This window comes from Jaculus jaculus, chromosome 1 (genome assembly GCF_020740685.1).
Source record: "Jaculus jaculus isolate mJacJac1 chromosome 1, mJacJac1.mat.Y.cur, whole genome shotgun sequence".
Taxonomy (NCBI): Eukaryota; Metazoa; Chordata; class Mammalia; order Rodentia; family Dipodidae; genus Jaculus; species Jaculus jaculus.
This window is the reverse complement of record NC_059102.1, coordinates 234,023,239-234,150,381: the sequence shown is the minus strand read 5'-3', so window position 1 is coordinate 234,150,381 and position 127,143 is coordinate 234,023,239. Positions and strand designations below refer to the sequence as shown.

General features: G+C 43.2%; 1 protein-coding gene across 1 annotated transcript; it reads right to left on the bottom strand.

Annotated features, from left to right (window-relative positions):
- Nucleotides 1-5,568: 5,568 nt before the first annotated feature.
- Tent4b (terminal nucleotidyltransferase 4B) lies at nt 5,569-103,165 on the bottom strand. The gene is made up of 12 exons (XM_004664847.2): nt 102,465-103,165; nt 23,759-23,882; nt 22,233-22,279; nt 20,505-20,625; nt 17,173-17,280; nt 15,959-16,087; nt 14,700-14,913; nt 12,809-12,935; nt 12,600-12,703; nt 12,312-12,499; nt 9,341-9,505; nt 5,569-8,254 (listed from the first exon to the last, which is right to left on the bottom strand). Exons 1-12 carry the CDS (start codon nt 103,127-103,129, stop codon nt 8,078-8,080), a joined length of 2,169 nt encoding a protein of 722 aa, XP_004664904.2. The 5' UTR covers nt 103,130-103,165; the 3' UTR covers nt 5,569-8,077.
- Between the last annotated feature and the right edge of the window lie 23,978 nt (nt 103,166-127,143).

Below are 127,143 nucleotides of genomic sequence, written 5' to 3'. Positions count from 1 at the left end.
GATTTTGTAATCAGTTTTGCCCAAAGCAAGGTTTTTAGAAACGTGCCAGCTTGCAAAGACTTCCAGCAAAGGTTCAATTCCTCAGATAGCCATGTAAACTAAGATAAGTGTTCATTTGCACTGACAAGAGACCCTGGCATGCCCCCAGCCCACAAACAAATGAAAATTTTAAAAAATTAAATGACAAAAAAGTAACAGGTGGACTGGGGAGATGGCTCAACAGTTAGAGACACTTGCTCTGCAAATCCAACAACACTTGTTCAATCCCCAGCATCCACATAAAATGGGAACCAAAGCAGCACAAGTATCTGTAATCCCACTTACCCCAGGGCGATGGGGAGAATCCAAAAGCTCTTGGGCCACATATGGTCAGGTTGGCGCCCCCAGCAGCCAAACGAGAGGTTCTGTCTTAAGGTGGAAGATGACCAACACCCTGGGGTTGTCTTCTGATCTACACACACACACACACACACACACACACACACACACACACACACAAAAAAAACTTGGCCCAAGTCTGGTTCCCCAGGACCCACGTAAAGCCAAATGCACAAGGTGGCACATTTTTCTGGAGTTCATTTGTAGTGGCTGTAAATAATAAACAGCAAGCGATATAGGTGGCTCTTTCAGATGACTACTCCACATTATATGCATTTCATTCCCAGGGAAAAAAGATAATTAAAAAAAAAAACTTCCTAAAGCAACTCATAAACATTCACTTGAATGACTGTCACACTAGGCCAAGTATGGTGACCCAGTACCAAAATCCTAGCACTCAGGAGACAAGTGACAGGAGGATAGCAAGATCAAAGCCATTCTGGGGAGGGGGCCAGTGCTCAGTGAACCTGATTCAGAAGTGCTATCAAAGAGAAATGCTTCGCAAACCCCTACTTAAGGTAGTCTGGGCATGTCATAGGAATCCACTCTTATGTGATGGGGTCTATGACAGGCTACTTTGCCAAAGCAACCTGCACCCCGTTAGAGATTTGCAAGTGTGCTGACAGAGGGTAAACCTGGCCTGGTATTATAGGGGGCCAGTTTCCAGCTTTGCAATGGCAGTGTGGGAGCTGACTGGTACTGTGATCCTAGGCAGGGCAGGAGAAACAATGTCATAAAGTGCCACCCACTCACCACTGGCAACACTAAAAAGGAAGACAGCTTTGCAGTCATGCTGGAGCCCACAGAAATGCTGTATGAGCAAGAAAATCCACTCCATCATAGTTTTTCTTTTTTTTTTTGAGGTAGGGTCTTACTGTGGCCCAGGCTGACCTGGAATTCACTATGTAGTCTCAGGGTGGCTTTGAACTCACAGCGATCCTCCTCCCTCTGCCTCCCGAGTGCTGGGATTAAAGGCGTGCGCCATCACGCCCGGCAAGTTTTTGTTTTTTTGAGGTAGGGTCTTACTCTAGTCCAGGTTGACCTGGAGTTCACTATGTAGTCTCAGAATGGCCTTGAACTCATGGCGACACTCCTACCTCTGCCTCCTGAGTGCTGGGATTACAGGCATGCCCAGCTGTGTTTAGTATGTTTAAAAAAGTATTTAGATATTTATTGGAGGGAGGGAGGGAGGGAGGGAGGGAGGGAGGGAGGGAGGGAGGGAGGGAGGGAGGGAGAGAATGGGCACACCAGGGCTTCCAGCCACTGGAAACAAACTCCAGACACATGCACCACCTTGTGGTTTATGTGGGTCCTGGGGAACTGAACCTGGTTTCTTTGGCTTTGTAGTCAAGCAACTTAACTACTTAGTCATCTCTCCAGCCCTGTTTTTTTGTTTTTTAAAGTAGCCCTTAAGGTTTCCTGTCAAGGCTCATACCAGATGTTTTGAAGATGAAAAAACCACAAAGACTTTATTGTATTGCAGATTAGGAATAATAAACCTAGTGGTAAGCATTGAGGGGAACATATGGACAGAAATGCAATTTATAAAAAATTTCCAAGGCAAACAATTGACATCTCTGAAGATACTGTTGGCTTAAAAAAAAAAAACAAAACTCCCAGGTGTGAAATTCATTCATAAGTTTGTGTAACTGGTGCCCAGTCATATGACCTCAGGAAGTGCTGAGATTTCATAAACCATCTGTATCAAATCTCTTTCTGGCAATCTCCTTAGTGCCTCTGCAGCAGTAACTAGACAAGACTGGAGCTGTGGTGAGGATCAGACCTCCAGCACCTCATAGACATCCGCGTTGCTTAGCGCAGCCGGCAATGCTGATCAGAGAAGGAAATAAACAGAAGGGTGGTTACACACCGGGACTGACTTCACCCGATTCTCTGAACCCCATCTATGTATACCTTAGCAAAAAACAAAAAGTTTATCCTACTGGCCCTTCCCACCTTATGTCCAGACACTATACTGGCTGCTACCTCTTCTGTCTCCCCGCCACCCATAACAATGCAGAAGGAAACAGTACTTTCAGTTGTTGGTAAACTGGAGATTGGCATCATGACATAACTTTCAAAGACTTGAAAAAAGTTAAACTTCAGAATGTAGAACGAAAGGTGGGGGGAGATGAATCTTAAATTCTGGAGATTAGAATTCAAGCAGTATCATAATAAATTGCACCTACATACAAGGGTCTTATGGAACAGCTATGAATGGCATGGAACCCAAGGGGAAAAGATTTAACACTACGACCCAAAAATGTGGCTGCAACCCCAGGTGGCAAGTATGTCTCAACAGGTACTGGTTATGGGGTGTTTCAGCTCTGTAAGGTTCCCCCAGACTGTGTCCTGGACCTTTCCTGTCATCAGGCTGAGGAAGAGGTGAAAAAGTGTCAAGGGGGGTGAAAGGGACAAGGATTTCCGTTAAAATGTACTGTAAGGATGATGCCGTACAGATACCCATAAACCCACTCACTGCAACAGAAGCACTGAGACCCCGGTTTCCTGTCCTCACTGGCAGGCTCACGTGGCTTCTTGGGAGATCCAGAGCTAACCTCACAGTGACTGAGGCAGTGCCCTGTCTCCAGCTCTGCTTCCCCTCTAAATCAGCTTTTAGGCTACAAATTAGGGTAAACTCGGTGAGACATGTAGAAAATGTCACGGTCAAATACAGTTAACAACTAACCCTGAACTACAGTAAACTAAACACTAAGTTCATTGAAAGAAAAGACTAGCTGAACGTAGTGGTATGTGCCTTTAATCCCCAGCACTTGGGAGGCAGAGGTAGGAGGATTGCTGTGAGTCTGAGGCCAGCCTGAAGCTACAGAGTGAGTTCCAGGTCAGTCTGGGCTAGAGTTAAGACCCTACCTCAAAAAACAAAACAAGTTTCCTGTGGGTGTTGTGTTCCACTGAATTGACGCAGCTTAATGAGCTTGGACAGTAAAAATGGATGGTTAAGAAGCAACTTTTTTTTTTCCCCCAAGGTAGGGTCTCACTCTAGCCCAGGCTGACCTGGAATACACTTTGGAGTCTCAGGGTGGCCTGGAACTCACAGCGATCCTCCTACCTCTGCCTCCCGAGTGCTGGATTAAAGGCGTGTGCCACCACGCCCAGCTGCAACTTTTTTCCTTTTTTCTTCCCATTTTTGAGGCAGTCTCACTCTAGCCTGGAACTCACTCCATAGTCCCAAACTGGCTTCAAACTCATAGAAATCCTCCTGTCTCTACCTCCCGAGTCAGTGTTGGGATTACAGGTGTGCACCACCATGACCAGCTAAGAATTCTTGTTTTAAATTTTATTTATTCAAGTGTGTATGTGTGCACATATGCATGTAGGACTGTCACACATATGCCACTTTGTATCAGGCTTTATGTGGGTGTTGGTGACTCAAACCTAGGTCAACAGGGTTTGTAAGCAAGTGTCTTTAGCTGCTGAGCCATCACCCCAGCCCATAAAGAATCAATTCTGATCACTAATCTTAACATTTCAAATTTGGGATGTGTAATGGTTTGCCATTTCATTTCTGAAGTTAATTGTGAAGCAGTTTCCTAGAAAGTCTTTGTGACTAAAACCCCAAGAAATGGCATGTTAGAATTAAAGGAATTGGTGGAGGTATGGTAGAGTGCAGGCCTACCTAGCACATACCGGGCCTTCGGTTCAATCCCAAACACTGCAGACACACACACCTTAAACAGACTTACAGGAATTGATCAGTTTCCATAGTCATGAACAACCAACAGGTACAAGCAAAATCAATTGACACCAGCACTGCAACAAAAAATGTTTATCAGTGACACCTGATGCTGGTGACTTCTAGTGACATCTACACAGTGGCCTGTACAGGTATCTGCTGGTGAGTAGGAACTCTACACAATAAACACATGCCAGCACCAGAGTCCTAAGGCTCCTGGTCTGATCCTTCTTCTGACCCTCTTGCCTTTCTGGGGGCCCCAAGCACTAGCCCACAGCTCACTCCCGTAACACAGGGGAGAGGATGGGAAGAAAACAGAGACAAAAAACTCTACAGAAATGAGACTAAGAAAGATGGTCTTCCCACGTAGGTGTGGTAGCACACATCTGTAATCCCAGAGCCTGGGCAGGTAAGGCAGGAGGATCATAAATTTGAGACCAGCCTGGATTATACAGTGAGAACCTGTCTCACACCTCCCATTACACAAACCCAGTTCCATCGCTATACCCCCTCAAAACAATGTTTTTCTCATAACCTATGTTTTTTCCTACGAAGACATCATCCAGAAATATATAGGGCAAATCATATAACCTAAGTATTTGAGAGGTTCAAAATATGGATAAATGTAAAACACAATCAAAATGGGACAAATGAGGCTGGGGAGATGGCTTACTGGTTAAGGTGCTTGCTTGCCAAGCCAAAGGACACCAAGTTCCATTCCCTAGAACCCTCATAAAACCAGATACATGTGGTGACGTATGTGTCTGGAGTTCATTTGAAGTGGCTGGAGGCCTGGTGCACCCATTCTCTCTCTGCTTTTTCAAATAAATAAAACATTTTAAAAATTAGGACAAGCCGGGTGTGGTGGCGCATGCCTTTAATCCCAGCACTCGGGAGGCAGAGGTAGAAGGATTGCCGTGAGTTCAAGGCCACCCTGAGACTCCATAGTGAATTCCAGGTCAGCCTGGGCTAGAGTGAGACCTACCTTGAAAAACAAAAAGAAACAAACAAAAAAAATTAGGACAAATGCATAATACAGTCAACTGCTGAAGACTGAAGGGTTAAGTACACAGAGAAGCTCTAAAGCCTATAGTTGACAGATGTGAAAGCCAAGCACAGCTTCACCAGCACAACTCCAAAGGCCGGGCATATTGCAACTGGAGGGGGAAATGCATTTTTCCTCAGTATCAAAATTCACCCAAACTGCACTCCAGTTTTGTGTGAATGTTCCTCCAAACCATCAGCACATCTACAAAGTGGTATGTAGATGTTTCTTATGGCAGATGCACATTCATGGCCTCAAGAGAAACATGATCCAGGGCCAAAATCATCCTCTTTTACTGTTATGATCTATGTATGTGGAAGGACTGTAATGGTTAAATGACCCACTTCTGAGATAGCCACAAAGTCTTTACACAAAGTATTAAAACTCAAAAAAGATAGGAGTCAAATACAATGATGAAATGTACAAAACAAATGAGCAGGCAAACTAAAAATTCTTGAAAGTATTTTACTTCAGATTGAAAAATGAACAGCTTTCACACTGCTCATTGCAAGATACACAGTATTCACGAATACAATGCTGGTCATTTGAGGAAATGTATACACACCTCAATTTCTCCTTCATGCTTTTTCTTTTAGAAAGATACTGTTTACCAAAAAGAAACGTCAGCAGTACAGGAAAAACTATTTTCCCAATAAATTTACGAAAACCTAAGATTCCCAATGGAATCAAGATCATCTTCCCGCTACCACCACCTTAATATAACCACATGCTTATTGGAACACTAATATTCGCACCCTAAGAGTACATTTACTTTCAACAATGAGGGTGAGTCTTTAAAAAAACTTCAGTGTGGTAAATGTAACACGGATCTCTGCAGGTATGAAGTGTCTGAAGTAGGCAGCTAATACTGGATTTAATATTATTTTATAAATAATTGTTCCCTTAGCAGTAAACATAAGTCTACACATTCACAACAGTCCTAACAAAATAAATACTGTGATTATGCACAACATGTTATGACAAACTAGTTTAAAAAAACAAAAGCTCAACATCTTGATAAAAATTCTAATCAGAATAAAATGTGACTCTAAAATTTAAAACAGTCAAAGTAACATCACATTTAAAATCTTCCACGGTTTACACAAGTACTACTGAGTTTCCAGTTGTGGGACATATTTTCCCATTGTGAAGTAAAATATGAACATATTGAAAATCATTAATTTCACTGATGACACCTGTTTTGGTCTTTCTTTAGCATTATTCTCACTATAAAAAGTTGCACTGAGTGTCCATTAAAGGTCTGATTGGTCTTCCGTATTTCATAAGTATATATAAAAGAAAACTCTAAAAGCCACCAGTCCTTGGTGTGCGCGCATGTGTGTGTGTGTATATGTATGTGTGTGCGTGTGTGCATGTTTATGTGTGTGAGTGTGCGTGCGTGTGTGTGTATAATGGACTCTCATCTCAGAAATGGCTGTACTGAACAGAGCCACACACACTGAGGCTAAACGTAAGGGCTCACCTGGGAAGAAAGCCCTGTCAGAAACGGCACTTACATTCTACTGTGTTATATATTCCCAACTGAGTTTCCAACTCAACAGGTGATGGATAACAGAATTACACATCTCATTTGCACTCAAGGCTGACCACAACCAAAAGTTACAGTATGATTAAAACAAGCCAATGTTTAAAAAAGTTTTAATTAAAGACAACAATTCCATTAAAGGAGAGGGCAAAGAATGGGATGACAAGAAGTATTTGGTCTTAATAAGGCAATACAAAAATCGATCCATTATCAAAGACCATTTAATTGTAAAGATCGACAATACCAAAAGCATAAAGTGGAGTATAAGAAAATAGTTTTTTAAGTATGATTTAATTAAAGCTGTTGACAGTTATCCTCTCCCGAAGTTAAGCGTGACTTGGGCAAGAGTGAGAGATGAGAAACACAAGCACACAGGGCCGCAGAAGCCAGCATGCGAGGGGCGAGGGCGCAGCTGGAGGACTCGGAGCCACAGCCCCGACCAGCGGCCTTTTGTTTCCTCAGAGGAAGAGGGGAAAGGGAGGAAAGAAAGGACTGCAAAGGAAACCGACACAAAGTCACATCACTGCCCATCACCCAAGAAGACAGCACTGTAGAAACAGTGGCAGGTTAATTCTCAGAGATGACTACAGATTTTTCAGTGTATACACAAAAGTACATAGTACATTTTTTTCTTTTTTTTACAAAATAAAATAAGCATCCTTTGCTACCATAAACCTTTTCTTTAGAGAGGAAAGAATTTCGCAGCAGGTCACAAGGTTTCTATGAAGTCACTCCAATGCTGAGAAAACAAATGGAGTAACAGAGCTACTCACGGCCCTGTACACGGTGTTAGGATGGCAATTCAGATTCTTCTTCAAGCTAATCCTGAGAAAAAATCTGTTTACAATTCAAACAGTAATGTTATGTAAAAAGTATTAACAAATCCACTATTACAAATATCAATTTCCTATATGGTCTTCTATATATACACACAGTAAAATGGCAAATATATGCAAAATTATTTTTTTTAAAAAAAAACATGCACAAATCACTTTCCCCCCTTGGAATCTGGACTTCCTATAAGACACTTGTTTGCCTTCCCACCCCATCCTCCAAAATTGTTTTTTTGTTTCTATCACCCTACCCACACTGAATACTATTCCCTATAACTCTGATAAAGCCAATGAGAAATATATTTATTTTACATTCAAGCTTTAAATCTTAAAATGACCCTGTTGTAGCATATGACTTATCAAATAAGCAGCCTTCCCCCCACCCTTTTTTTTTTGCTTGCTTTTTGTTTTTGTAGTTGTCAGTCTTCATGATCCATTCCGTGGCGAGCTGGGAAAAAAAAACGCAGTTGCTAAATCAACGTCTGAACAGTGTGAGGCTCCTGATGTCCCAGGAGTCCCTGTGCAACTGTCCTGAGCACGAGATCATTGCACACAGAAGACAGTCCATCGCACAGCGCCGACTATCTACAAAGGTCTGAGAGGGGCGCGTCCCTCTTGTGTTTCCTCTTTTTGCCATGGTAATACTGATTATTGGATTTGCCTTGATGCTGTTTGCTTGTCATCAAGGAACCATGGCTTGTTTGGGCTGTACCTTGGAAGCCTTTGCTGGAAGAACGGAAGAGCCTTGCTGATCCATGCTGTAGAAAAAAGCAGTCAGAAAGATATCAGTGCTGCTAAGTGGCAAACCTGAATGTAGGGGGTTAGATTTCAAACTAGAAATGGACAGGTGAGCCACCTACCACTAACTTTTCCAGTGACCAGCACACAGGGAGGGCTAATGGAGGGGGGTGGGCTCTTGAAAGCACACACTACAGTATCTCTTCCTAACAACACAGCATGAAAGTTTTCTCAAGGAACCCACCAACCATACACCACCTACTAACTGGCACTACTAGAAAGGCCTGTAGACCGACAGGTTCAGGGAGCATAAGCGGCTGCTCCTATCCTGTTCCTGCTGTCGGCCCATAGCTTCCTCCCAAGTCCTGTCACTTGTACTATGTCTGCATATAATGCCATGGCTACTGCCAAAAGGCTTCTTCCCGGGGTCTCTGAGGAGCACTGAGAGGGTGGTGGAACTTAAAACCGTAGGCTTCCTCTCCTTACCTACTTACTAGCCATAGTTAGTAATAATTTTAGGCAACTTAAAAAAAAAAAAAAGAGTATTCTATTCCTGTGGCCTGTTTAAGTCAGCTAATGTTAATTGACTAATATGCCTTTGAGCTCTCTATTGGCTTAGGATAGGCACCAGTATCAAGTATCAAAAAAAGAACATGTCATTTCTAGGTATCAAGCCATGTAGAAACTTCATGTGGAGTTTATTTCAAGCATCTTTCTTCCTTCTTTCCTCCTTCCTTTCTTTCTGTCTTTCCCCCTCCTCCCCCTCCACCCCCCTCCTTTCTTTCTTCCGGGCATACTCTACATGGAACTACATCCTCATCCCTAGTGCAGTTTTTATGCTCAATCAGTATTACAGGGACTTGGCTGGGACTAAGCTCTTTCAATGACAAGACTGGTGACCAGATTCCTGCAAAGGTTTGTGTTACAACGGTATTGTCTAAGGAATCTCACACATCCTAATGCTAGATGCACTGTCGTGCTTTGTAAGCTCATAGGACAAAGTAGTTTGTTCTTTAATCAAGAGATTTCTTCAAACCCACAGGAGCCATTGTAAGAAAGTCTATGTGGCACTGAATGCTAACAATGAAAAACATAATTCTACTCACCTGCGATTTGTTGGTGCTGCTGGGTGTGTTAGTGGTTTGTGTGCTCTGCATTTTCCCAACTGCCTGTGAGGTTTCCAGGGACACATCTTGTGAGGCTACTCGGTTGCCAGTAGGTGGACGGCAGAGCAACTGTTTTGGGGTTTTGCATGGTGTCGCATCAGAATCCTAACACAAGTCACAGGGGTTATAAAGCAACACATTAGTAATTTCCATACTCAGTACTTGGAAAGAAAATGATTTCAGCTAAGTACTCTCTAGACTAAACTGAGACATTTCAGAGTTAAGGAGGCACGGAGGCCTTTTCAGAATGAAACACAGATGTTGTCCTCCAAACATTTTAAGGTTTTTTTTTTTAACTAGCAGCTTCTGTTCATTGCCAAGGCCACCAGCCACATCTGGATGACTTGTTTATTGTCTATGAAGGGCCCTACACAGGTCTCTGTGTTTTATATTTTTGTTTATAACAAACAAGCCACAGAGCCATGGAAAAACATGGCGGTAACAAGAGAGGAACCTAGGTCCTATGCCTGGCCCAGTGTCTTTAATCAAACACAAGATGACTTTAAGGAGACTCAATCTAATCCTTCAGACCAAAGGCATGACGGGGGTATAGACTTCCAGGGATATTGTCTAAGCCCCACCTGCTACTTGGCTACTCCACCCTAGACTACTATCTGGCATGTTAAAGAGTCACAGCTCAGTCCCTAACACCTCCTCACTGCCCTACCCCCACAACTGTGCCTGGGACCTACAGACATAGGGAGATTCTGCATGTATTTATGATTTCATAATGATATGTCATCATCCATCAACAACATCAAATTATGTCCTTTACATTATTTAGATTAAGTTTTTGAGTCAGGGACTCATGAAGCTTAGGCTAGCCTCAAACTTGCTATGTAATCAAAGATGACTTTGAACTCCTTATTCTCCTGCCTCCATCTCCCCAAGAGCTAGTTGTAGGCAAGTATCATCACTTTATTTATGTATCTATTGAAGTAGAATCTCACTCTGCAACCCAGACTGCCCTGGAACTAATGGTGATCCACCTAACCCAGCATTCATGCCCAGTTTTATGTGGTTCTGATGAACTGAACCCAGGGATTTATGCATGCTACGTAAAGCACTCTACCACCTGAGCTACTTCCTAGCCCTCTCAATTACTTTTTATGTCACAGTCCACGGTCAAGTTTCAGAGAACACGTAAGTCCATTTTAAATCCTTTTTAAAAATTTTTTTAGAGATTGCGGGGAGGCAGGGAGAGAATTGGTGCACCAGGGTCTCAGCCACTGAAATCAAACTCCAGACACTTATGCCACCTAGTGGGCATGTGCAATCTTATGCTTGCCTCACTTTTGTGCATCAGGCTTAGGTGAGATCCAGAGAGTCGAACATAGGTCCTTAGGCTTCACAAACACCTTAACCACTAAGCCATCTCTCCAGCCCTTAAATCTTAAGTAAACTCAAATATTACCTTGATAAATAAAGTAAGATCTAATTGACCACAATACAGACAGAAAGTGGATTAGGGAGCTGGACATGGTGGTACATGGCTTTAATCCCAGAATCCTAGCACTCCAGAGGCAGAGGTAGAAGGATTACCATGAGTTTGAGGCCACCCTGAGACTACATAATGAATTCCAGGTAGGCCTGGGCTATAGCGAGACCCTACCTCAAAAAAAAAAAAAAAGAAAAAAAAAACAGATTAGGGAATGAAGGAAGGAGGAACTACTACCAAGTAGTGAGTTCTTTCTGGGGTAGTAGAATTAGACAGTGGTAACAGCTACGTAACACTGACTACACTAAAGATCACTGAACTATACTTTTCTATGGTCAACTTTATGATGTGAAAATTGTACCTCCATTTGTGCCCTGGCAAAGTGTGGAGGTAAGAGGACAAGGTGGGTTGCTGGACTTTCCCTTCCACTTTGTATGAGGCAGGGTTTCTCACTGATCAGCACTGTGGGGACCAAGCTAACTGGCCCACGAGCTTCTGAGACCCTGGATCTCTGCCTCCCTCCTCACTGCAGGAGGGCTGGGATTATAGTTGCATCTAGCTTCATGGTTTTGAGGATCTAAACCTGTAAGGGTCATGAGACTTATACAGCAAGTGTTTTACCAACTAAGCGATTTCCCCACCAAATATATCTTGATTTTTAAAAATTCAGTAAGAAAAATAAATAAATAAATAAATAAATAAAAATTCAGTAAGGAAGCATAAAACCAAGTTCAAGGGCTGGAGAGATGGCTTAATGGTTAAAGCACTTGCCTGTGAAGCCTAAGGACCCCTGTTTGAAGCTCAATTCCCCAAGACCCACATAAACCAGATGCACAAGGTGAAACAAGCATCTGGAGTTCATTTGCAGTGGCTGGAGGCCCTGGTGCACCCATTCTTTCTCTCTCTCTCTCTCTGCTGCTCTCAAATAAATTAATTAATAAACAAAACAAGTTCAAGTAAAAATAAGGTCAATAAAGTAAAAAGAAAAAAAAAAAAAGACTATACCCAACAGGGATGCCTGAGGGTGGGACTGAGGACTGCCTGTCACAAGGGGGCTCCCTGGGGTGATGAGAACATTCTCTAACTCTAGTTCTGAATAAAACAGAATATATGACTAGTATTCCCTTCATCTCAATTTATATCAAAATACATATGTAAACAGACAATTGGAATCTGGTTAACACGGTGCTACTACAACTGAGGGAAGTGTACCTGTATATGCAATCTACTTTAAAGTGGATCCAAGAAGGAGAACTATTGGGTAGAGGGTTACATATATGATAAGCGAGCAAGATGTAAATAGTAGCACACAGAGGCAAAAATATAGACTTCAATAAAATACTTTCACTTCTGCCTGTTTGAAGTTTATGTTAACAACAACAACAACAAAAAAGGTGCTGACAGCCCTTGCACAGTTAACCCAACAACAAAGCAGGCAAGCATCCAAGGTGGGAGAGAATGCGTCATACTTACGACATCGCTAGAGCTGGACTGCGTGGCAGAGGAGGAGGACACTGGACCTGATGAAGAGTTTGAAGAGTGTTTACTAAGAGATCCCCAGGCTTTACTTCTACATTTTCCAAGGGCTTCCTTTTCTTCAGACAGATTATTATTACATTTATCTAACTGCTGAGTATCTACTATCAAGGTAACACCATTTCCTGAAAGAGTGGCAAAAGATTGGAAAACGTTTCTTCCCATTAAATACACACAACACAGAAAAGCCTCTAAGCCCCGATCCATTGTGAAGAAAGGTCTTACCATTGCATGAAGGCTCAGGCCTATTCTGCAAGCCCCACTGCTTTGATATCCAATCTCTATATGTGGCAACTTCATCCGTTACTCTAATTATTCTACCTAATATACTGCATGGGGTGTAAAAAAAAAAAAAAGAGGAGAGTCCGTTAACTTCAAGGTAACAAGTTACAACCATTTTTGACACAATGGGCTGACTTTGGCTTGCCGTTTACCTCTCGGTTTCGTTGTTGGGATAGTACTTTGCAATTGGTGATACAGCATGACTCAAAACCACGTAGGCATAATCAAAGGCCTGTTTCACTTGCATGGCCCCATAGGAACTCCTTCCAACATCATTACCTTTAAAGAAATGGAATATGGAGAAGGAAGCTGACCACAGGCTGAATGAACGCTGACGAGCTGTCTTCCAGGAGAGCAAAACAACAGGCTGCCCAGCTGGAGGAGCCCCAGAAATGCCTAAGCTTGCAGGTCTCTGAACATGCATTCGGTTCAGTCCTTTATCATGGTGTACTCACTACCGGCCTCCTATTACACATACAGTCACACAAACCAAAACAGCTGCCTGTTTGCTCCTTGGGATTAAAACAAGCTAAATTGGAAATAATGTGTTTTTTTTTTTAATTTTGCTTGGCTCACATTAAATTATGAGCTCTTAAAAAGCAAGATTTTTTTTTTTTTTTTTTTGGTTTTTCAAGGTAGGGTCTTGCTCTATCCCAGGCTGACCTGGAATTCACTATGGAGTTTCAAGGTGGCTTTGAACTCATGGCAATCCTCCTACCTCTGCCTCCCGAGTGCTGGGATTAAAGGCATGTGCCACCACGCCCAGCGCAAGGTCTACCTTATTGAAAAATCTTCATGTTTTTTGTGCAGTGCCTTGAAACAGAATGGCTCTCAATGAACATTTCCCCAATCAAGAAACACAAAGAAGCCAGGCATGGTGGTGCACTTCTATAATCTCAGCACTCAGGAGGCAGAGGTAGGAGGATCACTGTGAGTTTGAGGCCACCCTGAGACTACATAGTGAATACTAGCTCAGCCTGGGCTACAGTGGGACCCTACCTCAAAGAAAAAAAAAAAACAAAAAACACAAGGAACTGTTGTTAATGCTCATAAGGCACTTAGCAAGTGTGGTGGTTTGATTCAGGTGTCCCCCATAAACTTAGGTGTTCTGAATGCTAGGTTCCCAGCTGATGGAGATTTGGACATTAACGCCTCCCAGAGGGAGTGTATTGTTGGGGGCGGGCTTATGGGTGTTATAGCCAGCTTCCCCATGCCACTCTGCTGTTGCTACCACCTTATGTTGGCCAGGGGGTGATGTCATCGTTTTCCCTGCCATTGTGGAGATTCCCCTCAAGCCTGTAAGCCAAAATAAACCTCTTTTTCTCAGAAGCTGCTTACTTGGGTGATTTCTAGCAGCAATGAGAACCAGACTGCAACAGCAAGCCAGGCAAAGCCTACATGACGACTATCTCTTCACTCGTCTGTCCTACCCAGCTTAGACATTATAGTAAATGACTAACTGCACTTCCTCCACGAAAACCCACACATACAGAATCTAAATATAAGGCAACAAATACAACTTCAGGAACGCACAGAAGGATTTGCTTTCCTTCCCTTTCAAGCCACCTCAAACTTGTGAGTGCACAAGGGACTGTGAGAACTAAGTGGCCAAGACACAAAGACAAGCAGTTTCCTGGAGCCACTTTGCTCATGAATTCAGAGACAGGCGCCTGTGCCCACTGCTGGCCGAGGGCTTCAGGACCACCTCCTTATAGTCCTGCTGACAACAGGCTGGAATCGCAGCCACGAGGACCCACAGGAAAGGAAGGAAGACGGCCACAGCACTGGGCACACCCTCAAGCCCATCCCAACACTGAAGTTCAGCATTTGGCTTTGATGGGTAAAGTGGATCCTACCCTCAACTTATCTGTAAATCTGTAAGATGTTTTTTGGGGGCAGGGGCAAGTGTGCTTATTTTAGCTTGTTTGCTAAGAAAGGAACTGAAGGAGAGATGAGTCTGATCATTTTTCATCTAGACTTTGAACTTCAAGAGGACTGATAACACCCTCTCTGAATGCCCGCACATTTACCTAATTTCAATACCTGGTTGTAAAGGATCTTCGATGTAAAGCATCGACGGCCGGTAGCCATCGAGCATATTTTTCTGTACTTCATCCTTGGCCACATATGAGCCACCATCCTTTATCCGGATGCCAGTCTTTAAGTAATTGAAGTGCCGCCCATATAATTCAAAAAATTCTATTAAGAGAACACCATAGTTTGTATTGGGGATGCAAGCATCTTCCCTGGGATGTAACTAAAACAGAAAAAAGAAACAAATTATTTTGGATCCTCTTCAGTATCAGGAAGGGGGAATTTAAATAACATCCTAACTTCCACACACAGCATCACCATGATTTTGGTTTATAATAGCAAAAGATAATAGAGTAATTACAGGCTATGCTACTTTGACAAACACCACCAGTCAGTAATCCCAAGGGCATAGAACTGGCACAGGACAACCTGCAAGGCTGAATGCAAAATACGTCCCAGGCTGACGGCAAGCCCACTGTATCAGGAAAGTAACCTCACTCATATCACACCAAGTCTGGAAACCAGTGCCACACAGACACACAAGCACACAAGACCGAGACTCTAACCAATCTTTTTTTAAAAATTTATTCATTTGAGAGGGGAGGGGGAGAGGGGAAGGGAGAGGGCGCACCAGGGCCTCCAACCAAGGTAAACAAACTCCAGATGCATGAGCCCCCTTGTGCATCTGGCTTACATGGGTCCTGGAAAATTGAACTGGGATCCTTTGGCTTTGCAGGTGAATGCCTTAACTGCTAAGCCATCTTTTCAGCGCTCTAACCAATTTTATCCAAAGGGCAGCTCTCAATTCTAGCCAAAGCTACAAAAGCAGTTAGTTGCTTTAAAGACATTCTTTTTTTTTTTTGGTTTTTTGAGGTAGGGTTTCACTCTAGCCCAGGCTGACCTGGAATTCACTATGGAATCTCAGGGTGGCCTTGAACTCACTGCGATCCTCCTACCTCTGCCTCCCAAGTGCTGGGATTAAAGGCGTGCGCCACCACGCCCGGCTTTGAAGACATTCTTATTTTTGTTATTTAGACTAACATTCACACAGAAACTAAGCCGGACTTTGTATGTTAACATCAATAGTGAAAAGTCCTACTCTCTCTGATAAGAATTCTCAAGTACTTATTTGCTATATTTTAACAAGATACCCAGTAAAAAGAAAAGCATTCCAATCAAGTGTGATTTAAACTACTCTCCCAAAATATCTCCACCACTGGTTTATCGATTCCTCTTAGTGCACTAGCATAGCATACCCATCAACCGACCTGAAGGAAACTGACGGCCATTAAAAAGAGACTGTAAGAACCAATTCCTCCCGTAAATACTTCATTCAGGTCCCTCTGTAGTAAGAACTGCTTCAATACTAAAACCAAGTATGGCAACACAGGATATTTCTGAAAAATAAAGTAATATTTTCCATGAATTTCTCTATCTTTGATAATAGTCCAGACATTAACAGGGGCATAAGCTGGCCTTTACATTACAATATGTGATAGAGACATAGAGAAGTATACTTAATTTTCTATTTTAAGGGTAAGCTGTATTTTAAAAAGTAAGCTCTAAGCAATTCAGGTTTTCCTTTCATAGTAATGTAAGTAATAGTGGACACATGTTCATTATGGGACAGAAACACTAACCATATACATGTGATGATGCTCATGTGTAATGATGACCATTCAACAGTTACTTGTAAACAGATAACACAAACAGTACAAGTACAAAGTCTCTCAACATTTTAAAGCACTAAGAGGGTTTTAAGAACCATTTCTGGGAGGAGGAGAGGTGTGATGGCGCACAGCTGTAATCCCATTACTCTAAGAGGCTGAGGTAGGAGAAAAGGAGAAATGGAAGTTTGAGGCCACCCAGGGCTATACAGTGAGGTCCAGCCAGAGGTGGGGGGGGGCGCGCAGGGAAGAGGGAGAGTATGAATGGAAATGAAAGAAACTGGAGTGCTACTAGAGAAAAGAATTGTGGAAGGAAGGACAGTCAGAAGTTGGTAACTATCTAGAGATATAAAATGCTCTGAGGTTGATGACATCAAGTCCTTCCTTATTTTTGGGGAAAAAAATACAGAACAAATGGACGCTAGTATTACTTAAAGACAAATTAGGAAAAGGAGATGTGGATATTAAAACTGAAAAAAATAAATAAATAAAACCTCCCTAAGGAGGGTCTTAATCGAAAGAGGTTAAGAACAGAAAAATCATGAAATAGCCCCATCTCAGTGCTCATGTCACTCGGCCTAAAGATCCAGAGGAAGAAAGGTCTTCAAAGGTACTCCCAGTCCGTGACTCTTACCTGAGGTCACACTAACTGCTGACTACCACAAGTCCATTCAAGGGAAGCACAGCAAGTGCACAGACAGAAAGCACCATCTGTCAGCAACACGCATACAAAACAGCTAAGCGAAGGACAGCAGACACACCACAGCCGACTCTCAGGACAAACATGCATTTCCTAACAGCTGCAGGTCTCTGACCTTGGTAAAATCTTTGATGAGATCTGCTGCTCTCACACCATTCTGGACATTAAAGCTGATATCAACTTTCACTTCAGTAAAAGAATCTGTTAATTTAATAATAGGTACCTAGAAAAAGAAGAAAGAAGGTTCAAATACTCTCCCCCAATTAAAGGACAAAATCAGGAGATAAAAAGTTTCTAGTACACACTTAGCACTTAACCCATGTAATACATTTAAAAAATACATATTTTATTTTAATTTATTTACTTGAGGTGGGGGGACAGAAATTGGGCATACCAGGGTCTCCAGCCACTGCCAACAACTCCAGAAGCATATGCCACCTTGTGCATCTGGCTTACATGGGTTCTGGAGAATTGAACCTTAGGCTTCACAGGCAAGCCTTATCCACTAAGCCATCTCTCTAGCCCCATGCAATACATTTTGTAACTGCTATCAACTGAGTCCAACTTTTAAAAATTTCAATTTACTATTCATTATTATTTATATTCAAGGCATGCAACATGATTTTTTTTTTTTTTTTTTGAGGTAGGGTCTCACTCTAGCCCAGGCTGACCTGGAATTTGCTCTGTAGTCTTAGGGTAACCTCAAACTCACAGCAATCCTCCTACTTCTGCCTCCCAAGTGCTGGGAATGATTTTGATGTTTAAAATGAATAAATTATTACACCCATCATTTCACAGGTACATTAATTGACATATGGCTGCATTAATTCAGAATTCTGAAATTGCCTAACAAAATATTTTCTCAATGTATTTTTTAGAGACTACTTTCCAAATTGGTATAAGATAAAGAATAATCAATGTTGGGCTAATACATGCTGTTTCAGATCACCAAATTGTGTCTCTAATGAGAAACTACTAAGCTGTAAAACACACACACACACACACACACACACACAAACACACTTGCATTACTGGATCTTTATAAATGCCCATGAAACAACCAAGTAAAGATAACATTCAAGACTTATTCTTAAATAAAAACTGAAAGATAGCCAGGTGTGGTGGCGCACGCCTTTAATCCCAGCACTCGGGAGGCAGAGGTAGGAGGATCACCATGAGTTTGAGGCCATCCTGAGACTACATAGTGAATTCCAGGTCAGCCTGGACTAAAGTGAAACCCTACCTCAAAAAACACTGAATAATGACTTACAGATGCTAAGACTTCTTACATAAAGTATTTGTAAAAGCATTAGAAAATAAGGACTAGTAAACTGCGGATTGGGTCTCCAAATTACCAGCTTTTCAAAAGCAAATACACATATTTTCTTCTAAGAAAACCTCATATGCAAAACTTCAAGATTCTTAAAAACACATTTTACTCCTAGACTTAGCTTCCATGGAAGTGTTTTTTGTTGTTGTCGTTTGTTTTGTTTTGTTTTCCAAGGTAGGGTCTCACTCTAGCTCAGGCTGACCTGTTCACTATGTAGTCTCGGGGTGGCCTCGAACTCATGGTGATGCTCCTAGTTCTGCCTCCCGCATGCTGGGATTAAAAGCGTGCGCCACCACGACTGACCAAGTTCTTAAAAGGCCAGCCCAGCTATACCTAACATATGACTTATTGGCAAAAATCTTGGTGTATTTTCAAAAACACAAAATAAGAGCTGGAGAGATAGCTCAGTGGTTAAAAGCACTTGCAGGGCTGGAGTGATGGTTCAGTGGTTAAAGGCACTTGCTTGAAAAGCCTGACGGCCTGGTATGATGGACAAAGTGGTACGTGCACCTAGAGTTCATTTGCAGTAGCAGGAGGTCCTGGCTCTTTCTTTCTCTCTCTCTGTCAAATAAATAAATAAAAATATTAAAATTTTAGAAAAGTCACTTGCTATGTAAGCCTGACCATAGAAGTCTGGATTCTCAGAACCCATGTACAGCTGGATGCAAATAACGCACAAGACATCTTTACTCCCAGCAGCAATGCAAGTAATGCATATAGCATCTTTACCCCCAACAGGCCTATGGCAAATGGAAGGCAGTCAGGAGAATCCCAACCAAAGCTTGCAGGCCATCTATTCTAGCATTCCTAGCAGCAAAAGCAGTAAAAGAGACTCTGTCTCAAACATGGTGGAAGGTAAAGGTTGGTACTTGAGGTTCTTCTCCGATCTCCATATGCATCATAAAGCATGCACACACACAAAGTGGGGGGCGGAAGACATAGCTCAGCAATTAAAGGTGCTTGCTTGTAAAGCCTACCAGCACAAGTTCAATTCCACAGTACCAATGTAAAGCCAGTATGGGAAGACCCATACTCATTCTTTCTTTAAATACATTTTCAAAAAACTTTTGCAAGCAGAGAGAGTGAGAAAGAGACAGAGAATGGGTGGGTCAGGGCCTCTTGCCACTACCAACTATATATGTATGCATCACGTGCACATCTGGCTTCAAGTGGGTACTAGAGAATTGAACCCAGGCAGACTTTTGAAGCAAGTGGCTTTAACTGCTGAGTTACCTTCCAGCACTTTCTCTCTATCAAATAAATAAAAATATCTTTAAAAACACCTCACAAGGGCTGGGGAGATGTCTTCGTGGCTAAGGCATTGCCTACAAAGCCAAGGGACTCAGGTTTGATTCCCCAGTACCCATGTAGGGCCAAATGCAAAACTCTGGAATCGGGTGTCCTGGTGTACCCATTCTCTCTCTATCTGCCTCTTTCTCTCTCATAAACACATAAAAAAAAATTTAAAGACACCCCACAAAATAAGATACCACAGCAATATCTCCTAAGCCACTTGACAGAAACCTCTACTAAGCACATTACATTTTCACTATATTTTACAGTATATTAAGAAACAGCATAATAGCTGGGCGTGGTGGCACATGACTTTAATCCCAGCACTCAGGAGGCAGAGGTAGGAGGATTGCCATGAGTTCAAGGCCACCCTGAGATGACAGAGTTAATTCCAGGTCAGCCTGGACCAGAGTGAGACCCTACCTCAAAAAAAAAAAAAAAAAAAAAAAAAACCAGCATAAAATAATCAAGCATCAGTCTTTTTTGTTGTTGCATTTCAAGGTAGGGTCTTGCTCTAGCCCAGGCTGACCTGGAATTCACTATGTAGTCTCAGGGTGGCTTCAAATTAACAGTGACCCTTCTACCTTTGCCTCCCAAGTACTGGAATTAAAGGCGTGTGCCACCACACCTGGCCTAAGTATTAGTTTTTAAAGAAATACATAGCCAGGACAAAGTAACTTGACTGACGAGCATAACCTTTTATGCATAACTACTGTAACATTTAAAATGAAAGTATCACTAACTCACAACCCAACTGTGCTCACTGAAATTAAACTTTTGTATATTAATAACCAGACACATGAAGATGCAAGCTCAGAACTTACCGTTGCTTTGTCTAGAACTTTCACGGAATCCTCGTCAGCGACTTTGTGTTTCCGAAGGGCTTCCTCCAGGGTCCAGAGGGGCAGGTTTTCCCACTTCCCAAAAACCACAAGATCGATGTCACTGCACACAGAGAACATGTGTGAGAAGGTTTGACGAAGCATGAAACAGTCTCCATTTTAGCTGACAATCACACTTACCAACCCTGACTTAGTAGAAGAACATGGCCTCCCTGCCCTGCAAGATGAATATGCTGATGGCCACAGTTTCAAAGGGGAAGTGATGGGAGATAAAAAGTGGAGGGTGTTAATTTTAGCATCCTCCACCTCTCAGCTATTTCATAGAATTCAGGCCCCAGAAAATGGGTAATTTTGACAGAAACAAAACCTAAAAACTACCAGTGAATGAAATTTCCTTTCCATGAAGGTTTCTGGTTCTAAACTAGAGGTTGTATTATCTTGATGAACTCATGACTCAGAAACATTAAACCATAAAAACCAAGTTGTACAGCACAGTGTCTAGCCTGTTTCCAAGTGCAGAAAGATGCTCATTTTCTTCTCTGTAGAGAGTGTGTGAGAAACTAGTATCAGGAGCTGATCCACACAGGAGAACCAGAGACAAGTGGGAATGAGACTTTCACTCATTGCTGTGTGTTTTTCCAAATCAGGACTGTAACAACTATATTACCTATCTTTTTTGTTAAATGAAAAATTTTTTTCCAGATCTTGATGAAGCTCAGAAAGTAAGGACAAATATTAATGGACATTTTATGGGTTTTAGAGGCCCAGAATGATCCAGGGAAGAATGGAGATGGCAAGGGGCATCCACCTTAACACATTTTTAAGTTGGGGGGAGGTAGAATACACAATAGGATATGTCACCATCCCTCCAAAGGGGTCTTCCTAGGTGCATCAATCAAGACCATGGTAGAGGGGACTGAGATTAAAAAGGTAAGTTCTGGGCTGGAGAGATGGCTTAGTGGTTAAGGCACTACCTGCAAATCCTAAGGACCCAGGTTTGATTCTCCATGTCCCATGTGAACCAGATGCACAAGGTGGTACATGGGTCTGCAGTTTGCAGTGGCTGGAGGCCCTGGTGCATCCATTTGCTCTGTATCTGCCTCCTCTTCTCTCTCTTACTCCCTCCTCTCTCTCTCTAATAAATAGTAAATAAATAAGATTTTAAAAAATGATAAGAGCTGGGTGTAGTGGCGCACACCTTTAATCCCAGCACTCAGGAGGCAGAGAGGTAGGTGGATCACCGTGAGTTCGAGGCCACCTTGAGACTGTATAGTGAATTCCAGGTCAGCCTCAGCTAGTGTGAGACCCTACCTCAAAAAACCAAAATAAATAAATAAATAACTTCTGTGGCCTGAATTTCTGGGTGAGGATGCTGAGACCATAGCAGATTGCCCAAATCCTTCATAAAGAGACCTCCCACCGAAGAGCATGTCAGGCGCACGACAATCAGATGACTGGCGTGACGCTGCTACCTGCGTCCACAGCTCTGACAGAGGCTGTCCATTTCTGAACTCATCAGCTTCCTGACTTCACAGCTATATGTCCCCTTTCACATTCCTCTGTATATCTCAGTCTGAACAAATGACCAGAAGTCAGAGTCTACTTTAAGACAATTCTGATCAAATAAAGATTAATGGATTTGTTTCATTAATATTTTGTACCTACTCCTGAAACATTCAAGTCCCTTCAGTACTTCATAAATATACTGACCTAGTAGGTAAATACAGGCCAGTTTTAAAACTTCCAAATATCTGGACCTGAAAGAGAGAAAAGTGATTGTAAGTCACCAATTTATACAGAAATGCAGCTTCATGCTACCATCTACTGGTAGGTTTTTGAACTTATAGGGGTATTTTTTTTTCTCACAATCTGAACATAATTTATCAGGTTCAAATATGAAGCATATAATCTAAAACAGAGTCTGTTCAAAAGTAATGTTCAGAAAATTAATGTTTCCTTATAATCTAAGTGTGACCACAAATCCTTAATCTTTGCTAAGCAGAAGTCTCTTCATAGATTCAGACTACCTCAGCCACAGCACAAGCACTGGCCTACAGGCCAAGCCAAGACAAACTCCATCCAGTCCGCATTAACACAGTGGAATCCAGGTAAGTTTACATGTCTGTAAGACCAACACAGGGCAAGCCCTAGGAAAAGCGAAGCATTTCTGGTGTAATGGACCTGGTAACCTAATCAAAGTCTCATGTTCTTCGCTGCTTAAAACCCTAAATAAAATGGATTAAGCTGCCCATCTCAATTAAGATTAGGGGTTTCCACCTCACTACTACTGCTCTGATGTGTCGGGGGAGGGCTTGTGTTGTTCACTGAGCAGTCATTTTGTCTCTCTACCCACTAGATGCCAGCAATGTCCCCAAAATCAGGACAGTCACAACCATCCAGACAGTGTCACATGCCCCAGGAGAGGAGGGGAACAACACAATGCAGCATGGAGTGACTACTCAGTGAGATACCCATGTCCCTCTTCCTTTATGCACAGCTCGACATCTGAGCTTCTTCCACCAGATCAGCACAAACCTCCCACGCTTTCTCACAGCACCACCAGGGGGCAGAGTTACAGAAAAGCTATGGAATACAAAGTAACAGGTTACTACTCTGCACAAGCTGCAGGACAGACCTTCCAGAGTACTGACTCAGCACCACCAACAAAAGCCACGAATGAGCAAAGAAGAGACACGGGCAAACATCTGGGTATGTACTGGAAGACAAGGAGTTGTCCAAAGGTTAAAAAAAAATAGCGGTTTCAAGAGAGTGGCACAGACTTATGCCTGAGACAATGAACTCCAACCAGCAAAAGAAATTCCTGCAAGGCATTTTCACTGAAGTATGAATAATTGTGATGTTTATACTGATAGGTTAGGTTGAAAAAGCACCCAGGTTTTCAGACATGACATCCAATAACAGATTGCTACAATGAGGTTTGCTCCGTCTTTTCCTCACTCTAAGGATTCCTAAGTTTAGTTCACCTTCACTAGCTGTTACCCACTACTGGGTGTGTGGGGAGACCTTTTAAGTAAGGCATTTGAATCAATAAAAATAATCACCAAACTCCAAGTTCTAAAGGCTGCAAAAATTGCTTGCTTTTAAAATGTAATTAGACCGTAACTCTACGAAAGCACTTACACTGCAGGTGAGCGCTCTACAGACACCAGCAGGCAAGCCTCCATCCCACAGGTAGGGCCTTGCCCAAAGCCCCAGCTCCCCGGACAGGTACTCACATCAGCGCTGGGCCAGAGCTCCTTAATGACGCTCTCAATCCTGTTCACCACCTCCATCCGCATCTTCTCTTCCTCAGGTCTGGGAGACATGTATTCATAAAAATCACTGATTTCTTCATGCAAACTAAAGAAAAAAAGCAGAAGAGCTATTATGAGCAGATTAAATAACTCTTTCCTAAATCCTATAATTCAGTTGTAAATTTGCAGATTTTTATCTTAATTTTCATGGTATACCTTTAATGTACATGCTACGCTGAAATAGGAATGTATAGAATTTAATTTTTTAAAAGCCAACAAAATAATTAAGGAATCCCCTGTGCAGAATACTTGTGGGCTGCTGAGGGTTTAAAAAAACAAAACAAAACACATAGCTCCTAGTCTCAGACTCCAGCAGACACAAAGCAGGAAGGCCCTGAGCCCAGGGACACAGGCAAGCAGAGTCTTGAGAAGAACGGTTGGCAGACAAGGGCTCCGGGAAGGAGCTGTAGGCCTCAGAGACACCAAGTGTGAGGCACTGAGCCAACTGCACAGGCGCAGTGGGAGGAGGGAGGAACATGTGGAGGGAAGGTAGGGGCTGCAGACACAGCTCTGGACAGTGAACAGCACGTGCAGGCTGGGGTGGGTTGTGGCTCAGTGGCGGAGTGTTTCTCTAGCATGTGTAAAGCTCTCGGTTCATCCCTTGCACCATGGGGACAGGAAGGGCGGGAGGGAGGACAAACAAGAGGGAAGAGGGGAAAGAGGAAAGGAAAGTTGTTTGGGTTTTCCCCTGTGGCAACATTCAGGCCTAGGGAGAGACTGACTACATTTAAGCAAATGGAATTGGCCACTACCTCGGTGCGCAGGCAGAGGGAAAGTCCTGGACTGGGGAGGGTGGCAGCAGGAGTAGGACTCCTAGAGCCACTGCACATTCACAGACAGGACCAGAGCAAGGGAAGTTCTGGCAGGACAAAGAACAAAGTGGACTAGTGAGCAAAACAGATTCCATGCAGTGAGACAGAGGGCAAGCACAGAAAGTACTTCTTGCTTTCCATCTGAAGACTCTGGGAAGCTACCTGGAGAAAAGATGCCAAGAGAAGTTTCTCACCCACCTTTCCTGGGGTGCACACCACACCTGAGGTGGCTGCTGGTAGAAAGAAGCTAGGGGAGAGCAGCAGAGCCCTACGAGAGTGCCTACAAGTACAGGGTCCATGCAGGCTCTACAGCAGGAAGCTTGACATGAAGGAAGATTAAAACTGGTTATGAGGAAGGAAAAATCGTGTCCCAACCTTCACTGGCTGTAACTTTTGCTTCATGGAACACTGATGACTTTTAAAATGTGACCAATTGAGCAATCTACAGCTGTTCCTGGCTCTTTTAAACAAGTCCGGGGTGGTATGGCTACAGATTCTTTCCTCTTTTGATGTTTTCTTCTCTTCTTTCTCTTCGCTCCCACCCCCATCCTCCCTCCCTTCCTCCAACTAAGTCAGAAATCTTGAGTTATAGGCTCAGGTTCTGCCAGAGAGCATCTGTGTCCCCTAGACAAGTGGCTGTGGCCCTGGGCCCTCGCCAGTACAGGCTGACAAGAGGGAGCCTTTAAGATTGTAAGGAATGACTAACACGGCAGCATCCTGCCTGTGTGCCATGTCATGCTGTATAACAACTGGACTTTAAAACCCAAGCTCGGCAGGTGACTCCAGAAAGATATCCAGATGAGCTTGGTATCCTTCAGGGTGCCTTAGGATATCCAGCTTCTAGAATCTGCTGCTTTTTAAATTCCCAGGTTCCACTGCACTCTCTAAAAGCTTCTGCCTATACACAATAGCCAGAAAAGAAGAGCTCAAAGAGAGCTTGTACCTCTCATTATAGAGGCTTGCCACCAAGGATGAGGCCACAGATAAACAGCAGCCCGGTATGACTGCACAGCCTGCTACAAGTTATCAGTTTATCTGTGGTTCTAACCCATATCTGCGTTGTTTTTTTTTAAAATTTTTCCTTTTGAGGCAGGGTCTCACTGACCTGGAACTTGCTCTGTAGCTCAGACTGGCCACAAACTCACAGCAATCCTCCTACCTCAGCTTCCCAAGTGCTGAGATTAAAGATGTGAGCCCCACACCCAGCCTTGTAGTTCTAACTTCTAGAGCAAAAGAATGTCTGCATCCTAGTTAATGGGGGAAAACCATACAAATTTGGACGACATCTACTCTATGGCCATATCTAAAGCCCTCCTTACACATTTTCTAAAGCTTTGTGAGGGGATGCAAGGTGTCTGTTTCACCACAACAGGTTTCAGATGGAGTACAAGGAGCTGTCTAGGAATTACAAATGCCTTTCAGGGCAGTAAGGGCCCTGTCACTATACATGAATATAAACTAGATTGAAGGGCTGGTGAGGGAACTCTGCCGTTAAAGGTGCTTACTTGCAAAAGCCTGATGGCGTGGGTTTGATTCCCTAATATACAAATAAAGCCAGATATTCAAAGTGGCACATGTGTCCGGAATTTGTTTGCAGTAGTAGGAGGCCCTAACTCTCTATAATTAAAAAAACATTTAATTAAAAAAAAAAGTTAGAAGGTTCCATAAAAGGGACTTCTGAACTCAGGGTAAAGATAGAAACAATCCTAAAATTTGCTTTAGGTGCTGGGATTCTGGGCTTTTTGTGAGCACACTAATCTGGAGGAAGCTGAGCTCATTATGGTGGAGGGCTTGTCTAGCATATGCAAGTCCCTGGGTTTGAACTCCAGAACCAGAAAAGAATGAACTACCCAAAATACTTAATATTCCACAAAACTATGGTCTTCCTTTTGGTCCATCTGGTTACTGTATTTCTTTTTTTCTTCTTAAGTTTAAGTTTTACTTATTATTTTCTTATTATGAGGGATAAAACCCAGGTCCCTTGCTCATGCTAAGCAAGTGTTTTACCACTGAGCCACACTCTCTGCCACTGGCTTTTTGAGGCAGGGTCTTGTATGCAGCCTAGACAAGTCTCAGATTTGCGCTCTGCCTGCCTCAGCCTCCCAGGGGTTGGGATTAATTAATGGTGTACTACCACGGCAATCTGTATTTCTTTTGCTGATATGTATCTGGTATACTGGAAGCGAAGGAGGAAAGCATCTTGAGCAGTAAGGACAAGAGATCTGCCTCAGGCCTGCTGGAGCCTCTTAATGATACTAAATACAAGCCTTAACATCTCTTCTATATATACAACTAGCTGCACAAACCATGTTGAAAGAAGCAAGCAGATAACTTTGTATTCAGGTATTAACCCTATTTAAGGACAGATTTTTCAAATCTTGCAAGGGGCTCCAAAGCTTGTGCAACTTTAGTGGCACAATGCCAGGCATATCTAGGTGCTTATCTACTAGGCACTATAAGGACTAAATTCCACCTGTGGAGTGCCCACTCTTAGCTGGGTATAAGTCTGGTGCCATAATGAATGAATAAAGGATGGTAACTATGGATGTTTTGCAAGCTTGCTTTCAGATGCTAATATAACTTTATGCCTCTGAAATCTCCTATGCAGAAAGAACTTCAGTTTCTCCCATGTTTGGATCAAACACAGTAAGATTAATTAGTAAGTTCTGCTGAACACCATATAGCCAAAGTTAGAGTTTCTCACATAAAGTTACAACTCCTCCAATTATATGAACTCATGCGACCAAAATATTGTGCCATGACTACAAACTTCTTTGGTTTTTGTTCCTGTGTCCTGTTATGCAGAGCTTAAAAATCCTTGTAATCTTCAAAGTAGTAAGTGCTTTCTAGTACACTAATGACTGGCTGATGGAGAACAGCCCTGAGGGTAGCTTCACAATAGGACTGGTCACTGAAAAGACCCAGGAAAGATCAGAGGGCTGGGACTTTAAGCTCCACTGTGCAACAGGGACTGAAGGTTGAGTTGATCAATGGCCAGTGACTTAGTCAAATCATGCCTACATGATGAAGCTTCAGGAAAAGAAAGGAAAGAGGAAAAAGGAAAAGGAAAGGAAAAAACAAAAGGGAGAGGAAGAGATGGGAGGGAAGGAAGGGGAGGAAAACTGGGTCATTCAGGAAGTGAAAAGGAACACACCCACATGCTGGCAGGGTGCACATCCCAACCCTACTAGCACAAATGCCACAGAGCTGGGGACCCCCTGGACCTTGCCCTGTATATCTCTGTACATGGCAGGGTATTAGTATCCTTTAAAGTATCGTCTACAGCATAAATTGATGAATGTGTTTCTCTGAGTTCTACAAGCAGCTCTACAAGTTAGCTGAACCTAGGAAGGCAGGCACGGGACAGCTAATTCATAGCTAACAACCTGTGGCTTGCAACTGGGATGGGACCTGGGCTCTGCTACTGTCGCTAGGAAAGTAGTGTCAGAATGAACCGGATCCGAGGACACCCAGCTGCTGTCTGATGCAGAACTGGTGGCTTGCTTGGTACAGTTGCAAACCGCCACACATTTGCTCACAAAGGCAGCTTATGTTGTAAGCCGACAAGAAAAACTGAATTCACTGTTTTGCTCAAATGTCCTCAATTTGGGGCTGGAGAGATGGCTTAGCGGTTAAGCGCTTGCCTGTGAAGCCTAAGGACCCCGGTTCGAGGCTCGGTTCCCCAGGTCCCACATTAGCCAGATGCACGCGTCTGGAGTTCATTTGCAGTGGCTGGAGGCCCTGGCGTGCCCATTCTCTCTCTCTCTCCCTCTATCTGTCTTTCTCTCTGTGTCTGTCGCTCTCAAATAAATAAATAAAAATAAATAATAATTTTTAAAAAATGTCCTCAATTTGGGTATCAATAATTTCTTCTGAAAGTTAAAATGGACAAAGAAACATGCTGCTCACTGCTTATGAAAATATGGAATACAAAACACTGTGACAAAGCATGGCTTGGTGCACTGGAATGGAAGCCAAAGAAAGGCAAAATTCTCAAAATTACTGACACAAAATATTTAATGTGACAAAGAAGAAATGTCCAAAAAATAGTTTCCATGTTTTAAAAAAAGTGCAACCCATAGATAATTTAGGTCAAAATAGTGATGGAGGAAAAACCAAAACTGTTCTGAGGAAAGCTCTCCTATGAAGGGAGGACTGCTCTTCCCAGTGTACAGAAGTACAGAAATGGCCCTGAAAGGCTCCATGTGGTCCTGGGGATGCCACAGGCAGAGGTAAGGGGGTTCTGCTTACAGGGAAACTCCAGCCCAGTCTACAAGATGACTGAGGCCACCTCACATTCAGGCTTCCCAAATGAAGAACCTCATGCTGCATGAAGGCACTGGCCAACTCTGCCTGGTCACGGTCAGTAATAAATCTCTGGACTGCCAGGTAAGATGGAGGCACGGTAGCTATACAAAGCAGCCTGGGGAGGGAACAAGCAGAATGACAGCAAAACACTCACTTCTACCAAAACACATGAAGGTGTGTAAGTTACTGCCAACCACAGCAGAGGTGAGAGAGACTCTAATCTTCTAGAAAGGAGGAAACCGGCTAGAACCCCACCGAGGCGCCAGCAGACTTAGTCTGTGTGTGCCCATCCACCCACCCAGCACACAGCTACAGGAGCAGAAGCCATGTGAAGGGATTTTCCACTCACATCAGCCTCCTCGCAAAGTCAAGAAACCTGAAGGGAAGACAGCAGGGAGCAGTTGAGCAGCTGCTGAAGGAGAACACAAACAGAACCAGCTGAGCAGCTGCAGTACAACTCCAGACATCCTGTGCAGCCTCCCAACCCCCAGCTGACAGTGCCGTGAGCCACAAGAGCATCCAGCACTGACGATCAGAACACAGATCCAGCGACCCAAGCAGCCTAACAGAGTCCACAGCACAAGTAAGCGGGATCAAGGTGGGCACTCAACATTGGTGAGACTAGAAGCCATCCCAAAGATAACAAGACCTACTTACACAAAGCCAGATACATAGGCAAGCACTGGAAGTGCTAATAATCTCTCTCCATGTCAGGGAAGGTTATGTGCAGTGATTGAATGACACATTCTTGGTTGGCTTTACCATTCTCAAATAAGCTATATTTTGGTGTTCACTATCATTGCCTTTGACATTTTTTCATTTATAGGGCTTTTGTCTTTTTCTTCTGTCATTATTGGGGGCAGGGTCTGACTTGAACCCAGGCTAGCCTGGAACCCATTTCATACCAGAAATCTCAACCTCCCAGTTGACAGGATAAAGGCTATGGGACAACACACAACCTTGGGGACTTTGGTGTTAACTGATTATCTGTTTGTTTTAATCGCCACTCTTGCGTAAATACCCTGTGCTGGTTTTGAGGGAATATGTATATTGCTCAGTTAAATTTTAGAATCTGCCAGTAACATGGTCAACCTCGTCTACTAGAATACTTGAACAGCAGGCAAACTCAACACCAAGGGTCACTTCTGCTGTTTCCCTTGGATATAAGAGCTACACCTGGCACCTTAAACTCCTACACTGAAATATATAAGGTCAGATTTACATGGCTAAGAACACTGCATGTAATTAGAAAACCAAAGCATCAAATTAACTCAAGAGTTAAAAATCTCTACATTAGCCGGGCGTGGTGGCGCACGCCTTTAATCCCAGCACTCGGGAGGCAGAGGTAGGAAGATCACCATGAGTTCAAGGCCACCCTGAGATGACAGAGTTGATTCCAGGTCAGCCTGGACCAGAGTGAGACCCTACCTCGAAAAACCAAAAAAAAAAAAAAAAAAAAAAAATCTCTACATTATAATAAAAGAAACACAAAAAAATCAAGACAATACAATGCAACCAAAAATTGCAAGTCCATCAGAAATTACCTCCAGTGGCACTGCTTTAGATGAAATGCCTGACAAAGATTTTAAAAAAATGATTACATTATATATATGTTCAAAGAAATCACAGAAGAAAACAAACTCCTGAAAGAGAACACAAGAAACCACCTTAATGAAATGAGGTCAATGCAGACATGAGTAAAGAAACAGAAATAATAAAAAATACCAATCAGAAACACTAGAAATGAAAAATGAAGTAAATCAAATATAAAACTCTGTACCCAGCACATGCCTTTAATTCCAGCACTAAAGGGTACAAGGAGAGCTGTGTTTTCTAGGCCACCCCGAGACTCCATAGTGAGCATGGGCTAGAGCAAGACCCTACCTTGAAAACAAACAAACAAAATAAGTAAATAAATGAAATGAAACAAAACTCTGTAGGAAGTCTCACCAGTAGAATGGATCAAGGAGAGGAAAGAATATCTAGACTAGAAGACCAGATGGCAGATCTAATACAGTCCAACGAAGAGAAAGACAAACTGACAGGAAGGCATGAATGGGGATTTCGAGACATTCGGGACATCATGAAGAGATGAAATGTAAGAATTCAGGAGGACATAGTAGAAGGAGTAGAATTTCACTCCAAAGGTATTGCAGGTATTTTCAACAAAAATCACAGAAGAAAACATTCCCCAAACAGGAAAAGTGATGCCAATTCAGATACAGTTCCTGTATCTTTACAACCTTTACAACACCGAACAGACAAAATCAGTTAAGAACCTCTCACCAGGGCTGGAGAGATGGCTTAGCAGTTAAGGCACTTACAGCAGAGCCAAAGGACCTTGGTCCGATTCCCCAGGGCCCATGTAAGCAAGATACACAAGGTGGTACATGCGGCTAGAGTTTGTTTGCAGTGGCTGGAGGCCTTGGCATGCCCATTCTCTCCATGTGTCTGCTTCTTCCCCTCTCTCTCTCTCTCTCTCTCAAACAAACAACTAAATTATTTTGTAAATAACCTCTCTTTAAAAAAAAAAAAAAGAACCTCTGACCACCATATTATAATTAAACCACAAAAGACACAAAGCAAAGAATATATATTGAAAGCAGAGAGAAAAATCAAGTCACATACAAAGGCAAACCCATCAGGATTAACAGCAGATTACTCAACACAAACTTTAAAAGCCAGAAGGGTTTGGAATGACGTATTCCGAGTTCTGACAGATAACTGTCAACCAAGGTTACTTTATCCTGCAAATCTATCCATTCAAATAGACAGAGAAATAAGGACATTCCACAACAAAAGCAGGCTAAGGGAATGTAAGAACACTAAAGCAGCTCTACAGAAAATACTTGAAAGGATCATGCTGAAGAGAATGAAAAACATACACATAAGGAAATAGGGGGAAAAACCATACTCAAGTAATAGTTAATACATACCATGCAATAATAACTCTTAATATTAATGGCCTCAAGGCCCCAAACCAAAAAAACAGGTTTTCAGGCTGGGTTAAAAAGCAGGATCCCTCTATTTGTTGCTTCCAAGAAATTCACCTTTCCACAAAAGACAGGTACTACCTTAGGGTAAAAGGTTAGAAAAGAGTGTTTCAAGCAAATGGGCCTAGGAAAAAAAAAGGTGAAGCTATCCTAATATCTGACAGGATAGATTTCAAACCTAACTAATGTTAAGGGGAAAATAAGCAGAAAAACAATAAAATACACTTTTCTACTGAAAAGTAAAGGTGTATAAGAAATTATCAGCTGGACACTGTGGCACTTGGAAATCCCAGCACTTGGGAAGCAGATGTAGGAGGATCACTGAGAGTTCGAGGCCACCGAGACTACAGAGTGAATTCCAGGTCAGTCTGGGCTACAGTGAAATCCCACCTTAAAAAAATTATTTATGGGGCTGGAGAGATGGCTTAGCAGTTAAGCGCTTGCCTGTGAAGCCTAAGGACCCCGGTTCGAGGCTCGGTTCCCCAGGTCCCACGTTAGCCAGATGCACAAGGGGGTGCACGCATCTGGAGTTTGTTTGCAGAGGCTGGAAGCCCTGGCGTGCCCATTCTCTCTTTCCCTCTATCTGTCTTTCTCTCTGTGTCTGTCACTCTCAAATAAATAAATAAATAAAATTATAAAAAAAATTATTTATGAACCACAGTAGAGAAGCAGGAGAGATCAAGATTTTTTTTTTTTTTGAGGTAGAGTCTCACTCCAGCTCAGGCTGACCTGGAATTCCCTATGTATTCTCAGGGTGGCCTTGAACTTATGGTGATCCTCCTATCTCTGCCTCCCAGGTGCTGGGATTAAAGGCATGTGCCACCATGCCCGGTTGAGATCAAGATTTTTTAGAGACCACAGAAGCAGGCAGAAGCGGTTCCACAGTGGTGTGGGTCTGCACAGCCACCAGACTCTGACTGAGCCACAGGAGAAACCAGGTGGAGGGATTTTTCACTCACACCAGCCTCCTCACAAACTCAAGAAACATGAAGGGGAATAGCGCAGGGACCAGTCACACACTTCTGGTGCAACTTCAGGCACCCTCCATAGCCTCCTCGCCCCCAACCACCAGTGTCCCCAACCAGCAGAAACCTGGGGAAGGGAACTCAGTTACACAGCATCCAGTACCAGTGATCACAGCAGTGACCCATGAACCCAGCCAGCCTACCTAAGCTCACAGCACAGGAAAGAGGGACCCAAGCTGGCACACAGCATAGCTGAGACCAAAGCCAATCCAAAAGGTAACAGGGTGTACACCAGGTCAGTACCTGACAAAAACGCCTGGAATATAGGCCTGCATTGGAAGTGCTACTTTTACCTTCCATGTCAAGGAAAACTATGTATTAAATCTGATGGCTGGTCAGATTTATCATTCTTTTTTAAAAAATATTTTATTTATTTACTAATTTGACAGAGAAAGAGGAGGAAAGACAGAATGGGCACACCAGGGCCTGCAGCCTCTGCAAACAAACTCCAGACATGTGCACCCCCTTGTGCATCTGGCTGATGTGGGTCCTGGGGAATCGAACCTGGGTCCTTTGGCTTTGCAGGCAAACGCCTTAACCACTAAGCCATCCCTCTAGCCCCCAGATTTATCATCTTAAATAACCTAGATTTTAGGGTTGTCATTTATTGCTTCCTGATTTATAGTGCCTTTGTCTCTTCCTGTGTCACTCATGGGGACAGGGCCTTACTCTGCCACAGGTTGGCCAGGAACCCTTCGAAGACCAGAAATCTCAGCCTCCCAGTTGACAGGATTAAGGATGTGGGCAACACACAGCCTTAGGGACTTTGACTTTGTTAGATGATCTGTTTGTTTTAATACCCACTCTTACATAAATACTGTGCTGGTTTTGATTAAAATGTGTGTATTGTTCAGTTGAATTTTAGAATTTGCCTGTATTTTGCTCTACCCAGCCTACTAGAATACTCACATAGCAGGCAAACTCAACACCTAGGGTCACTTTTGCTATTACCCTGGAAGCTATAAAAGAGCCACACCTGGCACCTTAAGCCCCTACCCTGAAGATATATGATGTCAGATTTACACATTTAAGAGTACTGCAGATTATTAGAAAACACAAGCATTAAATTAACCCAAGATACAAAAATCTCTATATTATAATTCAAAAAAACACACAAAAAAATCAACAGAACAATATAGTTCCATCAAAAATCATAAATTCATCAGAAATAACCTCCAGTGAGACTGATTTAGATGAAATGCCTGAGAAAGATTCCAAAAGAATGATTATAACTATGTTCAAAGAAATCAAAGAAGATGCAGGAAACCAATTTAATGAAATAAGGAGGTCAATACAAGACATGAGTAAAGAAATAGAAATACTGAAGAAAAACCAGTTTGAAATATTAGCAATGAAAAACATATTAAGTCAACTTAAAAAACTCTGCAGAAAGTCTCACCAGTAGAATGGATGAAGGAGAGAACAGAATTTCTAAACTAGAAAATCAGGTGGCAGATCAAATAGTCCAACAAAGAGAAAGACAGGCTAATAGGAAGGTTATGAATGGGAATTTCAACATATTTGGGACCCTATGAAAAGCTCAAACCTAAGAATTCAAGGTATAGTAGAAGGAGAATTTCACTCCTCCAAAGGCATAGTAGGCATTTTCAACAAAATCATAGAAGAAAATTTTCCACAAGTTGGGAAACAGATGCCAATGCACACACAGGAAGCTTTTAGAACAACAGATTGACAAAACTTGTAAGAAAAAAAAAAAAATCTCTCCTTGCCACATTATAATTAAAATACCAAACACACAAAACAAAGAAAATATATTAAAAGCAGTCAGAGAGAAAAAGCAAGTCACTTATAAAGGTAAGCTTGTCAGGATCACAGCAGATTACTGTCAACCAAGATTACTTTATCCAGCAAAACTATCCATCCAAATTAATGAAGAAATAAGGGCATTCCACAACAAAAACAAAACTAAATGAATATATAACCACTAAACCAGCTCTACAGAAAATACCTCAAGAGATCCTTCATGCTGAAGAGAAAGCAAAGCATTACACATGGGGAAACGGGAAAAAATAAACCATACTCAAATAATAGTTAATACAAGAAAGTAACAGGAAAACAGGAAGCACTACAAAATAAGAATGGTGCAAATAAATACATACCTTTCAATAATAACTTTTTTTTTTCTTTTTTTGGTTTTCTGAGGTAGGGTCTCACTCTGGCTCAGGCTGACCTGGAATTCACTAGGTAGTCTCAGGGTGGCCTCCAACTCTCGGTGATCCTCCTACCTCTGCCTCCCGAGTGCTGGGATTAAAGGCATGCGTCACCACACCCAGCTCCCAAAAATAATTCTTAATATCAATAGCCTCAATGCCCCAACCAAAAGACACAGGCATACAGATTGGATTAAAAGGCAAGAGCCTTCTGTTTGTTGCCCCCAAGAAACTCACCTCTCCATAAAAGACGGACACTATAGCCGGGCATGGTGGCACAGGCCTTTAATCCCAGCACTCGGGAGGCAGAGGTAGGAGGATCACCGAGAGTTGGAGGCCACCCTGAGACTCCATAGTGAATTCCAGGTCAGCCTGAGCCAGAGTGAGACCCTACCTTGAAAAACCAAACCAAAAGAAAAAAAAAAGACACTATATTAAGGAGAAGTGTTAGAAAACAGTATTTCAAGCAAATGTGCCTAGGAAACACGCAGGTGTTGCTATTCTAATATCTGACAGGATAGACAGCAAACTAACATTAGTGAGGAAAGATAAAGAAGGTCACTTTATATTGATTAAAGGAACAATTCAATAGGAAGAGTGGGTGACTTTAATATCCCACTCTCATCAATCAACAAGTCATCCTGGCAAAAAATAAACAGAGACACATCTGAATTAAATGAAAATGATATCATGGAACAAGTGAACCTAAAAGATATCTACAGAATATTCCATCAAAATGCTGCAGCATAAAACACAGAAAATTCTCTAAAACACACCATATTTAGGACATAAAACAAATCTTAACAAATACAGGGAAGTTGAAATAATGCCTTGTACTCTATCTAATCACAATGGAATTAAACTACAAATTAGTAACAAGAGAAAGTACAGAGCATATACAAAATCATGGAGACGATATAGTACACTACTAAATGATGAATGAGTAACTGAAGAAATAAAAAAGGGAGGGCTGGCCAGGCATGGTGGCACATAAGGATTGCTGTGAGTTCAAGGCCAGCCTGAGACTACATAGTGAATTCCAGGTCAGCCTGGGCTAGAGCAAAACCCTACCTAAAAAAAGGAGGGCTGGAGACATGGCTTAGCAGTTAAGGTGATTTGTCTGCAAAGACAAAGGACCCAGGCTCCATTCCCCAGGACCCATATAAGCCAGATAGATGCACAGGGTGGCACATGCATCAGGAATTCATGTGCAACAGCTAGAGGCCCTGGCATGCTCATATTCTCTCTCTCTCTCTTTCCCTGTTTCTCCCTTAAATAAATAAATAAAATATAAGACACTATCTCTTTAAAAACTGAAAAAGGAAATTAAAAAATTCATAAATCAAATGATAATGAGAACACAACATACCCAAACCTTTGGGACACAATGAAGGCAGTCCTAGGAGGAACATTTATATCTTCAAGTAGCTATATTAAGGAATTAGAAAGGTCGCAAGTAAGCAACTTAAAACACAAAAAGTATCAAATATCCAGAACAATTCTGAGCAACTAAAATAAGGCTGGTAGGGGGCTAGAGAGATGGCTTAGTGGTTGAGGCACTTGCCTGCAAAGCCAAAGGACCTCGGTTCAATTCCCGAGGACCCATGTAAGCCAAATGCACAAGGTGGTGCATGCATATGGAGTCCATTTGCAGTGGCCGGAAGCCCTGGCAGGCCCATTCTCTCTTTCTCCCCCGCCCCTCTCTCTCATAAACATATTAAAAATATTCTTTAAAATGATGGTTCTATCACCATAACCAATTTTAAGCTATATTACAAAGCCATAGTAACAAAAACAGCATAGAACTGGTACAAAGACAGACACACAGATCAGTGGAACAGAATAGAGGACCCAGATGTAAATCCAGGCAGCTACAGCCATTTGAGTTGTGACAAAAATATGAGTTGGAGAAAACACAGCCTCTTTAACAAATGGTGCTGGGAAGATGGGATTTCTCTATGGATAAGGATGAATATAGATCATTATCTCCACTCCATGCCCAAGAATCAAGTCCAAATGAAAACACATTAATAGTAGATCTGAAATGCTGAAACTCCTGGAAGAAAAAGTAGGCAAAACCCTTCAACATATTGGCACAGGCAATGACTTTTTGAATATAACCCCAGTTGCTCAGGAAATAAAACCATTAATCAACGAGTGGGACCTCATGAAACTAAAAAGCTTTTATACACAAAAGGACATTGTTAATAGAGGAAAAAGGCAACCTACGCACAATGAGAGAAAATCTTTGCCAGCTATATATCTGACAGAGGATTAATATCCAGGATAAGAAATTAAACAACTCAACTAAAAAATGGGCTATGAGGATCAAGGGATGGCTTAGTAGTTAAGGCGTTGGCCTGCAAAGCCAAATGACCCAGGTTTGATTCCCTAGGACCCATTAGCCAGATGCACACTAGGGGGGGCATGTGCACCTGGAGTTCATTTGCAGTGGCTGGAGGTCCTGGGCACCCATTCTCTCCCCCACCTCCCCTCTTTCTCTCTCTCCCTTCCTCCCTCCCTCTTTCTCTGTCAAATATATAATTTTTAAATTTTATTATTTATTTATTTATTTATTTATTTATTTATTTGACAAAGCGAGAAGGGGGTGGGAGAGAGAGAATGGGTGCGCCAGGGCCTCCAGCCACTGCAAATGAACTCCAGGTGCGCATGCCCCCTAGTGTGGCTAACTTGGGTCCTGGGGAACTGAATCTGGGTCCTTTGGCTTTGCAGGCAAACGCCTTAACTGCTAAGCCATCCCTCCAGCCCTCAAATAAATAATTTTTTAAAAATGGGCTATGAATCTAAATAGAATTCTCAAAAGAAGAAATATAGATGGTATTACAGTCAGATTCACAGTGCTGGCAGAAAACACCCAACCAAGAACAGTTTGTGGGGGGGAAAGGGGGTTTATTTTGGCTTACAGACTCTAAAGAAAGCTCCACGATGGCAGGAGAAAACGATGACACAGCAGAGAGTGAACATCACCTCCTGGCCAACATCAGATGGACAACAGGAGAGTGGGCCAAACACTAGCAACAGGAAGCTGGCTCTAACACCCATAAGCCCGTCCCCAATAATACACTGCCTCCAGGAGGCTTTAAATCCCAAACTGCCATCAGCTGAAGACCTAGCATTCAGACACCTAAGTTTACTGGGGATAGCACCACTCTGTCCCAGGCTCACATAAACTGAACAATCCATGATGTAAAATACAATGCATTAAACCCAACTTTAAAAATCCCCATAGTTTTGCCAGGCATGATGGCACATACCTTTAATTCCAGCACTTGGGAGCCAGAGGTAGGAGATAGCCATGAGTTCAAGGCCACCCTAATACTACATAGTGAACTCCAAGTCAGCCTGGGCAGGAATGAGACCCCACCTCAGGGGGAAAAAAAAAAAGTCCCCATAGTTTTTAATTTTTTTTTTGTTATTTTTGTTTATTTATTTGAGAGAGACAGAGACAGAAAGACGCAGATAGAGAGAGAGAGAATGGGCACGCCAGGGCCTCCAGCCACTGCAAACGAACTCCAGACACATGTGCCCCCTTGTGCATCTGGCTAACGTGGGTCCTGGGGAGTCAAGCCTCCAACCGGGGTCCTTAGGCTTCACAGGCAAGCGCTTAACCGCTAAGCCATCTCTCCAGCCCCAAGTCCCCATAGTTTTTATCAAACAGCCCCATAATCTAAAGTCTGAGCCATAATACCAAAATATCCCCCCAAAATCCATAATGGTACAGAATAAACATTCATACTGCAACAAATGGCAATGGGCATAGCAAAGAAATATTCAACCAATATAAGATTTAAACAGGGCAAACATCAAACTCTCCAAATCCAACAACTGTGGTCAGCAACAAGTCTCCAAGTCTGATAATTCTAACCAGTGACAACTCTCTGGAGTTCCAATTCAGTTCCTTCAGCTAGGCTATTCACAGCCCCAGAAAACTTCATCTGGTGCCAGCAATTCTCCTTGGCAGCCATCCCATAGTCCTGGCATCTCCACTGGGTCTCTGCTATAACCCGTGGTTCATCCTCATGGCTCTGTAGGGTCTCCAAGCAGGTAATCCAACAAGCCTGCTTCACACCGCCCATGGCCACTTCCAAAATACAAAACTGTATTGTAAATTCAATGACCCTCTCTTTCCCACATTTGTTATACTCCATAATCCAGGTGGGCTTCCAATTTGTTAATCCAGGGGGGATAAAGCAGACTCTGAAGAACAGAACACTCCTTGAACACCTGGGCCCCTTCAGAAGAGTCTGCATTCTTCCTGTTGTCCCAATGCAGGTCAGCTGGTCCAAAGATTTCATTTTTTCTGTGTTATATCACTTTGTAAACACCAGTCTATTTCTACTCAATGGAACCCTGCACAAGTTCTCAGGACACGGGCATAACAGCAAGCCTCTCACACAAACTGCTTCTAGCCCATTACAGGCTAAGCTCTTTCTCACCCTCACAGTCCATAGTTCTTACTGCATTCAGATCTTTCAACTATGACCAGAATGATCTACCAAGCTGTACTTGCAGCACTGCAAGGTGTCTCTTATGCCAAGGTTTCAAATCCTTCCACATTCCTTTTGAGTATCAGCTCCAAAAAGGCCAAAAGCCATGCAGTCAGGTTTCTAGAAGCAATAATCCCACTTCTCAGTACTAACTTTACTGTTGCAGTCAGGTTCACGCTACTACCAGAAAACACCCAACCAAGAGCAGCTTGCAGGAAAAAAAAAAAAAAAGGTTTATTTTGGCTTACAGAGTTGTGGGGAAGCTCCATGATGGCAGAGGGAAACAATGACATGAGCAAAGAGCGGACATCACCTCCTGGCCAACATCAGATGGACAGCAGCAACAGGGGAGTGTGCCAAACACTGGCAAGAAGAAGCTGGCTATAATACCCATATGCAAGCCCCCCAAAATACACTGCCTCCAAGAGGCTTTAATTCCCAAATTACCATCAGCTGGGATGTAGCATTCAGAACACCTAAGTTTATGGGGGACACCTGAATCAAACCACCACAGATAGCATATAAACATCTAAAAAATGTTCTAAATCCTCAGTCATCGGGGAAATGCAAATTAAAATGAGTTTGAGATTCCATCATGACAAATGATGGTGAGGATGTGGCAAAAGAGGAACCCTTCTACATTGTTGGTGGGAATGTAAACTGGTAGAGCCATTGTGGGAATCAGTGTGGGAGTTCCTGAAACAGCTAAAAAGATTTACCATACGATCCAGCTATGTCACTCCTAGGCATATATCTTAAGGACTGGTACAGCCATGTTTCTTACTGCTCTATTCACAACAGCTAGGAAATGGAGCCAGCCTAGATGTCCCTCAACTGATGAGAGAATAATGAAGATGTGGTACATTTTTACAATGAAATTCTAGTCAGTGGTAAAGGAAAATGGCATTATGAAATTTACAGGGAAATGGATACACCTAGAAAGGATTATACTTAGTGAGGTCACACAAGCCCAGAAAGCCAAGTGCTGCATGTTCTCTGTCATATGTGGATCCTAGCTCCAAATGTTTGGACTTGTGAGATGGAATGAAACTCAGCAGCAGAGGCCAGTAAACTAGAAAGGGGCTATAAGGGAGGGAGGAGAGGGGAGGACTTAAGAGGGTCATATGGTATATATGCATGTAGCTGAACAGATTACTGGGGGTGGAAAGGCCTAAGTTAAGCCAGGAGAAGAGATAGAGTAAAGGAAGGGTGGGTGGGGGCTTAATCAAAATCTAAGAAGGTATGAATAAGTCATACAGAAACCTACTTTTTTTAAAAATTTTTTTGTTATTTTTATTTATTTATTTGAGAGTGACAGACAGAGAAAGAGGCAGGGGGGGGGGGGGAGAGAGAGAGAGAATGGGTGCGCCAGGGCTTCCAGCCACTGCAAACGAACTCCCGACGCGTGCGCCTCCTTGTGCATCTGGCTAACGTGGGTCCTGGGGAGTCCAGCCTCGAACCGGGGTCCTTAGGCTTCACAGGCAAGAGCTTAACCGCTAAGCCATCTCTCCAGCCCCAGAAACCTACTTTTTGAACAATGGCACACCCAGAAGCCATAGATTGTTAGTAGAAATTTTTCAGTGCCAGAGATGCCGTCAACTGAGTTGTCAGCCAAGGAAATCCCTTATGCCACCCCCATATATTATAGGCCATTGCCAAGGATCTTGATTTTCCACCAGGAATAGGTGGTAAGATCCTATTGCTCCACGTTCTTAGGCTGCAAGATTACTGAGAAATCTTGCCAGAGCTGAGCTAAAAACCTCCTTTGCGTAGACCAGATGACAGAAAGCTGGAAAAAAGTTATGCTGCATTCAGCTCCATGGGGAACAGAGAAGTCATCAGTGAAGATAAATAACAGCAGACACTGCAAGCCTTAAGCTTGGCCAGCCGGGCCAAATGAGCCAATGGGTGCAATAGTGGCATGTCTGTTATGGGGGAAACCAACCGCTCTCTAATTGGACTGGAGGCCCACTCCATGGGAGGGAATACATACCTGATAATAAAAACCTACAACAGGGCTAGCCATGAGCCCTAGGGGTGTAACGTCAGTTGGTGTCTTGCTAAATGTATATACTATGCTCACCAAACTACCAAATAAGCACTTCTCTCAATGTTCACAACCATATATTAATGCTACTCTCATTTTTGGTTAGAGAAGCTTCTCTTTCAGATAGTGGTGACCACTGGGATGACCCAAAATGCAACATAGTGTGGAGAAGTGACAGAGCAATGTCCAGAACTGAAACATCTCTATCACATCCTCCAAAGCCCAGTGTCCATTGCAGAAGAGGTGGCAGAATGAAAAAGCCAAAGGAATGGTACAACTCCTTACAATGCAACTCTCCAGACAGATATTGGCCTCAATACCCATGACCTCACAGTGCCTAACAATACCTTCACAAGACTCTCATAAGAGCAGAAAAAGACAATGGCATCAAAATAAAAGAAAGGAAGAGAGGGAGGGGATATGATGGAGAATGGAGTTGTGAAGGGGAAAATAGGGAGGAGTGGGAATTATCATGGTTTATTGTAAGTACAGAAGTTGTCAATAAAAAAATTAAATTTAAAAAAACAGAAAAGAAAATATCTTGGTGAATGTGGAACGTATGTAAAATCCCAGAATTGGTGGCGCACACCTTTGATGCCAACATTTAGGAGGCAGAGGTAGAAGGATCAGCAGGAGTTTGAGGCCACCCTGAAACTACCTAGTGAATTCCAAGGTCAGCTTGAGCTCAAGCAAGACTATACCTTGGAAAAAAAAAAAATCTCTCTCTTATAAATAAATAAATAAAACATTTTTAAAAAGCCAAAACATTAAAAAAAATGAACGTGAGCTAAGCATAAATATTCACTGCTCTTTGCTTCCTCACTGAAAACTGAATGTGACCAGCTGCCTCAAGCTGCTGTCATGCCTTCCCCACCATGATGACTGGAACCTCAATCAGTAAGCCAAATATACCCTTCCTTAAATTGCTTCTGGTCATGTATTTGTTCACAGCAATGACAAAGTGACAAATACACTTCTGTCTCTTCCTCCATTATCCCTTTATGAAGAGATGATAAACTTTTTTGCCTTTGTGCAGTGATGAGGATGAACCTAGGGACACTTTATATGTTAGGGCACTCTGTCATTGAGCTATAAATGCCCTCAGCCTACCCAGACCCACCCCCATCACCCAACCCTGCCATTTTCTTCAATCAAATCCAATATAAAGTAAGGAAGAGGGCTGGAGAGATGGCTTAGTGGTTAAGTGCTTGCCTGTGAAGCCTAAGGACCCCGGTTCGAGGCTCGGTTCCCCAGGTCCCACGTTAGCCAGATGCACAAGGGGGCGCACACGTCTGAAGTTCATTTGCAGAGGCTGGAAGCCCTGGCGCGCCCATTCTCTCTCTCCCCCTCTATCTGTCTTTCTCTCTGTGTCTGTCGCTCTCAAATAAATAAAAAATAAATAATTAAAAAAAAATAAAGTAAGGAAGAAAAGGAAAAGAAATCATTTCCTAACTATTGCTTTTAGCTTATTTCTAGTCAGTAATTTCTTGCCCTTACACAAAAAAGGTGAACCTCCTCACCACTCTGACTAGATCTGAATCAAGACTAAAGAATGGTTGATAGTAATTCCCAAATAAGGGCAAGTATCCTTAGAAATGTAGAGGTACAGTTAATAAATTTATCTATTAAATGGAAGGTTCTCAAATATTTGCTGAGTGGAAAAAAAAAAAACCCACGAATATAAGTGAGGTTGATCTCTTTGGCTAAGATTCAAATACCAGAGAGAAAGTAGTTCATTCTGGAGAAAACTTTTCTGGGGGGAGGGGAGGAAGAGCACACACACCTGTGTGTGTGTGTGTGTGTGTGAGAGAGAGAGAGAGAGAGAGGGAGAGAGGGAGGGAAGGAGAGAAAGAGACAGACAGAGGGGGGGGAGGGAAAGAGAGAGAGAGAGAGAGCGACAGACAGAGAGATAGACAGACAGAGAGACAGAGAAAGAAGCATATGTGGAGACCAGAGGTGGATGCTGGGTGTCTTTCTCAACTGTTCTCCAAAGAAAAAAAAGTATCACTCACTCCTAACAACAGCAAGACACACAGAAGTGACTCTGGGTCAAACACCTTAATACAAGCTGCTTTATCCACAGCAGTTTACAGTAGAGTGGGAAGGAAAACAAAAGCCTTAAGCCGGGCATGGTGATGCACACCTTTAATCCTGGGAATCAGAGGTAGGAGGATCACTGAGCACTCCAGGCCAGCCTGGGAGCACAGAGAGTGTTCCAGGTCAGCCTGGGCTAGAGTGAGACCCTACCTTGAAGAAAAAAACAAAACAAAACAAAAAAAATAAGGGCCTTATCACAGCCACTCATGTCATCTGATATGATAAATTACATATTATTCTAGATAAATACAAAGACATCACATTTTACCTCATCAATTCCTTACTGTTGAGTATTTAGATTCCTGCTAGTTTTCACTCCTATGTACATATATCTGTAATCAAGTCTAATTTTTTTTCAAAGAATGTATTCTTAAGTGGAAGCCTTGACTGACTGGGTAGGAATAGCTAACAGCTTTGAGGAATTCCCTCCAGATGTCCTGTACCAGGAAGGATGTTGATAGATTTTTCCTATAGAAATGCTTAAGGCTCCTTCCCAAACCAACAAGGTGCCAATGGGGAGGGTTTTGTTTTTATTTGACTCAGTTTACTGGACACTGGTATGCTCTGTTTCAATGCACTTCTTTTCTTATTTGTTTTTGGGTGTTTTGTTTTAGTTGGTTTTTTGGAGGGCTAGGGATAGAACCACGGCCTTCTGCAAATTAAGCAAGTGCTCTTCCACTGAGTAATATCCCAGCTCTTATTTTCTTGAGACAGAGTCTATTAGCCCAAAATGGCTTCACACATTAGATCCTCCTGCTTCAGGCTCCAAGTACTGGATTCTAGGTGTGGGCTACCATCTCAATATGGTCAACGATTTCCTACAATCAATGAACTGAGCTGAAATAATGCCCCTGCATCATTCACTACCTACCTGGTACATTGGGACAGGTGCTTTCCAGACCACACCAATAACGCCTCTTGTTGGGATTAAAGAAGAGTATAGAAAGGCTTAGCACAAAGCTTACTGTTTGCTGAGCCCACATCAAGCCCTTAGGAAACACCAGCTACCACTATTAACAAATATTTGATTTCAAAAGACAAATAAAAAGCAGTGCTGGCTTGGGAGACAGAAGTAGGAGGATCACCGTGAGTTTGAGGCCACCCTGAGACCACATAGTGAATTCCAGGTCATCCTGGACTAGAGTGAAACTACCTCAAACTGCCCCCCACCCGCCAAAAAAAAAAAAAAAAAAAGTGCTGGAAAAGCTTAGTCTATTTACAAGTTTGTTCTCAATCACCAGGCCACCAGTCTGTAATCTAATTTTAGGGTATTTTTCTTATATGTCTGAAAAATTTTCTTTGTTTTGTTTTGTTTTGTTCTCTACCACGAGAAAGAAAAACATCTGGCTGCTAAGAGAATGAGAAGACAAGCTACAGACAGGGAAGAAATATCTGCAAAAGGCTACTATCCAAAATACAAAGAACCTTTAAAACTCAACAATAAGAAAACAGCTGGACTGCTCAGGAGTGTAAGACAGAAAGATTACAACTTCAATGCTTAACTGGGCAACTTCATGAATCCTATGTCAGAACATTTTTTTTTTTTTTTTTTTTTTTAAGGAGGACTAAGGACTGGAGATGGCTTAGCAGCTAGGCACTTGCCTGCGAAGCCGAAGGACCCAAGTTTGATTCCCTGATAACGACATAGGCCAGATTCACAAGGTGGCACATAGGTCTCAAGTTTATTTACAGTGACTGGAGGTCCTGATGCACCCCATTCTCCCTCTCTCCCTAATATATTTTTTTAAGTCCAAGATCATCCTTCAGTGTATAGTAAATAATTTCATTTTCTGCTACTGGGAATTCAAAATGGTACAACCAGTTTGAAAGACAGTTTGGCAGTTTTTTACAAGGTTAATTAAACATCTGGGCTGAAGTGTAGCTCAGTAGTATAGTGCTTGATTGGCACGTACAGGCTCTGGATTCAATCCACTAGTACCACCAAAGAAAAGGACTAGGGATCTAGATCAGTGACAGAGCACTTGTCTATCATGTACAGGCCTCTAAGTTCAACCCCAGAACCCTATCAACAAACAAAAAACATATAATCCAACAATCACACTCCTTGATATTTAATCCAAGGAGTTAAAACATGTGCTCACAAAAACTGTATGTGGTTATTTATAGCAACTTTATGCACAAAATCTGGAAGTAACCAAGATGCACATCAGGAGGTGAGGGGATAAACAGACTGGTGCATCCATACAGAGAAGTGTTACTCAGCACAAAAGGAAATGAACTGCCAAGACAGTAAAGGACGGGGGAGGAGGGGGTGTTAAATACAGGCGGCTGAGTGAAAAAAGCCTACCTGAAAGACTTTAGACTATATGATTCCAACTATGGGACATTTCGTAAAAAGCCAAGCTGTGGAGACAGGGGAAGAAGGGCTCATTGGTTGCTGTGAGTTAGGAGACAGCAGGGAGAATTTTTAGAGTGTGAGAACTATTTTATATGATACTACAGCAATGCCATTACACAGAATGTGAACCCTAATGTACATCACAGCCCATAATCAATGCAGATTCATTAACTGTTACAAATGTACCATTCTGGTGCAGAATGTCCATGTGTTATTACAAGATACCTCTGTACCTTCCATTCAATTTTCCTATGAACCTAAAATATTAATTCTATAAAAAGCAGAAATATTTAAAGTCTGAATGTTATTTTTTCACTTGGGAGTCAGTGATAGATAGGGATATACAATGACGTACCTCATCCATGGGGATTAAATCTAAGACCTCAGTAGATGTGTGAAACTATAGACAAGAATGAAAACCTCATATGCCATGTTTTATCCTGTATACACACACCTATGATAAAGTATAAGTTTGGCATAATGAGATTAAGCAATAAGAATAATTATAATAAACTGTAATATAGGTCATGTGGACAAAGTACTTCTCACTCTCTCAAAATACCATGAATTGGCGTGATGCCACGTATCTATTATCTGAGCACTCAGGAAAAGGCAAGAAGATCTCAAGTTTGTAACTAGTCTGGACTATATAAAGAGACAATTTCAATACAGAAAAAAGGGGGGGGGAATCTATCTTGCTACCTTTTATCTTGCCATTTTATGGCCTCTCCTTAGTTCCTCTTATGGCTAAGTTTACTAAGTAAAGTAAAGGTCACTGGAACACAAGCGCTGACACTTTGCAACCCAGACAATCAAGCTGATGGCTAATGGCTGGGTGGGTGAATACAGCATGGCTATGAGACACAAAGGGATGATTCAAGTCCTGCCACGACCGTACGCGATTTCATCACACTATTCAGAACAATGTACATCTTAAAACTTATGAATTTTTTAGTTCTAAAATTTTCCATCTCATGTTTTCAGATCTCAGTTGACTGAAGAAAATTAAAAAGCAATAAAGAGGGAAAGTACTATCACCTTTTTATCCCAAAATAGTTGTGTCTAGCACCCTTTATAGAATATTCCAGCCTTTTTTTTTTTTTTTGAAGTAGGGTCTCACTCTAGCCCAGGCTGACCTGGAATTTACTATGTAGTCTCATGCTGGCCTCAAAGTCACAGCAATCCTCCTACCTCCACCTCTTGAGTGCTGGAATTAAAGGTGTGCATCACCACGCCCTGCTATTCCATCCTTTCTTCACTGACTAATATATACTTGCTGCCTCAATCTACAATGGTCTGTCCCCTGCTCCCTTCTGATTCTCTACCAAACTCTTTCCTGGGGCAACAGTTGTGGTTCTAGGGTGGCCTCGAACTCACAGCAATCCTCCTCCTCTGCCTCCCGAGTGCTGGGATTAAAGGAGTGTGCCACCATGCTCGGCTCTTAATTACTTTTAAAATATTTTTTTTAACTGGGCGTGGTGGCACACACCTTTAATCCCATACTCGGGAGGTAGAGGAGGAGGAGTTCAAGGCCACCCTGAGACTACAGAGTTAATTCCAGGTCAGCCTGGACCAGAGTGAGACCGTACCTCAAAAAACAAAACAAAATTTAAAAAGTTTTTTTAACATATATTTTATTCATTTATTTGAGTGAGAGAAAGAGGCAGAGAGAGAGAGAATGGGCACGCTAGGGCCTCCAGCCACTTCAAACGAACTCCAGATGCATGTGCCCCCTTATGCATCTGGCTTACGTGGGTCCTGGAGAGTCAAACTGGGATCCTTTGGCTTTGCAGGCAAATGCCTTAACCGTTAAGCCATTTTTCCAGCCCTACTTTTAAAATATTTATTTATGTACTTGAGAGAGAGACAAAGAGGCAGAGACACAAAGAATAAGGGAGATTCAGAATGGGCGTGCCAGAGCTGCCAGTCACTGCAAATGAATTCCAGATGCATGCGCCCCCGGTGCATCTGGCTTATGTAGGTCCTGGAGAGTCAAATCAGGATCCTTTGGCTTTGCAGGCAAATGCCTTAACCACTAAGCTATCTCTCCAGCCCTTACTTATTATTTATTTATTTGAAAGAGAAAGAATGGGCATACCAGGGTCTCTAGCCACTACAAACAAACTACAGACATATATGCCACCTTGTGCATCTGCCTTACGTGGGTACTAGGGAATCGAACCTGAGTCCTTAGGGTTCACAGGCAAGTGCCTTAACCATCTCTCAAGCCTCCTTCTATTTTTTAAAAATATCTTTATTTATTTATTTACAAGCAGAGAGACATAGGAGAGAGACAGAAAAAGAAAATGGGTGTTCCAGGGCCTCTGGCCACTCCAAACCAACTCCAGATGCATGTACCACTTTGTGCATCTGGCTTTACATGGGAACTGAGGAATTGAACTTGGGTCATTAGGCTTTGTGCAAGCAACTTAACCATTAAACACTCTCCCCAGCCCCCTTCTTTCCTATTTTATAATAGTTTGAGCAGCACTGGTGTTAGGTCTTTGCTGCAGTCAGGTTCGCATTGCTGGAAGAAAACAACTGACCAAGAGCAATTTATGGGGGGGGGGGGTTTATTTTGGCTTACAGACTTGAGGGGAAGCTCCATGATGTCAGGGGAAATGATGGCATGAGGAGAGGGTGGCCATCACCTCCTGGCCAACAACAGACAACAGCAACAAAAGAGTGTGCCAAACACTGGCAAGAGGAAGCCAGCTAGTATGACCATAAGCCCACCCCCAACAAAACACTGCCTCCAGGAGGATTCAATTTCCAAACTGTCATCAGCTGGGGGCCTAAACATTCAGAACACTTAATATGGGAGACATACAAATCAAACCACCACCACATTCCACCCCTGGCCTATATAAACTGATAACCATACATGATGTAAAATGCAATGCATTCAGTCCAACTTTAAAAGTCCTCATTGTTTTTATCAATTCCAATGATGTTCAAACATCCTACAGTCCAAGATCTTTTAAATTTTATTTATTTATTTATTTGAGAGAGAAAGAGAGAGAATAGGCACGCCAGGGCCTCCAGCCACTGCAAACAAACTCCAGACACGTGTGCCCCCTTGTGCATCTGGCTAACATGGGTCCTGGGGAATCGAGCCTCAAACTGGGGTCCTTAGGCTTCACAGGCAAGCGCTTAACTGCTAAGCCATCTCTCTAGCCCTTTTCTTTTAATTTTTTTATTTCCAAGATCTTTTAACTGAGCTATAATACCAAAAATAAACAACAACAACAACAAAATAATGGCATAAAATAAACATTCACACACTGCAAAAGATGGCATTGGGTATAGCAAAGAAATATTCAACCAATACAAGATTTAAACAGGGCAAACATCAAACATTGTGGTTCCAAGTCCAACAACTATAGTCAGTGACAAGTCTCCAAGTCTGATAATTCTAACTAGTGACATGTCTCTGGAGTTCCAATTCTGCCCCTCCAGGTAAGCTACTCATATGCCCAGAAAACTTCATCTGGGGCCGGCAGGTCTCCTTGGCAGCCATCACATACTCCTGGCATCTCCATTGGATCTCCAACTGAAACCCACAGCTCATCCTAATGGCTTCATAGGGTCTCCATGCAGGGAATCCAACAAGCCTGCTTCACACTGCCCATGGCCACTTCCAAAATACAAAACCATGTTGCAAATTCAATGACCCTCTCTTTCCTGCATTTGTTACACTCCATCATACAAGGTGGGCTACCAACTTGTTAATCCAGGGGGGAATAAAGGAGATTTTGAAGAACAGGACACTCCTTCAGCATTCAGGCCTCTTGAAAAGAGTCTGCATTCTTCCTGTTGTACAAATGCAGATCAGATGGCCCAATCTCAATTGTTGGAATCTCTCATACAACTGCAGCTGAACAGTCTGCAGTTTCAGCCCAAAGATTTTATTCTTTTCTGTGCCATATCCCTTTACTCACATCAGTCTGCTTCTATGCAATACAACCCTGCACAAGTTTTCAGGACACGGGCATAGCAGCAAGCCTCTCACACAAACTGCTTCTACCATGTCAATGCAAAGCTCTTTCTCATCTTCATAAGCCAAACATCACAGTTCAGGTCTTTCAAGTCTGACCTGAATAGTCCATTAAGCTGTACTTATAGCAGTGCAAGACATCTCTTAGGCCAAAGTTTCAAATCCTTCCACATTCCTCCCAAAAATCAGCTCCAAAAGGCCAAAAGCCTCCCAGTCAGGTTTCTAGCAGCAACAATCCAACTCCTCTGGTACCAACTTTTATTGTTGCAGTCAGGTTGGCACTGCTGGCAGAAAATACCCAAGAGAAACTTGTGGGGAAAAAAGGGTTTATTTTGGCTTACAGACTTGAGTTGAAATTCCATGATGGCAGGGGGAAATGATGGCATGAACACAGGGTGGACATCCCATCCTGGACAACATCAGATGGACAATAGCAACAGGAGACAGTGTCAAACATGGGCAAGGGGAAACTGGCTATAACCACCATAAGCTAGGCCCCCAACAATACACTACCTCCAAAAGGATTCAATTCCCAAATTGCTATCAGCTGGGACCTAAGCATTCAGAACACCTAAGTTTATGATGAACACCTGAATCAAACTAACAGTCTTCTTTGCAGACCTAGTAGAATTTAGCTGTGAATCCATTTGAGCCTGAGCTTTTCTATTTGGAAGATCTCCCATTACTGCTTCAATCTCAAAGCTTGCCACAGAGTTGTTTAAATTGTAATTTGAGAAGGTCATTTGCATCTATAAATTGACCTTTTTTTTCATATTTTCCAACCTAGTAGAGTACATGTTCTGAAGGCATGCCCTATTAGTTTTCTAAAATGAATTGCTATCTGATGTAATCACCCCCTTTCATTCCTGATTTTTATTGATTTGGGTCTTTTCTCTCCCTTTGGTTAATTTGCCTAAGAGTTTATGGAGCTTAATTCTTTCAAAGAACCAACTCTTGGGCCAGAGAGATGGCTTAGTGGTTAAGGCACGTGCCTAGAAAGATAATGACCCAGGTTCAGTTCACCAGGACCCATGTGGTGGTTTGGTTAAGGTGTCCCCCATAAACTATGGTGTTCTGGATGTTAGGTTCCCCAGGTGATGGCACCTGGAACTTAAAGCCTCCTGGAGGCAGTATATTGGGGCGGGCTTATGGGTGTTATAGCCGGTTTCCCCATGCCAGTGTTAGGCACACTCCTGTTGCTATTATCCAACTTATGTTGGCCAGGGGGTGATGTCCACCCTCTGCTCAAGCCATCGTTTTCCCCTGCCATCATGGAGCTTCCCCTCGAGCCTGTAAGGCAAAAATAAACCTTTTTCCCAGAAGCTGTTCTTGGATGGGTGATTTCTACCAGCAATGTGAACCTGACTGCAACAACCCACATAAGCCAGATGCACAAGGTGGCACATGCATCTGGATTGCATTTGCAATGGCTGGAGACCCTGGCATGCCCCAGTTCGAGGCTCGATTCCCCAGGACCCACATTAGCCAAATGCACAAGGGAGTTCATTTGCAGTAGCTGGAGGCCCTGACACACCCTCTCTCTCTCTCTCTCTCTCTCTCTCTCTATGTGCTCCTTTCTCTCTGTGTCGCTCTCAAATAAATAAAAATACCAAAAAAAATTTTACTTTCATTTATTTATTTGAAAGAAAGAGGCACATACATACATAGAATGAATGGGTGCCCCAGGGCCTCTAGCCACTGCAAATAAACAGACACATGTGCCATCTTGTGCATCTGGCTTACGTGGGTCCTGGGAAATTGAACCTAGGTCCTTTGACTTTGCAGGCAACGCCTTAACCACTAAAGCCATCTCTCCAGTCCTTAGCTGATTCTTTGTGTAACCTTTTTCCTTTCCATTTTGTTAATTTCTGCCCTGGCCTTCATTCTTTCTACTTACCAATACTGGGTGGGGTTTGTTCTTATTACTCTAAGCCACTATAATATTTTCATATCTATGGCTATTTCTATATATTCCAGAGTTGAAAACTTGTAATAGCACTGGTTATCAAATTTGGAACTTGGTATTATGTGGGCCCTTTTTATGTCCATTTTTGAGTACACCCTTATATACATGATAGGAATTGTATGCACTGATTAAGAAAAAAAGCATACATGGACCAGAGTGCAAGCATATTAGTTATAAAAATAGCAGGGGGTTGGAGAGAAGGGTCAGTGATTAAAGTGCTTGTCTGTGAAGCCTAAGGAACCGGGTCTGATTCCCCAGTACCCATGTAAGGTGACACATGTCTAGAGTTTATTTGCCATGGTTAGAAGCCCTGGTGTGCCCATTCTCTCCCTCTCTCTCATAAATAAATAAATTATTCAGCCGTGTGTGGTGGTGCATGCATTTAATCCCAGCACTAGGGAGGCAGAGGTTGGAGGATCACCATGAGTTCGAGGCCAGCCTGAGACTACATAGTGAATTTCAGATCAGCCCTACCTCAAAAAACCAAAAATAAATAAATAAATAAAATAATTCTTTAAAACAAGTATCATCAGTGTTGGGGAGATGGCTAAGTAGTTAAAGGCACTTGCTTTAAAGGCCTGCCAGCCCGAGGTTCAATACCCCAGTACCCATGTAAAGTCAGATGCGCATGTGGTTTACATGTCTGAAGTTTGTTTGAAGTGGCAAGAAGCTCTGGTGTGCCCAATCTCATTCTCTCAGACTGACCTGGAATTCACTATGTAGTCTCAGGGTGGCCTCGAATTCACAGCAATCCTCCTACCTCTGCTTCCCGAGCTAGGATTAAAAGCATGCACTATCACGTCTCTTTCTCTGTCAAATAAATAAATAAAAATATAATATTTAAATATATAGAGAGAGATAGATATTTATTATTATTATTATTTTAAAAAACGCCTCCTAAAAAAAGTGGAAGGTAGCACCAGGCATGGTGGTGCACACTTTTAATATCAGCACTTGGGAGGCCAAGGTAGGAGGATCACTATGGGTTCAAGGCCAGCCTGAGACTACACAGTGCATAGGCTAGAGTGAGACCCTATCACGAAAAGAAGAAAAAGAAAAAGTAGAAGGATGGGTGGATAGAAAAGCAAAAGGGAATGCACAAATACAATGGAGTACTATTCAGACTAAAAAGAAGAAAATTCTGACATTGGCTATAAGATAATGAACCTTCAGGACCTTGTTATGCAAAGTAAAATGAGCCAGACATATTTATATGAAATTCCTATAGTCAATTTCTATCATAGAGACAATGTATTATGTGGCTGTTAAAGGAAGAGTGGAAGGAGAAATAGAAAAATATAGTGTTGGGCTGAAGAGATGGTTTAGCATTTAATATACTTGCTTGTGAAGCCTAAGGACCCAGGTTTGATTCCCCAGCACCCACATAAACCAGAAGCATGCATTAAAAAAACTTAAAAAAAAAAAGAAAGCTACAGTGTTGAATAGAAGTTCATTTGAGGAAGATAAACTTTTCTGTAGATGGGGTACTAGATAGATAGATGGCTTAGCGGCTAAAGGTGCCTGCTGGCAAAGCATGATGGCCTGGGTTCAATTCCCCAATACCCACATAAAGCCAGATGCACTAAGTGATGCATGTGCCTGACGTTCATTTGCAGTGGCAAGAAGCCCTGGCACCCCTATACTCATTCTGCCTGCCTCTTTGTCTCTCTCTCAAATAAATAAATAAAGTATTTTTAAAAAATGTCTCCTTAAGACATAAAGGGTGGAGAAAGGAAGGGAGGAGGATACTTAATAGGTTGATATTGTATATATGTAATTACAATGATTGTAATGGGGAGGTAATATGATTGAGAATGGAATTTCAAACGGGAAAGTGTGGGGGTGGGGAGGGAGGGAATTACCATGGGATATATTTTATAATCATGGAAAATGTTAATAAAAATTAAAAAAAAAATGTATCCTTAGATTGATCTACCATATGACCCAGCTATAGCACTCCTAGGCATATATCCAAAGGACTTATTTCATTTCCTTAGAAGTACATGCTCAACCATGTTTATTGCTGCTCAATTTATAATAGCTGGGAAATGGAACCAGCCTAGATGTCCCTCAACAGATGAGTGGATAATGAAGATGTGGTACATTTATACAATGGAGTTCTACTCAGCGGTAAAGAAAAATGAAGTTATGAAATTTGCAGAAAAATGGATGGACCTGGAAAGTATTATACTAAGTGAGGTAACCCAGGCCCAGAAAGCCAAGCGCCACATGTTCTCTCTCATATGTGGATCCTAGCTACAGATGACTGGGCTTCTGTGTGAGAATGAAAATACTTAGTAGCAGAGGCCAGTAAGTTGAAAAGGAGACATAAAGGGTGGAGAAAGGAAGGGAGGAGGATACTTAATAGGTTGATATTGTATATATGTAATTACAATGATTGTAATGGGGAGGTAATATGATGGAGAATGGAATTTCAAATGGGAAAGTGTGGGGGTGGGGAGGGAGGGAATTACCATGGGATATATTTTATAATCATGGAAAATGTTAATAAAAATTTAAAAAAAATAAAAATAAAATAAAAATAAAAAAAAATGTCTCCTTAGAGATACTTCCTCAACCATGTTTATTGCTGCTCTATTCACAATAGCTGGGAAATGGAACCAGCCTAGATATCCCTCAACTGATGAATGGATACTGAAGATATGGCACATTTATACAATGGAGTTCTATTCAGCAGTAAAGAAAAATGAAGTTATGAAATTTGCAGAAAAATGGATGGATCTGGAAATGATTGTACTAAGTGAGGTAACCCAGGCCAAGAAAGCCAAGTGTCACATGTTCTCTCTCATATGTGGATCCTAGCTACAGATGATGGGACTTCTTTGTGAGTAGGAAGAAAACTCAGTAGCAAAGGCCAGTAAGCTAGAAAAGAAATACAAAGAAAAGAGAAAGGAAGGGGGGGAGTACTTAATAGGATGGTATTGTATATATGTAAGTAGAAGAATAGATTAATGGGGGTGAAAAGGCCCAAAGTGAGGTCAGAGAAGAGATTGAGTAAAGGAAAGGTGGAGAGAGGGCTACTCAAAATCTAAGAGGATATAAATAAATCATATGAAAACCTACTTTTTTTGGACAATGGAACACCCAGGAGCCATAAATTGTCACTAGAAAATTTTCAGTGCCAGGGATGGGATACCTTCTAGTGAGTTGTTGGCCATAGAGGTCCCTGATGCCCCCAAAACATTATAGGCCATTGCCGAGGCCCTTGGTTTCCCACCAGGAATAGATGGTAAGACCCTATTGCTGAAGACTCCACATACCTGGGCTGCAAGGCCACTGAGAAATCCTGCTGGAACTGAACTGATAACTTCCTCCATGTAGACCAGCTGACATAAAGCTGGAAGAAGCCATTCTGCATGTAGTTCAATGGGAGAAAGAGAATGAGCCAATGGGTGCAATAGTGGCACGCCTGTCATGGTGGAAACCAACTGCCCTCTGGTTTGACTGGAGGCCCACTCCATGGGAGGGAATATATCCCTAATACCGAAAACTTAAAACAGGAGTAGTCATGAGCCCTAGGGGTGTAACGTCTGCTGCTGTCTCAGTACTGCAATATCTCTATCACACCTTCAAAGGCTCAGGATCTATTGTGGAAGAGGTATTGGAAAAAAATGTAAGAGCCAAAGGAAGGGTAGGACTTCTTACAAAATGCTCCCCCCAAACACAAAATGGCCTGGATATCCATGACCTCACAGTACCTGACACTACCTACACAAACCATCATAATAGAAGGAAAAGATGATGACATCAAAATAAAAGAGAGCCTGATTGTCAGGGGGAGAAGACATGATGGACAGTGGAGGTTCAAAGGGGAAAAGTGGGGGGAGGGAGATATTACCATGGGATATATTTTATAATCATGGAAGTTGTTAATAAAAATAAATTTGAAACTCATCATGGCTCAGGGGAATTTTGCGGAAGAGGGGGCGGAAAGAATGTCAGAGCCAAATGTTGGGTCAGGATCTGCAGAGACATTTATCGTACCAATAACTGTGGGCTAACTCCACAAGGCATGACCCATATGCCTCAACAAGGAGGGGCCAATGGGGAGGGGGTAGGTCATGGATGAGCCTAATAATGGTACCAAACTGCCTGTATTTGCTGAATAGAAAACTAATTAAAAAAATAAATTAAAAATAAATAAATTTGAAGGAATTTTTTTTTTTTTTCTGTAGATGAGGCTGGGCATGGTGGTACACACCTTTAATCCAGCTCTCAGGAGGCAGAGGCAGAAGGATGGCCATGAGTTCAATGCCACCCTGAGACTACATAGTGAATTCCAGGTCAGACTGGGCTAGAGTGAGACCCTACCTTAAAAAACCAAACCACCACCAGCAAAAAAAAAAAAAATCTGTAGATGGAGCCAGGTGTGGTAACGCACATCTTTAATCCCAGCACTTGGGAGCAGAGGTAGGAGGATCACTGTGAGTTCAAGGCTACCCTGAGATTACATAGTGAATTCCAGGTCAGCCTAGGCTAGAGTGAGACCCTACCTCGAAAAACCAAAAAGGAAAAACAAAAACAAATTTCTGTAGATGGGAAAATGGCAGATTAGAAGGATAACCAATGAAACAGGAAAGAAAGCAGGCAAGATAATCCACAGTAACTTTAAGAGACAAGCTCTGTAAATGAACTTATTAAGCCAGTAGAAATTTCAACAAGGAAGCAGGTGGGAGACAATCTGTGTGCCTAGCCAAGCATTGCTGGCCGCCAGGAAATATGTTGCCTCCCACATGCACACTTGAAAGTGGGAAGAAGATATGGTGGTCTGAATGTAAAATGTCCCCTAGAGCCGCATGTGTTTGGATGCTTAGCCGCCAGCTGTTGGTGTTGTTCAGAAAGGCTATGGAGCCTTTAGGACACGGAGCCTTGCTGAAGGAAGTGTGTCACTGGGGGTGGGCCTTCGAGTGTCACAGCCTAGCCCTATTTGGCACATTCAGCTCACTCACTCTTCTTCCTCCATGCCGATAAGAAAATGTGATTCCTGGATGGCTGCTCCTGTCATGCTTGCCCCATTATTATGAAACTTCACTTCAAAGCTGCAAGCTGGGGCTGGAGAGATGGTTTATGGGCTGGAGAGATGGCTTAGCGGTTAAGCGCTTGCCTGTGAAGCCTAAGGACCCTGGTTCAAGGCTTGATTCCCCAGGACCCACATTAGCCAGATGCACAAGGGGGCACACGTGTCTGGAGTTCGTTTGCAGTGGCTGGAGGCCCTGGCGTGCCCATTCTCTCTCCCTCTCTCTATCTGCTTCTTTCTCTCTCTGTCTGTCGCCATCAAATAAATAAATAAATAAATAATTTTTAAAAGCTGCAAGCTGGAAATAAACCTTTCCTCCCATAAGCAGCTTCTGGTCAGGTTGTCTGTCCCAGCAATGAGAATGTAACTGCTACAAGGAACTAGCTGGGAAGAAGAAATGGCTCAGTAGGAGGGGAAAGGGGACAAGAGAAGGTAATGGGTGCTAAATATGATCAAAATATATACATAAATGAAATTGTCAAAAGGTAAATAAAAGAACAAATAAGCAAACCAAAAAAAAAAAAGAAAGAAAAGTAACTATCTCTGAGCTAGGTGTGGTGGCTCATGCCTGAAATCCCAGCACTTGGGAAGCTAAGGTAAGAGGATCACTGTGAGTTTAAGGCCAGACTAAGTTACAGAGTGAGTTCCAGACCAGCCTAGGTTACAGTAAGACCCTTCTTCACTCCCTCCCCACTTATTTATGTTTATTTAAAAACAAATAACCAGAATGTAAGTGAAAATTTGCAAAGCATACACAAAACTGAACTCATATCCAGAATCTGTAAGAAATCCTTAGCTGGGCATGGTAGTGCATGCCTTTAATCCCAGCTCTCAGGAAGCAGAGGTAGGAGAATCACCATTGAGTTTGAGGTCACCCTGAGACTACATAGTGAATTCCAGGTCAGCCTGGACTAGAGTTAAACCCTACCTCAAAAAACCAAAAGAAAAAATAAATCCTTATATAGATCAATAATATAAATATATATAACTTTTAGATACTGGCTGAGTAGACAAGTCACAAAAGAGAATATTCAGGAAGACACTAAAATAGAAAACGTTTCAAACATAGTTATTATCAGAAAATACAATCAAAGCTTCAACTAAATGTCTTCACATGCCTACAAAAATGCCTTGAAGTTTTAAAGGTAAGAGTATGAGGTGATGGAGCAACTAGCATTGTCAACAAAGCTATCTCACAGCATCTATTAAAGCTACAAACACAGCCAGCCTTCCATCTCCACATCTTCAAATTCAACCAACTATGCAACATGAATTCAAATAAAAGGAACTGAGTATGTAAGAAAATCTGGCGATGGTGACAAAATGCACTTACCACCACCAAACTGCACACTACAAATGGTTAAAATACTCAGTTTAGCAGTGTGTGGTGGCTCATGGATATTCCTCATACTCTACTCAGAAGGCTGAGGTAGGTGGATTGCCATGAGTTCAAGGCCAGCCCTGGGCTAGAGTGAGATCCTAACTTAAAAAGGCGGGGAGGGATAGAGATGGCTTAGAGGTTAAGGCACTTGACTGCAAAGCCAAAGGACCTAGGTTCAATTCCCCAGGACCCATGTAAGCCAGATGCACAAGGTGGTGCATGCATCTGGAATTCTTTTGCAGTGGCTGAAGGCCCTGGTACACCAATTCTCTCCCCCACCCTCTGTATATGTAACTCTTTCTCCCTCCCCCCCTCAAATAAAAATAAATTTAAAAAATTTTTGAAAGAACTAGAGAGATGGCTCAGTGGCTAAGTGCACTTTCTGTGGAAGCAAGTGGGCCTAAAGAACCAAAGGACCTTAGACCATCAAGTTCAAATCGTCATACCCCAGACAAACAGCTAGGTGTGGCCACAAGTGCCTATAACTCCAGTCCCATAGGAGAGCAGAAACTTAAGAACTCCCACAAACTCCAGAATCAGTGGAGAGACTCTGGCCACCATAAGGGAGCAGCCCCTGCCTCAGGTGAGCATATGGGGCAGCGCAGCACACCACACCGCACCACCACATCATATTACACATGTACGAGCAAAAAATAACAGCAAAAGGATATAAAATTCTATATAATGTATGTAAGTTTTTTCATATATTTTATTTTTATTTATTTATTTGGGGAAGGCAGAGAGAGGGAGAGGTCAGAATAGGCATGCCAGGACCTCCATCCACTGAAAATGAACTCCAGACACATGTGCCACCCTGTGCAGCTGGCTTACATGGATCCTGGGGAACTGACCTTTGGCTTTGAAGGCAAGCACCTTAATGGCTAAGCCATCTCTCCAGCCCAATAAAATGTTTTGAAGCTAGACAGTGGCAATGGCTACACAATCCTTTGTAGCTTATGTCACTGAACTACCCACTTTAAAATGGTCACGCTGGAGCTGGGTAGCTGGCTCAGTGGATAAAGTGTTTGCTGTGCAAGCACTGAGAAGTGGAATTTGGATCTCCAGCATCCATGCAGACACCGGGAAGGCTTGGCAACTCTCTGTAATCTCAGGGCACAGGAGGCAGAGACAGGCAGCCCCAGAGAAAACTGGCTGGCCTAACTAGCTAAGGTAGAAATCTTAGGCTCAACTGAGAAACCCTGCAGAAAAATGGAAAGGAGAACAAGTGAAGAAGACGTTCAATGTTCCTCTGGCATCCAGAATCATACCCACTCACAAATACAGGCACATGCCAAAAGCAAAATGGTCACAGTGGTAAATGCTATGTTTTACATATTCTGTAACTTTTAAAAATTATTTATTATTTACTTGCAATCAAAGAGAGGGGAGAAGAGAGATAAAGAAAGAGAGAATGAGCACCAGGGCTACTTGACACTGCAAACAAGCTCCAGATGCATGCACCACTTTGTGCATCTAGCTTTATGTGGGTACTGGGGAATCAAACTCAGGCCAGCATGCTTTGCAAAGAAGTACCTTTAAATGCTAGGCCATCTCCCCAGACCCATATTTTATAATTTTAGAAAACATTTAAAAAATGAATGAGGGGCTGGACATTGTGCTACAAGCCTTTAATCCCAGTGCTTGGGAGGCAGAGGTAGGAGGATCACTGTGAGTTTGAGGCCACTCTGAGACTACATAGTGAGTTCCAGGTCAGTCTGGGCTAGAGTGAGACCTTATCTTGAAAAACAAAACACCACCACCACGCACACACAAACACACACACACACACAAAGAATGAGGGCTGGAGAGATGGCTTAGCAGTTAAGGCACCTGTCTACAAAGCCCCAGGACCCACATAAGCCAGATACACAAGAAGGCACATGCATCTGGAGTTTGTTTGCAGTGGCTGCAGGCCCTGGTGCCTCCACTTTGTTCCATTTCCCTCCCTCCCTCCCTCTCTGTCTTTCTCATTAAATAAATATTGTATTAATAAAAAAAATTTAAAAATAAATGTAACACTTGTTTCAGAGTAGAGATGAGGGATCTCCTCATAGTAAAAGTGGCCAAGGCTTTGGTTCCTGTTCAAGCCATTTGCCCCTAGACCTGTTTCATGAGTTGGCAGGTTCTCTTCTTCAAACAACATCAGGAGGAAGCCATCTCTGAGTAGAAACAAGAGGCAAAAAGCATTTATGACCAAGGAATGTGAGGTCCTTTCTCAGCAGCCTCATCACTGCCTAGCTCACTTGCAGTAGTAAAAAATCAAATTGGCAAGCTGGCTATGGTGGCACACGCCTTTAATCCCAGCACTCGGGAGGCAGAGGTAGGAAGATTGCTGTGAGTTCGAGGCCACCCTAGAATACAGTCAATTCCAGGTCAGCCAGCACTAGAGTGAAACCCTACCTTGAAAAACAAAACAAAACAAAAAAATCAAATTGGCACAGTCTCCACACTTTAAAAAGGGACAACTAAGTTGAGAATTTAACTGTGGAGAACTCCAGGGTCATGTAAACCACATAAACTAAAACTGATATAGTAGAAATTCAACTTGACAGAGTTTTGGCAGTAAAATGATTGTTAAACAGAAACATCCTGTATAAGCTTTGAATCTAGCTATATTCAATGAATAAAAGCAATAATCACTAGCATAACACTAATCAAGAAATGGGGTGAAGTTACCATGGAATTAAGGGTAGACAGGCCACCAGCATCAAGAAGGGAATCCTACCTACCATCCCCTAAGGGGGCAGACAGCGACAGGGTACTCCGTAAATGGTTCCTATGGAGAAAGCAAAAGAAGCTTTTTTGCCAAACAAGCTATCAGCACCTCCCCCTTAACTGCTTCAGCTCAGAGAAAATGTATAAGCAGCATAGGAGATTAAAAAGCTTACCATAGGTCTCTCTGTGAGAACTCTCAATTCCTGTTCTCATTTCAAAGGTGCACTAAGAACACTGACACATGCCTGCTCTAGGTCATGAGATGCTTCTCTGAAAACAGACAGCCCAGGCTGGAGAGATGGCTTAGCGGTTAAGGCGCCTGCCTGTGAAGCCTAAGGACCCAGATTCCTCAGTACCCATGTAAGCCAGATGCATATGGTGGCACATGCGTCTGGAGTTCCTAGAGATCCTGGCATGCCCATTCTCTCTTAGCCAGGTATGACATACGCCTTTAATCCCAGCATTCAGGAGGCAGAGGTAGGAGGATCACCATGAGTCTGAGGCCAGCCTGAAAGTACCAGGTCAGCCTGGGCTACAGCAAGACTCTACCTTGAAAAAATTAAAAATTGGGGGAAAAAAATGAAAAGATAGCCTCTTAGTGATTTCCCAACACATATATGCTTCTGTGCTTACTGTGGGGCTAAGACCTAGCAATAGATCTCTGTGGAGGGGAGGGGAACTTCCATAATGTGAATTATGGTAATTCCCTCCTCCCCCACTTTCCCCTTTGCAACTCCACTCTCCATCATGCCCCTTACCCCTCCCCTCTCAGTCTCTTAATTTGATATCATCACCTTTTCCTCCTATTATGATGCTTTTGTGTAGGCAGTGGCAGGCAGTACAAGGTCATGGATATCCAGGCCATTTTGTACAGCAATAGATTTCAGCTGGGCTATAGAACAAACAGTCAAGACCAGTGCCGGACCTGGTGGCCTATCATGTTCGTGCATGTAGAGAGCATAGCTACAAGATTCAGTCTTTCAGAAGAGGGATGAGGGACCATGGGTAATCATGGCCAAGAACTAAAAGCAGTTCCCAAACTTCCACTGTCAGACACAGCAGAAAGTACCACCTTCACAAATAAAGGCAACTTGAAAAAAATGTGTCCCATAAAAGTCACATAATCTTAAATTTATAGGTGTATTCTCTCAGCTGTAACTTGTTTCCTTTTAGCACCTTTAAGCACAGGAAATTTACTATTTGTGTGCACTTTAATCCCAGCACTCGGGAGGCAGAGGTAGGTAGGAGGACTGCCATGAGTTCGAGGCCACCCTGAGACTACCTAGTGAATTCCATGTCAGCCTGGGCTAGAGCGAGACCCTACCTCAAAAAATCAAATAAATAAATAATAAAAAAATAACAAGTTAAAGTACTAAATATTCCAGGGGCCATTCAACAAATGGTACTGGGAAAACAGCCACATAGAAAAGAATGAAGCTAGCTAAGCATGGTGGCACATGCCTTTAATCCCAGCATTCCAGAGTTTGAAGACAGCCTGAGACCACAAAGGGAATTTTAGGTCTGCCTGGGCTAACGCAAGACCCTATCTCGAAAAAAGAAAAAAGAATGAAGCTGGTCACCTTCTAAATATTTATGTTTCTGCCAACAGAGTAAGGCCGCTCTCAACCTTGCTCAAAGATCATAGAATGTAGAAACTCATAAATGGTCAAAGTGCTGAAAAAAAGGTAACTACTGAGTGCTGTATGGAGTATCTATCAGCCCTGTCAAGATGAAGGCACTTTGCGGAAAGGGAGGTGGAAGAAGGGGAGGAGTGCTATGGAACACTGTCTTCTGGACACGGCATATCTCATGACTTCATCTTGAAACTCCCATGCATACCTTCCTATTAGCTTGTCTTTCTCTTTGTTCAACTGTATTAGGTCTGCCACCTGGTCTTCTAGTTTAGATCCTCTTTTTTTTTTTTTCCAGGTAGGGTCTCACTCTGGCTCAGGCTGACCTGGAACTATGGGTGGCCTTGAACTCATGGTGATCCTCCTACCTCTGCCTCCCGAGTGTGGGGATTAAAGGCGTGCGCCACCATGCCCAGCTTAGTTTAGATATTCTGTTCTCTCCTTCATCCACTCTACTGGTGAGACTTTCCAGAGAGTTTATATATATATGTATGTATGTATGTATGTATGTATGTATGTGCGCCCATATATATATATACATACATATATGTGTGTGTGTGTGTGTGTGTGTGTGTGTGTGTGTGTGTGTGTGTGTGTATATATATATATATATATGGGCACACACACACATTCTATTTATTTATTTTAGAGAAAAGAGGCAGAGAAAGAGATGGGGAGAGAGAATGGGCACATCAGGGCCTCCAGCTGCTGCAAACAAACTCCACATGCATGCACCCCCTTGTGCATCTGGGTTACATGGGTCCTGGAGAATTGAACCCAGATCCTTTGGCTTTGTAGGCAAACACCTTAACCGCTAAGCCATCTCTCCAGCCCTCCAGAGATTTTTATTTGACTGTGTTCTTCAGAGCTAGAATTTCAGTCTGGTTTTTCTTCAGTATTTCTATTTCCTATTCATGTCTTATAATGACCTCCTTATTTCATTAAGCTGGTTTCCTGTGTTCTGTTTTGGGAGTTTGTTTTCCTCTTTGATTCCATTCATTTCTTGATTTCTTAGAGTCTAGACACAATGACTTTTTTGAGGTCTTTGTCAGGCATTTCATCTGAAACAGTCTCATTGGTAATAATTTCTAATGGATTTATAATTTTTGGCAGGATTGTATTGTATTGATTCTTTGTGTTTCTTGTATTATAATGTAGTGACTTTTGCATCCTGAATTGATTTGATGCTTGGGTTTTCTATTTATCTGCAGTGATCTTAGATGTGGCAATCCACCTCTATATACTTTCAGGATATGAGTTTGAGGTGCCAGGTGTAGCTCTTGTACCCCAATCCTGCCGCAGAAGTAATCCTAGGTGTTGAGTTTGCCTGTTATTCAAGTATTCTAATGGACTGGGTGGAACAATTTACTGGCAAATTCTAAACTTCAACTGAGCAATATACACATTCAATAAAAACCAGCAGAGTATACAATTGTGGGGATTAAAACAAACAGATAGTCATATAAAGCCCAAATCCCTAAGGATGTGTGTTGTTCTACACCCTTACACCTGTCAGCTGGGAGGTAGAGATTTCTGATCTGAATTGGGTTCCAGGTCAGCCTGGATCTGAATCAGACCCTGCCCCCAATAATAAAAGAAGCAAAAGACAAAGGCCCTATAAATCTGAAAGCATCAAAGTTAACAATATTCAACCCCAAATACAGCTTATTTGAAAATGGTAAGCCCAACTAAGAATATGTAACCCATAACCTGACATGGAAACAGATTAGCTCTTCCAATGTAGGCCTATGTACCTGTTTGACTGTTCTGGGGTTTTTTGGGTTTTTTTTGGTCAATCGGCCTCATTACCCTTTGGGGTAGCCTCCAATCTCACCAATGCTGAGTGCCCACCAGATCCTCCATGTTGTGCTGTGGAGCTGGAGTTCTGATCAGCTGTGCTGGATGCACTGCTACCAGGGGCTGGATGCCAGAGGTTCTCAGTTCTAATGGTTGGGGGATGGGAGAGTGCAGAAAGCCTGGAGCTGCTCATAAGTCCCGCCTGTATCCCTTTCAGTAGCTCGTTGGTTGATCTCAGCTGTCTTCCCTTCAGATTTCTTATCTTTGCAGGAGGCTGAGATTGGAAAATCCCCTTGTTCGGTCTCTGCTGCTGCTGCCACCACTTGGCATGCCTGGCAGTGCACGGATCAGATCGCGCAGATTGGCGGGCTGCAAGTACCTCAGTAGTATTCTGGCCATTTTCCTCCTGTCTGGTGGATCTTGGTCTCTCCTACTTCTCTGCTGTGTCTAAGAATAACCTATACTCCTTTACTTTTCAGAAGAGTGTATTTTGCTGTGGTTTTGCTTAAATCCCTCCCCAAGCTGGTTTGGCGGGGCTCCTATGCCACCATATTACCCGGTAGTATGACCTCATAACTACTGTGGTTACCCACCCAAGACTGAACCCATCAACACTCCATCATGGACAGTGGAGGAACTCAGGAGGTCTCATCCTCCCTGTGGAGCTACTGGCAATTAATGATCACTGGGGGAAGAGAGCGACATCTCCAGTGAGGTCGCACATGCTCTAGTAAATAACTGCTCACCCATGCTAATGCAAGCAACCCTAGTTAAACTACTGGATCCCTCCAAAGAAAGGGAAAACAAGTGCTGCTAAGATAGACAGAAACTGGAATCCTCAAACTGAGCCAGACTAAAGGGATCCACCTCTCTCTCAGGCAGAAGCACTGGGGCAAGGAAAGCATGTTAGAGCACTATTAAATACCCTTTAGCCACTGCTGATGTGAGTAATGCTGTTTTGGGCTGGAGAGATGGCGTAGTGGTTAAGACATTTGCCTGCAAAGCCAAAGAATCCCGGTTCGATTCTCTAGAACCCATGTAAGCCAGATGCACAAGAGGGCGCATGCATGTGGAGTTCATTTGCATTGGCTGGAGGAGCATACACTCGCTCTCTGCCTGCCTCTTTCTCAAATAAATAAATAAAATAATAATAATGCTGCTTTGTTGTTGCTAGTTGCAGTACTGGGAATTGGATCCAGGGCCTTAAGTATGCTAAGCACTCTACCACTGAACTACCCTCCCAGACATTATATTTAAATAATTTTTTTATTTTGATATAGTGTCTCACTAAGTTACCCAGCTGTCCTTGAACTCACTCTGTAGCCCAAGTAAGCTTTGAACTTTTGACCTTCCTGTCTCAGTTTCCCAAGTAGCTAAGAATACAGGACTGCACCACTATACACAGTGATAAGCCTTTATTGTAAGCATCCTTTTTAATTTTTATTTTCCCTTTAAAGAAGCTAAAATACTGGTGGCTGGATCAATGTGACTCCCTTACTGATAGACATTAGACCTTTTCCTGGTACCTTGGCTGCCTTGAGCAAAGAACTATCAACCAAGAAATCAGAAGAATTCTCCTCAAGCCAGTATGGCCACTTTGAACACTCTGTCGATGCCTCAATGAAGCTGCTCAGTAATCAATGCTACTAGATGCCAGAGAACAACTCCAGCTCCAGAAGGAACAAAGGCACTATCTCAGCTATTTTCAAGCAGCTGGTATCAAAAGTTTTGTCCCACAAGCTTAAGTGAGCTTCAGATGACCTTGCATATCCTACAGACATTTCACCTGGACCACATGGGAAGCACATCCCCTGGTAATCCAACAGAAGGCCTGTGATTGGTGTAAACACAGTTTACTCATGTAAGAGACTGATGTGAATGGTGCAAGTGTAGTCCTACATTTGCATGAGGCACTGTGCATTGACTTTTTTTCTCTCTTTTTAGAAGCAGGGTCTCACTGTAGCCCAGACTGGCCTCAAACTCACAGCCATCCTCCAACCTCAATGTCCTGAGTACTAGGATTATAGGGCTAAGCTGACACACTCAGTTTCTAGGAGCCATTAGCAGAGTGGGTTGAGCTGTGGAAGAAGCAGGAGCGTAGTGGCAGCAGAGCAGTAACAATACTACAGCTGTGAGAGGGCAGCTGAAGTCTGAGAGAGTGGCCACAGCAGCAAGGACAGCAGAGGCAACGAGACAATGAGGGCTCTGAAGAGCTGAGGACAAACTGGAGGCTCTGGCCTCTGGAAATTTCCAAGAGCTACCAAAGGGGCCAAGGGTCTAAATATCCTAGGCCCAAGAACTTGAACACCAGCTGTTGACACCGGATGAAGATGCTGACCCTCCAGGCCCAAGGACTGTTCCACTCACTGCTTGTCTGTGATACCCAGTGCCTCTGGAAGCCAAGGTGAGCACAGCTCCAAGTGCCAAGACCAGTGGGGCTTAAAGTTTACACTTGATATGCTCTACTGCCTCATACCTGAATGTTTAGAGCCATAAGTATGTGTCTACCCATCCAATGCCTTGGCCTTAGGCACTCAAGGGTCTGGAGATGCTAGCACTAAAGAGCTTTTCCTAGCTCACCCATAGTTCCTATCAAGGCAGTGCAAAAGGACTTTGGCCAGCTCATCAGTAACAAAACTTTGCTAGTTGGAATGTGAAATGATTGTGGTGAGAAGTCGGACAAATATATGCTGATAATGGTGGAAGCTTACAACTCTGAGAACGGTGGTGTGTCACCCCTAATCATAGCTACACTGGAGGGTTACAACTCGGAGGCCAGCCTGGGCAACACAGATCCTGTCACAAAATAATAAAGTAGCATGAAACATAATTTCAAAGCTTAAGCATAAATTATCATCTAATTAAGTGGGAAGTGGTGATGCTGACTTTTGGCCACACACGTGCCCGTACACCTGCCCACACACAAACATGCATGCATACCACATACACACATACATGAAAAAAGGGGGGAAAAATTCCAGAAACAAAAAGGCAAAATATTACAAGATTCCACTTATACAGAATTACACTAAGCAAATGCTGATACAGAAAGCAGAGTGGTGAGTTCCAGCAGCTAGCAGAAGAGGAGTGGGGAGTCAATTATTTAATCAGTATGAAGTTTCTTTGTGAATTCATGAAAAAGTTCTGGAGATAGATAACGTTGAAAGTTGCATAAGGGTGGTTAAGTGAGTATTCTGCACAAACATGTGGCCCATGAGGGGGCCTCAGTCTACCCTGAGTTCAAATCTCCAGATCCCACACACACTTGTAACCCCAGTCCCACAGGGGCACAGAGAGCCACGAATTGTCAGAACACCACAAGCTCCAGACAGTAAGTAGACTCAGGCTCAAAACAAGTCCTACTGAAAAGGTGATGGAGCAGAACACCCAACATTCCATTCCAGCCAGTGCACCACACCCTTTGCAGTGAGCAGACGGGCACTGTGAGCTTAAGGCTAGCCTAAGGCTACATAGTGAATTCCAGGTCAGCCTGGACTAGAAAGAGACCCTACCTCAAAAAACAGGGCTGTAGAGATGGCTTGGTAATTAAGTTGCTTGCCTGCAAAGCCAAAGGTCCCAGGTTCATGTAAAGCCAGATACACAAGGTGGTGTATGTGTCTAGAACTCATTTACACTAACTAGAGGCCCTGGTATACCCTTACTCTAGTAAAAGAAAAGAGAAAATAAAATATGAAATGACTAAAAATCATGTTGACATAAAGAGGAATAAAAACTTTTCTTAATTTCCAAATTTTAAAAATAAAATAGAAGGTGGCTGGTGAAATGGCTTAGTGGTTAAGGTGTTTGCTTGCAAAGCCTAAGGACCCTGATTCGATTCCTCAGAACCCACATAAGCCAGATGCCCAAGAGGGTACATGCATCTGGAGTTCATTTGCAGTGGCTAGAGGCCCTGGAGTGCCCATTCTTTCTATCTGCCTCTGCCTCTCCCCCCCCCTCAAATAAATCAATCAATCAATAAGTAAAATATTCATTTAAAAAAGTGAAAGGGTTTTAAGAAAAGAGATATATAAATAAAATTTAAAAGGAAAACAGGCTTAGACATTCTAGACAACAGAAGGCAAGAGCTCTCTAACATAGGCCAGGCTGACCTGGAATTCACTGTGTAGTCTCAGGCTAGCCTAACATAGGCCACTGCTCCATCAATAGCCACTTAGATCTCCATGCCCACAACCAACAGGAACCAGAGCTGCCAGTCTCCATTCACAAGCCAGCTGACCTCTTACTCTAGAACCACAGTGGTAGGACAATCTTTCCTTGCTTCCAAACGTGCAAGTAAAATAAACATTAAGAAATGGGAGATGGTTCAGTGGTCAAAGGCACCTGCTTACAAAGCCTGCTGGCCCAGGTTCAATTCCCCAGTACCCACATAAAGCCAGATGCAAAAGATACATGTGTCGGGCATGGTGGCGCACGCCTTTAATCCCAGCACTCGAGAGGCAGAGGTAGGAGGATCGCCGTGAGTTTGAGGCCACCCTGAGACTACAGAGTGAATTCCAGGTCAGGTTGAACCAGAGTGAGACTCTACCTTGAAAAACCAAAAAAAAAAAAAAAAAAGAGAGAGAGAGAGAGAGACATGCATCTGGAGTTCGTTTGAAGTGGCAGAGGCCCTTGTACACATCCCCCACCGCATACATATATTAATTATTTACTTTTTTTTGTTTTTGGTTTTTCGAGGTAGGGTCTCACTCTGGTCCAGGCTGACCTGGAATTAACTCTGTCATCTCAGGGTAATTATTTACTTATTTTAGAACATAGAATATAAACATTTATTCCCATTTGAAGCAATGTATAAAAGGCCTCTATTCAAGTAAATTCATAGCAGGCTAGTAGTATAGATAAAATTAGTTCATAGTTACTTCCTGTACATAGCTGAAAACTATTGGCAAAACATTTTTAAAAATTCCTCCAGAAGCCAGGAACTTGGAAGGAAATATAACTTGGAATTTGCCACTTTGGTAGTTATACCAAGACTATATATACAGTATCAAGATATGGGTTTTACCCCATTCTTCTCATGGGCAGGAGCTCTTTGTACTCTCTCCTTTCCTTTTCTTAAGTGTTTAAAGGTCTACCTATAATCTAATAAAATCTCTCTAAACCTTATTCGCTGGTCTGTGGATTTCAATTCTTTAAATTTATAATAGTGCCAGGGGAGAAGAACCTAGAACCATGTCTTCCTCTTCCTACTCCTCATATCTCTCTCTCTCTCTCTCTCTCTCTCTCTCTCTCTCTCTCTCTCACACACACACACACACACACACACACACACACACACACGCCACATACCTAGGTTTATTCTACTTGCAAAATTCCAGAGTCATCATTCACGAGAACAAGCTAATAAGAGCCACAACAGTTTCCCCACAGGTCAAGTCCCTGGAGACTCTGAATGTGCATCTGCCTGGCTAAGTCCATTCCTGGGAACTGCTACTTTCATAAGATCATCTTTAAGAATGCCCCCAACTCAAATGACCCTTTCCACCATGAATTTCCTTAAGAAGGACTACTTATTATATAACCCTAAACCCACCCTTACTTAGATACTTAGATGTGGTAGATTATTCATTGGAAAACAAAGCTGCCATTTCCAGAACTGTAAAATCCTCCTTTTCCTTTCCCTCCCTCTTTCCTTCCTTTTTTCATTCATTCCCTCACAGTGTTGGGGACAGAACCCAGGGTATGGCGCACACTAGGAAAGCACTTTAACACTGACCTGTAACCCCTCATGCCTTATCTACTTCCTGCCCATGAGATCTTCTGGCCAAAGACAGACAAGTTTTTAATTCAGTGGTGCCAAGTATGCTATTTCTTCACCTTGAGATAAGAAAATAATATAGCATAATTAGAAGAAATCACACACTAATCAAACTAAAAAGTAGAATAAACAACACAACTAGCTCATTCACACAACAAACAAAGCTCAACAAACACACACACCAACAAACTCTTAAGGGTGGAAATATGACAACCACTATACTGAGACACAAATAAGTGAAATGATAAAACCTACTCTTTGAGGGAGAAGAGAGGCCCTGGAGCCCGAAGGGTTAGGCTCGACTCCTACAACGCTGGCCCTCACAATCATCCTGGCAACTTATAAGAAACCCGGCAGGCTTATTGTGAACCACACAGACGGAGATACTAGCTGAAAAGCAAACACTTTGTATGCTTTTAGAGCTGTATTTATAATAGACAAGAAGAAAGCAATTTAGTTATCTAACTGTAGGGCAATGCTTAAGCACAGCATGGCATAACCATATAGGAAAATGCTTTCATTCACAACACACGCACAGTGTAGATTGTAAACACATGGAAAAGACCATGTAAATGCAAATCAGGGAAAGAATTAAGATTTTTCATGTTGTTAAAATATATTGTTGTCTCTTATTTTCCTCCTCCAATCTATGGTTTTGAGGTAGAAGATACTCTTTTTGTTACTGTTGTTAATTTTAATTTTTTCTTGTTTTCTTTTTAAGGTTCTCACTCTAGCTCAGTGCGACCTGAAACGTGGTAGCACCAGGCTGGCTTCAAATTCACTGTGACCCTCTTATCTCAACCTCCACAGTGCTGGGATTATAGAAGGGAGCCACCATGCCTGGCTTTGAGGTAGAAGATAATTCCTTCCAGTAACTTGGCCTTTTTTTGTTTTTGTACAGAGGACTACTACTAGGGCTTCTCACACATGTAAACACAATCCTAACTTTTAAATTCTTTGGCATTCTGAGTGACATGGTGAAATCTTGTAACTGTTACAGCAGTGTAAGGAACAAGAAGTGACTCGCTCCTCTGTCCAGAGTAGCCACGTGCACATGGTACTCACCTATACACCATTAGTCATTCAGTAGTCACCCCAGTGAGCAGATTCACTGTTGCAAGGCTTGCATTCCAGCAGCCTTTATTCTACTGAATAACAGCCACAAAGTGTAAAGGTAGTGATGCTGACAATTCAGGTCTGCCAGAGAAAAGCCCTAAGATGCACCCTGTAAGTGAAAGGGTAAAAATCTTTGGCTAAGCAAAGAAAAGAACACAATGAAGATCTTTTGATCTCAAACTCCATGATGACTCCAACATGTGGCTACAAGTAAGCAGAGTGATGAATGCATGTGTTCTGCAAGCATCATACACTCCCCAAATATACAATTTTATGATAATTTAAATAAAATTCAATGTATCTCCATCAAGTTTCTATGGAACATTATATATAATATGTTCGATCAAAACAATTACAAATAGGGGCTAGAGATGGCTCAGCAGTTAAGCTTGTAGAACTAACGACCCAGATTCGATTCCCCAATACCCACATATAGTCATATACACAAAGTGGCACGTGCTTTTGGAGTTTATGTACACTGGCTAGAGGTGCTGGTATTCCCACTCTTTCCCCCCTCCACATCCCCCCCTCTGTCTCTGCTTGCAAATAAATTGTGTGTGTGTGTGTGTGTGTGTGTGTGTGTGTGTGTACACACACACAGAGACAATCTGTTTGTTTTTTGAGGTAGGGTTTCTAGCCCAGGCTGATCTAGAATTCACTTTGTAGTCTCAGGGTGGCCTCGAACTCATGGCGATCTTCCTACCTCTGCCTCCCAAGTGCTGAGATTAAAGGTATGCGCCACCATGCCTGGCCCTGTGATTTTTTTAAAAAAAATATTTTACTTGCCAGGCATGGTGGTGCACGCTTTTAATCCCAGCACTTGGGAGGCAGAGGTAGGAAGACTGCCATGAGTTCAAATCCACCTGAGACTACAAAGTGAACTCCGCATTAGCCTGGGCTTACAGCAAGACCTCACCTTGAAAAACCAACACACACACACACAGCAAATGAAAAACTAATCATTTAAATTTAAAAATAATATAACATCTGAAATAAAATTTGGGGGTGATATAGCCCGGTTTAGAGAACAATATGTCATCCCCGTTATCACAAAAAGAGATGAAAATTTTAAACAGCTGACTTAAAAAATCTCTAGGGGCTGGGGAAATGGCTTAGCAGTTAGTTGTAAGAGCTTACCTGCAAAGCTTACCAGCTTGGGTTCAATTCCCAACCACCCACATAAAACCAGATGGGCATTCATCCATTTGTAGTGACAAGAGAGCCTAGAGTGTCATATACACAGATAACACAAATAAATGAAAAAAATTTTGAACTACCATTTCTTTAAATTGAAATAAAATACACATATTTACCATTCTAACCATTTGTCCCCAGTAACAGGAATGGCATATGGAGCCCAGGCCCACTTTGCAGGCACTCTGCCGCTTCACCTACGCTCTCAGTCACGGTCAAGGAAACAACTCTATGACATTAAGTACACACAACTGGGTGTGTAACTGCTATCACCCAGCTCCAAAACTGTACAATCTTCTCCAAATAAACTGAGAACCCTCCCAATTCCTCTCTTCCCCCAGAACTAGGCAACAACCATTCTGATTTCTCTCTATGGGTTTCACTACCAAGGGGCTTCACATACTCAAAACTGTACCATGCTTGTTCCTTGACTCTGGCTTTTTCCCTTGGCATAATGATTTCAGGCTCATCCATGCTGCAGCATGTGCCAGGACTTCCTTTCTCTGCAAGGCTGATCATAACCCACATGTTGTTTATTGATTCATCCATCAATGGAGCCCTTGGGATACAGTACTGTTTTAATCATTCATTATTATAAAGTCACACACAAGAGTGAACTAAATATCACCAATATTTCTTTAAATAAATAAGTATACCATATTCTCAGCCATAAAATATACCTTAACAGACTTACAAAACTAAAATAAAAGGAATAAGATGCCTGCTCCTGAGCTACATGGAATTAAACTAGGAATCAACAACCAACAAAAGACAGATGAAAAAATCCCAAAATACAGACTAGGAAGATTAAACAATGCACCTCTAAATAACAGATGGGTCAAAGAAGTCTTAAGAGAAATTTCTAAGTAAATGAAAAGGAAAATAAAACTTATCAAAATTACAGCCAGGCATGGTGGCTCATGCCTTTAATTCCAGCACTCAGGAGGCAGAGGTAGGAGGACTGCCCAGAGTTTGAGGCCACCCTGAGACGACCTAGTGAATTCCAGGTCAACTTGAGCTAGAGTGAGACTCTACCTCGAAAACCCCCCCCCCAAAAAAAAAAACACTGGGCGTGGTGGCGTATGCCTTTAATCCCAGTACTTGGGAGGCAGAGGATCGCCATGAGTTCAAGACCACCCTGGAACTACATAGTGAATTCCAGGTCAACCTGGGCAAGAGTGAGACCCTGCCTCAACCCCCCCCCAAAAAAAAAATAAAGAAAAAGAAGAAGAATAAAAAAAGAAAAACTTATCAAAATGTTTGGGATGCTGAGAAAGCAGTACTTTAACAAAATTTATAGGACTGGAGAGATGGCTTAGCGGTTAAGGCACTTGCCTGCCAAGCCTAAGGACCCAGGTTCAATTCTCCAGGTCCCACATAAGCCAGATGCGCATGGTGGCAAATGCTTCTGGAGTTCATTTGCAGTGCGCACCCATTCTCTCTACTCCCCTTCCTACCCCCACCCAACCCTCTGTAATAAATAAATAAAAATAAATCAGAAAAAAATTTATAGTACTGGATTCAAATATCAGAAGAGAAGAAAATTTAGACACAGTAATAAGTAATACTAAGTTTCCACTTAATAAAACAAGAAAAGGTGAACAAATTAAAACCCAACCTAAACAGAATCAAAAGAAACTACAATGAAATTGAAAGCAAAGCCACTAAAGAAAAATCAGTAAAACCAAAAATTGAGAGCTAAAAGCTGAGGAGATGGCCCAGTGGTTTAAAGTGCTTCTTGTAAGACCTGGCAGCCTGGGTTCAATTCCCCAGTACCCACATAAGCCAGCTCATTTGTAGTGTCAAGATACTGTGAATAGTTTTTTGTTTTTTTTTTTAATTTAAAAACGAAAAAAGAAACCATGGGCTGGAAGGATGGCTCAGCAGTTTACAGTGCTTGCTTGCAAAGCCAAAGGACCCAGGTTCGATTACCCAGGACCCACATTAGCCAGATGCACAAAGTGGTGCATGTGTCTGGAGTTCATTTGCAGCAGCTGGAGGCTGTGGGGCACCCATATTCATTCATTCTCAATCTCTCTCTCTTTCTGTCAAATAAATAAAAATAAATTAAAAAAAAAAAAACCAACAGGGACTGGAAAGATAGTTCAGCTGCTAAACAGCTTGCTTGCAAAGCCTAACAACCTGGATTTGACTTCCCAGTACCCACATAAAGCCAGAAACATAAAGAGGGGCATGCACCTGGAGTTCATTTACAGTGGCTTAGAGGCCCTGACATGCTCACTCTGTCTCTGCCTCTGCCTCTGCTCTCTCTGCATACAAATATATAAATAAATAAAATATTTAAAACAAAAAGAAATCAAAAGCTGGCTTGGGGCTGGAGAGATACCTGAGCAGTTAAGGCCTGCAAAGCCAAAAGACCCAGGTTCAATTCCCCAGGACCAACGTAAGCCAGGTGAACAAAGTGGTACATAGATCTGGAGTTTGTTTACAGTGGTGGAAAGCCCTGGAATGCCTATTCTCTCTCTCTCTTTCTGCCTCTTTCTCAAATAAAAAAACTAAAAGTTTTTTTTAAAAAAAAGATAAATTGGTTCCTTGAAAAGATCAATAAAAACTGATAAACTTCTAGGCAGATTAATTGGAGAGAGACATAAATTACTAGTATCACAAATAAAAGACAGATGGTCATGACTAATCCTACAGCCACTAAAAAAATAAAGGAAATGTTGCAGTCAGGTTCATGTTGCTGGCAGAAAACACACAACCAAGAGAAGCTTGTGGGTTTACTTTGGCTAACAGACTCAAGGGGAAGCTCCACGATGGCAGGGAAAAATGACGGCATGAGCAGAGGGTGGACATCACCTCTTGGCCAACACCAGGTAGACAATAGGAACAGGACAGTATGCCAAATACTAGCAAGAGGAAACTGGTTATAATACACATAAGCCTGCCCCCAACAATACACCGCTTCCAGGAGGTGTTAATTCCTAACTGCCATCAGCTGGGAACCTAAGCATTCAGAACACCTAAATTTAAGGGGGACACCTGAATCAAACCACGACATTCCGCCCCTGGCCCTTATAAACTGATAACCATATATGATGTAAAATGCAATGCATTTAGTCCAACTTGAAAAGTGCTCATAGTTTTTATCAATCCCAATGATATTCAAACATTCCCATAGTTCAAGATCTTTTAATTGAACCTTAATACCAAAAAAAAAAAAAAAACCCATAATGGCACAAAATAAACACTCACGCTGCAAAAAACTGCACTGGACATGCCAAAGAAATATTCAACAATGCAAGATTTAAACAGGGCAAACATCAAACTCTGTAGCTCCAAGTCCAACAACTCTAGTCAGACAAATCTCCAAGTCTGATAATTCTAACCAGCAACAAGTCTCTGGAGTTCCAATTCTGCCCCTCCAGCTAGGCTACTCACAGTCCTGGAAAACTTCATCCAGGGCTGGAAGCTTTCCTTAGCAGCCATCTATCTTATGGTTCTGGCATTTCCACTGCAACCCACAGTTCATCCTCACGGCTCCATTGGGTCTCCATGCAGGCATCCAGCAAACCTGCTTCACGCTGCCCATGGCCATTTCCAAAGCACAAGACCGTATTGCAAATTCAATGACCCTTTCTTTCCTGCATTTCTCATACTTGATATCAGGTGGGTGACAATTTGTTAATCCAGAGGGGAATAAAGCAGACTTGAAGAACAAGACACTCCTTCAGCATTCAGGCCCCTTCAAAAGACTGCATGCTTTCTGTTGTCCCAGTGCAAGCCAACTGGCATAATCTCAATGGTTGTTATCTCTCATAAAACTGCAGCTGAACAGGCAGCAGTTTCAGCCCAAAGATTTCATTTTTTCTGTGCCATATCCCTCTGCTCACCCCAGTCCACTTCTACTCAATGCAACCCTGCACAAGTTCTCAGGACACAGGCATAACAGCAAGCCTCTCATACAAACCGCTTCTAACCCAGTACAGACAAAACACTTTCACCCTCACAAGCCAAACCTCACAGTCCATAGTTCTTACTGCATTCAGGTCTTTCAACTCTAACCAGAATAGTCCATCAGGCTGTACTGACAGCACTACAAGGTGTCTCTTAAGCCAATATTTCAAATCCTTCCAAATTCCTCTTGAAAATCAGCTCCAAGGGCCAAAAGCCATGCAATCAGGTTTCAAGTAGCAATATCACCACTTCTCAGTACCAACTTTCATGTTGCCATCAGGCTTACATGGCTGGCAGAAAACACCCTACCAAGAGCAGCTTATGGGGGTAAAAAAGGTTTATTTTGGCTTACAGACTTGAGGGGAATCTCCAAGGCAGGGGAAAGCGATGGCATGAGCAAAGGGTGGACATCACCTCCTGGACAACATCAGGTGAACAACAGCAACAGGAGAGTGTGCCAAATACTAGCAAGAAGAAGCTAGTTATATTAGCCACAAGCCCATCCCCAACAATACACTGCTTCCAGGAGGGTTTAATTCCCAAACTGAAATCAGCTCAGGACATAGCATTCAGAACACCTAAGTTTATGAGGGACACCTGAATCAAACTACCACAAGGACATTATGAAAAACTCTATGCCCACAAATTTGTTAACCTAAATGAAACACACCACTTCTTTTAAAATATAAATATAAATATATATATATACATTATTTATTTATTTATTTATTTAAGAGAGGGAAAGAGGCAAAGAGAGAGAGAACAAGCACACTAGGGCTTCCAGCCACTGCAAACAAACTCCAGATGCATGTGCCACTTTGTACATCTGGTTTACATGGGTACTGGGGAATCGAACTGAGGTCCTTTGGCTTTGCAGGCAAGTGCCTTAACCACTGAGCCATCTCTCCAGCCCTGACCACTTCTTTAAAAAACCAAACATACCAAAACTTATACAAGAAGCTAGACATAGTGGTACATACTGTAAGTCTAGCCTTTGGGAGACAGAGGCGGGAGAGTTGCTGTGAGTTCAAAGACAGCCTGGGACACACAGTTAGACCCTGTCTCAAAAAAAGGGGAGGGGGCTGGCTATAGTAGCTCACACCTTAATTCTATAACTCAGAAGGCTGAGGTAGGAGGATCACCATGAGTTGGAGGCCAGCATGGGCTACAGAGTGACTGAGTTCCAGGTCAGCTAGGATTTGAGTGAGACCCTGCCTTAATTAAAACAACAAGAAAAAGAGGCAGACATGGTTGTACATACCTATAATCCCAGCATGAGAAGCTGAGACAAGAGGATTGCCATGAGTTCAAGACCAGCTGATGCTAGAGAGTAAGACCCTATTGGGGAGGGGTTACTTAAGACAATTTTAAAAAACCACAACATATTTATGAATAAATTGAATCAACAAGTTAACTTTCTACAGTAGACAGTTCTAGGTCCATAGGGGTTCTCTGGTGAATTCCACCAAATTTGTAAGTAAGAAATTACTCAATTCCCGGGGGCTGGAGAGATGGCTTAGCGGTTAAGCGCTTGCCTGTGAAGCCTAAGGACCCCGGTTCGAGGCTCAGTTCCCCAGGTCCCACGTTAGCCAGATGCACAAGGGGGTGCATGTATCTGGAGTTCGTTTGCAGAGGCTAGAAGCCCTGGCGCGCCCATTTTCTCTCTCTCCCTCTGTCTTTCTCTCTGTGTCTGTCACTCTCAAATAAATAAATAAATAAATTAAAAAAAAAAATTACTCAATTCCCGATAACCTTGTGGCAATAGGAAATCAGGTGTCCCTCATAAACTCATGTGTTCTTAATGCTTGTTCCCCAGTGGGTAGCATTTGGGAGATGAAGCCCAGCTAGATCAGGTGTACTGCTGGGAGTTAACCTTGAGGTTTATTAGCCCCTAGCTTGCCAGTGTTAGCTCACTCTCCTGCTGCTATTGTCCAGCTACTGTGGCAGAGGTGATGTCCAGCCACTACTCATGCCATACCTTCCCCTACCATCATGGAGCGTCCCCTGGAGACTGTAAGCCAAAATAAACTCTTTCCTCCCATCAGCTACTTCTGGCCAGGTGTTTGTCCTAGCAACGAGAAGGCAACTACCACAATCTTGTTCAGGAAAAAAAAAAAAAGCAGAAGAAATATAACTGAAACCATGAGGCCATAATTAATCCCAAAACAGATACCAGATAAGAAAATAAAAATACAAGTCAACATCTCTCATGCATACAAATGTATAGTATCCTGAACAAAATACTAGTAGAAATTGAATCTAACAATGTAGAAAAGATTATAAACAAACCATAACCAACTGAAACTTACTTCAAGACTGCAAAGCTGGCTTAAAATTCAAGAATGAGCTGGGCATGGTGGTGCATGCCTTTAATCCCAGCACTCAGGAGGCAGAGGTAGGAGGATTGCTGTGAATTCAAAGCCACCCTGAGACTACATAGTGAATTCCAGGTCAGCCTGGGCTAGAGTGAGACCGTATCTTGAAAAACAAAATGAGGTAAGATGTTCACTTCCACCAGTCTAATTCAACCTCATACTAGAAGTCCTAGCTAATGCAGTAAGAAATAAGGGCTGGAGAGATGGCCCAGTGGTTGAGGTGCTTGTCTGCAAAGCCTAAGGACCTGTGTTCAATTCCCCAATACCCATAAAAAGTCAGATGCACAAGGTAGCACATGCATCTGGAGTTTGTTTGCAGCAGCTGGAGGCCCCAGTGCACCCATTTTCTCTCAAATTAAATAAATAAAATATTTTTTAAAAAGAAAAGGAAGTAAAAGTTATAAAGTTTGGGAAAGAAGAGCTAAAATTATTGATAATATGACTATCTAGGTAGAAAATCATCACACACACACAAAAAAAAAACTTCTGCAATAAATGATATAGAAGGTTAAGATACAAGGTACTAAACAAAGGCTGGAGATGGCTCAGTGGTTAAAGGTGCATGCTTGAAAAGCCTGCCTGCCAGGTTCAATTCCCCAACACCTATGTAAAAAGCCAGATGCAAAGAGGGATGTTCATTTATAATCCTAACATGGTTAGGACAATGGGAGGTAGAGCCAGGAGAACCCAAACATCTTAGGCCAGTCAGTCTGACATTACTTTGCAGTCTGCCAGTTTGTTTGGAACTAGAAGAGACCCTGTCTCAAAGAAAGTAGGTAACAAACACCTTGAAGTTATTCTCAGATCTCCACATACACATACACACAGACACACACAATTTGTTAGATTATTAAACATAATTAAAAATGTTGGAGATACATATATTATACATATATATATGCAAAATGTGCCAACTGGTACAACAGTGGTATATTTGTTATGGGGGAAACCAATTCCTCTCTCAATGGACTAGAGGCCCACTCCATGAGGCATAATTCCTGCCTGGTACTGAAAACCTAGTTAAATGCCCATGGCTGGGAAGATCATAAGCCCTAGGGAAGCAATGACTACTGTTGTCTGGTTATATGCTTCTGTCATGCCCACCAAACTGCCCTCTAAATACTTATGCTTATGCCTATGTATTAATGCTACTCTTAATTCTGGTTAGAGAAGCTTCCCTTTTCAGATGGTGGTGACTAATGATCTAACGGGGATGTTCAGCACTGAGACATCTCTATCACATCCTCCAAGGCTCAGTCAGGATCCACTGCAGAAAAGGTGGCAGAAGGAATTTAAGAGCCAAAGGAATGGTCGGACTGCTATAATGCTGTCTTTCAGATACAAAATGGCCTTGATGTTCATTACCTCATAGTGCCTGCGAATACTTACTACATATGACCTTCATAGTAGGAGGGAAAAAATGATGGCATAAAAATAGAAGACAAGCCGGGTGTGGTGGTGCACACCTTTAATCCTAGCACTTGGGAAGCAGAGGTAGGAGGATTGCTGCGAGTTCAAGGCCACCCTGGGACTACATAATGAATTCCAGGTCAGCCTGAACTAGAGTGAAATCCTATCTCAAAAAAAAAAAAAAAAAGAAATGAATACACACACACACACACACACACACACACGAATGAGACTAACTGGAAAGAAGGGATTCAATAGAGGGTGAATTTGGAAAGAGAACAATGAGAGTGGTGGGAAAAAATTATTATGGTTTATTGTGTATACTTACAGAAGTTGTCAATAAAAAGTTGAAAAACAAAAAAACCAGGGCTGGGGAAATGTCAATCTAAGTCCAATCCCCAGTGCCTGTCTAAAAGACAGGCGTCGCTGTATAGCAGAGACAGGAGGATTGCTGGAGCTTGGTGGTCAGCCAGTCTAACTAAAAACAGTGAGCTCAAGGCTCAACAAGAGCCCAAGTCTCAAGAAAATGAAGAGGAGTAACAGAGGATAGTCAACTTCCTCCTCTGACCTTTACACAAATGAGCATGGTGTACACACATGTGCATGCAACACACACGGGGGGGGGAGCCAATATAATACTAAAAGAACAAAATTACAACAATGACACTACTTGACTTCAAGATTTAATAGTTTGGAGGCTAGAAAGATGGCTCAGCAGTTAAAGGTGCTTGCTTGCAATGCCAGCTCTGGTTCAGTTCCTGAAAGCTACCCACATAAGCCAGATGCAGAAAGTGGCACAGGCATTTAATGTTCATTTGCAGTGGCAAGAGACCCCAGAATGCACATGTCCCACCCACAAACATATTTTAAAGGCTTAATACAAAGTTAGACTATTAAAGGCAATACACTCTTAGTGACACAATAAAAAAAGAGATTAATACAGAACACACAGCCCAGAAACAGAGCTATGTGCAATACAGTTAAAGGACCTTTGGCCAAGAAGCAAAGGCAATCCTGTGGACATAAGACAGTCTTTTCAGCAAATGACACTAGAAAGTGAACCACATTAGGGAACAGATTTAGACTCAGATCTTATCTTTCACAAAAATTAACTCAAAATGGGTCATAGGCCTAATTGTGAAACACAAAACTATAAAACTCCAAAACCAGCTGCATGTGGTAGCACACTGAGGAAAAGACATAGAAGAATCTTAAAACACATGCTGCTCAGTGAAAGAGGCCAATGTGGAAAGGCTACATACTGTACAATTCTAAGTTTATAACATTCTGGAAAGAGCAAAACTGTGGACGCCATGAAATCATCAGTGGTTGCCAGGGGTTAAGGAGATAGAAGGAAGACCACTGAAACCTAGGAGTTCAAGATGAGGCCCTGGCATGCCAATTCTCTGTCTCTCTCTCAAATAAAAATAATAACAATAAAAAGTAAGGAATGTCATGCATAGAAGCCAATTACAGGTGTGGGCTAAGGTAGAAAGATAATGGCTTTGAGGTCTAGCCTAGACTAAACAGTTTAGGACAGCCTAGGCCACATAGTAAGACCCTGTCTCCAATCAATCAATCAATGCAGAGACTCCTAAAACGTTAACAAGAAGAAAAAACTAGGTTAATGTTGAGTTTGGAGGTGAGCTTTTAGACATATCAAAAGCATAATCCTTGAAATAAATTGGACTATATTAAAACTTCTGCCAGGTATGGTAATCCCAGCATTTGGGAGGCAGAGGTAGGAGGACTGCCGTGAGTCTGAGGCCACCCTAAGTCTACATAGTGAATTCCAGGTCAGCCTGAGCTAGACTGAGACCATACCTTGGGGAAGAAAAAAAAAAATCTGTTCTTGGGAGAAAAAAGTCAAGCCACAGACTGGGAAAATATTTGAAAACCCTTATCTGATAAAGAACTTGTACTTAAAATATGCAAAGAACTCTCTTACAATTCAACAAGAAAAAAAATCCAATTAAGTTATAGGCAAAATAGCCTAACAGATACCTGAGTAAATAATAGCAAAACAAAGACGAATAGTGCAGCTTTAGTCTATATTTATGCAACTAAAACATCAGATTGGGTAATTCATGAACAATAGAAATTTATTTGGCTCAGTTCTGAAAGCTGGCATAATGGAGAGGCCTCACCTTAATAGTAGCACATGCCTGTAAAGCTAGCACTGGGAAATCTGAGAAGAAAGATTAGAAGTTCATGACCAGGTGAGGCTATACAGCAAGACCTTGTTTCAAAGAAGGTGGGGAAATGAGGCTTTTTACCGGGTGAGCACCTTCCTGCTTCCTCATAACATGACAGAAAGTACCATATCATATGGTAAGATAGGACAAGATAGTAACATCAATCCAGCCATGAGAGCAGAGCTCTTATAACCTTACCACCAGTCCGTATTTGTTCATTTATCTTTTTTATTTTTTCTTGGTTTCTCGAGGCAGGGTTTCACTCTAACCCAGGCTATCCTGGAATTCACTATGTAGTCTCAGGGTGGCTTTGAACTCACAGTGATTCTCTCTCTGTCTCCTGAGTGCTAGGATTAAAGGCGTGTGCCACCACACCCGGCTCTAATTTATTTAATCTTGAGACAGGGCCTTGGGCTGGGGATATAGCTCAATGGTAGAGTACATGCTTAGTATGCACGAGGCAGGCTCTAGGCTCAATCTCTAGTAACATACACATGCACATATAAAAAGGCTGGATCTAGGCTGGAGAGATAGCTCAGTGTTTGGAGAGTAGCCTGCAACGTCTGACGACCACTGTTTGATTTCCCAGTACCATGGAAGCCAGATGTACAAAGTGCCAAATGCATCTGGAGTTTGTTAGCAGTGGCTAGGGGCCCTGGTACACCCATTCTCATTCTCTCTCTCCACTTGCAAATAAATAAATATATTTTTTAAGTTGGGATCTTTCAGGCTGTTTTTGAACTCACCATCCTTCTGCCTCAGCCTCCCCACATTTTGACATCTAATCATCTCCTAAAGGCCTCACCTCTCTAGCCCAGCATAGTGGTGCATGCCTTTAATCCTAGCACTTGAGGGGCAGAGTTAGGATTACTGTGAGTTTGAGGCCCTCCTGGAGCTACAGAGTGAGAGTTCCAGGTCAACCTGGACTAGAGTGAGACCCTACCTCAACAAAAAGGGGGGGCTGGAGAGATGGCTTAGCAGTCAAGGTGTTTGCCTGCAAAGCCAAAGGACCTTGGTTGGATTCCCCAGGACCCATGTAAGCCAGATGCACAATGACACATGCATCTAGAGTTTGTTTGCAGTGGCTGGAGGCTTTGTTGCACCCATTCTCTCCCCCTCTCTCTGCCTCTTTCTCTCTCTCTAATAAATAAATAAAAATAAAATTTAAAAAACAGATTAGGTTTCCAGTATATAAATTTGTAAGGGAAATTAGAAAGATTACAAATTAAAATGATACTACTATACAGCTATTAAAATGGTGAATAGCCAAAACACTAACACCAAGCAAGAAGTGAAAGTACAGGAAATCTGAGTTTCTGCCAGTGACAACAGAAAATAGTGCCGCACTGTGGAAGACACTGGCAGCTTCTTACAAAACTAAACACATTCTTACCCTACAATCTAGCAGTCAGGCTCCCAGTATTTATCAAAGTTAAAACCATGACCACACAAAAACTTGCATGTACAAATCTACAGCAGCTTTATGTACACTGCTGAACTTAGAAGCAACAAGATGTTTGTCAGTGGTGAACAGATACACAAACCGGTGTATGTACACAGTGGAGTATTACTCAGCGCTAAAAAGAAATGAGCTGACGGGATTTTTTTGTTTCTGTTTTTGTTTTTGTTTTTCAAGGTAGGATCTCGCTCTGGCCCAGGCTGACCTGGAACTCATGGTGATCCTTCTACCTCTGCCTCCCAAGTGCTGGGATTAAAGGCGTACACCACCATGCCCGGCTTATGAAGGGATTTTTAAGTGCACACTGCCAAGTAAAATAAGCGGTATGAAAGGCATTATGACCGCAACTTAGGACATTCAAAAAAAGGCAAAATTGGGCTGGAGAGATAGCTTAATGGTTAAGCTCTTGCTTGTGAGGCCTAAGGATCCCGGTTTGAGGCTCGATTCCCCAGGACCCTCATTAGCCAGAAGCACAAGGGGGTGCACGTGTCTGGAGTTCATTTGCAGTGGCTGTAGGCCCTGGTGCGCCCATTCTCTCTCTATATCTGTATCTCTCTCTGTGTCTGCCACTCCCAAATAAATAAATAAAAATAAACAAATTTTTTTCAAAAAGGCAAAACTGTAGGGCAATGAATCAGTGGTTTTCAGAAAGAGAGAGAAAGAGGAGGGAATAGACCGAACAAAGGATAATTTGTGGGCAAACTATTTTTATGAGAATACATGGCAGCTATATATCACTTATTTGCCAAAACTTGTAGGATCTGTAACACAAAGAGTGAATCTTGATGCAACCTATGACTCCAGGTAACAGTAAGTACGTTCTCTGCTCACCAATGTTATTAACTATACTCAAGATGTAAAAGGAAACTGGGGCAGGGAGTTTATGGAAACTGAGCATTCCTGCTCCATTTTCTACGACTTTAAAACTATTTTGTATTAAACAGCTAGCAAAATATACCTTGAGGAAAAGAAGAACTTCTTCAAACAAGAGCCTCCCTATAGGGCTCCCACAGACTCACAGGAAAGCCAAGTCAACCAACCTAGAGACTGGGGCCAGAGTCTCCCAGAAGCCTGCTCTCCAGAGGAGCCAATGTCTTCCTTCACACTGCTGTGACCGTACCCATGTTCCAGGTTGTTTCAGGTACAAAGGGGCCTGGAGGGGATAGAGGGCTACTACAATTGTACTATATAAACACTGGAAACAGATATGATTCACACCAAGGTTGAGAACATTAGCACATGCCAGACATGGTGGCACAAGCCGTTAATTCCAGCACTCTGGGAGGAAGGGGTAGGAGGATCACTGTGAGTTCAAGACCACCCTGAAACTACATAGTGAATTCCAGGTAAGCCTGGGCTAGAGTGAAACCATACCTAAAAAAAAAAAAAAAAAAAAAAAAAAAAAGCCATTAGCACAGATGACTATAACCCAAGGCTAATTTCAAGGAAAAAAACACATTACTCCTGGTCATTGAGTTAAGGCCTTGTGACCTTTGTCTCCTGAGCACAGGCTCACAGGTCCTAAATCTGACATGGCTTCCCCCAGCTGCCAGGTGCCGAAAGCCAAGGCCAGGGGTAGCTGCAGGCAAAGGACTCCCTTGACATTCCCAGATACAGATACAGTTCACTGTGGGAGAACTACCTTTCCTCTTCACACATATACAGAAATTCAACACCAACCACCTAAAGCTTACTTTAACTTCCCATAGCTTACACCTCATTTCTCCTCATGCAAGCAGGCTCCAGAGCTGATCAGAAATCCTGTCCCCTCTCCCCTCAGCCTCCACTCACAACTGAGAGCCAAGGAAGGCATCTCCTCAGAGGCACCAGCTTACAAGGACCCAGACAGAATATCAGGAGCAAACATTCCTAGAGAATTAATACCTATAAGCAATGATTATTATCAGCTACTCACTGAGGAAAACACAGCCACTGAGTCTTTATGTGTGTTTTTTAAGAATATAAACCTATGAAGTTTACTTGCAAAAAAAAAAAAAATCTTACCTCTCCAGTTCTAATTACAAATTTACAGAAACATATTATATTGACACAATGTTAATTCAATCAGCAAAAGGCAGAGAATATGAACATCTATAGAAAAAAAAACAATCTAAATTTTTTTCAACAAACTTAATAGGGAGGGAAACAGATGGCAAAGAAACCTAAAGATTAAAAGATTTAAATAGCAGTGAAATAACCATATTTGAATCCTGCTCTGAACAAACTGTTTTAAAAGGTTATTACAGGACAACTGGGAACACAGAGCCAGTTATATTTCACATCACTCAAGGGTTATTGGGCTTGAAAGATGGATCAGTGGTTAAAGATACTTATTAAAAAGCCTGCTGGCACTGGTTTGATTTCCAGTATCCTTTCTTTTGTTTGTTTGTTTGTTTTTTGAGGTAGTGTTTCACTCTAGCAGAGGCTGACCTGGAATTCACTTTGTAGTCTCAGGGTGGTCTCAAACTCATGATGATCCTCTTACCTCTACCCATCCAGGCTTCTAGTATCTTTTTTTTTCCCCCCCCAACGTAGGGACTCACTCTAGCCCAGGCAGACCTGGAATGCACTATGTAGTCTCAGGATGGCCTTGAACTCATGGTGATCCTCCTACCTCTCTCTCCCAAGTAGATGGATAGATAAACAGATAGATGTCTATTCTGCAATAGGTTTGAAGTTAAAATTCTTTTTCTAGGGGCTGGAGAGATGGCTTCGCAGTTAAATGCTTGCCTGTGAAGCCTAAGGATCCCAGTTCGAGGCTTGATTCCCCAGTATCCATGTAAACCAGATGCACAAAGTGGCACATGTCTAAAGTCTGTTTACAGTGGCTGGAGGCCCTGATGTACCCATTCGTGCTCTCCCTCTGCCTCTTTCTCTGTCACTCTCAAATAAATAAATAAATAAATAATTTAAAGTTCTTTTTTCACACAGTTAAAAGATTTTATTCAGATTTAACAATATTGCAAAAACCCTTCGCCATTACCATCCACAACAAACCACCACTAATCACAGCCCTAAATGCAGCCAAACCAACAGAAAGTTCTGTACTTTTACCATATGGAAGGACAGGCCTTTCATTCCAAAATCAGCTCAGCTCTTACACTTTCACATTTTTAGAAATCAAGAAAAAAAATCTACTTCACACTTGTAACTAGTTTCCAAGAAAAAGAAGCGCTGTGGGCTGGAGAGATGGCTTAGCGGTTAAGCGCTTGCCTGTGAAGCCTAAGGACCCCAGTTCGAGGCTCGGTTCCCCAAGTCCCACGTTAGCCAGATGCACAAGGGGGCACACGCGTCTGGAGTTCGTTTGCAGAGGCTGGAAGCCCTGGCGTGCCCATTCTCTCTCTTTCCCTCTATCTGTCTTTCTCTCTGTGTCTGTCGCTCTCAAATAAATAAATAAAAAATAAAAATTAAAAAAAAAGAAAAAAAAAAAAAAAGAAACGCTGAAGTGGGGTGGGTGTGCTATGAACACCTGTAAACCCAGCAATCTGGAGACAACAGAAAGGGGGAGGGGAGTAAGACTAAATCGTACTTCAGACTTAAGGTAATAGTACTAAGAGCAAAATCAAAATAAAACTTGAAAACTGAGACTTAAAAAAAATACTGGGAGTAGAATCAGCCTTGTGAATACTAGGCAAGTACTCTACTCCTGAGGTGCACCCCTAACCAAATGATGTCTTCTGAGTGACAAATTTGTCTTGTTTTTCAGAGACTCACTCTAGTCCAGGTTGACCTAGAATTCACTCTGAAACCCAGGCTGGCCTTGAACTCACTCTGTAGACCCACACTGGCTTTGAATTGACAGCAATCCTCCCACTTCAGCTTCATGAATGTGAGCCAACATATCCAGTGTGAGTCACAATTTCACTTGAGATTTCTAATTGAGAAAGCTCTCATTACTACTGATAACATTATAAAATGAAACTTAAGATTAAAATAGAGTGGAAGGACAGGGACAGAGCTCATTAGATGGGGTACTAAAAGGAGGTAAATATGGTACCAGCACATGAGCTATCACGGCACAAAGCAGAGAACTACACTAGTGGCCAGCAGAGAACCTGGTCCTCACACACTCTAATAGGAATGTAACATGATGCAGCTGTTTTAAAAATTGTCTTATCAGATTCTTTTAAAAAGTAAGCATGTGGGCTGGAGAGATGGCTTAGCGGTTAAGCGCTTGCCTGTGAAGCCTAAGGACCCCGGTTCGAGGCTCAGTTCCCCAGGTCCCACGTTAGCCAGATGCACAAGGGGGCGCACGTGTCTGGAGTTCGTTTGCAGAGGCTGGAAGCCCTGGCACGCCTATTCTCTCTCTCTCCCTCTATCTGTCTTTCTCCCTGTGTCTGTCGCTCTCAAATAAATAAAAAAATGAACAAAAAAAAAAAATATTTTAAAAAGTAAGCATGTGCTGGTCATAGTGGCGCACACCTTGAATCCCAGCACTCGGGAGGCAGAGGTAGGAGGATTGCCGTGAGTTGGAGGCCATCCTGAGACTCTATAGTGAATTCCAGGTCAGCCTGGGCTAGAGCGAGACCCTACCTCGAAAAACCAAAAAATAAATAAGCATGTAAGCCAAGTGTGGTGGCACATACCTTTAGTCCCAGCACTCGGGAGGCAGAGGTAGGATCACCATGAGTTCAAGGCCAGCCTGAGACTACATAGTGAATTCCAGGTCAGCCTGAGCTAGCGAAACAAACAAAACAAAAGCAAGCATGTCTACTTCTCAACCCCCCCCAACACACACACACAAAATGAAGCCTTATGTTCAAATAAAGTGTTTACAGCAGCTTGATGTGGAACAGTCAAAAACTAGAAGCCACCTTTCTAGACAACCATGCAGTTGAATGAATGACCAAAGAAAATGGTTCATCCATACAATGGAATACTATGCAATAATACAAAAACTATCTGTACACAAGACAATTAGAATGATTCTCAAAGAAAAAAAATGCCAAAGTTACGCACCATATGATTTCATTTATATAATATTCTCAAAATGCCAAGATTAACAAAGATGTAGAACAGATTGGGATGAGGAAGGTATATGTGTTTATGAGAGATCTTTGAGTTGATAGAATAATTCTCGTCTTTTTGGTTGTTTGCCTTATGAGGACCCAAACTTGAAACTCCATGGTGAGAACACTGAGCCGAACCTCATTCTGTGTCTTGACTGTGGTGATGCTTCTATGAATCTACAAATGGGATAAAACTGTACAGAACTGGGCTAGAGATATGGCTTAGCAGTTAAGGCGCTTGCCTGTGAAGCCTGATGACTGGAGTTCAATTCACCAGCTGATGTACAAAGTGGCGCATGCATCTGGAGTTTGTTTGCAGTGGTGGGATGCCCTGGTGTGTCTATTCTCTCTGTCTCTCTCCTTCTTGCAAATAAATAAAAATTCCTTTTAAAAACTGTAGAGAAGCCGGGTGTGGTGGTGCACGCCTTTTAATCCCAGCACTCGGGAGGCAGAGGTAGGAGGATTGCCGAGAGTTCGAGGCCACCCTGAGACTACATAGTGAATTCCAGGTCAGCCTGGGCTAGAGTGAGACCCTACCTCGAAAAACAAACTACAACAACAACAATAAAAAAAAAAAAAAAACCTGTATAGAACTAAGCTGGGCGTGGTGGCACACACCTTTAACGCCAGCACTCAGGAGGCAGAGGTAGGAGGATCGCCGTGAGTTCAAGCCCACCCTGAGACTCCATAGTGAATTCCAGGTCAGCCTGGACCAGAGTGAGTGAGACCCTACCTCAAAAAAACTAAAAAGAAAAAATTTTGCAGAACTAAACACACATAATCAGCACATGTGAAACTGAGGAAATCTCAAACAGGCTATGGACTATAATAATGTCAATGTCCTGCTTGTACATTAAATGAGTTACTGGGATGTTACCACTGGATGCAGCTGAATAAATGAGGTATGAGATGTCTACTAACTTTTACAATTTCTTATGAATCTACATATTATTACAAAATAAAAAGGTAAGTGAGGGATGGAGAGATGGCTTAGCAGTTAAGGCGCTTGCCTGCAAAGCCAGAAGACCCAGGTTCAATTCTCCAGTACCCATGTAAGCAAGCTAGATGCACAAGGTAGCACATACATCTGGAGTTCCTTTACAGTAGCTGGAGGCTCTGGCACACCCATTCTCCCTCCTTCCCTCCCTCCCTCCCTCCCTTCCTCCCTCCCTCTCTCTCTCTCTCCCCCTCTCTCCCTCCCCATAAGTAAAACAAATAAGTAAAATTTAAAAAAACAAAACAAAAGATAAGTGAAAGCTAGAGAAATGGCTTAGTGGTTAAGGCATTTGCCTATAAAGCCTAACAACCCAGGTTTTTAAACTTTTGTTTTGTTTTATTTTTATTTATTTATTAGAGACAGAGAGAGAGAGCGCGCCAGGGCTATCAGCCACTGTAAACAAACTCCAGATGCATGCGCCCCCTTGTGCATCTGGCTAATGTGGGTCCTGGGGAACTGAGCCTCATACCAGGATCCTTAGGCTTCACAGGCAAGCACTTAACTGCTAAGTCATCTCTCCAGCCCACAACCCAGGTTTTATTCCCCAGTACCCACATAAAGCCAGATGCACTAAGAGGCGCATGCATCTGGAATCTGTTTACAGTGGCTAGAGGCCCTGGCACACCCATACTCTCTCTCTCTTCTCTCTAGCTCTTCTTACAAATAAGTAAAAAAAATTTTAAAGGTCAGTGAGGGCTGGAGAAATGGCTTAGCGGTTAAGCACTTGCCTGTGAAGCCTAAGGACCCCGGTTTGAGGCTCCATTCCCCAGGACCCACGTTAGCCAGATGCACAAGGGGGCGCACGCGTCTGGAGTTTGTTTGCAGTGGCTGGAAGCCCTGGTGCGCCCATTCTCTCTCCCTCTCTCTCTCTCTCCCTCTCTCTCTCTCTCTCTCTCTCTCTCTCTCTGCCTCTTTCTCTGTCTGTTGCTCTCAAATAAATAAATAAAAGTAACAAAAAAAATGTTTAAAAGATAAGTGAATATCAGGTGTGGTGGTACACGCTTTGAATCCCAACACATGGGAGGCAGAGGTAAAGAGGTTCACCTTGATGAGTTCAAGGCCAGCCTGAGATTATATAGTTAACTCCAAGTGACTCAGGGATACAGCAAAACTCTACCTTGAAAAAAAAAGTTATGAAATTTGCATAAAAATGGATGGATCTGGAAAGTACTATACTTAGTGAGGTAACCCAGGCCCAGAAAGCCAAACGTCACATGTTCTCTCTCATATGTGGATCCTAGCTACTTATGATTAGATTTCTATGCATATAAGAAGAAAACTCAGAAGCAGAGGATAGTAAGTTAGAAAGGAAATATAAAGGGAATAGAAAGGAATGGGGGGGGGACTTAATAGGATGGTATTGTATATATGTAAGTAGAATAACAGATTAATGGGGGTGAAAAGGCCTAAGTGAGGTCAGGGGGAGAGACTGAGTAAAGGAAAGGTGGAGGGAGGGCTAATCAAAATCTAAAAGGATATAAATAAATCATATGGAAACCTACTTTTTTGGACAATGGAACACCCAGAAGCCATAGATTGTTATTAGAAAACTTTCAGTGCCAGGGATGAAATACCTCTTCCAGGGAAGTGCTGGATACTCTCCCAAACATTATAGGCCATTGCCTAGGCTCTTGATTTCCCACCAGGAATAGATGGTAAGACCCTATTGCTGAAGATTCCACATACTTGGGCTGCAAGGCCACTGAGAAATCCTGCTGGAGCTGAGCTGACATCCTCCTCCATGTACACCAGCTGAAAGAAAGCTAGAAGAAGCCATTCTGCATGCAGTTCAATGGGAGAGAGAAATCACCAGTGAAGATACTCAACAGTGGACACTGCAAGCCTTATATTTGACCAGCCAGGCCAAATGAGTCAACGGGTACAATAGTGGCACATGTTATGGGGGAAACCAACCACCCTGTAATTGGACTGGAGGCCCACTCCATGGGTAGAAATACATCCCTGATACTGAAAACCTACAACAGGGGTAGTCATGAGCCCTAGGGGTGTCTGCTGCTTTCTGGCTAACTGTATATACTATGCTCATCAAACTGCCCAGTAAGCACTTCTCTTAATGTTTATATCCATTTATTAATGCTACTCTCACTTTTTCTTTAGAGAACTTTCTCTTTTCAAATGGCAGTGACCTTGGGATAATTCAGAAGGTATCATGGTGCTGAGAAGAAGTGACAGAGGAGTGCTCAGCACTGAAATATATCTATCATACCTTCCAAAGCTCAGGGTCCACTGTGGAAGAGATGGCAAAAAGAATGTAAAAGCCAAAGGAAGTGTAGGACTCCTTATAACATGCTCCTCCAGATACAAAATGGCCTGGATATCCATGACCTCACAGCACCTGACACTACCTTCACAAACAAGACCACCATAATAGGAGGAAAAAATGATGACATCAAAATAAAAGAGACTGACTGATTTGGAGAGGAGATATGATGGAGAATGGAGTTTCAAAGGGGAAAGTGGGGAGGGGGGAATTGCCATGAGGTATTGTTTATAATCATGGAAGTTGTCAATAAATTTTGTTTTAATTTAAAATAAAAGAAAAAAAGTTTCCAGGCTGGAGAGATGGCTTAGCAGTTAAGGTGCATGCCTGCGAAGCCTAAGGACCCAGGTTCAATTCTCCAGGTCCCACATAAGCCAGACGCACATGGTGGCACATGCATCTAGAGCTCATTTCCAATGGCTGGAGGCCCTGATATGCCCATTTTCACTCAGTCACTCTGTCTCTTCCCACCCCCATCTCAAATAAATAAATAAATAAAAGTTTCCATTTTCTTGAAGGTATCTACTCATGCAACTCTCAGAAGAAGGTTTGAGCTAGAATTCCTGAGTTTAGTTACCAAATATTACAGTGGTGTTGCAGTCAGGTTTGCACTACTGCCAGAAATCACTTGACCAAGAGCAACCTGTGAGGGTGGGGGATTACAGGCTAGAGGGGAAGCTCTATAATGGCAGGGGAAAACATGGCATGAGCAGAAGGTAGACATCACCCCCTGGCCAACATAAGGTGGACAACAGCAACAGGACAGTATGCCAAACACTAGCAAGGGGGAGCTGGCTATAACACCCATAAGCCCACTCCCAACAACACCTCTAGGAAGTGTTAATTCCCAAATCTCCATCACCTGGGAACCCAGCATTTAGAACACCTAAGTTTATGGGGGACACGTGAATCGAACCACCACATTATGCCCTGGGCCCCCATAAGCTATCTATCTATGATGTAAAATTCAATGCATTCATCTAACTTTAAAAGTCCCCATAGTTTTGGTTAATTCCAATAATGTTCACACATGACACAGAATAAACATTCACAGTGCAAAAGATGACATTGGGTACAGCAAAGAAATATTCAGCAAATACAAGATTTAAAAAAACCACAGCAAACATCAAAAACTCTGAAGCTTCAAGTCCAACAACTCTAGCCAGTAACAAATCTCTAAGTTCAATAGTTCTAATCAGCAAAAAGTCTCAGGAGTTCCAATTCTGCCCCTCCAGCTAGGCTACTCACAGTCCTAGAAAACTTTATGCAGGGCCAGCAGCTTTCCTTAGCAGCTGTTTCATGGTCCCGGCATCTCCACTGGGTCTCAACTGTAATCCATGGTTCACCCTCATGTCTCCACAGGGTCTTCCATGCAGGCATCCACCAAATCTGCTTCACATTGCCCATGGCCATTTCCAAAACACAAGACCATGTTACAACTCAATGACCCTCTCTTTCCTGCATTTCTTATACTTCACAACACCAGATAGGGCGCCATATTGTTACTCCAGGGGGAATAAAGCAGACTTTAACAGGACACTCCTTGAGCACTCAGGCCCCTCCAAGAGAGTCCACATTCTTCCTCTTGCCCCAGCGCAGCTCCAGTCTCAAAGGTTGTAACTTCTCAAACAATTGCAGCTGAATAGGTAGCATTGTCAGCCCAAACATTTCATTTCTGTGCCATATCCCTCTGCTCACACCGGTCCGTTTCTACGCAATATAACACTGCACTACTTCTCAGGACACGGGCATAATAGCAAGACTCACACAAACTGCTTCTAACCCAGTCCAGACAAAGCTCTTTTTCACCCTCATAAGCCAAACTTCACAGTCCATAGTTCTTACTACATTCAGGTCTTGCAACTCTGACCAGAAGAATCCATCAAGTTGTATTTACAGCACTCCAAGGTGTCTCTTAGGCCAAAGTTTCAAATCCTTCCACACCCCTCTTGAAAATCAGCTCCAAAAGGCCAGAGCCACACAGTCAGGTGTCTAGCAGCAAAGCCACTCTTGGTACCAAATTACTGTTGCAGTCAGGTTCACACTACTGCCAGAAAACACTTGACTAAGAGCAACTTGTGGGGGTGGGGGCTTATTTTGGCTTACAGGCTTGAGGGGAAGCTCCATGATGACAGGGGAAAACATGGCATGGGCAGAGGATGGACATCACCCTCTGGCCAACACAAGGTGGACAATAGCAACAGGAGAGTGTGCCAAAAATAGCAAGGGGAAGCTAGCTATAATACCCATAAGCCCACCCCCACCAATACACTGCTCCTGAGGTGTTAATCCCAAAATCTCCATCAGCTGAGAACCTAGCGTTCGGAACACCTAAGTTTATGGGGACACTTGAATCGAACCACCACAAATGGTGATCTCTGAGAAGTAAATAACTATCTTCACACTGAATTTTTTCCTAAAATCTTTAACTCAAATTTCCATGAAGTCTAAAGTTCTGAGTATGCAGATGTCTTTCATATCAACAAATAATTTCTCTGGTAGAATTAAATATATCACCTGCTATGGGACAGCAAGTTAATGAAAAGCCTAGCTCAAAGCCACCTTCAGCTTCAATGTATAATCATTTTTAAGAAAATAACTGGGCTCGAAAGGACCCAGGTTCAATTCCCCAGGACCTATGTAAAGCCAGACGCACAGAATGGTGCATGCATCTGGGGTTCCTTTGCAGTGGCTAGAGGCCCTGGTGTGCCCATTCCTTCTTTCTCTCTTTCTCCCTCTGTTTCTTTCTCTCACTCTCTGTCAAATAAATAAAATATTTTAAAAAGTAGATAATTATGTGTTATCTTAAAAACAGTAAAGCAAGCTAGGTGTGGTGGCGCACGCCTTTAATCCCAGCACTTGGGAGGCAGAGGTAGGAGGATCACTGTAAGTTCCAGGCCACCCTGAGACTCCATAGTGAATTGGTCAGCCTGGGCTACAGTGAGACCCTACCTCGAAAACCTTAAAAAAAAAAAAAAAAAAACAGTAAAGTGGGGTTGTAGAGATGGCTTAGTGGTTAAGAAGCTTGCCTATGAAGCCAAAGGACCTCAGTTTGATTCCCCAAGATCCACGTAAGCCAGATACACAAGGTGGTGCATACATCAGAAGTAAATTTGCTGTGGCTAGAGGCCCTGGCATGCCTATTTTCTTTCTTTCTTTCTTTCTTTCTTTCTTTCTTTCTTTCTTTCTTTCTTTCTTTCTCTTTCTCTCTCTCTCTGGCTCTTTCCCTCTCTCAAATAAATAAATAAAAATAAAATATTAAAGAAAAAATAGTAAAGCAGCCAGGCATGGTGGCACATGCCTTTAATCCCAGCACTTAGGAGGCAGAGGTAGGAAGACTGCTGTGAGTTCAAGGCCAACCTGAGTCTACATAGTGAATTTCTGGTCAGCCTGGGCTACAGTGAGACCCTACCTCAACCCCCCCCCCCAAAAAAGTAAAGTTTAACCGGGCATAGTGGTGCACACCTTTAATTCCAGCACTCGGGAGACAGAAGTAGGAGGATCACCATGAGTTTGAGGCCACCCTAAGACTACATAGTGAATTCCAGGTCAGCCTAGAGTGAGACCCTACCTCGAAAAACCACACACACACAAAAAAAGTAAAGATTATCTGAAGTCTTTTTGGTGTTCTACAGCAGCTTAGTCCCTAACAAATATTCTGAGGTGGAAAGAAAATTCTATTAACCATCCTCAAATTCCTCAGTGGGCCCTGAGCTGTCCAGTCAGCTCTGTAGGACAGCAAGACCAGCAGCTGGTAACTGAACCAGAATTCTTCACCACAGCATCTTCTGTGGCCCATGTCCCTCCAAGAATGCTTCATACCTATGTGTAAGTGATTAATGCAGTCTCCAGTGCTGTGGGTGTGATCCTAAAATAGTTTCCTCCATTAAATGCTACTCTAACGGCCAACAGAACAGAGAATAGAAAGCTGTGTGAAATCATACAACAGCTGGCTTTCCCGCTCCCCACAGGAAGAGTGCCCGGGACTGTTCTCAGCCTCAGCAGGTATGACAGTCCCTACCTGTTCACTGACCTTGCATCTACACCACTGCTATAACACATGGCTGTCTGAGAAGCACCACATCAGACAGTCATGTGGCCAGTCCAATGTCAGCAAGAGAACCCCCCACCCAATCCATAAGGTCTCTTCACAAAGACCTTTAGATTCCAAATACCAAGACTGAAAGGTGGCACTTTTGTGAAAGGGGTTGAGATACAAGACCACTGAGCATGCCAGGAACGAAACTATTTTAGCACATCCATCTCTATCTTAGACTATCCAGTATCCTTTTCCCCTCACATCTTTCCTGCAATGTTCTCAGCCTCCTCCATGAACAAAGGGTAGAATCCAAAATCCTCCAGCCACTCACTGTGTTCTTTTGCTTCCCAACAGCTTAAAGACTTCATGAGGGCTGAACGAGTCCACACACTGAAATGCCAGTGACCCTGACGGTGACAGTGCTCAACAGCCACAGACTGCTACACACAATAGCAGCCAGGGCAGGAAAGTAACTTAGCTGTTATATTAGCATATCAAATCCTCAGCAATTCACGACTACAAATTATACTATTAGCAGAGAATCTACATTGTTTTTTTTTATTAAGTACATTTCAATACCTAAATCAGTAAAATTAAATAATCTGAAGGTCCCAACTCACTAAAGAATATGGGCCTGGAGATATGGCTCAGTAGTAACAGCATCTGCTACGTAAGTAGGAATACCTAAGTTTGACATCCCCCCAGCACCCAAGTAAAAACCCAAGTATGGGGGCTAGGGACACGGCTCAGTGGTTAAAGGTACTTGCTTGCAAAACCTAACAGCCCAGGTTCAATTTCCAAGCACTAAAGTAAAGCTGGATGCAAAGGGACTCCTGCCTCTGTGATCCCAAGGCACCTGCAACAACGGGAGGAGAATGTGAAGCTCCCAGGCCAGTTAGCCCTACACTTCGGTTCATCTGCAAGGGCAAGAGCCCTGTCTAAAAGAAAGCGGAGCACAGACACCTCAAAGTGGCCCTCTGACCTCTACATACACTGCAGCATGCGCACAACACACATGCACACACGCATAACTTAAAAAAAAAAAAAGGCAGCAGAGCACAGGGATACACACCTTTAATCCCAGAGCTGAGAGGAGTGACGACAGGAGGATGGCTGGAACTCACTGACCAGCCAGTAACCAAAAAACAAAGCGAGCTACAGTGAGGGACCCTGCCTCAAGGAAATAAGGTAGAAAAGCAATGGAGGAGGACACCCAACTTCCTTGGCTGGCCTACGCATATGTGCACAAAAGGTACACACAACTGCACATACAAGTGTATCTACCACAGATACACACATACCACATACTACACACCTGGGAGGGAGGGAAGAAGAGAAAGACAGGGAAAGGAAGGCAGGATTATTTTAGGGCACACTCTCAAGCACACAGAAATTAAACTGAATACAAATAATGCCTTTACACTCTTTCCTACACAACTTATGTAAACCTGCCCGATTGGTTTGGAATCTAGCAGGAACAGCACTTTGGGTTTACTCCTTACTACACAATGAGCTCTAGATGACGGCATGGGAGGGACAGTGCTTCTCACCTCAGTGAAAAGCTCTGCCCCTGAGCCCCTCATCCCCAAGTCTCCCTAAACATTTCCACCTACCTATGATCATAGCTTCTGCCCAAAACCAACAATAAGCCTCTACATCCAGTAAGAACAGTTTCTCCAGTTGCTCAAGTTTAAACCTATAGTACAATTACTAAAACCACTGAAGGAGTCAGGATTCTCCTCTCCATCTTTTTCCTGCAATGTCTCTCACATTTGTGCTTCCTTTTACCCCCATTCCTACCATCCTAGCTCAGGAAATTGTTCCTTAAACTTCAATTTTCTGGGGCTGGGATAGAGTTGGTTGTACAGTGATAATTCCCCTAGCACACACAAGGCTCCAGGTTCAATTCCCAGTGTTGTCCAAACCTGCAAAAGCTAAGCTTCTCCCTAGGGTCTCTTTAAGATATTCTCAAAAAAATCATAAGCCACTCAAAATATGTCAATAGGTCACTCAAGCCCTGACCAACCAACCACAGACTTCATAGAACAGACAACACAAACCCATTCTCTCATGAACTTAAACACTGGGCACCTTCCATGAAGTTTCTGGACACCTGGGCTCAAGACCAAGGGCTCTGGATATGGTAAGTTTCCTGCACCTGTAACTCTTCTTTCTCCATAACAGTGAGCATCACAAACTTTTTATTTTCTTTGAAAAGGGCTTATGGCTCCTTTCCATGGAAAAACAAGGTACAGGAGACAGTTTTATACACACACACACACACACACACACACACACACACACACATATATATACCCATATATATAATATGTTCATATGTTTGTATATTTATATATATTTAATAGGTATTAATTATATTTTAATGTATATATACTTATATGCATATGTGCTGGTGGAGCTTAGAAATTTAAGGTTTTTGCTATTAATGCCTGTCAGCCTGGGTTCAATTCCCCCAGACCCACATAATGCTAAATGGCAAAGTAGAGCATGCATGTGTGATCCCCAGGGGCATATGACAATGGGAGGTGGAGCCAGAAGAATCCAAAGCTCTCTGGCCAGCTAGTATGACATCCCTTTACAGTCTGGCTGTAAGAGACCCTGTCTCGGAGAAGTTGGGAGCACAGCCAACTCAAGTTGTCCTCCTACCTCCACAATCACACATACTGTGGTGTGGCGCACATACACGAACTCGTGTGTGTGTGCACACAGATAAATAAATTAATTTTTAAAGCACGCCTTTAATCCTGGCACTTGGGAGCAGCAGTAGAAGAATCGTTGTGAGTTCAAGGCCATCCTAAGACTAATTCCAGGTCAGCCTGGGCTAGAGTGAAAATCTTCCTCAAAAAACAAATAAAATAAAATTAAAATCAGTATAAAAACCTAAAGGGAATGCAAATAACTTCCCTGGCTTGTGGTTTTATGGGGTCAAAGGCTGAGGTGGTGAGCCCAGGAGAATTTCATTTTGAAAGGAAAGAAATACTTTAGGATGAAATCCAAGTACATTAGTCTCACACATGCTAGGCAAGTGATCCACCACTGAGCTACATCCTCAGCCCTAAGTAAGTATCTTACTCGACATAAGAATATTTCCAGGGCTGGAGAGACAGCTTAGTGGTTAAGGTGCTTGCCTGTGAAACCTAAGGAACCAGGTTCACTTCACCAGGTAAGCCAGGTGCACATGGTGGCTAATACATCTGGAGTTCATTTGTAGTGGCTAGAGGCCCTGGTGTGTCCATTCTCTCCCTCCCCCCTCCTTTTTTCCCTCCCTCCCTCCCTCCCCCTCCCTCCTCTCTCTCTCTCTCTCTCTCTCTCTCTCTCTCTCTCTCTTTCTCTGCCTAATAAATAAATAAAAATGAAATTTAAAAAAAAAACACTTCCACACAGTGGATAAAGGGGAACATATATGTCAAAGAAAAGTTAAATATAAGTTAGCTCTACCAACAGCATGAAACAAGTACATCAAGGGTTGAGGAAGAGCAACAACAACAAAACCAAGACTTGGACAATGGAAGAAATTAGGACTGTGAGGTGCCGGGCACCTGGGAGGTGGAGGTAGGAGGATCATCATGAGTTCAAGGCCACCCTGTGACTACATAGTGAATTCGAGGTCAGCCTGAGCTAGAGTGAAACCATACCTCGAAAAACCAAAAGAAAAGAAAAAAACAGGAACGTAAACCATATGTTAAAGGAGCATTCAGGGAGCGAGTGCAGTTTGGCTGACACAGAGAACATCAACACAGAAAGGACAGCTGATGAAGCGGACAGGACACCGAGTTCTAACCCACTTCCACATGCTGTGTGGTCCCATTTCCCTCCCTGGAGAGACAACACAAAGGCTAGGAACCATAATCTGTTCCTCTACTAGCACAGTACCAGTCAAATCCCAGGAATGCAGAAAATGTTAGTAACCATTGTACTAAATTTAATCTCTAAACAGCATAACATTATGGTGCACTATGAATACAGATTGTTTAAATACCTATGCTCAAAATAGCAAAACTTGCTTAAAAGAAATAAGGATGCTCAGATCAAAACAAGACTCATTCAACACATAAGGACTCTTAGAAAACATTCTGAGGAACTGCTTGATGTGTTTCTCAAACATAGGAGGTCTCAGAATTAAAAACTCCGACTTCTGACATTTTCTTTTGGAAGAGGAAAAGAATGCAAAGTCTGATGGAATAATTAAACTGTTTAACAAGTTTACCATCAGAAAGTTCCTCCTGTGATCCCTATGAGCAGAATTAAAGTTTTTATTTATGCTCAAATGTGAGCCTTTGCAGGTTCCTCTACATTCAACAACTTCTGATCCAGCGGAAAAGGAGGTGGCCAGCATTTTGGATTTATAATGTACCTTTTCTAGAAATACACAAAGCTTCAATGCAGCGAGGGATCTTCAAGGCTTTAGTTGAGAGTGAGTACTTAACCAGATATTATTCCTGTAAAGTGAAACTACCAGAACCCCTCAATATCAATTTGCTTGCCACTGAACCACAGGTTTATGCTTCAACTTGAAAATGCTAACAGGATGGAACCACAAGCCTTTAAATAAACCTTGATGACCATGGAGAGCGCCCTTGAAGCTGAGCAAGAGCACTCTGCAAAGTTTCCTTCAGGAAAGTGAGCATGGCTTTGAGGCATACTCCAGCACCAGTCCTAAAACGCATGACTGCACCTTTCCAGAAAAGGTGGGACTTGTGATAGTAGCATGCAGCAGACACCAGCCCACCAGAAGCAGATGGAACCCACCAACCCATTTTACCCAGACCTTCCAAAAAGGTACACAAACTGCCTCTCCTTGCCAACCCCGGGACATGTGAATGAATGAAAAAGACGAAAGGTTCACATGGCATTACTAATTCTGATTTCCTTTGTACTGTAGCCCTCACTATGAAACGGGACCTGAAAATGAGAAGCAATTGCAAACACACACACACACACACACACACCCTCCCTGCCACCCCGTCTCTCCAAAATCTTCAGTTTAAGCATAAAAGGGGGGGGGGGGGAGGCTTAGAAACCTATTCCAGCACTGGGGCTCTTTCCGAAAGGAAACTAGGCTGGAAACATTCCCAGCTTCCAGGCTTATGTACATAATTCACTAGGGCTCAGGTAAGAGTCCATTTTGTAAGACCTGAACTTTAAACAGAAAGTCACTAGTGGAGCAACATTCACTCATTAGCCCAGTCACCCCTAGATGAAACCATTGCTGCCTCTGCCACTGACAACCTTACAGTGAGAAGCCGCCAACCACGAACTCCTGGAAAGTTCTATCAGCTCAGAAGAGCGCACCACCACTGTGAGCCTAAACTTAGCTGTCACCCAATGCTCCCTTGCCACATTCTGAGCACTGCTAATACAGGGATTTTAAAACAAAATTACAAAGATGACCCAAAGGGTGAAGAGCAGATAGTGACTTGATTTCAAGGTGGACAGGATTCCTGTCAGGGATTGGGGGATGGGGAGGAGTCTTCTGGATGTTTCTATTCTTGGCAAGAAAAGCACCTCCAGATTCTCAATCGTCTATAGACCAGCAAGGGCTGAAATTTTCTCAGGAAATGAATGACTTGCCGATGCTAAGAGGCCTCCCTCTGGGTGTGATGGCGGGGATGAAGGCATAAGGGTGGGATGGGGGAGTCAGGGGACAGCAGGTTGGCTTCCGGCGATAGGAGAAACGGGTGAAGGAGAAAGTGTGGCCAGTTAGGAGAGAAAGGAGCAAGAAAGGTGGGGATGACTAAGGAAGGAGAGCAGATGCCGGAGGGGACTTCCAGAGAAGGTGTGGACCTCCAAGGTGGGATAGGGGAGGGGAGGACCGCCTGGGGGTGGGGGTGGGGGATGAGGGAATGAATGGCCCACGGTACCCACAGACCAGCAAAGGCAGGCCACGGGGGGTGGGGGGGGTGGCCTCGCTACGGCTCCCCACCCCCTCTGTGGGCGTGTGCCCCAGCTGTGCGCGCGTGCCCGGGCCAGCAGGCCGCAGAGGCAGCACTCACCCCACGACTCCCTGGTTGTAGTTCCTCCGCTTCCACGGGGTACCGCTGTACACGCCCCCGCCGCCGTCCGCCCGCCCGCCCCCGGAGGCGCGCCCTCCGCTGGGCTGCAGCAGGGTGTAGTTGAGTCCGTAGGTGCTGGCCTTGTTGTCGCGCTTCCGCTTGTTGCTGCTGCCCGAGGCCGGGTCCGCGGGCTCGGCTGCAGGGAGGGCCGCCGAGGGATGCGGGGACGAGGATGCCAAGGGGGACGAGGATGCCGAGGGAGCCGCGGCCGAGCGACGGGCCCAGGCCGCGGGCTGGTGGTGGTGATGGTTGTTGTTGTTGTTGGTCGTCTCCAGGGGCAGGAAGTCCCGCTGCTCGGCGGGCAGAGCGTGGCCGCTCAGCAGACGCTCCCCGGAGCGGTACATGCCGGCCGGGGCCGGGGCCGTGCCTCCGGGGCTGCCGGTGCCGCTGCCGCTCCCGCCGCCGGTAGCCGTGCCGCTGCCGCTGCCTCCTCCTCCTCCTCCTCCTCCTCCGCCGCCGCCGCCGCCGCTCGCGCCGCCGCTGCTGTGACAGTGGTGGTTGAAGTAGAGGTTCCTCAGACCCTGGGTCGTCTCCCAGATCTGCATCCACAGACTGTTGGACGGTCCGAGCTGCTCTGGCTGGAACCAGGCGATCCTCGGATCCATCAAACGGCGGCGGCCGCTGCCCCCGCCCCTCCCGGCCGTCCGCAGGGCCGCCGCCGCCGCCGCCGCCGCCGCTTCAGACGCACGCCCGGCCTCGGCTGCCGCTGCCGCTGCTGCTGCTACCGCTCCGGGCCCGCCGCGGGCGGCGCGATCGCGCAAGGAGCCCGGCCGGCGCCGGCGGCGTTGCTCCCGCCCTCGGGGCTCCGCAGGCCCTCCCCCCTCCCTCCGCCCCTCCGCCGAGCCCCTGTCACCGGGGTCCCCGTGCAAATGGCGGCGGCGGCGGCGGCGGCTCCGGAGAAGGGCGAGCAGCAGCAGCAGCGGCGGCGGCGGCGGCGGCGGCGGCGGCGGCAGCGGCGGCGGCGGCGGCGGCGGCGGCGGGACGCGCCTGCTCCGTAGCGTCCGTGCTGCTCGGGCCCGCGGGGCGGGGCCTCCGCAGGCTCCGCCCCCTCCTCGCCCCGCCCCGCCCCGCCGCCGCGCTCGCTCCGCCCCGCCGACTCCCGCCCGGCGCCCGCCCTCCCCCCGAGGCCGCACCGCGCGTCACAGAGGCCGCGGTCGGGGCGGCGGAGCCGCAACCGTCCGGATCAACCGTCCCGTGCCGGCCGAGCCCCCGGAGAGCTTCCCGTACCTGGGCGTCCCGGCACCTCGGACGCGCGCGCCGCCGCCGCCCGGCTCCGCTCCTGCGGGCAGACAGAGACCGAAGCGCACGAGGTGGCCGCCGGCTCCGCGGGAAGGGGACTGAGAGGCACCGCCCCGCTCCGGCTCGCCCCGCCCCGGCGCAGCCGGCCGCGCGCCCCGCTCGCTCGCTCCCGACGGAGCCGCCCGGCCCGGCCCGGCTCGGCCTGCACGCGGCTGCGCGAGCCCCGGCCGCTTCTCGCCCCGCCCTGCGGCGTCGGGCCCGGAAGCCCTCGCCTCCGCCCCCGCCCCCGCCACCACCCCACGAGGATCCCGGGCGGGACCGACAGCCCCGCGTGGACTCACCGCCCTCCCCACGCGCCCCGGCGCACGAGCGTGTGGACACCAGCTGCGGCTCACACGGCCCTTGCACTTAATTAAGTGTCACTAAGAAAACCCCAGATCTTTTAAGACTGAAATGACCAGAGTGCTACCTTTAGTTAATAGTTTTGTTTTGTTTTTTTTTTTTTTCACGAGGTAGTTATTTGCGCATCTTTCCTGTGGGGCGAAAAAAAGACAAGATAGAAGAGAATTTTTAGTACTTTAAATTCAGGAAGAATGAGTGCCTTCCAAGTGTGCCCTTTTAAAGATTGGTGCACATTCCGGGAGTCCCTGACACCTGATTTTGGCCTTCTGTCTTTGGAGTTCAATATCCTGGAAAGTTTTTTTTGGCAAAGGATTAGGAGTTATTTATCAAGGAATGAAGTATTGCTCTACTTTTTCTTCTTGCTAAAAAAAAAAAAAAAAAAAAAAAAAAAAAAAAAGGCTAGCAGGGTCTGAGGATTGAGGATTTAGCTCAGCTGGTGGAGTGCTTAAAACATGTGTGAAGCCCTGGTTCACCAGCACCACACAGACTGGGCAAGAGGATCAGAAGTTCAAGTTCATGCTCGACATATATAGCAATTTCAACGCCGTCCTGGAAAACACGTGACCTTTCAAAAAAGAAGAGAGAGATGTAAAATGAAAGAAAAAAAGAAAGGGTGCTGGGGAAATAGCTCGGTGGTTAAAGGTGCTTTCTTTTAAAGCCTGCCCCAATGAGGGTTCATTTTCCCAGAACCCACGTAAAGCTAGATGCATAAAGCGGCACATATATCTGAGATGGAGTTCATTTGCCATGACAAGAAGCCTTGGTGTGCCTATACTAGCTCACTTGCTCTCTCTCTCTCAAATAAATAAAAGCATTAAGAATAATAATAATAGCATGGCAATTAATATTTTTTTAATTTTATTTTTATTTATTTGAGAGCGACAGACACAGAGAAAGACAGAGGGAGAGAGAGAATGGGCACGCCAGGGCTTCCGGCCTCTGCAAACGAACTCCAGACGCGTGCGCCTCCTTGTGCATCTGGCTAACATGGGACCTGGGGAACCGAGCCTCGAACCGGGGTCCTTTGGCTTCACAGGCAAGCGCTTAACCGCTAAGCCATTTCTCCAGCCCAGCAATTAATATTTTAAAACATGCAAAATTTTTCATTCATTTGAATTATTGTGGTACTATTACTATCAAATGGTTAGAATGAAATTTGCCTTCTACTAAGAATTACATAAAGAAATAACGGCATTTTGGGGGTTTTTGTTTGTTTACTTCTATTTTTTTTTTTGTTGTTCTTGCTTTTGTTTTTGGAGGTAGGGTCTTGCTCTAGCCCAGGCTGACCTGGAATTCACTGTGTAGTCTCAGGGTGGCCTCAAACTCACAACAATCCTCCTACCTCTGCCTCCCAAGTGATGGGATTAAAGGCATGAGTCACTACGCCTGGCCTGGTATTTTTTACTTTTTATTGACAACTTAGTAGTGGCATTTTGTGTGGTTTTTCAAGGTAGGGTCTCACTCTAGCCCAGTGTGACCCGAAATTCCCTATGTAGTCTCAGGGTGTCCTGGAACTCAGACTGCCTCTGCCTCCCAAGTACTGGGATTAAAGGCCTGCACCACCACACCCACAACAGCAGTGACATTAAAAAAAAATTTTTTTTTAATTTATTTGAGAGAGAAAGAGGCAGAGATTGGGGGAAAGAGAATGGGTACACCAGGACATCCAGACATTGCAAACACTCTCCAGACAGATGCCCCACCTTGTGCATCTGGCTTACGTGGGTTCTGGGGAATGGAACCTGGGTCCTTTGGCTTTGCAGGTAGGTGCCTTAATCACTAAGCCATGTCTCCTCCTACCTCTGCCTCCCAAGTGCTGGGATTAAAGGCATGTGCCGCCATGCCCAGTTAGCCCTTTTTTTTAATTAGTGACATTTTTTATGCTACCCACAGACAAAAACAATGCATTATATTAAAATAAAGGGTTTCATTTGCAATGAATTCAGGTCTCCAAATGCCACATCAAAGCTAGAAGCTGTGGCAGGCTTCTGTCATCCCAGTGTACCCAGAGTGAGAAGGGAGGCAGACAGGAAAGTTTCTCAGAAGGCTGAGAAAGGATCAGTGAACAGCAACAAAAGACTTCTCTCAAATGAGGTGGAGGGTGAGGGTTCACCCAAAAGTTAGGTTCTTCCCCCCCCCTCCACACACACACACACACACACACACACACACACACACACGTCATGATGTGCATATGCCTGCACTCACACAAAATATATATTTTTTAAAAGTTTTGTGGGCTGGAGAGATGGCTTAGCGGTTAAGCACTTGCCTGTGAAGCCTAAGGACCCCGGTTCGAGGCTCGGTTCCCCAGGTCCCACGTTAGCCAGATGCACAATGGGGCGCACGCGTCTGGAGTTCCTCTGCAGAGGCTGGAAGCCCTGGCTCGCCCATTCTCTCTCTCTCCCTCTATCTGTCTTTCTCTCTGTCTGTCACTCTCAAATAAAAAAAAAAAAAGTTTTGTGCTGGGGAGATGGTTTAGCAGTTAAAGGTGCTTGCCTGCAAAGCCTGCCAGCCTAGGAGCCTGGGGTTCAGTTCCCCAGCACCCATGTACAGTTGGATGCAAAAAGTAGTGAATGCATCTGGTGTTCATTCACACCAGCAAGAGACCCTGGTAGGTCCATATACCCATACACCTGTGGAAAATAAATTTTAAAAATAGGTTTATTAATGATGCTATAGTTTTTAGAAGTAACCAAACAAAACCAGACCCAGCAGTGCAACAATGTAATTCCAGCACTCAGGCTGAGACATGAGGGTTGCAAGTTCAAAGCCAGCCAGAATAATTTAGTGAAACCTTGTCTGAAAGCAAAACCCTCAAAATGACATGTTAGGCCACTCACCTAACATGCAGAAATCCCCCAGTACTCCAAAAATAAATAAATAGGAAGGTGGTATTGGTAATACAACCCTGTGATACAATATTTGGAAGACTGAAGGAGGAGGATGGAGCGTTTAAATTCTATCCTATAAAATCATAATCCAGTCTCAAAAAATTTTATACATAAAAGAAGATAAACATCAAATACCAGTCTCCAGAGATAGGCACAGTGGTGCATGCCAATACTCCCAACACTTGGGAGGTGTAAGTAGATCAGGAGTTCAAGATTATCTTGTAGGGAGCCATAGATTGTTACTAGAAAATTTTCAGTGCCAGGGATGGGATGCCTTCCCGTGAGCTGTTGGCCAGGGAGGTCCCTGATGCCCACAAAACATTACAGGCCATTGCCAAGGAGGTCCTTGGCTTGCCACCAGAAATAGGTGGTAAAACCCTATTGCTGAAGATACTTACTTGGGCTACAAGGTCACTGAGAAACCCTGCTGGAGCTGAGCTGAAAATCTCCATGTAGACCAGCTGACAGAAAGCTAGAAAAGGCCATACTTTATGCAGTTCAATGGGAGAGAGAGAAATCACCAGTGAAGATACTCAACAGTTGACACTGTAAGCCTTGTACTTGGCCAGCTAGGCCAAATGAGCCAACGGGTGCAATAGTGGCATGTCTGTCATGGTGGAAACCAACTGCCCTCTGATTTGACTGGAGGCCCACTCCATGGGAGGGAATACATCCCTGATACTGAAAACTTAAAATGGGTAGTCATGAGCCCTAGGGGTGTAATGTCTGCTGCTGTCTGGCTAAATGTATGTACTTTGCGCACCAAACTGTCCAGTAAGCAATTCTCTTAATGTTCATATCCATATATTAATGCTACTCACTTTTGGTTAGACAACTTTCTCTTTTCAGATGGCAGTGACCTTGGGATCATTCAGAAGGCACAATGGTGCTGAGAAGTGACAGAGGAGTGCTCAGCACTGAAATATCTCAATCACTGAAATATCTTAAACACGCCTGCCACGGAAAAGACGGCAGAAAGAATGTAAGAGCCAAAAAAAGGGTAGTGTTCCTTACAACATGCTTCTCCAGACACAAAATGGCCTGGATATCCACCTGACATTACCTACATAAGACAATCATAATAGGAGGAAAAAATCATGTCATCAAAATAAAAGAGAGAGGGGGCTGGAGAGATGGCTTAGCGGTTAAGCACTTGCCTGTGAAGCCTAAGGACACCGGTTCGAGGCTCAACTCCCCAGGACCCACGTTAGCCAGATGCATAAGGGGGCGCTTGCATCTGGAGTTCATCTGCAGTGGCTGGAGGCCCTGGCGCACCCATTCTCTTTCTCTCTCTACCTGCCTCTTTCTCTGTCTGTCACTCTCAAATAAATGAATAAAAATATTTAAAAAATAAAAATAAATAAATAAATAAAAGAGAGACTGAGAGGAGGAGGGGCTATGATGGAGAGTGGAGTTTCAAATGGAAAAGTTGGGGGAGGGAAGGAATTACCATGGGATATTGTTTACAATTATCGAAGTTGTCAATAAAAAATAAAATAGGCCAGGCATGGTGGCACACGCCTTTAATCCCAGCACTTGGGAGGCAAAAGTAGGAGGATCACCATGCATTTGAGGCTACCCTGAGAATACATAGTGAGTTCCAGGTCAGCCTAAGCTAGAGTGAGACCCTACCTTGAAAAGCCAAAAAAGAAATAATAATAATTAATTAATTAAATTAAAAAAGGATTATCCTAGAGTACGTAGCCAAAAGAGGCCAGTCTGGACTACATAATATGAAACCCTGTCTCAAAGACTAAAATCAGAAATTTCCACTGTGAAGTCTTTGTTACCATTCTTCCCATTCATCCAGTAATCCTTTTATGCCCATATATATGTCAAAATTTAACCATTTTAAATATTTCCTCAATGCCAGCCATAGAGGTGCACACCTTTAATCCCAGCACTCGGGAGGCAAAGGTAGGAGAATTGCCATGAGGTCGAGGCCACCCTGAAACTACAGAGTGAACTCCAGGTCAGCCTGGGCTAGAGCGAGACCCTACCTCAAAAAAAAAAAAAAATTGTAAAATGTCCAATGACGCATTAAATGCCATTGACAATCTTTTAAAAAGAGAATGAGCTGGATGTGGTGGTGCACACCTTTAATCCCAGCACTCAGGAGGCAGAGGTAGGAGGATCTCCATGAGTTCAAGGCCACCCTGAAACTACATAGTTAATTAGTTCTAGGTTGGCCTGGAACCAGAGAGAGACCCTACCTTGAAAAACCAGAAAAAAAAAAAAAAAAGAATGAGTATATGCCAAAATCAACATTTTTTAGCCATGTGTCATGACACATGCCCTTAATTGCAGTGCTGGGGAGACGGAGGTAGGAGAATCGCCATGAGTTTGAGGCCAGCCTGGGACTACAGACCAAGTTCCTAGTCAGCTAGAGTGAGACCCTACCTTGGGGGGTAAATATTAGCATTTGTTGTATTTGAAGGCTCAGTTCTTTAGTAAATGGTAATAACTACATTTGGCCAGAATACCCAAATCAAATATCATTTATGAGAGTACTTTGTAAACTAACATGTAGCCAAAAGGCCAAGGTTATGGATCTCATGCAACAGTGGGGTATGCTAACTGGTTAGCCCTCTCCCTAACTTAGCTGCGGTTCGGAGTGTTCAGGGATCCTGGGGTGACTATCTGTCCTCCAGCAGAACTAAACTACTCTTCAGAGGCCTTGGGCTGTCTTCCATGAATTTACTGCCTGGTTAAGGAGGACAAAAGAGGTAAATATTTAAACTCAGAATGCAATTCATTCAAGAAATTCAATAACTGTGTCTTGTGCAGACTAGAGAATACAGCAATTAGCAATGCTGATAAGGGCCCTGCCTTCATGGACCTTGTAATTCCACACACAAGGCAAGCATACAAAGTCAGACAGTGATAAATGCTAGGAAGAAAAGAGGCAGGCTAAAGGGATCATGACAGCATGCTATTTTTAGCTGGGCTAATCAGGGAAGGCTGCTCTGAGGAAGTGATATTTGAGCAGGGACTTGGCCATGACCATCTAAGGAATGACCTATTAGTTGGAATAGTAAGTCCAAAGGCCCTGAGACAGAAATCTGCTTTGTGTACAATATAATAAGGCAGACTTAGTTAAGTACAGAATGTGTGTCATGATATAGACTCATACAGTATGTTTTCTGGGAGGCTCCTTAAAAATCACCCAGCTAGCCAGGCCTGGAGGTTCAAGACTAATCCTACTTACTGGTGAGGCAAGTTCCATCCAGGCCAGCCTAGACTACATAGTGTGTTCAAGGCCAGCCTGGGCAATTTATTGAAACCACCTTGTCTCAAAATAAAAATAAAGAGATGAAGAGATGAAGAGATGATTAAAGGTGCTTGCAAAGTCTGCCGACCTGGGCTCAATTCTACAAACACACATAAAACAGGACAGACATTTGTTTGCAGTAGCAAGAGGCCCAGGTGTGCCCATGAGTATGCGCGCGTGTGTGCGCACACACACACACACACACTGCAAATAAACAATACAAAAGGTGTAAGGATCTAGCTCAGTGTCAGGTTATCCCAACTTGCATATAGCCCTGGGTATATCCTAACTTGTACATAGCCCTAGTACTGAAAAACAGAACAAAACAAAAGACCAAGAATCAAAATAAAATCAGGTCAAAGGGAATTGCACATGTAGTTCATAAGGTTACAAAAGTACCCAAGGGGTTGGAAAAATGGCTCAGGGGTAAAATGATTACTGTGCAGCTCTGAGTACCTGAGTTTGGATCCTCAGACCCCATGTAAATGATGGAAGCTGTGGCATGCACATGGGCTTGCATAGATACCAAATAAATTATTTTTAAAATGCTTTCACTTTCCTCTCCGCCACCCCGAAAAAAAACAGAGATGTTTTGCCTCTAAGGAATATACTGTCAACATCCAAACAATTAGACTACCCTCATTTCATTAATCTTTGGTTACTCAACTTTTTCATATTGTTATATAGAGAAAATAATAGACAATTATATTGTTCAAAACAATCTATACTATATTGATGAGCCAAAATCACATCTATTACAACACAAGACATTTTCCTCCATAATTTAGTCTCCTATTCATTTTCTTTTCTTTTATCTATTTATTTATTTATTTATTTATTTATTTTATTTGGTTTTTTTTGAGGTAGGATCTCACTGTAGCTGACCTGGAATTGACTATATAGTCTCAGGCTTAGGCACTTCTCTGTGAAGCCTAAGGACCCATATTTGACTCCCCAGATCCTACATAAGCCAGATACACAAGGTGATGCAAGTGTACAATGTGGCACATGTGCACAAGGTGGCATATGCGTCTGGAGTTTGATTATACTGGCTAGAGGCCCTGGCATGCCAAGTCTCTCTCTCTCATAAAAAATATAAATAAACTGGGTGTAGTGGCACACACCTTTAATCCCAGCACTTGGGAGGCAGAGGTAGGAGAATTGCTGTGAGTTTGAGGCCACCCTGAAATTCCATAGTGAATTCCAGGTCAGCCTGGGCTAGAGTGAAATCCTACCTTGAAAAAACAAAAACTAAATAAGTAAATAAAATAAAATTTAATTTTTTCAATGTTCTTGTTCCTATGGGAGAAAATGTTGAGTTATTCCTTTTTTTAATTTTTATTTTTTATTTTATTTTTTGGTTTTTTGAGGTAGGTTGGCCTGGAATTCACTATGTAGTGTCAGGGTGGCCGCGAACTCACAGTGATCCTCCTACCTCTGCATCCTGAGTACTGGGATTAAAGGCTTGTGCCACCATGCCCGGTTGAGTTATTATTCTTAATTTGTAACTGAAACACTGAAGTTCTAAATAGTAAACATTGAATACAGAGCTGGAGATGTAGCTCATTTAGTAGAGTTCCTACCTGGCATAAAGGAATCCCTGATACATGCCTATAATCCCAGCAATCAGGAAGTGGAGTCAGGATAAAGTCAAAGTTATCCTTGACTATATAAAGAGTTTGAGGACTGGAGAGATGACCTACCGGTTAAGGCATTTGCCTGCAAAGCCAAAGGATCCCAGTTCAATTCTCCAGGACCCATGTAAGCCAGATGCACTAGGGGGCGCACACATCTGGAGTTTGTTTGCAGTGGCTGGAGGCCCTGGTATGCCCATTCTCTCTCTCTCTCTCTCTCTACCTCTTTCTCACTCTCAAATAAATAAATAAATAATATTGTTAAAAAATAAAGAGTTTGAGGCCAGCCTATGTTACATGAAACCCTCTTTTTTAAAATTAGGGAAGCCGGAAAGATTACTCAGTGGTTAAGGCATTTGCCTGCAAGTTCGATTCCCTAGTACCCAACAAAGCCAGATGTACAAAGTAGTACATGCATCTGGAGTTCATTTGTACCAGCTGGAGGCCCTATTGTGCTTATTCTCTGTCTGTGTCTCTTCTCGCTCTCTCTCTCCTTGCAAATAAATAAATAAATAAATACATAAATAAATAAATAAAAATATAGGGCTGGGGCTGGAGAAATGGCTTAGCAGTTAAGGTGCTTGCCTATGAAGCCTAAGGATCCATGTTCAACTCCCCAGATTCCACGTAAGCCAGATGCACAAGGTGGCACATGCGACTGGAGTTCAATTACAGTGGCTAGAGGCCTAGGCACGCCATTTTTTTTTCTCTCTCTCTCTCTGTCATATAAAAAAGGCTAATCTGTTGGGCTTGGCTCAAAAAAAAAAAAAAAAAGGGCTAGAATGACTCAGCAGTTAAGGTACTTGCCTGTAAAGCCTAAAGCCAGATGCATAAAATGGTGCATGCATCTGGAGTTTGTTTGCAGTGCCTAGAAACCCTGATTGATTGATTGATTTCCTTCTCTTCCGCGCTCTCTCTCTCTCTTCCCCTCCCTCTCCCTTTGACATGGTGGCACATGCCTTTAATCCCAGTACTCGGGAGGGGAGAGTCAGAAGTAAAAGGATTGCTATGAGTTCGAGGCCAGCCTAGACTACATAGTGAATTACAGGTCAGCCTGGGTTAGAGCAAGACCCTACCTCAAAAAAAAAAAGGGGGGGGCGGGAGAGATAGCTTAGTGGTTAAGTGCTTGCCTATGAAGCCTAACAACCCCGGTTCGAGGCTCGATTCCCCAGGACCCACGTTAGCCAGATGCACAAGAGGGTGCACGCATCTGGAGTTCGTTTGTAGTGGCTGGAAGCCCTGCCATACCCATTCTCTCTCTCTCTCTCTATCTGCCTCTTTCTCTCTCTGTCTGTCACTTTCAAATAAATAAAAATAAAAAATTTTTAAATTTTTTTAATAAATAAACAAAAAATAAAAATAAAATAGGAGCGTCTTTTTGGCTGTTCATCTCCCCTTGAATCTCCAAGTCCCTGTTCTGGTAAATCTTCCTCTGGTTTAGAGAGATTGCTCAGTAATTAAAAGTGCTTTGTGGCCCAGAAAGCCAAGTGCCACATGTTCTCTCTCATATGTGGATCCTAGCTACAGATGATTGGGCTTCTGCATGAGAATGAAAATACTTAGTAGCAGAGGCCAGTAAGTTAAAAAGGAGACATAAAGGGAAGAGAAAGGAAGGGAGGAGGGTACTTAATAGGTTGCTATTGTATATATGTAAGTACAATGATTGAGATGGGGAGGTAATATGATGGAGAATGGAACTTCAAAGGGGAAAGTGTGGGGGGGAGGGAGGGAATTACCATGGGATTTTTTTTATAATCATGGAAAATGCTAATAAAAATTAAATAAATAAATAAATAAATAAGTAAAATTAAAAAAATAAATAAATAAGTGCTTTGTCCACAAGGCTACCTGCTGTAGTTCAGATCTCCAGCACCTACATAAAACCAGATGCAAAAGTACAATGGGCTGGGAAGATGGCTCAGCAGTTAAAGGGACTTGTTTGCAAATCCCTATTCCCATTGCCCACATAAAGCTAGATGCAAAAAGTGGCACCTGCATCTGGAATTCATTTGTAGTGTCAAGAGGCCTCATGAGTGTAAGTGTGTGTGTGTGTGTGTGTGTGTGTGTAACAGATATTTTTAAAGTACATCATATGGTACAGCATATGAATACCAAGTGCTCGATGGAAAGTGGAATCAGGATTCTCCCGAAACTCTATGGCCTTCCCAGGGGCAAAATAGATACTGTCTCAAGGTGGAAAGAGAGGATCCACAACCTGAGGTTGCCCTCTTGATACAGGGTTTATGGGGAGTTCAGGAAAGTCCTTGAACTCCAAACCCTTAGTTTGTGTCTGTTTTTAATCAAGGAATTTGATAAAATAAGACTGAAAAGAATAATTATTAAATTTGTATATTTATTTAGGGAAGTACAAAATCAAGAGAAGGAAAACAGACACACTCACGTGGTCTGATAGCCCACCTGGTGGGCCTGGAAGAAACCAAAAAGAGAGAGAGGAAGGAAAAGAAAGTACAAAGAGCTCCTGCCATGTGGAGGCCGGGGGGGGGGGGGGGGGGGGGGGGGTAAAGAGCTCATGTAGGAGTAAGGGGAAATCTCTCCTCTTAGTGACCCAGAGGAAGCTCCGCTCTCAGAACTGATCACCAAATGGCACAGTTGTGTCTGACACGGTCTGAATCTGTTCCTGTATGGCTTGTAAAGCCAATGAGATATTAACAGTTATCAGGAAGATGTATATATAACACTTGATAACGGCAAGTATACCATATTTTGTATAATAATCTTCCTTGTCATTTGAACCTCACTATTTAGAAGGGATATTTCCTTAGCTGTGTCCTTTAAAATCTGAGTTTTTTGTTTGTTTGTTTTAACAGAAAAAGGGGACAGAGAGAGAATGGGTGCACCAGGGTCTCCAGCCACTGCAAAGGAACTCCAGAGGCATGTGTCCCTTGTGCATCTGGCTAACGTGGGTCCTGGGGAATCGAACCTGTTTGCAGGCAAACACCTTAACTGCTAAGCCATCCCTCCAGCCCTAAAACCTGAGTTTTTATGCCATATGACATCTTTTTAAGCCAATAGATGGAGTAAAAACAGAGACTAAATAATCATGCCATTGTAAAACAATCTCAGTCTATTGGCGCTTTAAAACCAGTAAATTGGCTGGACGCTCTAACTTTTTTTTTGTTTGTTGCCCTTGTATCCAAGGAATTCCCAGACTGTACTTTTTTTTAATCCCTCCTAGGGATAGCTTGGGGCAAAAGTTGGTACTACAGAGCCACTGGATGCCACTAGGGGCTGCCCAGTATACTTTTGGCCTCAGGACTTATTTAGTTGTAAGCCATTCTTATGGTTGGAGTATAATGATGTTTTGATAAGTTAGAAGGGACTCATCATTGTTCTCAGTATAAGGAAGTCTTTTGAGCTAAGTGTCATCCATATGTATATATTAGATTTGAAAAGAACATCCTGACATCTATGGTTGTTTTTTTCCCTTATTGTAGAATTAGAACTATTAGGGAGGGAGCCAACATGCCTTAAGGCCTTGTCTGCTTTCTCCTTTTGGAAAGCTCTGTGTCCCTGTTTGTCTCTGGTAGACTTAATAGGCCACCCATGTAGTATTTGAGGAAGCTGGGAGGAGCACTACCTAATAAAGCTACCTCACTCCCTCTCACCCTAACCTCTGCTTGGACAAAAAAATAAACTTCAAACCCACTCCATGGGGGAAATTCATGACTGATACTGAAAATCTAGTTAAAAGCCTATGGCTGGGAAGATCATAAGATCTGGGGAGCAGGATGGGGAGGCTGGAGAGATGGCTCAGCAATTAAAGGCACTTGCTTGTAAAGCCTGATAGTCCAGGAATATCCCGGTACACAAGTAAAGTCATATGGACTGCTTGCAATGGCAGGAGGCCCTGGTGCACACATACCCACTCTCTCCCTCTCTCTGTCTGCTTTTCTCTCTCTATCTCTCTCCCTCATACACACACAAATAAATGAATAATACTTTTTAAAAATACCAGTGGGTTGGAAAAATGGCTTAGTGGCTAAGAAGCTTGCCTGGAAAGCCTAACAACTGGAGCTGGATCCCCCAGTACCCACATAAAGTTGTATGCATAAAGATAAATGAGTCTGGAGTTCCTCTGCAGCAGCCCGAAGTCCTGGCACTCTCAATTCTCAGATTCATTCTTCTCTCTTTTCTCCTTGCAAATAATAAATGAATAATATTTTTTTAAAAGATCAAGGGGTGGGTGGGCCAGGCGTGGTGGCACACATATTTAACCTCAGCACTCAGAGGCAGAGGGAAGAGGATCACTGTGAGTTACAGGCCAGCCTGGAACTACAGAGTGAATTCAAGGTTAGCCTGGGCTAGAGTGGGGTCCTACCTTGAAGAAAAAAAAGGGAGGCCCGCGGGGCTCCGCAGCTTCCTGCAGGAGGAGGAGGCGGGTCTCCGTGAGCACCCCTAAACCCCCACACCAGCAGCAACCCTGAGCGACGCCAGAGCGCCCGGCTATGGTGGCCTCGACGGCCCGCACCGCCCATTAAGGGAATCCTGAAGAACAAACCTTGGCCACTTCCTAGGTGGTGGCCCCGGCAGAACAGCCCCGCTGGACCGTGGAGGAAGAACTGGGTGAAAAATCCTAGAAGTGGGATGCAATGAACATCCTGGCAACATATCATCCAGCAGGCAAACACTATGGTTTAATGAAAATAGATGGACCCGGGTTGGAGAGATGGCTTAGCCATTAAGGCACTTGCCTGCAAAGCCAAAGGATCCAGGTTCGACTCTCTAAGACCCACATAAGCCAGATGCACAAGGGGTTGCACGCATCTGGAGTTCGTTTGCAGTGGCTGGAGGCCCTGGTGTGCTCATTCTCTCTCTTTCAAATAAATAAATGAAATATAGATATATTTTAACAAGAAAACAGATAAACCAAGCACTTCATATCATCACGTAGTAGGTGATGACGACGATGCCCACAGTGATCCTGAGGCCACCGAGGCCTTGACTCCAGATAGTTTAGCTAAGAACTCGCTGGGCTTGGTGGCGCAGCCTTTAATCCCAGCACTCGGGAGGCAGAGGTAGGAGGATCGCCGTGAGTTCGAGGCCACCCTGAGACTCCATAGTGAATTCCAGGTCAGCCTGGGCTAGAGTGAGACCCTACCTTGAAAAAGAAAAAAAATAATAATAATAAAAAAAATAAAAAAATAAATTAGCTGCTGCTGCTGCTGAAGGATTGGAGCCAAAGTGTCAGACTCAGGAGCCAGAAAGCAGTGAAGAGGAAGACACTGACCTCTGGCCTGAAGAGCAAGGGGGAAAAAAAGCGACAATTTGAAATGAAAAGGAAGCTTCATTACAAGGAAGGACTGAATATTAAATTAGCTAGACAATTACTTTCAAAGGACCTGCATGATGATGAGGAAGATGAAATGCTGGAGACCACAGATGAGAAAGCATGAATACTGAAGAATCAAATCAAGGATCAAGGGATGGCTTAGCGGTTAAGGCGTTTTGCCTGCAAAGCCAAAGGACCCAGGTTCAATTCCCCAGGACCCATGTTAGCCAGAAGCACAAGGGTGCACACGTGTTTGGAGTTCGTTTGCCAAATAAATAAAATACTTCAAATCAAGGATCTACAACAAGTGACCAACAGCAAAACAAATCACAAAGTTCATAGAAGAAACTTGTTCAGCCTCGCAGTTCATCAAATGCAAACTCTGTCACTGTAATATACTGCTGCTTGCTCTCCATAGCTCATGACTTAAGCACCAAAATGCATAGCGGGTATTACATATTGCCAAGAATTAAGTGATAACCATAGAGACTGACGAGAGCGAGATGCATATATCCCTGTGCCTCGTACGCACTTCGCCACAATTATAGTACAATGTCACAAGTCTAAAACTGCGTTGCTTTTTTAAGAACACTGGCTAATTTGTATAAGATATGTATAGCTTTTTGTGCTTTAGAGATTAAATATTGTCTTGGGGGGGTGAACTAATTTATTTTCATTACTTCAAGATGTGATTGATACGACTTATATAGGACATTTGTTTGAGGAGTTCTTTTATCAGAAGCTATTGGTGCAGTGGGATATATAGGTGGATAAATATTCAGGCTGAAAGGTATTTTAAACTTCAACTTGTTTTGTTGTCTAATTGAGGATTACTGATTTATTTATTTATTTGTTTGCTTATTTATTTATTTATTTTTTCTCAGCGTAGGGTCTCACTCTAGCCCAGGCTGACCTGAAATTCATTCTGTATTCCTACAGTGGCCTCAAACTCATGGCAATCCTCCTACCTTTGCCTCTAAGTGCTGGGATTAAAGGCATGCGCCACCATGCCAAGTGAAGATTATTAAGAAGAGTTACTGATGGATTTTCTGGCCAATATCATTTAAAATTCGTACAAAGATGTGTGTGTGTGTGTGTGTGTGTGTGTGTGTGTGTGTGTGTGTGTGTTTACAAGAAATGATTGAAATTTTTCTCATCCAAACTAGCTTTTATTTTCATCAGGTCAAAGTTGCACTAACATGTGCTCTGATTACTTGTCATACGCTGGGCAGAGAGCTCAGATCAGTGTTTTGAAAATAAATATAGGGTAGCTATCACAGCATTCTCTTACTCGCCTGTTGTGATCTACTTTTCTTTCTTGCCCCTTTCTACATACGCACAATTGTAAGGATTGTATTTTAGGATGGCAGAGATTATCAAGACATCAGAAATGTGGCTCCCTCACATATTCTGTCATTTGCTGCGCTAATAAAATTCTCCCGTGACTGTCAAGAGCCTGCAAGTTCTTCTAAATCATGAAAAAAATAAATTGAGTAGCAGCAATACTATAGGCAGGAAATACAATTCAGCTACTCGTTTTCTATATTTCTCTGATTTATAGCTCAATAATTGCTAACATTAGTTCATTTGACTTAATTAGGCCTTACGAAACAGTTGAATGAGGCTTTTTGCATGATGAGAGAATTGTATGTAACCAGTCATATGATTCCTAAATATACAGACAGGTTTATGTCTAGACATTTTTTCAATTTAAAGATTTTAAGTAAGCCCTGCTTCAATGGAATATGATAATGTATACTATGACATACTTTATTGTTCTAACAGAAATTACTTGGATTTTTTTTCCCCTGAAATGAAGTGTAGTTCCTTTGTGTCTTGGTTTAGTGATGTTTTATTTCTAGTCAATTATTTGTTTCTTAATATTTTTGCTAGCACCAGGAGAATTTATTATATGACAAACGTTTAAAGTAATTTCTGTATATTATATATGAAATTACTTTTATTGGACAGTTTATCTTCCACTTCAAATTTATGGAACTATCATGATGTCAAAATAAATAAAAAGGGCTGGAGAGATGGCTTAGCAGTTAAGGCATTTGCCTGCAAAGCCAAAGGACCCAAGTTCAACTCCCCAGAACCCACATAAGCCAGATACACAAGGGGGTGCATGTATCTGGAGTTCATTTGAAGTGGCTGGAGGCCCTCACATACCCATTCTCTATCTGCCTTTCTCTCTCCTTCTCTCTCAAGTAAATAAATAAAAGTAAAAGTAAGCCAGGCATGGTGGTGCATGCCTTTAATCCCAGCACTCAGGAGGCAGAGGTAGAAGGATCGCCTTGAGTTCGAGGCCACTCTGAGACTAGAGAGTGAATTCCAGGTCAGCCTGAGCCAGAGTGAGACACTACCTCAAAAAAAAAAAATCAATAGGGCTGGAGAGATGGCTTAGCAGTTAAGCGCTTGCCTGTGAAGCCTAAGGACCCCGGTTCGAGGCTTGGTTCCCCAGGTCCCACGTTAGTCAGATGCACAAGAGGGCGCACACGTCTGGAGTTCGTTTGCAGAGGCTGGAAGCCCTGGAGCGCCCATTCTCTCTCTCTCCCTCTACCTGTCTTTCTCTCTGTGTCTGTCGCTCTCAAATAAATAAATAAAAAATTTAAAAAAAAATCAATAAACTAAAATAATAAATAAATAAAAGTAAAATTCAAAATAAATAAAAGTAGGAAGATTTTTTGCTATTAGAAAAAAAAAGACCTGGGGGGAGCTAGTACTGTTGCTTTTGGTAAATGGATATATTATGCCTACCAAGTTGCCCTCTAAAAATTTGTGGGTTTGTCTATAGATTAATGCTACTGTCACTTGGATAGAGAAGTTTCTCTGTCCAAAATGCTGGTGGTGGCTACTGGAGTGACTCAAAACCCATCAAAGTGCTCAGAAGTGACAGCGGAGTGTTCAGCACTAAATGAGACATCTCTAGCACACCCTCTGAAGCTCAGGGACCATTACGAAGAGGTGGCGGAAAGAACGTAAGAGCCAAAGGATAGAGAAACGTGCTTTGGAATGTCGTCTTCCAGAAACAAAGCGGTCGATGTATTCGCTGCCTCACAGTGGCTGTCATTACCTGTACAGACCTGCATAATATTGGACCATCAACAGGTTGTCATGGATGATGGAGGAGGACCAAACAAAGAGGCAGAAAGATAACAAAGTATGAGAAAGAATAGTTGGAAAGAAGATGGGATTCAGTGGATGGGGATTCAGAGGATGGAAAAAGAGGGTAGTGGAAGGGAATTATGTAAATTTTATTTGTTTGGATTTTTGAGGCAGGGTGTTGCTCCAGCTCAGCTGACCTGAAATTCACTCTGTAGTCTCATGGTGACCTCAAACTCAGGGCAATCCTATGTCGGCCTCTCAAGTGCTGGAATTAAAGGCATGTGTCACCATGCCTAGCTTGTCTATTGTTTTTATGTTTTGTTTTGTTTTGTTTTCAAGGTGTTCTCACAGTGGCCTCAAACTCATGGCCATCCTCCTACCTCTGCCTCCCAAGTGCTGGGATTAAAGACATGTGTCACCACGCCTGGCCGGATTGCCTATTTTTTTCCAGGGGTGATTATGCAAATTTTTAATAAAGTTTTTATTTTTAATCTATTTATTACAGAGAGGGGGGAGGGAAAGAGAGAATGAGAATGGACACACCAGGGCTTCAAACTACTGCAAATGAATTCCAGACACATGCACCACCTTGTACATCTGGTTTGTGCATCTGGCTTATGTGGGTACTCGGGAATTGAACCTGGGTCCTTAGGCTTCGCAGACAAGAACCTTAATCACTAAACCATCTCTCCAGCTCAGTTTTTATTTATTTATTTTTAAATTTTGTTTATTTTTATTTACTTATTTGAGAGCGACAGACAGAGAGAAAGAGGCAGATAGAGAGAAAGAGAGAATGGGCACACCAGGGCCTCCAGCCACTGCAAATGAACTCCAGTCGCGTGCACCCCCTTGTATATCTGGCTAACATGGGTTCTGGGGAATCGAGCCTCAAACCAGAGTCCTTAGCTCATAGTCCTTCACAGGCAAGTGCTTAACCACTAAATCACCTCTCCAGCCCTATTTATTTATTTATTTATTTATGTATTGTTTTGGGGTTTTTGCCTGGAATTCACTATGTAGTCTCAGGCTGACCTCAAACTCCCAGTGATCATACTATCTCTGCCTCCTGAGTGCTGGGATTAAAGGGATGCACCCATTACACCAGCTTAAAGTTTATTTTATTTTATTTTTTAGTTTTTTGAGGCAAGCCCAGCAGACTGGCCTTTTTTTTTTTTTTTTTCCCCCAGGTAGGGTCTCACTGTAGCTCAGGCTGACCTGGAATTCACTGTGTAGTCTCAGGGTGGCCTCGAATTCATGACAATCCTTCTACCTCTGCCTCCCGAGTGCTGAGATTAAAGGCATGCACCACCACACCCAGCTTGGCCTTGTTTTTTTATGAGAGAGAATGAGAGCAAGACAGAGAGAGAGAGAGAGAATTGGCGTGACAGGGCCTCCAGCCGCTGTAACCAAACTCCAGGCACATGCACCACCTTGTGCACATATAGGACCTTACATACTTGAGCCACACTGTGCGTCTGGGTTATGTGGGATCTGGAGAGTCAAACTTGGGTCCTTAGGCTTCGCAGGCAAGTGTTTTAACCAGTAAGCCATTTCTCCAGCCCTTGAAGTTTTTTTTGAGGGGGGGTTTGAGGTAAGGTCTCACTCTAGTCCAGGCTGACCTGGAACTCACTATGTAGTCCCAGGGTGGTCTTGAACTCACAGGGATCCACCTACCTCTGCCTCCCAAGTGCTGGGATTAAAGGTGTGCACCACCATGCCCAGCTTCGAAGTTTGTTTGTTTGTTTGTTTTTTTTAACAAAATAGAATGAGGAATTTAACAAACAAAAAATTAAAAAATTAAAGTAAAAATTATACTCCCCCAAAAAGAATCTCACAAATTTTACTGAATTTTGACTGATTCATTAGTTTGAGTAAAACAGAAAAGGAGTTACACATACAAACAAACATTGTGGTGATAGCATTAATGATTGTCATTATAACTAAATCTGAAATAGTACATGATTAAATTACTCCACTTTGTAGTTAATAAGAACCATGAATAATGGCCATATAGTAATTAGTACTGCTTGTGTTTAGCATTTGTTGCAGGTATTAATATTAGACATGGGCTGGAGAGCTGGCTTAGCAGTTAAGACACTTACCTGAGAAGCCTAAGGACCCAGGTTTGATTTCCCCAGTACCCATGGAAGCCAAATGCACAAGGTGGTGCATCTGTCTGGAGTTTGTTTGCAGTGGCTAGAGGCCCTGGTGTGCCCTCTCTCTGTCTCTCAAATAATTTAATTAAATAATATTAGACATGAACCCCATTTACAAACTCTCCCCTTTGGTACAAAATATACATGTTATTTTTCTTTCTCAAAAATACAAAGATGGGGCTGAAGAGATGGCTTAGTGGTTAAGGCATTTGCCTGCAAAGCTTCAGGATCCCAGTTTGATTCTCCGGTTCCCACATAAGCCAGATGCACAAGGGGTGCATGGGTCTGGAGTTCATTTACAGTGGCTGGAGGCCCTGGTGTGCCCATTCTCTCTCTTTCTCTCTCTCTCTAATAAATAAATAAGTAAAATATATTAAAATATTTTTTTAAAGTACAAAGATGATTCCAACTGCAGAAATTAACAATTTTGCAATGAGTCTTCAAAAGAATAAGCAGCATTGTCAGGTGTGGTAGCACACGCCTTTAGTCCCAGCACTCAGGAGGCAGAGGTAGGAGGATCACTGCGAGTTCAAGTCACCCTGCGACTATATAGTGAATTCCAGGTCAGCCTGGGCTAGAATGAAACTCTACCTTGAAAAACAAAAAAAAAAAGTCATTTTTTTAAGGTGTGTACCACTACACCCAGTGCAATTTGTGTCTTATTGAGAACAGTAAAACTCTTCTTTTTTTTTTTGAGAGCGACAGACAGAGAAAGAGAGATTGAGATCGAGATCGAGATCGAGATCGAGATAGAGATAGAGATAGAGATAGAGATAGAGATAGAGATAGAGATAGAGATAGAGATAGAGAAAGAGAGAGAATGGGCCTGCCAATTCCTGCAGCCACTGCAAACAAACTCCAGATTCATGTGCCACCTTGTGCATCTGGCTTATGTGGATGTTGGGGAATCGAGCCTCAAACCAGGGTCCTTAGGTTTCACAGGCAAGCACTTAACCACTAAGCCATCTCTCCAGCCTTCCAACTATTCTTATTTCTACTGTTACAGAAACAAAATTTGAGTGCTACCCAGGAGTCTTTGGTGAATATATGTGTTTAAAATGCCTAATTTTGTCAGGCATAGTGACACATGCCTTTATTCCCAGCACTTCGAAGGCAGAGGTGTGAGGATCATCATGAGTTCAAGGCCACCCTGAGACTCCATAGTGAATTCCAGGTCAGCTTGGGCTAGAGTAAGACCCTACCTAAAAAAAAAAAAAAAAAAAAAGAAAAGAAAAAAGAAAAAGATAAGTAATTTTTTTTTTAAACTTGAGATAGAAAGAGGGAACATGGGCACCCCAGGGCCTCTTGTCCCTGCAAACAAATTCCAGATGCGTGCACCACTTTGTGCATCTGGCTTCTCATGGGTACTGGAGAATTGAATCCAGGCCTGCCAACATTGCAAGCAAGGGCATTTAACCTCTGAGCCAAGATGGCTGATTTTAAGTGTTAACTTGACTGGGACAAGGGTTCCCAAATGAAACATTAGTTCTGGGTGTATCTGGCAAGGTGTTTCTCAATGAGATTAACTTTTGAATCAGTGACTGAATATAGTAGGTGTCCCTCCCCTTGTGGGTGGACCTGACCTAATCCCATGAGCCCATTCACTGAGGGCCTGAATAGAACAAGAGCAAAAGCTCAGGAAGAGGAGATTTGCTCTGCCTGATTGCTTCCTGTCAGAGCAAGGAAGGAAGGATTTAATTTGGTCATGGTTTCAGAGGGTTCAGCCCATCATGTTGGCAAAAAGCAAGATGGTGGTGTTATGTAGCTAGACAGGCCCTAGTGGGTTTAGAGGTCCCTTATAATCAGTTTTGGACCCCCAACTTTCCTTACCCTGGTAAGGGAATGCTACTTCCTTCTGGTCAAATGAATAGAATCTGAGTTCTCCCTCTGGCCAAGACAGAACATTCTTTTTTTTTTTTTTTTTTTTTTGGTTTTTTCAAGGCAAGGTCTCTGTTGCAGTCAGGTCCACATTGCTGGTAGAAATCACCCAACCAAGAGCAGCTTGTGGGGGGAAAAATAAGAGGTTTATTTTGGTTTACAGGCCAGAGGGGGAAGCTCCATGATGGCAGGGAAAACGACGACATGAGCAGAGGCTGGACATCACCCCCTGGCCACATAAGGTGGACAACAGCAACAGGACAGTGTGACAAACATTGGCATGGGGAAACTGGCTATAACACCTATAAGCCCGCCCCCAACAACACACTCCCTCCAGGAAGCATTAATTCCCAAATCTCCATCAGCTGGGAATCTAGCAGTCAGAACATCTAAGTTTATGGCGGACACCTGAATCAAACCACCACAGTCTCACTCTAGCCTGGAATTCACTATGTAGTCTGAAGATGGCCTTGAACTCATGGCAATCCTCCTACCCCTGCCTCCCAAGTGCTGGGAATAAAGGCATGTGCCCTCATACCTGGCTTGGCATTCTTTTCTAAAATTATATTTTATTTTATTTTTGCTTGCAAGCAGAGACATAGAGAAGAGAGATAGGGAGCGAGAGAGAGAGAGAATGGGTGTACCAGGGTCTCTAGTTGCTGCAAATGAACTTCAGATGCATGTGCCACTTTGTGCATCTGGCTTTACTTGGATACTGGGGAATTAAACCCAGGTCCCTAGGCTTTGCAGGCAAGCACCTTAACTGCTGAGCCATCTCTCTAGCCTGAAACATGACATTCTAAGCCACACAAAACATGGCATTAGAGAGTCATACTACCATCTCCTCCCTTAAGAGATAATTTGCTGGGCATGGTGGCACACACCTTTAATCCCAACACTTGGGAGGCTGAGGTAGGAGGATCGCCGTGAGTTCAAGGCCACCCTGAGACTACATAGTGAATTCCAGGTCAACCCAGACTACAGCGAGACCCTACCTTGAAAAACCAAGCCTGTCAACCACCAGGAAGCTGTGGGAAATAAGCCCCCACCTTGTAATAATGAATCTGAGAGGCTCTGAGTAGCAAAAGAGAAGTAGATTTCTTTTTGGTTCGGTAGGATCAAGTGCAGCCCAGAACAAAATGCTAAGAGATGAGAGGAATGGTTCTCTCCTTGGTGATGTAAGGTATCCCTGGGAGGCCCTCCTTTGATGAAGTTCATGGAAGATCTTCACTGCTAAGCCTGCCTGCCTTTTCTGAGTTCTAACTCAAAAAGTATAAATTTCCCTTTTTCTCCTTTCTATCTTCTTTGGATCCTAGCCAAACTCCCAAGCATACTTGCTCTAATTCTTGGGACATTCTCACTCTTTTTCTGAAGACACCCCCTGCTTTTCTACAGTTCCTTTCAGACTTCCCCTGCTGATCCACTACCCCCCCACCCCCGCTCTAAAGACACGATTCCTCTCCATCTCCCTTCCCTGGGAAGCTCCAGATATTGACAGCTCTCCTGCTGCCCTGTTGTTCTCTCAAACTTCAATAAAATGGTCCTCAAGCTTCCTTCTGAGCCTGTTTTTAAATTCTTCTCCTCAATGAGAATAAGGATGCATAAAAGGGTGTCCTGACTCCCCAGTACCAGCAGGAGCCTGAGGCAACTTGAACATCGTGGCTAGACCAGGAACCAGAAACAAAACAGAGCAGGCCAGAATCAAAAGAGGGTATGGTCTTCAAGGCCCAGCCCTCATGACTCACCTCCACCATCTAGGCTCCTTGTCCAAAAAGATCCAAAACCTCCCAAAACGGTGCTAACCATCTGGGGACTGCTTTTCAAACCCTTGAATCTGGAAGGGACATTTCACATTCAAACCGTCATGGACTCTGGCTTTTTTCTGTCTTGCTTCTGCTCTCTGGCCACCATGAGCCGAGCAGCTTTGCTCTGCCCTCTGCTCCTGACCATTGTGCGCCGCCTCATCACACGCTCAAAAGCACTGGGCCAACCAAGGATGAAGTGAAGCCCATGACCACTGCAGGCCAAAGTCAGACTGTCCTCCTTGAAGGTCAGTTATCTCAGCTTCTTGGTCACACTGATGCAAAGGGAACACACAATGTCACGGAGGAATACCCAGAGCTTTTAGAATCCATTTTCTAATAGGATGATACAGAAAGATGCTAACAAGTCTATTCTAGTACGAAGGAGAGTTCTACCAAGGGGTAGGATCTGCCTATAAAGACACAAGATACTTACATGAGATATTCCTACCAACAACTATGTATAAGAAACAAGAAGCTGCCAGGCATGGTGGCGCACGCCTTTAATCCCAGCACTGGGGAGGCAGAGGTAGGAGGATCACTGTGACTTCGAGGCTACCCTGAGACTACATAGTAAATTCCAGGTCAGCCTGACCTAGAGTGAGACCCTGCCTCAAAAAACCAAAACAACAAAAACAAAAAATCTGGAAAGCCTGGAGGGATGCTCAATGGTTAAGGTTCTTGCTTGCAAAGCCTAAGGACCGGAGTTCAATTCCCCAGTATCTACATAATGCCAGATGTACAAGGTGGTACGGGTGTCTGGAGTTCATTTGCAGTGACTAGAGGCCCTGGCATACCTATTCTCTCTCTTTCTATCTGACACTTTCTCTATCTCTCTCTGAAATAAAATATTTTGGAAAAAACTTGGAAACTTAATATATCTCATTAACTTAGCTTGCTATTTCTAATATTACTGGACAGAGCAGTACAAGAAAAGGATGGACT

Excerpts from the sequence above, each read along its gene's own strand:
- Tent4b (XM_004664847.2), bottom strand. The coding sequence starts at position 103,129 with ATGGATCCGAGGATCGCCTGGTTCCAGCCAGAGCAGCTCGGACCGTCC. Across the intron at positions 23,883-102,464 it reads TACAACCAGGGAGTCGTGGG|TTTGCATGAAGAAATCAGTG; the intron begins GTGAGTGCTGCC and ends TTTTTTCTTTAG. Across the intron at positions 22,280-23,758 it reads AGCTCTGGCCCAGCGCTGAT|GTCCAGATATTTGGAAGTTT; the intron begins GTGAGTACCTGT and ends TCTCTCTTTCAG.